The sequence below is a fragment of the Rhinopithecus bieti genome, unplaced genomic scaffold (genome assembly GCF_001698545.2).
Source record: "Rhinopithecus bieti isolate Rb0 unplaced genomic scaffold, ASM169854v2 scaffold_33652, whole genome shotgun sequence".
In the NCBI taxonomy this organism is placed as follows: Eukaryota; Metazoa; Chordata; class Mammalia; order Primates; family Cercopithecidae; genus Rhinopithecus; species Rhinopithecus bieti.
Genome location: NW_016814761.1, coordinates 259,516 through 363,128, shown reverse-complemented (window position 1 = coordinate 363,128; position 103,613 = coordinate 259,516). Strand labels below are relative to the sequence as shown.

At 51.0% G+C, this 103,613-nt stretch overlaps 2 protein-coding genes across 2 annotated transcripts; both read right to left on the bottom strand.

The window, feature by feature from the left end:
• Nucleotides 1-5,680: 5,680 nt before the first annotated feature.
• Nucleotides 5,681-43,232, bottom strand: PADI3 (peptidyl arginine deiminase 3). The gene is made up of 16 exons (XM_017852025.1): nucleotides 43,107-43,232; nucleotides 32,877-33,057; nucleotides 30,320-30,392; nucleotides 26,852-26,913; nucleotides 25,736-25,853; nucleotides 24,611-24,736; nucleotides 22,128-22,306; nucleotides 21,552-21,655; nucleotides 21,356-21,467; nucleotides 18,999-19,106; nucleotides 17,654-17,805; nucleotides 15,848-15,992; nucleotides 15,635-15,737; nucleotides 12,119-12,198; nucleotides 9,118-9,243; nucleotides 5,681-7,063 (listed from the first exon to the last, which is right to left on the bottom strand). The coding sequence occupies exons 1-16, from the start codon at nucleotides 43,196-43,198 to the stop codon at nucleotides 6,830-6,832; spliced, it is 1,995 nt and encodes a 664-aa protein (XP_017707514.1). The 5' UTR covers nucleotides 43,199-43,232; the 3' UTR covers nucleotides 5,681-6,829.
• Nucleotides 43,233-46,030: 2,798 nt separating this feature from the next.
• On the bottom strand, nucleotides 46,031-78,378 carry PADI1 (peptidyl arginine deiminase 1). Its single transcript, XM_017852006.1, has 16 exons — nucleotides 77,874-78,378; nucleotides 69,735-69,915; nucleotides 68,581-68,653; nucleotides 67,841-67,902; nucleotides 66,353-66,470; nucleotides 66,122-66,247; nucleotides 62,934-63,106; nucleotides 62,681-62,784; nucleotides 61,516-61,639; nucleotides 61,021-61,128; nucleotides 58,886-59,037; nucleotides 54,105-54,249; nucleotides 52,864-52,957; nucleotides 51,805-51,884; nucleotides 50,796-50,921; nucleotides 46,031-48,043 (listed from the first exon to the last, which is right to left on the bottom strand). Exons 1-16 carry the CDS (start codon nucleotides 77,963-77,965, stop codon nucleotides 47,810-47,812), a joined length of 1,992 nt encoding a protein of 663 aa, XP_017707495.1. The 5' UTR covers nucleotides 77,966-78,378; the 3' UTR covers nucleotides 46,031-47,809.
• Nucleotides 78,379-103,613: the final 25,235 nt, after the last annotated feature.

The window sequence follows — 103,613 nt, the reverse complement described above, 5'->3', positions numbered from 1 at the left end:
TGAGAGTACACAGGTTTTCTGGTTTTTTTTTTTTGTTTTGTTTTTTGAGACAGAGTCTTACTCTGTCGCCCAGGCTGGAGTGCAGTGGCGCGATCTCGGCTCACTGCAAGCTCCGCCTCCCGGGTTCACGCCATTCTCTTGCCTCAGCCTCCCAAGTAGCTGGGACTACAGGCGCCCGCCACTATGCCCAGCTAATTTTTTGTATTTTTAGTAGAGATGGGGTTTCACCACATTAGCCAGGATGGTCTCGATCTCCTGACCTTGTGATCCACCCATCTCGGCCTCCCAAAGTGCTGGGATTATAGGCGTGAGCCACCACGCCCGGCCAAATTTTTGTATTTTTAGTAAAGATGGGCCATATCGTCCAGGCTGGTCTCCAACTCCTGACATCAGGTGATCTGCCCTCCTCCACCTCCCAAAGTGTTGGGAGTACAGGCCTGAGCCACCTCACCCAGCCCAGAGCATTCTTTGAAACAGGGTAGGCTGAGCGCAGTAGCTCACACCTGTAATCCCAGTGCTTTGGGAGGCTGAGGCGGGTGGATCACTTGAGGTCGGGAGTTCGAGACCAGCCTGACCAACATGGAGAAACCCCATCACTACTAAAAATACAAAATTAGCCAGGCGTGGTGGTGCATGCCTGTAATCCTAGCTACTTGGGAGGCTGAGGCAGGAGAATTGCTTGAAACCAGGAGGTGGAGGTTGCGGTGAGCCAAGATCGTGCCATTGCACTCCAGCCTGGGCAACAAGAGCAAAACTCATCTCAAAACAACAACAACAACAACAACAAACCAAAAAAACAGGGCTGCAGACTGGTACCCGTCTGAGGCCTGTTAAGAACTGCTCACAGCAGGTGAGCAGCAGGCAAGCGGGCGTTACCGCCTCCTGTTAGATCGGGACGCCATTAGATTCTCTAGGACCCCGAGCCACTTGTGAACTGTGCATGCAAGGGATCTAGGTTGCATGCTCCTTATGAGAATCTAATGCCTGATGATCTGAGGTGGAAGTTTCATCCCGAAACCATAACCATCCCCACCTTCCCTATGTCCGTGGAAAATTGTCTTCCATAAAATCGGTCCCCGGTGCCAAAAACGCTGGGGACTGTTGCTTTAAAAAATGCAGAGCACCTCATGTCACACCCTGCTTAGAGGGCTTCCACTGCATCAGATGGCAGCCATGCTCATCGCTGGGGCCTCCCAGACCCCAGAGACAGGGACCTGCCCTCCATTCATGCTATCCAATGTCATGCCCCTTGAGCCCACACACCCCAACCCACAGGCCTTCGGCCAGCATCCGGAACACATGGAGCCAGTCCCCATTCAGGGCATAGCACGAGCTACCCTCTCCTCCCTGGCTCCTTCCCATCCTTCACACCCAGCCTGAGATGCCACCTCCCTTGAAGGCCTCCCTGGCCACTTCTTTTTTCCTTTTTCTTTTTTCTTTTTTTTTTTTTTTTTTTTTTTTTTTTTTTTTTGAGGCAGTTTCACTCTTGTCACCCAGGCTGGAGTGCAATGGCACCATCTCTGCTCACTGCAACCTCCGCCTCCCGGATTCAAGTGATTCTCCTGCCTCAGCCTCCCGCATAGCTGGGACTACAGGCAGTTTCCACCATGCCTGGCTAATTTTTGTATTTTTAGTAAAGACGGGGTTTTGGCATGTTGGCCAGGCTGGTCTCAAACTCCTGACCTCTGGTGATCCGCCCGCCTGGCCTCCCAAAGTGTTGCCGTGTCCTGGCTACACACCTGAGTCACCGAGTTACTTTGTGTAGCATCCCAATGTCCAGACAGAATTTCTGATGGTGGGGGCCTGGCCCTGCTAGCTTTTAATAGCCTTCCAAGTGATTCTAATGTGTAGATGGGTTGAGAACCACTGGTGTGACTGGTTAAGAACCCAGGGTACAGAGGTCACGTGTCTAGGCTCAAATTTGTCTCCCCCACTTAATAACTCTGTGACCAGAGCAAGCTCTTTTATGTGGCTGAGCCTCAGTTTCCCTGTCTATAAAGTGAGAGCAATAATAATAGCTGCCTGCTGGCATGCTGTGAGGGATATATTAGATGGTGCTCCAGGAGCATTCAGTACCTGCTGGCACAATGCTTGCACTCACTGTCATTATGCTGGAGGGGACTTGGGATGACAGTGACTTTGTAGGAAGTGACAGGTCCCACAGATTCTGTCCAGCCATCCAGAATTCCTTTCCAGCCATCCTCACCCAGGGCCCTCTTTCCTGGGCTGCTGGAAGCCGCAGGAGGCCACAGGGTTGGGCAATGCCTGCCGAAGCCCTGCAGCTACTTATTCCAAATTTGAATAAAGCATGAGTCAGGGCCGCCCAGAGCTGCAAATCCCCATAAGAAAGACAGGCTTTCTTGTTGGCTTCTTGTCTGGGCAGGAACCTCCACCTGGGCCATTCCCACACAGCTGAGACAAGCAGCGTATGATCTGAGAATAGCCAGGACAACTGTCCCTTCTGTACCTCCCTCATCTCGCCTCTGGGTCTCAGAGGGTCTTTGACATCTATTAAAGTGCAGGGATTAGGAGTGTTCTACACAGCAGATGCTTGAGGAAGGGCTAGGGGATGTTATGTAACAACAGTCATCATTTACTGCATTTACTGAGCACTTACTATGCACCATGCACTGTGCTGTTAACACTAAGTGTGTCTTGTGAGTTACCCTACTTCATCCCCATGCAAGCTCTATGAGGCAGGCAGTTATTTTGCTCATTTTATGGAAGGGGAGACTGAGGCTCACACAGGTTAAGTGCTGAGCTACAGAGTACAAGTTCAGCAACTAATGGTCCAATTCCGAGGGGTTCCAGGCAGCCAGCTGGGAGTAGGTGAGCCAGTTGGGTGTCTTCCCTTATCCTCAGGCCTGGTCAAGGTTGCCCACGGTGTCAGAGGAACCACAATAGGGTGAAGGGGAAGTTTCCCCACAAGAACCCAAGCCTCAACCCAGTCTCCCTGGGATTTCCAGGCCTGAGAACCAGGCCCCGGAAGGGACCAGGAAGTGTGGCATGGGCAGCTGTCTGGGAAGGCAGTGGCCAGTGGAGGTGACCCCTGATCCCAGGCCTGGTAGGGGCAGCTTCCAGTACTTTTTGGAGCCACCCAGCCTGCATCCATGGGATCCCAGATCTCAGCCCAGCTGAGGGTCCAGAACTGAACACTAGTCCCAGAGTGAGGGCTCATTGACTGCATCTTTCTGCTGCTGCCTCTGTGGATTTCAGAGGGGACCGGGTATGGTCTTACTCTTGGAGGCCAGAAAGGGCAGTCGGGGCCTGGTTGCCTGTCGTCAGCAGAAAAATTCCACTTTTGAATCAGCAGAAAAATTCCAAAGATTTCCACTTTTGAATCTGCAGAACTCCTGAGTATATGACCTTCTTAGTAAAAGGGAATGAAGGTTGCAGATGGAATGAAGTTCACTCATCAGCTGACCTAGAGATGGTGGGTGAACCTTGCTTATCCAGATGAGCCCAATGGCATCGCAAGTGTCCTTACAAGTAGAAGAAAGAAGCAGAAGAATCCGTCAGAGGAAGATACAAAAATGTTACTACGCTGCTGGCTTTGAAGATGGAGGAAAAGCCCAGCAACTGAGGGGTATAGGCAGCCTCTAGGAGCTGGAAAAGGCAAGAAAAAGGATTCTTCCCTAGAGCCCAGAAGGAACCAGCGCTTCCAAGATGTTGACTTTAGCTCAGTGAGAGCCATGTGTATGGCAGACACACTGCCAGCAATAGCTTAACTGGAGCATACCCTGAGAATGACCTTACAGTCTATGACGAATGTGCATTTGGGATTCCCAGCTATGGAAAGTGCCCAAACCAGAGATTCATTTCTTTTGTATGAGGAACATTGGTACCCACCGCTTATCTCATAGAATGCAGGCTGTACGGGAATTGAGGCCCTTTGTTATGGGTGAAATGAAGATTGCCAGGAGGAGGTTGTTAGGGTGAGAGTGCTCAGTGAAAATGCTATACAAACTGCATGCTTTTCTTTCCTATTTTTTTTTTTTGAGATGGAGTCTTGCTCTGTCGCCCAGGCTAGAGTGCAGTGGCACCATATCGGCTCACTGCAACATCCACCTCCTGGGTTCAAGCAATTCTCCTGCCTCAGCCTCCCGGGTAGCTGGAATTACAGGTGCCCTCCACTGCACCTGGCTAATTTTTGTATTTTTAGTAGAGACGGGGTTTCACCATCTTGGCCAGGCTGGTCTCGAACTCCTGACCTCGTGATCCACCCGCCTTGGCCTCCCAAACTGCTGGGATTATAGGCGTGAGTCACTGTGCCTGGCCAACTGCATGCTTTTTACAAGCAGAGGTGGTTCTCCTGTCCAGCCCACCACCACCGGATTGCCCTGTACATAAGTCCCCTCAATAAACTTTGTCTTGGTCACTGGCTCCAGGTCTCTTCTTTGGTATCTCAAACATGGTGCCATCCCTATCTTTTTTTTTTTTTTTTTGAGATAGAGTCTCACTCTGTCACTCAGGTTGGAGTGCAGTGGTGTGATTTTCGCTCACTGTAACCTCAAACTCCTAGTCGCAAGCAATTTTCCTTCCTCAACCTCCCGAATAGCTAGGACTACAGGCATGTACCACCATGCCCAGCTTCTACTGAAGTCAGTAGAGGTCCAGCATGACACCGTGTCAGACTTCTGACCTCCAGAACCATAAGATGATACATTCGTGTTGTTTTAAGCCACTTAGTTTATGGTAATTTGTTATAGCAGCCTTCGAAAAGTAATGCACTGACCCTGTCCTTTGCTGTGCGGACAGGTGGATGCTGTGTTCAACTGTTTTGCTTCTCGTCCGCCTTTGGGTTAGGTTTTTCACTGCTCAGTTGCCCCACCCACACCAACCTAGAGCACAGGCAGCAACTTTGAGAGGCAAGAAGTTTCCAGGGCTTTATGCTGGGTTCATCCAGAGTCCTGTGTCTAGTCTTGGGGGTAAGAAAAGCCTGTTGGAAACTCATCCCTCTTCTCCGAATTTTAGGCATTTGCCTTCTGGAGAGTCACATTTCCCTCCCCAAACCCTTTTGGAAAATAAGATGTTCTCAGCCTCTTCATCTGTCTCAGCTTCCCCTGCTGGGGGAAATGGGGGAGGGAGCTTATTTTGTCAAAATCCGGGCATGTGAGGGGACACCGGGAATCTGTTCAGAGAACCTAAGTAATCTATGGCAAGGAGGCAGCACTGGAGAAACGTACACAGCTCTAGCCACCCAGCCCGGGGTGAGCTTGAGTGTGTTTCTGTGTTTTGCACCTTGAGGGAGAATAAGGGGGTTGGGAGGGTGGAGGGCAGAGGGACAGTGCCCGAGTGCTCTGAAGTAAGGCTTCCTGCAGCCTCTTGCAGGCGGAAGGAGGATGCTGCTAAGGACACGCAAAAGGCTTCCACATGCTCCCCACTGCCCCTCCTTCCACAGTGCAACCTCCGGCCACAGCCCGGCCACGCTCACTCGTCCTGGTAGCCTAGCATTTTACCCCCAGGCTTGCTTTTATGTGTCCATATCATCACAACTGTCCATGGCAGCCCTAACCCATCTTCTGGCCAAGACAAGGCAATCTTGAGTCTTATCAAAATTTGGGATGTCAGCCCCAAATTCTTGGGGGTCAAGAAAGCAAATGCTCCAGCTGCAAGAAAGTCCTCTTTCTTTGCTGTCTCATTCTAAGCTCAAAGAAGGGTCAGCATGAGAGCCAAGCCATTTGTGTTTCTGTTGATTTATTAGCGAGTGATGGAAACGCAGCTGGACCCATACAGAATACACGTGTAGCTGGCACACATCTCGAGAACCGCCCCCCCAACCGCCATCCCCTGAATTCAGTGGTTCATTCCCAGAGTTTTCCCGCTGTGAGCTGTCTTGGTGGACCCAGCCCCTTTAGCCCCCTCTTCTGCAGCTATGTGGAAACGCTGACCAAAGGCCAATAGAGAGCCTGGGACCATTCCAGAGGAGAGGCAGGGGTCTCTCCTCCTGCAGAGAGAGGTCCCAGGGCCAATGAAACATCCTTCTCCAGACACCTAATATTAACCATCACAAGGTGGATCACCATAGTCAACCATGTGTATTATGGGAGATATTTTTCACCCTTGTACCCAGTCTTCCCAGTACCCAACAATCCCCCAGATAATTTCATCTCCAAGAAATTCCAGGAGGATTCTGGACAAAGCTGGATTTCTGCATGTCAGATGACGGGGAGTTTATAAGGCTAAGGGACAATTCTCATTGCTTCCACACGCATCTAGAAGCTCATACTATGTGACAGCTCATGCTGGGTGAGGGTCAACATCTGGGCAGGAACTTGGCAGGGTGAAAGATGGTCCCGCCCTGATCTAAGTGGATCCACAGCTCCCTTTTTATGGGGGAGGCTTTAGGAAGAATCTCTCCTGCCTGTCCTGTGTGGAGTGATCTGGTTTTAGGGTTGTTCCTCTGCAGAGAGGAAGCAATTGGACCAAAGCAGAATCATGGATCCTTCCTCTGTTAGGATAAACAGGACAAGATGGCTGATGAGATACATGGATGTTTCTAGACCCCAATGTGGATTTGTCCCCAAATGGATGATTTCAGAGTGAGGAGGGGACATCTCCATGGGTTGTGTTGAATCACAGGAGAGGCTGTAAGAAATGAGGTACTTCTTTTTGTGGGGCCAAGAAGATTCAAGTCTGAGAACCACATGGGTTACAGGTGAGGCATGGACACTTCCAGGGAAAAGGCTTCTGAGAGGGACGGTCACCCTCAGTGTTCCATCTGGAGCCTTGGGGTCTCTTGGTGCTTATCGTTCAGGGGCCTGTCTCTGTCTCCACCACCTGGGCCAGTGCCCGCCCCAGGGGGACAGGATGGTGAGTGGGAGCTGTCTCAGGGCACCATGTTCCACCACTTGAAGGAGAAGGGCTTTCTGCGCACATTGGTGCCACAGTGCACCTCCCCATGCAGCATGTGGTATGGAGTGAAGTCATCAATGAAGGTGCAGTGGAGGCCTAGCGGCTCCAGCAGGGATCGCACCTGCTCCTCCAGGCAGCAGCGGCCGTTAATGATGGGCCCGAAGGGCTTGGGGATGCCCAGGTGCTTCCCCAGCACCAGCATATTCACCTGCAGTCCGAAGGGGAGACAGAACTTCATCACTGGGCTCCCACCTCACACCTCTACTCTATCTGCAGGACCTGGATTTGTGTTTTAGCCAGTCTTATCAATAGCTGCTCACCCTTTCCTGTGCAATGAGAGGGTAACTGGCTAAAGGGGCTGGGAAGAACACTTTAGCCAGGTACCTTTGGGAGCATCTACAGAGCTCACTCTGGCAACGTCCTCTGCCCTAATGTGAATTTGGAATTGTGGATTGTGGCAGCTGCCATGTTTGTGCTACAGAATCCCAACCTTCTAGGCCATAGCTGATTGGGCCAGGGAAGACAGCTGGTCCAAGATGGACCAATCAGAGTCCCTCTCCCAGGAATTTGAAACTGACAATGGGAGAGTTTAGTCATCTCTGCCCGTGTCAGTGTTTCTGTGCATGGCCATACTCATCTTTGTCCCCAGGAACAGAGAAGCAAAGGAAGCCAAGCTGGAAGAAGAGGGAGGGGAAGTAGGAGGTGGAGAGGGTGAGAGAAAAAGAGAGAATGAATGATGTAGACACAGAAACAGAGAGGATTCCAGGCTCTGCTGCAGCTATCCTGCCCTCAGGTTTCTGGTGTCCTTATATTAAGACTCCCTCTGGCTGAAGCTGGCTTGAGTAGGACTCTCTCTTGTGAACACAAGAACCTGAATCATTGCACAAGCTTCTTGGGGCACATATATAATTACAAGATAACCTCGAACAGGAAGGAAGGGGAGTGGCAAGAGGCTTTGCGAGTGGAGGGCAAAAAGTTGCCTGAAAAGAGGAAGGAAAAAGGGGGGCATGAAGCAACAGTGGTGTGGACAGGTTCCCCACAAGGCTCTGACAATGGGCAAATTGAGTTCTTCTAGGGGATGGAGGTGGGGAGGCGTGCGGAGGGGAGCTGGGTGGCCTATAGCAGTGCTGATCAAACTGTGTTCCTCTAAAACGCAGCATCAGCACCATCTGGGTGCTTGTTAGTGAGGCAGCAGTGCCAGGCCCAGCTCCCTGCCTTAGACCTGCTGAATCAGGACCATGGGGTGGGGCCCCACCTGTCCAGGTGTTTCAAATGCAACCTCAAGATTTAGAAGCAGGCCGGGCACGGTGGCTCCTGCCTGTAATCCCAGCACGTTGGGAGGCTGAGGCGGGTGGGTCATTGGAGGTCAGGAGTTCAAGACCAGCCTGGCCAACATGGCAAAACCCCATCTCTAATAAAAATGCAGAAATTAGCCAGGTGTGGTGGTGCACACCTGTAATCCCAGCTACTCAGGAGGCTGAGGTAGGAGAATTGCTTGAACCCTGGAGGCGGAGGTTGCAGTGAGCAAGATCGCGCCATTGCACTCCAGCCTGAGCGACAGAGCAAGACTCCAGCTCAAAAAAAAAAAAAAAAAAAAAAAAAAAAAAGATTTAGAAGCATCAGAGGCAAAGCATCAGAGGCAAAACCCTCCAGGCTCAGTCAAAGGCCACTTCTTCCATGAAGCCTCTTGGATCTCCAGTTCTACCTCTTAGGCTGGAAGTGCTTTGTCTAACCTCCAAACTGCCACATCGCCTTATCCTACAAAACAGATCACTGGGACATGTCCTCAGAGAGGGGGAGAATTTCCCTCTCAACAGATTAGACTGAAAGTCCCTTGAGAGCAGGGGGCATTCTTAATCATCTCTGCATCTGCCACAGGAAACCCTAAATACATGTGGGATGGATGAACAGCTGCAAGCTGGGAGGAAGAGAGCAGAATGAGCATCGGGGTTCCCAGCTGATGCCATGTGCTTTGCACACGCGACCTCATGCAATCATTCATTCACTCCACAAATGTCAAGTGGTCCCCTTCCCTGATGCCCCTTGGGCCAGGGCTTGGCCAGCAAGCATTCCACAGGGACCATGGTGGTCAGCCAGCTAGAAGCCCTTCTGAGGAGCACCATAGGACCCCTGATTCTCCCTGCCATCCCCACTGGCCACCACAATCCTAAATATGACTGTGACCAAACAATTTTCCCCTCTAGGGCTTAGAGGCTTGCAGCCTGATTTGACATAGTCTGGAGTCATGGGTGGTGGCCTCACCAAGTCAGGGAAGAAGGCCATTGCTTTTTTCCTCTCGGTCTTGAAGAGCTGCGGGATGTCGATGATGTCACACTCTGCCAGGCCCAGCTCCCTCTTCAGCACCTCACGGTTCCAGTCGATGCAGCTCTGGGGGCAGGGGAGGGCTAGAGTTGGGGACACCTTGCCAGTGTGTTTTGGGGGCACTCAAGGCATCATGTCTAGTTGAGGAGAGGCAGGATACCCAAGTGCCCATAGGTCAATTGTCCACACAGACCTTATCTGCATGCCCCTTTGTCAAAATATACCTATCCCGTGTCCACCCCTCACAGTCCTACCCCATAAGGTTAAAAATGAATGTTTCAGAGTGCTCCGTCCTTGACCCTCTTCTTCAAATCCCTCATGCCTTAGAGGATCTCACTCTGTCTCATGTTTTGTTGTTGTTGTTGTTGTTTGTTTGTTTGTTTTGAGATGGAGTCTTGCTCTGTCTCCCAGGCTGGAGTGCAGTGGTGTGATCTTGGCTCACTGCAACCTCCACCTCTTGGGTTCAAGCAATTCTCCTGCCTCAGACTCCCAAGTAGCTGGGATTACAGGTGCCCACCATAACACACCCAGCTAATTTTTGTATTTTTAGTAGAGACAGGCTTTCACCACATTGGCCAGGTTGGTCTCAAACTCCTGGCCTCAGGTGATCTGCCTGTCTCAGCCTCCTAAAGTGCTAGGATTAGAGGCATGTGCCACAGCCCCCAGCCTGTCTCATGGTTTAAAACACCTCTATACAGTGACAACTCCCAAATGTGCATCTCCCCACCTCTTTGTTTTTTGAGACAGGGTCTCGCTCTGTCATCCAGGCCAGAGTGCACTGGCACAATCTTGGCTCACTGCAACCTCTGCCTCCTGGGCTCAAGTGATTCTCCTGCCTCAGCCTCCTGAGTAGCTGGGATTACAGGCACCCAGCACCATGCCCAGCTAATCCCAACCTCTTTAGAAAGCCCATCTCTTTCCTAAGCTCAGACATGTGAGTGTAGCTGCCTACTTAGCATCTTCACGTGGGTGTCTAACAGGCTTATCAAATATGATGCGTCCAAAGAGAAATGCTTAATTTCTACCCCACTACCCTGCTTCTTCCCCCAGGGTTCTTCAGCTTAGTACGTGTCACCGCTGTTCACCCAGCTGTTAGGGCCACAAGTCTTGCTGTTATTCTTGATGTCTCCTGTCCCCTCCTCCAAATCCAATTCATCAGCAAGTCCTGTGGGTGCTACCTTTGCCATCTGTTCCCAATCTGCCCCCTTCCCACCTGGTCTGAAGGCCACCCACTCCAGCCTGGTGGACCGCGATGGCTTCCTATGGGGTCTCTGCCCTTGCCCCACGTGGCAGCCATGATAACTCCTCTTGCACACCTCCAACTTGGGAGTGTAACTGACCAAGGGTGCTTGCTGCTCAGCTCTGAAGCCCTTCCTGGGTTTAAGGTCACACCTCACTGACTGCTCCTAACTAATGGCTGAGAGTGATAGTGCACTCAGACAGACCCGTTTCTGAGAGATGAGGGACTCCTCTGGTGGGCGACTGTGGCTGGTGGGATCCCCCACGGCTTTGCTGAAGGTTCCCCAGGCTGTATGCAGTATAGGGTGCGTGCACCTCACCTTCCTTCTCTCTTTCACTCGGGGTCTCCCAGTCTTCTCTGGCTCCCAGTCTATTTCCTCACACAGGCATTTTCACTAATAAAACCCTGACATGTTTAACCCCATCTTGACATTCTTGGAGGATTTCGACTCATGCAGTCCCTATGTGGGAAATTCTGTTTGCCCTTCAGGAACACTGTACGCCCATCTCTGCTCTGTGCACGGGGAGGCTGATCCCTAGGAATCAAGGACTCCAGTGCCCTCTGGCTCCTGATTGGGCTGAGCCAACGGGGGCAAAGAAGGAGGAGAATACAGCTGAGGTATTTGTCCCTGCAGCTCCCTCCCTCCAGTTCACTGTGGGTTGGCTGTCACATCTGTCTCGCAGCCTCTTATCCTGGTGGCCTCTCCAGGTTCCAGGAACAGTTCCCTTCCCTCATTCCTTCAGGTGTAGGGGTGGTAACACTTCCCGCTCATCCTAGCCTGGGATACTGAACAGTCCTTTGCTAGTTTCCTTGAGCCTGCCTGTACCTTCCTTTGTAAATATGTCCTTTATCAACCTCTTCTGCAGTTACACAGCTCCAGGTGCCATGTATTTCCCGTTGGAATCTACTGTCACCCCTTACCTCCACAGAATATATGTTTTCAACACAGCAACAGAGAGATTTTTTTTTTTTCCGAGATGGAGTCTTGCTCTGTTGCCCAGGCTGGAGTGCAGTGGCGCAATCTTGGCTCACTGCAGCCTCTGCCTCCCAGGTTCAAGTAATTCTCCTGCCTTAACCTCCTGAGTAGCTAGGATTACAAGCGCATGCCACCACACCTGGCTAATTTTCGTAGTTTTAGTAAAGAAGGGGTTTCGCCATGTTGGCCAGGCTGGTCTCAAACTGGCTGGTCTCAAACTCCTGACCTTGTGATCTGCCTGCCTCGGCCTCCCAAAGTGCTGACATTACAGGCATGAGCCACCGCGCCCGGCCAAGGGATCTTTTAAAGCATAAGTCAGACTGGTCTGTCCTCTGCTCATATCCCCTAATGGCCTCAAATCTCACTCAGAGTCACAGCCAAAGTTCCAGCGATGCCCTACGAGGCCTCACGTGATGTGACCTGGCCTCTTCTGGCTCCACATCAGCCTTCTGGCTTGTCCTAAAATACTCCAGGCCTGTTCGTTCCACCTCAGGGCCATCGCCTGTGCTGTTCCCTCTGCCTGGAACGCCTGTCTTCTTCCCATATACATGCCTCGCTCCCCTCATTTCTCCTGGGTCAAAGGAGGGTGTGGGGACCCCTCTATCTGGGCCTGTTCTAACCTGAGCTTTCATGAACGGTGAGCCTTAGATGTCCGTATCCCATCCTTGCCTCCAGGCCGGCCTGCTCCCAAATCACAGCCCACAGGTACACCACAGCCCTTATACCTGAACAAACTTATTGTAGTTGATGAGGTCTTTATTGGAGAGCACCTGGTTGATGGAGATGGTCTTGACCCGCTCATCATCTGTGAAGGAGAGAGATGAAAGGGAAGGCCAGGGACAGCACCAACATGAGGACCCCCTGTTTAGGGAAGCGGACAGGCAGGAGCCAAGTTCACAGCTACTGGTCTTGCCGAGTCAGCAGTCTCTGACTTTCCCGGGCCTTGGGTGGGCACCACCTATCTGAGCTTGTCTTGGCCACTGTGCACATCTGGGTGTGTAAGGAGTGGGAGGGTCTGGTTCCCATAGCGGGATGAACTTTAGACCTTTATTTGAGTTCACCGGAAGTGGTAACGCCTTTCACTGGAAATTTACAACCGCCCGAGGGCACTGCATGAGGACTCCTCTTGCTTTGGCTTAGCTGGGAGCTGGGTCAGTGGCTGCCCACCCACCCACCATCAGAAAGTCAGGTTTTGTAGTTTCACTGAGCAGCGAACCAGCCAGTCCCGGGATTCGGACACCATCAGGCCCCAACCCTGCCCTCCAGGAGTGACTGCATGAAATGGGGACCTCCCAGGGGCCCAGATTTTCTCAACCTGATGGGGTGCCCATGGAGATGAGACTGGACAGGGAAGGGGAGGCTAAAGTCAATGGCACACAATCCTCATGGCTGCCACTCAGTAAGCGCTTACCATGAGCAGGCCCTGAGGGCAGTGCCCACGTTCAGCATCTCATTTAACCCTCATGGTGACCCCCACAAGGTATGCATTATGATCTCCACTTTACAGATGAGAAAACTGAGGCTCAGAGAGGTCAGAAGACTTGCCCAGGGTCACACAGGTAGGATATGTGGGGCCTTGTGATTCAAACCCAAGCCCAAGGTTCGCACAGGGCCTCAAGCCTTGACCAAGGGAAAGGAGAGGGTTGCCTGGACCCATCTGCAGGCCCAACACCCGCTTCACCCCAGTTTAAGGCAGGCAGCTGGGGTCCAGTCCCAGCTCCACTGCAATCTTGCTGAGACCTCTGAGCCAATGACGTCCCCTCTCTGAGCCTCACATTCTTGGGTATAAAGGTGGGTGATGATCATCCCACAGGCTCTCGTGAGATCAAATGAGATAACACGTGTGATGCACGCAGTGTGAGGCCTGGCGCACTGAGGTGCCTAATAAGCGCTCTGGCCTCTGTGTCTGTATAATTAGTCGCCACAGTCACTGCCTGAGTGTCGGCCCTCGAGGGTGGGGTGGCTGCTTGTGGCCTGCCATCTGTGACTTCTCCCACGCTCCCTCCCAGCTGGGCAGGTTGGAATAACTTTGTTCAACCCATTCCTGGGTCTTGCTCACCATAAACATGGTTCTCCCAGGAAAGATGGAAGGTGGCATTTCTCCCTGCCTGGTACATAATTTGGATTTAAGGATTTCTAAGACTTACTCTAGGTTCACCAGAGCCTAGTCAGGGTCCCTTTGGCAGCAACAGGATCAAGAAAGACTATTTCTCTTCCATTTGATTGCTAGGTCTCCAGGGTTGTGTTGGAAGAAGTTAATGCTAGCAAACAGAGAGCGAGGGGACTTTGGAAGTTATTATATCTGGGAGCATCTAAGTTCTAAAGGAGTTTTTTTCTCTCTGAGCTGTGTTTGGTCTAGGATGCTATACGCCTCCCCTGAGGCCATGGGACCAAGAAAACCTACGATTCTGCCTGCCAAAGGGTCTTTGCCCTGTGACCTCTGGGGTCACTGAGAAAGGGAGGATCCTCTGGGATTCCTGCAGTCTCATTGGGGCTGGAAAGGGAGTGAATTTGAGAACCGTTCCAGCAAGTTTGCCAGATGATGACTCCAGTCCAGCCATCTCTCTCTCTCAAAATTCCTCCAGTGCACAAAAAAAAAAAGTGGGCCCTCGCCAGACACAATGGTTCACACCTGTAATCCTGCACTTTGGGAGGCCAAGACAGACAGATCACTTGAGCTCAGGAGTTCAAGACCAGCCTGGGCAACATGGTGAGACTCCATCTCTACAAAAAATACAAAAAGTTAGCCAGGCGTGGTGGTGCATGCCTGTGGTCCCAGCTACTCGTGAGACTGCGGTGGGAGAATCGCTTAAGTCTGGGAGGTTGAGGCTGCAGTGAGCTGAGATCATGTCACTGCACTCCAGCCTGGCTGATAGACCCTGTCTCAAAAAAGAAAAAGAAAATGCCAGCTCCTTGCTTAAAGAGCAGAGAAAAGAGTACCATTAAAGGTACTATCGTATAAAGCTATTTCTTTCTCCCCGAATCTCTCTCCTGACTTCTCAGGTGGTTTTTATTTGCTATTTCACATTGCTGGGGACACGCCTGGGGCTGGGCAGACCCTTGCTGGTGTCAGTGCCTGGCCTGTGGGCCTCATAGTGGAGGCCTAGCTCCCAGTGGGCTGTGCCTGGGCATGCCTCTGCTGTGAGACCCACATACTGTGCCCTGGAATGGGGCCAGCAGGTCCAGCCTGGCATCTCTCCTTCCCACAGGCCCGCCACCCCAAGCCAAGGCAAATGGGCGACCTCCAGAGTATTGTGGGCTCTGGGTATGTGCTGGGTACCTGAGCAAGGCTGGGAGGGACACTTACCCCTCCCAAGTTGCCCACCAAATGCCCTTACAGGGCAGGGACAACTGATACCATGAAGATGCTGAGTGGCACATGTGCCCATGCCCAGGCTCCTGCTGGGGGCACAGTGCTGCAGCATCTCAGGACAGTGACAGAGATGGGGAGGCCTGGCACTGGGGCTCCAGGGAGCACAGGAGTAGGCAGCAGATAATCTGTGCCAGGGAGGCAGGGAGGCTAGGAGACAGGAATGTGCCTGAGCAGAGGCTCCAAGCCCCATAGACGCTCCATTGATCCATCAGACCTCACAAAACAGAATTAAGATTTCAGGACAGCCAGGTGCGGTGGCTCACGCCTGTAATCCCAGCACTTTGGGAGGCCGAGGCAGGCAGATCACCTGAGGTCAGGAGTTCAAGACCAGCCTGACCAACATGAAGAAACCCCGTCTCTACTAAAAACACAAAACTAGCCGGGCGTGGTGGCGCATGCCTGTAATCCCAGCTACTCAGGAGGCTGAGGGAGGAGAATCACTTGAACTCGGGAGGCAGGGGTTACGGTGAGTGGAGATCACACCATTGCATTCCAGCCTGGGCAACAAGAGCGAAAATCCGTCTCAAAAAGAAAAAAACAAAAATAAATAAAAGGGGATTTCAGGACAGTGACTGCAGAACATTAAAGCTCCACAGCGTGACTGCATTGGTCGCCTGCCTGGGAAGCCACTATATCCCTGCTCAGTCCATGCCCACCTTCTATCACCCCGCTCCCCGCCTCAGCTTGGCCCCAGCCGTGGGCAGTGGTATCTGGTGAAGCAAAGTGTGCTGGGGCAGGAGTGAGAAGCCCTGATTTTGGGGACACACCCCTGCTTTAAAACTTGCCCTCCCCATCTCAAGCCATAATGTGTCTTAATTTGGGTGAGGGGCAGGCAAGCTGCAAGGAGGGACATGGCGCTGTTACCCACCAACAACCCCCTGGAACAGGAGGGCCCTCCCGTGGCCACACTTCCGCTTTTCCTGGAAGAGCTTGAAGCAGGCCCCAGGGCTGGCCAGGAGCATCCGGAAGCCCTGTGTGCAGAGAACAGATTCGGCTGAGCCTCCTGCCTTGGTGTGGTGCCCTGGAGCTCAGTTCTTGCCCCAGATGCCAGGGAGAGACACGTCATGCACCACGTTCTTACCTTCCCATCGGGGGCAGGGACGAAGCTCAGAAACTCATCCACGTGGCCCACTGCCAACCAGTCCACAAAGAGCTCCACGGGGGGCTGCACCTTCTGGGCATGGAGGAAGTCCCGCACCACCTGGGTGACCCTGCGGCCACTTGACCTGGGACCCACGAGGTTAAAAAAAAGTCGCTTAACTAAAAAGACTCCATGCAGAAATAAAATGACAAGAATTTAGCCTTCCTGCAATATCTGATTTTTTTAAAAACAAAAAATATGCATTACTTTTATAAATAGGAAAGATAATAAATATGTATATTTTATTTTATATATATATTTATTTATTTTTGAGATGGAAACTCACTCTGTCACCTAGGCTGGAGTGCAGTGGCACCATCTTGCCTCACTGCAACTTCCGCCTCCCAGGTTCAAGGGGTTCTCCTGCCTCAGCCTCCCACGCAACTGGGATTACAGGAGTGCACCACTAGGCCAGGCTAATTTTTCTGTATTTTTACTAGAGATGGGGTTTCACCATGTTAGCTGGCTGGTCTTCAACTCCTGACCTCAAGTGATCTGGTCGCCTCGGCCTCCCAAAGTGCTGGGATTACAGGCATGAGCCACTGTGCCCAGTCAGATATGTATATTTTAAAATTCCACTCAGGGTGAGTTCTGCATGAGGCAGACTCAGGACAGGTTGGTCATACCAGGGCAATGACCCACCAGGTCCCACCATCCAGGAAAATCTTCAGAACCACCCTCACACCAGGTTCTCATTCTCCAAGAGACAGATTTCACCCCCATGTTCAATCTTTAGGAAAATGTATCTAAGGGCATGGTCCAGCTTCCTCTTTTAATGGGATTATGTATTTGAGGGCAGTGAGTCCCCTGCAAAGCTTGACTCTGGATTCATTCATTATTTGATCCCAAGTCTGTTCTAACAGCTTTGTTGCGTTTGGTTAGCTCAATGTCTTGGTCTAGTGCACAGCAAGTAACCAATATGATAGGATTCCTTTTCCATCAGCACCCGTGTCACTACTGAACAACATATCATTTGTTTTGGTAAAAAATGATATTGCCATTTACATGGTAGTATGAACAGGCTTTGACTTAAAGGTATTTTCTCCCAGGACTGTTGGGAATGGAAACTTTTTCTTTTGTTACTTTTTTTCTTTTTGAGACAGAGTCTCCTTCTCTCGCCCATGCTGGAGTGCAGTGGTATGATCTTGGCTCACTGCAAGCTCCACCTCCCAGGTTCACGCCATTCTCCTGCCTCAGTCTCCCAAGTAGCTGGGACTACAGGCGCCCGCCACGTCGCCCGGCTAGTTTTTTGTATTTTTTAGTAGAGACAGGGTTTCATCATGTTAGACAGGATGGTCTCGATCTCCTGACCTCGTGATCTGCCCACCTCGGCCTCCCAAAGTGCTGGTATTACAGGCATGAGCCACTATGCCTGGTCTTCTTCTGTTACTATTAATTGACTATTACTAGTATCATCTATTTATTTTCAGAATCAGAAAACCTGAGTCTAGTTATAACTTTGCTTTCTATGTGACTCACTTACCCTCTCTGGGCCCACTTGTAAAATAAAAGTGTTGGACCGAATGATCTCTTAGGTCTCTGCTCTCTCTGGTTTCAAAGTCCCTGAGGTAAGTGTGGACCGTGTCTGGTGAACACCCACCACCCTCATCACATCCAGGAGTATAATTTCATCACTCCTTGCTTCTGGTTCTCTTCAAGGAGTGGAATGGCCCCTGCTCCAACATCATCACCACCCCCAACCCTCAGCCTCCACCCCAGGAACTCCACTCCCTGTCACTCTCTCACCCAGGCAGGTTGCCCCCAATGAGGATCCTCCCCAGGGGGTACTCTTTCCCATTGGCCACCACTGGGGGGCTGACCTCCAGGTTCCCGAAGGAGTCCAGGCCACTCACAGACCTGTCGCGTGGTTCCCGAGTCACGTAACCAAAATCTGGACCCTGGAGAGGGAAACCAAGTTAGGCGGGGGTGGAGGGTACCAGGAAGAGCCTGAATCAACTTGCTGGGCTCTGAGCTCCTTCAAGACAGGGTGGGAAAGGCCATCCATTCTTCAGATGGAAATACAGAGTCATTGGCAGTGGGTGGGGGATCTGAGCCAGCCAAAATTTCACGCACGCATAGCAGGCAAAGTTGGGAAGTGCTCGGACTCTCTGGCCTTGCTGCCTTATCACGGCAAGACAGCAGGGGGCGCTCTAGCCGCTCCACCACTCCGCATCAGACGTGCAGCCTGAGGCTATGGCCACCCCACCCCCTTACCTACACAGCCTTCCTGCCAAGTTCAGACCAAGGGCAAGTGGCAGCCCAAGTGGCCAGTTGTGGGAACCAAGAGGCTGCTGATGGCCCTCTGGGCCTCTGTCTTTGAACTCTACAGAAGGGGAGACCTCCCCAGGGTCATCTCTCAGAAGGAACTTCGACAACATCAAGGGTCAGGAGAGCGAGCTCCTAGCATCTGTGTAATCAGTGAGGGGGTTGGAGGGGTCTTCTGTTCTTTATGGCACCAAGCAAGTCACTCCTCTTTTCTCAGGAGGTCCTAGTTAGCAACCATCGCCTTCCCTGTTATCCTTTTTAATTACAATAATGATACCAGCTAACATTGGTGTGTGCGCACACACACTCCCTCCATGCAGGTACTGTGATGATGAGACGCTTCACAAACACCTGTGAGGCCAGGGCCTAAATATCATTGTTACTGATGAGGAAAATAAGGCTCAGAGAGTGGTAGTAACTCACGCAACAGCACACAGCATGTAAGTAATGGAGCAGGGTTGTTCTGACTCTAAAGTTTGTGTTCTGAACATGTGCACCATCCTGCTTCCCCTATTTAGTGCTACCAGATTTAGTAAATAAAAATACAGGATGTCCAATTAACTTTGAATTTTAGATAAACAACAACTTTTTTTAGTGTAAGTATATCCCATGCAGTATTTGGGACATACTTACACCAAAAAGTTAACCTGTTGCTGGTCTGAAATTCACATTTGACTGGGCATCTCCTGCATTTTATCTGGCAACCCTACCCTCATCCCTAAAGAGCACAGTTCCCACTGCTGCCCTCTGTACCCCACACCCCGGTGTGGCCCTTGAGGTAAGGCCTCTCAGCTCTCAGGGTGGGCTGCAGCCGGGGACCACTCACCAGGATTCTTTTGTAAGGGAAATCCTGCAGTTCCCCATTCCTTGGGGAGTCAAAGACCACCGGGAAGGTCTTGTGTGGCGCCTGAACGTAGCCCAGCTCCATCTCATCCTGCAAGTGAGGAGAGGCGAGAGACGCACAGCTGTGACAGTCAACAGCTGCCCCTGCTGGCTCGGCTCTGAGCCCTGTGTGCAGACTGCTCACCAAGACCCCTGTCCCAAGCATGTTTTGCGCTTAGACATGGAGAGGACCGAAGTCAGGGTGCCTGCTGACTGGAGGAGGGGCTGGAGGCTCAAAGAGGGGGTGGACTTGTCTAAGGTCACACAGCAAGACAGAGGCCGGAGGTGAACAAGAACATGGACATGACCTTGGGGGTGTCCCCATGAGTGCTGGGCCAGGGCAGGTGAACACAGAGAAGCTCCCATGGTGGCCTGAGTTGGACAGGGCTGAGGGGCCCTGTGGGGATACAAATATGCCTCCTTCTCAGACCCATAAATGTGCCCCGGTCAGTCCTGACCCCTCAGATTCTGGAGGAAAAGATGGCCCAGTGTGAATGAACTACACATCCAGGTCCTGCCCTAAACTCTTTATAAACATTAACTCCATTCATCCTCATGACACGCTTGATGTGGGTGCCATAATTACCCCATGTGACAGATGAGGAAAATGAGGAACTAAGAGGTCTAATTATTTATCCAGTCCGGGTGTGGTGGCTCACATCTATAATCCCAGCACTTTGGGAGGATGAGGTGGAGGATTGCTTGAGGCCCAGAGTTTGAGACAACCCTGGGCAACATGGCAAGACCCCATCCCTACAAAAAATTAGCTGAGCCTGATGGCTGCACCTGTAGTCTCAGCTACTCAGGAGACTGAGGCAGGAGGATCACTTGAACCCGGGACTTCAAGGCTGCCAGTGAGCTGTGATCACGCCATGGCACTCCAGTCAGGGTGACAGAGAGACACTGTCTCCAAAAGAAAATAAATTTAAAATATATTAATTAAAAAAATAAAAATTAAAAAATATTTGTCCCAAAGCTCACAGCTAGTCAGTTGGTGGCACAGCCAGGCTCTAAACCCAGCCCATCTTGCCCCAGAGTCCTGCCCCAAACCCTCTCACTGGACTGACCTCCAGCCAAGAGGAAAGCTCCTTAACTTGGCGTTCAAGGTCTCCCACCTCAACCCTTGCCTTTCTCAGAACCAGTGCCCTGACAGAGGAGAACACACAGCGTTCTCTCTCCTGCCTCCCACCCCGGGCCTTTGCACATGCTTGGTTTCTGCCAGGATCACCACCCTGTACAGCCTGGTACTTGGCAGCCTGAGTCCCAGCACTGCCTGTACCAGCTCTGTGGCCCAGTCATGCTCCCCTAAGAGCTCCTGAATTATGGTGGACTTATAGGAGGTTATCAAGAAATGATGCTATGCCTGGCCTGCAGAAAATACTGTGTAAATGGCAGCAGTCATGTGCACCCATCTGCCAAGTCTGGTCCAGCTCAGACGCTCTCCTTCCCAGAGGTCTTCACTGATTCCCTGGGCAGAGGTGATGCTGCATCCCCCAAACCCTGCTGGTGCCTTGCTGGTACAGCCTCTGCACCCTAGATCTTTTTTTTTTTTTCCTTCCTTCCTTCCTTCCTTCCTTCCCTCCCTCTTCCTTTCCTTTCCTTTCCATTCCGTTCCTTTCCTTTTCCTTTCTTTTCTTTTCTTTTTTGAGACAAGGTCTCGTTCTATTGCCGAGGCTGGAGTACAGTGGCACAACCACAGCTCACTGCAGCCTTGACCTTCCTAAACTCAGGTGCTCCTCTGACCTCAGCCTCCAGAGTAGCTGGGACTACAGACACACGCCACCATGCCGTGCTAATTTTTTAACTTTCTTGTAGAGACAGGGTTTCACCATGTTGCCCGAGCTACACCCTAGATGGTAGGAGTAGGTATTTTTGTAGCCATCATTCTGCACACCAGGGTTTCTCAGCTTCGATGCTACTGATGCATGGGACTGGATGATGTTATTGTGGGGGCTTGTCCTGCGCGCTGTCTGCAGGTACTGCCAAACGTCTCCTGGGGACAAATCGCCTCTTGATGAGAACCACTGGCCTCAGCTGTTGAGGGCAGGGAGTGTGTGTCTCACACCTGCGCCACCCCTATGGGCCTAGCCCAGTGTCTAGCCCAGATCCGGTGGGTGAATGGGTGTGTCTGGGTCTCCAGAAAGTTCTGGAGAGAGGCCTCTAGGTCTCACATTAGAAAGGGCAGCAAGTTCCCTGGGGAGCACCCAGGTCCTCCTGGATGTTTCTCAGTGGCCTCCAGATGAAGGCCTCTTCCCTCCAGGATGGTGTCCTGGCCGGGCCCTGCCCAGCGGGCGTGGTTACCTGGATCCAGCGGTCGTTGCGGTTCTCGGCCTGTGGGCAGATGGTCAGCTTGCAGCCGGCCTTCCTGGCCAGCTCTGCCACCGCATCCACAAAACACGTGTTGTTCCTCACACTACGGAGAAGCCCAGGGAGGAGGGGCTCAGGATGGAGCCGGGGCCTGGGGGCCAGAGGGGCTACCCACTGCCCCAAGACTCACCGGCACACGTACACCTCTAGGGGCGGCAGGGTGCTGGGTGTCATGATCCAGGGTGCCACTCGGAACACCACAGTGTCAGTGAAGATAGGGGATGCCGAGAAATCCTGCAGGGGCAGACCAGGGGAGAAAGAGCACTGGACTTGGAGTCCAGAGGCCTGGGGGGACTCTGAGTCCACCACTGTGGTCTGTAAGAAAGCCCCTTGCTTCTCTGCAAGACGGAAATGAACCAGAGCGGGGACCAAGAAGTCTGGGGTCTTTCACACCAGTGGTGCCTGGTAGACTTACTAGGAATGCAGCCCTCCCCACCACCCTTTATTATTATTATTTTTTGGAGACAGGGTCTTACTTTGTTGCCCAGGCTATAGAGTGCAGTGAGGTGATCATGGCTCACTGCAACCTCAACACCCCTGGGTTCAGGTGATCCTCCTACCTCAGCCTCCCAAGTAGCTGGTACTCTAGGTGCACACCAGCATGCCTTGCTAATTTTTTTTTTTTTTTTTTTGTAGAGATGGGGTTTCACCATGTTGCCCACGCTGGTCCTGAGTGGACCCCCTCTTGAACCCCCTCTGTCCCTACCTCGTTGGAGTCGTCCAGCAGAGTGACATGGAAGGAGATGAGTCCCGTGAAGTCGGCATCAGGGAAGGACAGGCCTTCCACGAAGAAGCGCTCCTCGTCCCCATGGAAGCGGGGTACCTCATAGGACACCTTGTCTTGGCCCAGCACATGCCTATAGGCCTCACACACATCCTCAGGACCTGGAAGTGGAGAGAAGGGGTGGCTGTGACTCCCTGTGGGCCCAGGGAACATGAGTATGAGGGACACAGGAAGAGGTCTGCAGTTTCACCAAAAATTCCAAGTCCTCCAAGAACTCCATCCTTTCACCTCCTCTAGCAAAGGAGAGGACAGGTAATACACAGTGGGGCGCGGCTGGGGAAAGGATCTTCCTTTCTAAGACTGGCGCTCATGTCTTTTTGCAGTGCAATTTGGCAGCATCCAACAAAGTAATGTTTACCCTAGCCCAGCAATTTCACTACTAGGTATCTTTCCTACAAAAATACATCTACAGGCTGGGCACGGTGGCTGATGACTATAATCACAGCACTTTGGGAGGCCGAGGGTGGTGGATCACCTGAAGTTAGGAGTTCAAGACCAGCCTGGCTAACATGGTGAAACCTTGTCTCTACTAAAAATACAAAAATTAGCCGGGCGGTGGTGGTGCACACCTATAATCCCAGCTACTCAGGAGGCTTAGGCAGGAGGATCACTCGAACCCGGGGGCGGAGGTTGCAGTGAGCCGAGATCACACCACTGCACTCCAGCCTGGGCACGGAGCGAGACTCCATCTCAAAAAAAAACAAAAAACAAAACAAACAAACAATAAAAGGTACAAATTCACATAATATTTCTGTACAAGAGTGCTCGATATTCATTCATTCATCAAATATTTACTGTGCAACTACAGTGCACCCATGGGGCATGGTTCTGGTCTTGAACAAAGCCCCTGACCTCAAGCAACCTGCACTGTTATAAAATCAAAACACTGCAAACCACTATGATGTTCAGAGAACTGTCACAGCACCTCTATGCTTAGGAATATTATACAGCAGTGGAAAAGAATGAAGTGGAGCTCAATAAATACCAAGAAAGACATGTGGGATTATTACTCAGTGAAAGAAGCCGGTTGGAAAGCAGCATATGGACACATGCTGGAGAGCATGTATGATAAAGTGGGGAAGTGCACAACCCAACTCGTTAACAGTGAGAGTCAGATTTAGGCCAGGTGTGGCATCTCACGCCTATAATCCTAGCACTTTGGGAGGCCAAAGCGGGTGGACTACTTGAGCCCAGGAGTTCAGGACCAGCCTAGGCAGCAAGGTGAAACCTTGTCTTTACAAAAAAAAAAAAAAAAATACAAAAATTAGCAGGGTGTGGTGGTACATGCCTGTAGTCCCAGCTAGTTGGGAGGCTAAGGTGGAAGGACTGCTTGAGCCTGAAAGGTGAAGGCTGCAGTGAGCTGAGATCACTGCACTCCAGCCTGGGCAACAGAGCAAGACCTTGACTCAAAAATAAATAAATAAATAAATAAATAAAATAAAAAAGTCAGATTTAGAGACGGGGTAGAGAACTCTCAGGTTTCATTTTCTATACTTCCATATTGTCTTTATTTTAAAAATTGTCATTAGTTTAAAAATGTCATTGTCATTATTTAAAAAATAAGCGGCTGGGCGTGGTCGCTCACGCCTGTAATGCCAGCACTTTGGGAGGCTAAGGCAGGCGGATCACGAGGTCAGGAGATAGAGACCATCCTGGCTAAGACAATGAAACCCCGTCTCTACTAAAAATACAAAAATTTAGCTGGGGGTGGTGGCACATGCCTGTAGTCACAGCCACTTGGGAGGCTGAGGCAGGAAAATCACCTGAACCTGGGAGGTGGAGGTTGCAGTGAGCCAAGATCACACCACTGCACTCCAGCCAGAGCGACAGAGCGAGACTCTGTCAAAAAAAAAAACAAAAAAAACCCATCTTATTACTTGTATACAGTTTTACTTTCTCAAAGGCATTTAGATTCTTACTTTATTTCTTGTGATTTGGCACTGTGACTATGTAAAACAGCAGCCATCTATATCTGGGGGGAATACAAACTGAATTAATTAGGGGTGAAATTTACGGTGTTTGGGGTTGGTTTTACAATACTTCAGCGAGACAGACAAAACAGTGATAATTGTTTAATCTGAGTGACAGGCGTGTGGGAATTCATCAGCCTGCTTTTTGTGTATGTTTGACATTTTTGATAAGAATTTCTACATATGCTTAAAATGTATTTGAAAAGTTCATTCATCCAATAAAATGACATCAGGCCAGGTGCTGTGTTGGGGGCACCAGTTCGTCAGTTCCAAAGCCCCCACTTCTGACTAGTCTTACTGCGACCCGCCACCCACCAAGGCATCTCCCAGAGTGTGAGCAGGACCTGCCCATGGCCCAAGGCAGGAAGACGAGGTTCCCTGGCAGGCAACCTGGCAACAGGGCACAGACAGCAAGGGGGAGTGGCACAAACTCACCGCAGACATGGAAGACCTGTGCCCGTTCGGCACCATAGCTGGAGGTGTGGAGGACAAGTTTGTGGTCGTCAAAGAGGGCTGCAGGGCCCTGCGTCCGCAGGACCATGACAGACATGTCTTCCAGGTCTGTGAAGCCAGACAGAGTGGTAGTGACTCAGGGGAGTCCTGGCCACTGGCCCCTTCCTCTGCTGCCTGGCTCCCTCCCCTGGTCAGTGGGTATCAAGACCTGGGTCTCCCAGCCCCAGCTTTGTGAAAACCCTGGAAGCTATCAAGAACAAACCACAAAGACATCTGTGCTCTCCTAGACTCATGTTTCCTCAATTGCCCAGAGAAACATGAAGTGTGGCATAGCTAGCCGGTGTCTGACACACAACAGGGGCTCCAGAGAAGCGAGGAGGGTAAGGCCGTGGGGGCATTTCGCAGGTGAGGGTTCTGGTTTCCGTCCCAGCATCCCTCCCTGTGACACCGTACAAGCCCCTCCCTTCTGGAGCCTGAGCATCCCCATCTCCAATGGTGCCCACTTCAGAAGGCAGCCATGGGCTTCTTCCATGGACAGCACCTAGCACACCCTGGAATATTGCAGCTCATTCTCCATGGGGCTGGAATTTAGGACAGATGGACTTAGCAAGAGGTGGGGTGTCACAGAAATGCAGGCCAGAGGTGCAGAAGGAGGAGGCCCAGATTTGGGTTTGAGAGGGGAGGCCCTGGATCAGACACCGTCTTCAGGGAGTCTCCTGGCTTCTGAGTCTCAGCATCCTCATCTCTAAATTGGAGTGATGATACCGTCCCACTTGGATGATTCAATGAGAATTTGGGGAAAGGGCCTGGCACACAGTGGGTGCTCAAACAATGCTAGCATCCTCTGCTCCTCTGGAGGAAGAGAATAGCTAAGTGGCTCATTTCCAGAGCTTCTGCCCTGGCATGTGAGTGCCTGCTGACACTAGAGACACTAGGGAGGGGCAGCTGCCAGCCCGTGATGGGTTTTGAGGAGCACTGAGGAGTTTCTGGAGGCTGGCGCTCTCCCCTGGACTCTGGCCTCAGAGTCCCACAGGTGGGTTGGAACTCCCAAGGGGTAACTGAGCAGTGACCCTGGACACCCAGGGACTCAGGCTGCCCCGGCCTCACCTTGCAGGCAGTGCACGTGCTTGTCACAGTTGTCCTGGACACCACAGCTTGGATCATCACGGTCACAGTTCACCAGCAAGATGCCACCATACCCACTGGGCCCCCAGACCCACTGCCGCTGTCAATGGCAAAACATAGCCAGTGATGAGGGCTCAGATGAGACCTGTGCCTCCCTGCCCAGGAACCCCAGCCTGGCCTATAACCACCCCACCCTGTGAGGCTAGGTCCATGTTCTCGAAACACCTTCTCAAGACATGGCAATGGCAATGGCTCTCTGTTGCCCACACTATCCAGTCCAAAGCGCAGAGCTGTCTTTCATGGCTGTCTGTGATGGGCCTTCAGCCAACACCCTCTTTCTCAATAGGCAACCTCCTGATTATAGGACCACATGCCTTATCTGTGCTCATTCCTCCATTAAACCCTCCTTAGTTTTGCTCCTGCCGTTCCCTGCACCTGGAATGCCATCCCTCCTGCATCCCTTCAGAGCCCAGCTCAAGGGTACGTCCCTCCAGGAAGCCTCCCTCTCCTGCCCAGCCCACCTCGACTTTCTCCTTTAACTCCCAGGGCACCAAGTTCCAACACAATTGAGTCCCAAGTTCTTCAACAGTTTCATATTTGGTTTTTCTTCTCGCCTAGGTCAGGATCAGCACATTATGAACTGTGGGCCAAATCAGGCCCACTGCCTGTTTGTATAAATAAAGTTTTATTGGCACACAGTCACATCTGTTTGTGTATTAACTGTGACTGCTTTCACACTATCATGGCAGAATTGAGACCATATGGCCCACAAAGCCTAAAATACTTGCTATGTGACTTTTCATGGAAAAAGTTTGCCCACTCCTGACCTAGATTATGAGTCCAGAAGGTCTTGATCCCACAAACCAAGGCCTAGCTCAGGGCTGGGTACCTCCATGCCTGATAATTCCTGGTGATGATTTTTCTTCTGGTGAAAGAAGATCCCCAGCCAGCCATGCCTGGTTTCTGTTTTTGGCTCCCTTGGCCTCAGCATCATTTGGGAGGCAGGGGGATACCTGTAATGGCCTCACCCTTCTTAACCCAACCTAGAGCAAGCTCCAAATGCACTCCTGCTTCCTGGGCCCAGGCACAGATGCTTACCTTGTCTACAAAGGTCCTGTCCTGCCTTCCCTCACAGTTCAGGTCGCAATCCAGGGAGATATCTGTAAGAGGAAGCAGAGGGCAAGTCACTACAAGGTTCCCAGGAGCCCAGGGCAGGTCTTGATCTCAGGGCTTGTCTGGGGCTGGGCAAAGGCAAGTCATTTCCAAGGAGACACCATCCAAGAGGTGAGGGCATCTGCACCCTCTGGGCTGGGGAAAGAGGCCTGAGGCAAGAAGCAGGGTCACAGCAAAAGCCCAGGACAAATGGTGCCCCCTCTAGGAAGCCTTCCCTGACCACTTCCTATCTGCATCCTTGCAGCCCTTGCAGTCCCAGGCACGCCCTGAACTGAGCCCAGGTCTCCAGGATCATTCTTGTCTATATAAAGCCGCCTCATCTCCTTGGAATGGGGTGTCATTCCAACCTGGACTTCGGTGTCAAACAGATGTGAACACGAACCCAGGTTCTGCCACCTACTGACTGTGTGTCCTCTCTGAGCCACTCTCAGTCCCCAAATCCCACCCCCATCCCACCTTAACATTTATCCCTAGACACTGGGGGAGATTTCACAACGCAAATGGAGCATTCAAGAGGTCAGATCAATCTTCCTGCTCTGAAAAAAATGTAGTCTTCTTAGTTCTTAAAGAAGAAGCAGTCAGGAGCACAGAGGGAGAGAAGAAAGAATAAATTGGATAGGATTTTTTTTTTTTTTTGAGACAAGACAGGGTCTCTGTTGCCCAGGCTGGAGTGCAGTGGCATGATCATGGCTCACTGCAACCTCTGCCTCCTGGGTTCAAGTAATCCTCCCACTTCAGCCTCCTGAGTGCTGGGACTACTGGCGCATGCTACCATGCCCAACTAATTTTTGTATCTTTCATACAGACAGGATTTCACCATGTTGCCTAGGCTGGTCTTGAACTCCTGGGCTCAAGTGATCCACCCACTCCAGCCTCCCAAAGTGCTGGGATTACAAGCATGAGCCACCACGCGTGGCCTGAAATGATTTTTAAACTTGTGAAAAGATACTCAACCACCATGCAACAAGTGGATAAATCTCACGAACATAACATGGGGCAAAAGATGCCCAACACAAAAGAATATACATGATATGACTGCATCCATAGAAAATCAGATGGTAAAATGAGACCATGTTATTCGGGTATGCATATTCAGGAGATAAAACCATAAGGAAAAGCAAGAAAATACTTATCACAAGATAGTAGTTGCCTGTAGGGGAAGGAGGGAGTTATGATCAGAGAGGGACATTGAGGGGGACTTTGGGGTGCTGGTAGTGTTTTATTTCTTGGGCTACTCTTGGGTTTATTTCCTGGGCTATTCTTCAGTTTGCTTTGCAATTATTCGTGTGTGTGTGTACATATGTTTTATACACATATGTATGTAAAATAAAGCTTTATGTACTTTTCTGTCTATGTTATTTTCCAATGATCACGTGTGTATGTATTTGGGCTGCAGATGGGGAATGCCCAACTTCACTCCTAACTAAAGAAAGGCAAAGTAAAACAACAGTGAGATGCCAACTGATTGGCAAAAAGGGAAAAAGTTGATAATGCAGTATTGGCAAAGCATATATGCAGTTGGCAGACATGTATACAGTGTTTTTGGAGAGCAATTTGGCAATATCTATCAAGTTAAAAATTATAGATTCTCTATAACCTAGAAGTTTGGCTTCTAAAAAATGCCTCCTACAGATAAAGCATTTTCAACTTCTTTGCTAATTGCTTCTCAAGTGTGTGAGCCAAAGCAAACTCCCACCCACTCCTTTGTAAGGAGTTTCCCAGCGTCACCACCTTGGCAGTGCTCAGTTAGGCATCTTTTAATTTGGATTTTGATCACTGGGGCTTTCTCTTCTGTGAATTGCTTATTCATGTTTTTGCCCATTTCTATTATTTTCGTCCTTTTCTTATTTATTGGAGTTCTTCATATTCTATATGCACTAAGTCAGCATTGAAGATTTCTTCTCCTAGTTCATAGTTTGGCTTTTTACTTGTCGTCTGTTGCATATAAATTTTTAATTTTAATGCAGTCTAATTTAGCAATCTTTCCCCTTATGGTCTTTGCACTTTTGTTTTGCCTTGTTAAAGAAAATCTTTACTATCTTGAGGGTACAAAGATATTCTTTTCTAAAAGCTTTACAATTTTGATTTTCACCTTAAGATTTTTAACTGACTTGAAATTTATTTTTGAGTATGGTGTGAGGTAGGGCTCCAAGTTCATTTATTGCCACACAAGCATGGGTCTGTCTCTGGGTTCTCTATTTGCTCCATTGCTCTATACCAATTTCACAATGCCTCAAGTACTATAGCTTGAAAAAAAAGTCTTGATATTTGGAATTGTGAATCCCTCCACCTTGTTCTTCATCAAAATCATCTTATTATTATCTATTCTTGACCTTTGCTCTTCCATACAAGTTTTAGGATCAGCTCTGTAAAGTTAAAGTAAAAAGCCATGTTGGGGCTGGGCACAGTGGCTCACGCCTGTAATCCCAGCACTTGGGAGGCCTAGGCAGGCAGATCACCTGAGGTCAAGAGTTCAAGACCAGCCTGGCCAACACAGTGAAACCCTGTCTCTACTAAAAATACAAAAGTAGCTGGGCATGAAGGCATGCATCTGTAATCACAGTTACTCAGGAGGCTGAGGTAGGAGAATTGTTTGAACCTGGGAGCCGGAGGTTGCGGTGAGCTGGTATTGTGCCATTGCACTCCAGCCTGCGCAACAAGAGTGAAACTCCATCAAAAAAAAAAAAAAAAAAAAAAAGCCATGTTGGAATTTCTATGGGAATTGCATTGAATTTAGACTGTTTGATACTGTCACAGAGCTCTTAGATCTCTTATGTTTTTTCATTTGTTTGTTTTATTCTTTTTTCTCTTTGGGTTTCAGTTTGGGTAACTTTTATTCACTTATCTTCAAGTTCACTGATTCTTAGCTGTGTCAGGTCTACTGGTGAAACCTTCAAAAGCATTTTTTAAATCTCCATTATTATGGTTTTATTTCTAGCATTTCTATTTGACTCTTTCTTAACAATTTTCTTCTCTGTTGGAATTCCCCATCTGTTCATGCATGTTGTCCACCTTTACTACTAGAACTCTTAACATATTAATCACAATTACTTTGCATGCCCTGTCTGATAACTCCAACATCTGAGTCATCTTGCATGGAGTTTATGTATTCATTTGTGGAGGCTTAGCAGAAAAACGTTAAGCTGGCAAAAGCAAGGTCCAGTTTCATGTCTATAGTATGCTTCAATTTGCTTACAAAATAGTGGGGATATACAGGTATGTATGTGCCTTCATATATAAGCACAGCCGATCTCTAGGAAAATGCTGGGTTTGGGGAACTAGAAGTCTTGAGTTGGAGGGAAGGAGGTTTAATTTTCAATGTATACTCTTTTGTACTGCTTGAATTTTTAAAATGTGCCCTTGGCCACACCATCAACATGGCCCCCAACTTACCAACACAGGTGAGGTAGAGCACTGCGTAGGCCAGGGGCAGAGGCTTGTGGCTGGAGTGGTAGGAAATCTGAACCTGTGGAGAGTTGGGCACAGAGTGATACCAGCAGAAGCCAAGAGCTCCTGCCCCAAAAGATAGTTCTTGGGGATCCGGTAAGGAGGGGAAGGTGGGGATCCGGTAAGGAGGGGAAGGTGGGGATCTGGTAAGGAGGGGAAGGTGGGGATCCGGTAAGGAGGGGAAGGGCCCCAGGAACCCTGCTCTTTCTTTAACCCCCTCTGTGCCATTTATTTTTCTGTGTCTTGGTTGGCACATCTGTAAAATGGGAGCTACTTGTAAGAGCTTCTCTAGAGACCTGGGTCCCAGTCTCTCCAATAACCTACTCCGTGATTTTTGACAAGCTCTTGCTCCCCTTTGGGTCTCAGTTTTGTCATTTGTAAAATAAAGGGTTTGGACTGGGCAGGGTTTAGGGACACTCTCCAAGCCAACATTCTTGTCTGTGGGACTCAGGCCTGGGCTTGAGCCTGGAACCTCTGGGCACTCTATGACCTTGGCCAAGGCCTCTCACCTCTCTGAGCCACCTCAGTTTTCTCATCTGCAAAATGGGAAAAGGTCTCTACCTCTACAGGTCTCTACCTCAGAGGCTTGCAGTGCAGCTTGGAAATGATAAATGTAAAAGACTGAGTCCATAGGAAGTGCTCAAGAAATACCAGCTACTGTTATCAGTGGGCAGATGGCATCTGGTAGGGTGGGGGGTGGTTAAATGCAGGGCTCTGGGGTCAGATGGCCTGGGCCCAGATTCTGGATCCTCCACTTTTGAATATCCCAGGAAAAGTTACTGATCTTCTCTGAGCCTCAATTTCCTCAACTGTAAAGTGGGGATAATAATAGTTCCTACCCCTTAGGACTAATTAGAGGCTGTGAAGATGAAAGGAGTCATGCATGGGGCATGTGCAGCTTGATGCCCGGCCCACAGTGAGCACCCAAGAACTGTTACAGGGTGAGGATGAAGATGGCGAGGATGATATTTGGTTGGAGGCAGACGAATCCAAGGCATCCAAGTTCCCTTTAAAGCATAACCCTCCTGTTGGGGTGTTCCCTCCTGATGTGGGTCTCTCAACTCTCTGCTTCTGATGTTTGAATTTCAGCCAGAGGGGAGGATCTTGCAGGGGCCACTCACCTCCTTAGTCCTGGGAGCCCCTAAATCCTGCAATTACTGACCCCCACGTGTCAATCACCAGCAGTAATGCTTGCCTCAAACATACAGTTACTAGGATCCTGGCCAAAGGCTGGATTGGGAGCAGGGGCATGTGGCGGGCAGGGGGAAGAGTGGAAGAGACTCTGAACTTCCTCCATCCCACCAGCCATCATGGCCAAGGAATTCAAGGCGGTGGGTACCCACACCATCCCCAGTTCAACCGGCACCAAGGTGAGGCCCCTCACAGGCTGGCCGGTCCTCTTGCACTGCCCCTGGGACTCTGTCCTGACTCTCACCAACTCTGCCACTCGCTAGATCATGTGACTTCAGGAAAGCCACGCCCCTTCTCCATCTTAGTTTTCTTGCCTGTTAAATGGGTTCATTGGGTCCTGCACCATGTGCCTCACGGAGCTCAGTGGAGAGGCTCAATTCAGATGCATAGCTGGGAACAGAGGTGGGGGTGGTGGAGGGAGACTGCCCCCAGGGGTCAGGCAGGTCTGCACTGAATTCTAGCTCTCCTGACCATTAGTATGTGGTCCAGGGACAGTTACTCTGAACCTCAGTTGTCAGTTGTCCCATCTGTGAAATGGGCATCAGTTCCCTGCCTCTCTGGGCTGCTGTGAGGGCCGGATGCAGTCATGGCTGCCCAGTGCCTGGCACGTGGTCAGTGCTCCTTAAAGGGCCAGTTTCTGAAACATCGCTTCTGACATGGAGTAGATCCCACTACTCCCACCCTCCAAGTCCTGGTCCCCATCAGCCCTTGAAGTGAACATCACTTGTGCCAAGTTTAAAGGCCACCCATTTCTCCCATGTGTTAAATGTCCCCTACTCTGCAAAAAGGGTCAGGAAGAGAGTGGCTTAAGGACAGCAAGGCACCTTGGGGAAATGTCACGTAGGAAGGGGGTCTCCCCAGGCGCCAGTGTCCCTCTCCTGTCCCTGCCTTCTTCATTTCATTCAAAGTGGCAGAGATCCCCTAATCAACCCTCAGCCTACATATGGGGAAACTGAGACCCAACTCCGCAGAACTGAGACAACTCCTTCTCCACGGGGTCTTGGGAAGCACGAGAAGGAGCAACACTGGCTCCTGTGGCACTCCGCAGCAATGATAGGACGCAGGGGTTCTGATTACTCCATTTTACAGATGGCAGACAGAGGCCCCGAGGGGTGATACGGCTTTCCAAGGACACATGGTATGTGTCTGTAACTTGCAGAGCTGGGATTCAAAACCAGCCCCATGGCTCCAAGGCCAGGCACTTACCCACTGTGCTGCCCTGCGCTCTAGAGAAAGAGAATGTTGGGCCCTCCTAGAGCTAGACAGCTGCCTCCCCCACAACCTCTCCCCTCCCCACCAGGGACCAGCTCACATGGCTGTCGTTGAGGTCATTGCTGGGGGAATTCATGACCACGATGATCTCCAAAGTCGCGTCAAAGCGCCATCGCCTGGTGTCTGCACGCTCCCGGCCCCTCTCCATGTTGGGAGAGATGTAGATGTCCACTCCAGGCGTCCCATAGACCTCGAACATCTCTGTGCCCTCAGGCACTGACCTGGGCAGGACAGACAGCCATGGGCGGTGCTGAAGGAGGTGTGTTTTGCTCAGATGTTTGAACTCTGGCTCAAGCCCTGCTTCCTCTAGGAAGCCTTCCTTGGCCACCCAGGGCCCTCAGATCCTCACAGCAAGTTCCCAGGAGTCAAGCCTGGACCCCACACAAACATATACACAGTCGGCCAGGTGTGGTGACTCACTCCTTTAATCCTAGCACTTTGGGAAGCTGAGGCGGATAGATCACTTGAGGTCAGGCACTTTGGGAAGCCAAGGCGGGCAGATCACTTGAGGTCGAGACCAGCCTGGCCAACATGGTAAAACCCCGTCTCTACTAAAAATACAAAAAATTATCCGGGTGTAGTGGCATGTGCCTGTAATCCCAGCTACTGGGGAGGCTGAGGTAGGAGAATCGCTTGAACCCAGGAAGCAGAGGTTGCAGTGAGCCAAGATTGCACCACTGTACTCCAGCCTGGGGAACAGAGCAAGACCCTGTTTCAAAACAAAACAAAAAACATACACACAGTCTGACGTTCTAAGCCCCTGTGTTAATGTCATTAACATTTCCCTTGTGAGTTTCTTTACCACCCACCAGAATGGTGAGCTCCTCAGAAGTCAGAACCCAGCCGTGAGCTGGATAAATCCCCAGGGCAGGGCTGGGCACGAAGAGCTCGGTGAACACCAGCCAGTGGTGGGTGGAGCCCCTTACAGTTCTGAGAGCTTTAAAAAGAGCAATTCTCACCCCAGATCCCATCACATGTCTCCTTAGTGGGTGGGAAGATATCCTTGGATTCTTCCCTGGGAAGGGAATTCAATCTGGTTGAGTGCCCGCTGCATGGCAGGCACCTGGCACACACAGCTCCCTCCACTCTTACAAGCTGTAAGGTGAGCAACATCATCCCCATTTGACATATTAGCAACTGAGGCTCAAGGAGGCCTAGTGACAAGCCTGAGGTTGCATCAAATGGCAGAGCCGGGTGTGCACCAGGTCTGACTCCGAGCCCCTGCTGTTCCACAGCTCTGCAGTGTCACCCGGGAAACTTGGCCAGATTTGGTCAGACAACGAGGCACTAATTGTAGGTTTAAAATATCTGTGATGTCACCTGGCCCTGAGATTGCATTTCCCTCGTTCCTGCTAGTCTGGGGTTCCTCGTTGGAAACCAGCCTGTGCATCCTTTGACTGTGGAGTGCCCACTGGGCACTCAGGTACTGCCTGGCTGGACACCCACTGCTCTCCGCACTGCCCCAGAGCTGTTGATCCCGCTGGGGAGCTGAGGACCAACATTGTCCAGGGGAGCCAGATAGGGCTCAGGGCCACAGGATCACAGCTTAGTGGGAACCCATGTAGGGAGAGGCCACTGTGAGTTGGAGGGCTTCCTGGAGGAAGCAGCACACACCCCCCTGGGGGATAACAGTGACTGACACTTGTTGAGCTCATGCTCTGTGCCAGCCCATTATGCAATCCTCTCAATAACCCTAGAAGGGAGGCACCATCTATTACTGTCTCTCATTATACAGATGGGAAAGCCGAGGTTAAGTAACTTGCCCAAGGTCTGTGGTGGGGCTGGGATCCAAACCCAGCCATGTGGCTCCTCAGTCCACAGTCTTGCCCACCACCTCCCCAGGAGTAGTAATAACAACAATACAATAAGACAAAAAGCCCCCAGCCTCTGCGCCCTTACCACAGCAGGCCTGGCCAAGCCTTTTTGTACATTAGCTCATCTGATCCTCACTGCAGTCCCAGCATGAGATAATCACTCCTGTTTACACATGGGGAAACGAGGCTTGGGATACGTACAGGACTCCCCGAGTTTTCACAGCTGGCCACTCCCCCCGTTTCCCATTTTCCCTCAGAGTAAGGCAGACCTCCCCAAAAACACCCTCTTCACTCTTCCACCAGCATGATTCTGATACATCTTACAGCAGCTCTTTTATAAAAAGGGAAATAAACCAAGCCCAAGCTTCTCTCCATCAGGCGGGTCCCACTTTGGTGTCCAGGTCCCTGTCAGGTGTCCTCACCAGGTGGGAGGGACAGACACACCTGTTTCTCCTCCTAAGCGGGGCTACCAGACTTAGCAAATAAAAATACAGAATGCTCAGTTGGACTTGGATTTCAAATAAACAGTCAATCATTGTTTGGAACTCCCATGAAATATTTGGGATACACTTATACTAGAAAATTACTAATTATTTATCTGAAATTCAATTTTAACTAGGCATCTTTTATTTTTTCTGGCAACCCTACTCCCAAAGGCTGTAATTTCCAGGGCTGGTGGAGCCCTCTGGCCCGTTCTGCCCTGGGCAGCGCCCCACAGGGGAAATGGCAGAACCAGGTAGAGAGGCATGAAGACACAGAGACAGAGAGATAGGGACAGAGAGACTTGGAGAGACACAGCGAGATGGAGAGTCAGAGACAGGGAGTCAGAAAGACAGACACAGGAAGACAAACCCAGGTAGGAAGAGCAGCCTCTTATACCCTCGGGAACACCCTCAGCCCCACTCCTGAGGCACCTGACTTCCACCTCCCAAGTAAGCCTTTTTTTTTTTTTGAGACAGAGTCTCGCTCTGTCGCCCAGGCTAGAGTGCAGTGGCCAGGCTGGAGTGCAGTGGTGCAATCTCGGCTCACTGCCACCTCCACCTCCCAGGTTCAAGCAATTCTCATGCCTTAGGCTCCCAAGCAGCTGGGACAACAGAGCCCACCTCCGTGCCAGGCTAATTTTTGTATTTTCAGTAGAGACAGGGTTTCACCATATTGCCAGACTGGTCTTGAACTCCTGACCTCAAGTGATCCGTCTGCCTCAGCCTCCCAGCTGGGATTACAGGCGTGAGCCACCACGCCTGGCTGAAGCCTATAAACATTTTATGGAACTCCCTCAATCCCAAAGCTGTTCCCTGGGCCCCGAGCGTCCATGGGCAAGGGCTGAGCACCCTTGATGGTCCTTCTGGTATGAAAATCCCACTCAGTCCCCAGGCTCCAGCCCCTGGGTGTGGGGTACTTCAGCCCAGCGCCCTTGCCCCTCCATGTGCCAGGCTCTGTGTGAGATGCTGGGGGATTCCTAGTGAAGACCCTCCTGTCCAGGAGGGTCCCCAGGGCCACGGTCTGAACAAGGGCTTCGCACAGAAGGTGAACAAGCTACATCTGAGGTTGGGGAAGGGAGGGTCCACAGAAGTCGAGGGCTCAGGTGATGCTGGGACCAGAGTCAAGAATTAGGTTCAAGACCAGGCTCGTTCACACATCAGCCAGCTGAGCTTGACTAAATCACTTAGTCTCTCTGGGCCCATTAACCTCACCTATAAAGTGGGATAATGACACTTGGCCAACCTCATGGGCAATCATGAAACTCAAGTGTGATAATAGATGGGAAAGGCTTGGAACACCATTGGCCCAGGACAGGGAAGAGGTTATTAAAGTAAATGAGGGTGCAGGAAACGGGTCTGGAGGTAGGATGAGACAGTGGGCTGGGCAGCTGGGGCAGGTTCCCCAGGGAAGGCACCAAGAGGAGACACAAGTGAGGGGAAGGTGTTTTCACCATGGAACCTTAAGAGGTCTAGTTTAGACTCAGGCTATAATGAGCTTGTTTTCATTTCATCCCTATGTAATGGGGAGCCAGCGACGGCTCTTGATCAGGAGGGGCAACATGATGGAACCATGGTGAGGTACTTGAGCCTGTGGTCCCTGGGGCCAGGCAACTGGGTTCAAATCCCAGTCCCACCTCTCATTAGGTGTGTGACTTTGAGTGAGTGACTATCTCCCTCAGCCACAGCATCTACATCTATCTGGTGGGGATGAGGAGCAGATGAAAGGAACCAGTGTGGGTAAAGCACTCAGGATGAGCAAAAGTCATGCCTTCATTTCACTGCTGGGGAAACTGAGGCCCAGAAGAGGAGCAACTAGAAGGTAGGGCTGCTGACTCCCAGTCCAGTGCTCATGCCTGTCATGAAAGCTGTGTGTTAAGAAAATGAAAGGGGCAGCTGCTGGGAGGAGATCCTGCATCAGGTACGGGAGGATCTAGCTTCCCATTTCCTAGAGAACAGGGGAAGTACATGGAGCCTCACCTGGACAAAGTCCTTCCTCTCCAGGCCACCTTGAGCTGCCAGCATGGCTGAGTCACCACATGCTGGCTTCTGGGTTTTCTAGGCAGTGCTTCTGGTCTAGCCCTGGGCTCAGGGCCTTGGGCCCTCCCCTGCTGAGGCTTCCATACACAGGCCTGTCCAGGGCTCTCCCAGCCCCACACCCTCCCAGCCAGCCCGAGAACTCAACTGCTCCCATGGCACAGCCAGCCTAAGATGGTGAGTGGGAGGGTAAAACGTGGTAGGGTGGCCGACAGCATCGGTTTGCTGGGACTAAGGCTGTCTCTGGATACAGAATTTGCTGTGCTAAAACCTGCCAGGTTCCAGACAAACAGGAACAGTTGGCCTCCCTAAAAGTAGCCAGCCTCAGATCCACCTTATTGAAAATGTAGATTCTTACAGTGCTGCAGGCAGGGCCCTGGAACCTCATTTTAAGCCATTCTGATGTTCACTGACATCTGAGAATCACGGCTTAGAGTAGATTGTCTTAGAAATGCTGGAGCCTGGTCCCTCCAGTGCATGTAGAGTTGACTCAGTGTGAGCCCATCCCCTCGTGTATCACCCTCTTCAATGGTGAGGAGGAGGATGGGGCATTGGTGATGAAGGTATCCCCCACAGCCATATGACATGTGTGCTATTATCCCCACTTTTCAGATGAGAATACTGAGCCTTGGAGACGGCAGGTGATTTGCCCAAAGTCACACAGCTAGTAAATGACAGAGCCAGGACTCACTGCCAGCTCTGTCCCCACTCCCCTGCAAACCCAAACCCACCCTCTCCCTTCATGGACTCAGGGCCTGGACTCTTCTGGGAGAACAAAACCAGATATTTCGGGAGCTGAGAAACCGATGGGAAAGGTCCCCATGGCTGAACACAGAAAGGCTGACAAGATGACCAACAAGGTCTCCACCGAGCTGGACTGTGGGAGCAGAGGAGACCAAGACCCAGGCAGCTGGGTTTCCGGGTGGCAGTTCCAGCTGCCCCTCCCCAGTCAGCAAGGATCCCAGATCCGCCGACCCTGCCGGCCTCATCAACAAAACCAGGTTCAGGAAATCACAGTCCCACTGTAATCCTGGATGGCCCTGCCCCACCCCACCCCCGGAAAGTGGCAGCCACATGCACCCTTTTTCCAAATCCCCCATATTTAAAAGGGTAGAAATGCACCAGCTCCCCCAGGGCCCAGCTCTCTGCACAGGCAGGTCAGAGCTCTCACATCAAACAAAATCCGATGTTGACAGAATGGAAGCTGCTTTGTCAAATCAGCGAGGGGATTCAGAGGCCTCCATGAGTGGAACTTGAAACCCACTGTTCTATGCCAACCCCTTCAGGGTCCATATGGAGAAACTGAGGCCCAGGGTTGAGTAGGAAGTTGCTCAAGATGACATAGTGAGTGGCGACAGAACTAGGACCAGAACCCAGGGTCCTGGCTCCATTAGGCAGCCTCTGCAGAGACAGGGTGACATGAGCTGTTTGTCCTCCCAACGAGGGCAGCGGTTCTCAGCCCCAGATGCACATTCATCCCCAGTGGATCCTGGAAAATCTAAGGTGCTGGGACCCTTCAGAGATGAGTTGAATCAGGTTTCGCAAGGTGGGGCCTGGGCATCCATTTTTTTATGGGTCCCCAGGTGATTGAAACATGCTGCCAGGGTTGAGAACCTCTGAGCTGGAGAAAAGAGGAGCTTGATGGCTCATCACCAGGTGTGGTCCCTTAGGAGACACCTGCCTGGGGTACCTTAGTGGTGGACTCTCTGCCTTCTGTCTTTTCCATGTGCTGCTACTTGAGGTCATTCTCAGGCACGGGAGCTGTGCACCTGCTTAGGTCGAGGTGGCCCCCTCTTAGGGGTGTCTGGGCTGCCATGAGAACAGACTCAGCTGCCCTCCAGGCTGCTATGTGTGCTGGGCCCCTCTGCAGCCATGTAGATGGGACCTGACCCTTCTGGGACCTTCTGACTGTGGGGCCTACACAGATGTGCATCTGAGAATACCTGGAGCTCTGGGGTCCTTAGAGCCAAGTGTGCCAGCACAGAAGTGCCACAAGCCCCACCAGGACCTCCAATCCAGGTGAGTCTCAGCACCTCTGTGACTCAGTTTCCTCTTCACCAATAGTCAGAGATCCTTCGTTTGAACTGGGAGATCTGGTTTCTAGTTTTAGCTCTGTCCCTAACTCGCTATGTAACTCGCTATGGCCTCAGTTTCCCCAAGTGAAAAATGAAGGGGTGGGTAAGACTCCAGAGATGTCGCACTGAACCAGCCTGGGGACTGCTCTCCAAGGCCACCTGTGATGAATCCCAAAGGTGACCAGCTTCATGGGCCCCTCAGCCTCAGGCGCAGCCACAACCCAACAGACTCCAGGAAGCATCTCCACATGTTGCGGGAGAGCCCAGTGGGAGTGGGTCCAGTCCATCCTTACTACTGGAGACCAATGACAGAGGCCCTGAGGATGGCCCTCTCCACCAGAGGTTGTCCTGGGATTTTGATTTTGCCCATTAAGAAGGAAACCAGGCCAGACACGGTGGCTCTCACCTGTAATCCCAGCACTTTGGGAGGCTCAGGCAGGCGGATCACTTGAGCCCAGGAGTTCAAGACCAGCCTGGGCAACATGGCAAAACCCCATCTCTACAAAAAATACAAAAATTAGTCAGGGATGGTGGTGCACGCTTGTAGTCCCAGCTACTCGGGAGGCTGAGGCAGGAGGATCGCTTGAGCCTGGGGAGGTCCAGGCTGCAGTGAGCCAAGATTGCACCACTATGTTCTAACCTGGGCAACAGAATGAGCCCCTGTCTCCAGAAAAAGAAAGAAAGAAAGAAAGAAAGAAAGCAGCTTTCTTCCTGCACCAAGGCTTTGTGCTAAGGTTTGCGCTGATGCTTGAACCTTGAGAAAGAGCTGTGTGGAACCAAGCAAACCACCTGGGCTGTGGAACTTGATGGGATCTGGGTTCAAGCCCTACAGCCCAGTGAGATAGCACTTGTCAGACCACCATCCCTCTGAGCCTGCCTCCAGTTGCATGGAGGAGTTAATGAGCCACCAGACGCCCAGTGCATGGCTCAGTGCACCAGGGTACCCTTCCTTCCCTTTCCCCATTCTAAGACTCACTGCTCAGGAAAGAAAAGCCCCCATATCATGCCTGGGTCATCTTCAACTCATGGAAAGGCAAGAAGATAAAGTTGAATCCACTGCCACAGATAGAGAGGCCCAACAGACTTGCTTGTCCTCGTCCTTCAAGGCTTTGATTGGTGCCCCTCCTCCAGGAAGCCTGCCCTGACTCAGCTATGCTAATTTATCTTTTTTCAACTCCTTCTCCCAATATGGTCCAGAGGCTGCTCCCCAGACATCTTGCATATGGCAGGTTTGGGGATGCTTGAGGCTGTCCACAGGCCCAGGACAAAGCCTTAAACCAATGATGATGATAATGGTGACAGCTAACATAACTGAATGTTCACCACAAATCAGTATTAGTTACATGCTTTGCACACACAATCTCATTCAATCCCCCCAACTGCCCTTTGAAATAAGGCCAAACTGGGTTACATCCTGGCTCTGCCACTCACTGGCTGTGTGACCTTGGGAAAGTTGTTTAACCTCTCTGTGCCTCTGTTTTCTCATCTATAAGATGATGATGATGACAGTACCCACTTTAGAATTGTGTGAGAATTAGTTAACATATGGAAAGTGCTTAGGACCAGCACTGCTGGGGAGTGGCATTAAGTGTCATTGCTGGTATTATTATCATCCCCAGGCGACAGGTGAGGAAACAGAGACTCAGAGAAGTTAAAGGAGTTTCCCACAGTCGGAGAGCTGGGAAGTTGCAGAGCCAGGACTGAGCCACCACACCTACTGCCCTTTCTCTTGTTGGCCCACAGGCTGAGCACCCAGGATTGTTACATCATAGCACCTCCAAGCCAGGAGGGACCTCAGAGCTAACTCAGTCTAGCTCCCTTTCCCAGAAAGGAGTCCTTTCTCCAGCACCCCTGTAAGAAGGTTGTCCGGCCTCTGCTGGCCTCTCAGAGGGGAGGGGCTGCTTCTGCACCCTTGTGTGTGTCCCCAGAGCCTGTGCTCATCCTTCAAGGCTTTGACTGGTACACACACTAGACTCAAAAGAAATACTTGAAGAATGTGTGAATGAACGAACTAGGAGCTCTCCACTCCCACCCCTGGGGGGTTCGGCCATCAGGGCCCAATAATCCCTCATTTGAAGGTATCAGAGCTTCCATCCCCCACCCTGTGACTGTCCCACCCACGGCCTTCTCTGCAAACCTCCAGTGTGGCTCAGGTGACTCCAGGAAGCTATGGCCTTTGTCTCTTATCACCCCAATCCATCCTCTATCCTCTAAGGAAGCTCTGCTGAGGAGGAGACAGCCCCAGGCTTCCTGGGGCAGGTCAAACCGGAGACACATCTGCCCAACAGGCACGAGGTAGCAGCGGCAGGTGCGTCACCCCATGGCACGCAGCCCAGTCACCCCATGGCAGGAGACAGTGGTGCCAAGTGGCAGCTACCCCTCCTTCCTCATTACCCCTGTGGCATAGCCTCCGTGGCTTCCCCTTCCTTCAAGAACCACTGAATTCCCTTCCTCCTCCTCACTGCCCATCCACCCACCCAATACCAGGATTTATTTCCTGGTCTGGCTCTGCTCCAGACTTGGTTCCCTCCCATGACCAGCTCCACACCCCTCTCATCCAATGCCCTGGAACAACCCCATCGCTGCTCCCAAGTTCACCCCGATTTTTCGAGTCTTAGTCTCGGAGACTCGTTCTTAATGGGTGGGCTATTTTGCTCCCCACCCCAGGGCACATTTGGCAATGTCTGGGGACATTTTTGGTTGTCACAACTCGGGAGTGTGCTGCTGGTATCTAGCAAGGAGGCCCGGAATGCTGCTCTCCATCCTACAGTGCACAGGGTGGCCCCCATGACAAAGAGGTACCATGACAGTAGTGCTGAGGTTGAGAAACCTGGCCCGAGGAGAGGGCTGGGAGACTTGGGAGGCGGGAGCTGTCCCACAGTTCTGCACCCTCCTCTCCCAATATCCCGATTACCTCAAAGCCAGGTACCTGGAGACTCCCCAAAAGCCTAAGAAGCCAGCTCCCTGGTGGTCCCCAGAGCCCAGCTCCTAAAACCCTACCTTAACCCTCTTTTCTTCCTAAGAGAGAGAAGACAGGGCCTTACTTCCCTCCACCACGGACCTTAAATGCATGACCTGGCACACAGTAGGGGCATAATGCATGGCCATTGAGTGTCTGGAGGAAATCAGGTTGGAAATCTCTATTTTCCAAGTATCAGAGCAGCTAAAACCATAAGACTCTTGAGTAAGACCACAAGCTTGTTTAAACCTTGGCTTTGCCACTTAGTAACTGCGTGACTTGAGCAAATGGCTTGCCCTCTCTGCCTCGGTTTTCTCATTTGTCTGATGAGATGATGCTAATAATAAACTTAGTTCACAGGGTTGTTGTAAGGGTTAAATTCAAGATTAAAGTTCGAAAGTTAACTCAAGAGGCTTGTGAAGCTCTTAGAACAGTGCCCGACACATGGTAAGTGCTATGTATTAACCCCTATTTTTAAAAAATGATTCACGCTCTGTTTCTAGGCTCATAGGCTCAGGATGGGGCTGAGGATATCTGCCTGTTCCTATTCTTGCGTGCCCCAGACAGATCCTCACCCTAACCTGCAGGATCCCTTGGACACAGAAAAGTGCCATCTCTTCGTAGTACCAGCCCCCTCCAAGCCCCTGGTCTGGAGCTCAGCCACTGAAGCCTCTTCTACCCCGCTCAGCCTCCCAAACTTCAAATTCCCTGACTGAGGTCTTCAGGAAACTCAGCTGACCAAGAGGAGGACCCAGGCTTCCCTGATTGGCTGCTGTTCCGAGGCCAAGGCTGGGGAGTGGGCCCTGAAGAAGCCCTGCCTGGCCTGCAGGGAGGAAGGTCCAAGGGAGGAAGGTTCAAGGGCGTAAGCACCAAGGGCCTGCAAACCACTAGACTTCTGACTCTTACCCATAAATGTCCACGACGGTCTCCACGCCAGCCACACACACCGCGCTGGTGGGATGCTCCAGGGACACACGCACGATTCTCTGCAGCGACATGCTGGTCTCGGACTTAGTTGTGGCCGCCAACCCCAACACTGCCCCCGAGGCCCCTTAGGATGAGGTTTAAAAGCCCCTGGCCCCACCCCTCCAGCCCAGGGTGCCGATTCATTGGCTCCAGTCATGAAAGCCCAGCCCCTTCCCAAAACTGAGAGCTCAGGATAGGCTGGAAGGGACCCAGTATTTGTATATGAACCTGTTGTCCCGACCCGGGCACCCAGGAAGTTAATTTCTTGGGAAGCAAGTCCTCACAGGTACCTGGCTAGGCACCAGGAACTGTTGGGGGCAGGTGCTGTTGAAGGGGTGCAGAGATATATGATACCGGTCTCGGACGCTTCTTTCCCCCTCACCTCCATTTTCTGCATTTTCAGAGACAAGATAATTTAATGGGGAGCTTTCTTACTCTGCTGGGGAGCTGGTGAAAATGCGGATTCCCAGGTCTGTTGTCCACTCTGATCCAGCAGGTTAGGGGTGCAGCCTGGCCTCTGGATTTTTTTTTTTTTTTTTTTTTTTTTTTTTTTTTTTTTTTTTTTTTTTTTTTTTTTTGAGACGGAGTTTCACTCTTGTTGCCCAGGCTGGAGTGCAATGGTGCGATCTCAGCTCACCGCAACCTTCGCCTCCTGGCTTCAAGTGATTCTCCTGCCTCAGCTTCCTGAGTAGCTGGGATTACAGACGTGTGCCACCACTCTCAGCTAATTTTGTATTTTTAGTAGAGATGGGGTTTTTCCATGTTGGTCAGGCTGGTTTCGAACTCCAGACCTCAGGTGGTCCACCTGCCTCGGCCTCCCAAAGTGCTGGGATTACAGGGCATGAGCCACCGCACCCGGCCCTCTCCTCTGGAGTTTTTAATAAGCTCCCCAACGCATTTTGATGTCCTTTGAGAAACACCAGCTTTTTTTTTTGGCATGGATTTTAGAGGCAGGCCTGGGTTTCAGCCCTGCCTCAGCCACTTCCTGGATGGGTGACCTTGGGCAAGTTTCTTAATTGTTCGCGCCTCACTTCTCTCATCTGAAAAATGGTTGCTGTGAGGCCTCATGGGCAGCGTTGGTAGAGCTCTGGAATGGAGCCTGGCGTTACTGTATTACTGTTGTTGTCATTAGATCTCAAAAACCTCTGAAAGGGGTAAATGATGAGGGCGAGAACTCTCTCCAGCCAGGGGGAGCTTGACATGTCAGAGTAGGAAGGCTCAGTCGTCAGGCGGGAAAACTGAAGTCAGAGGGGGCATTTGGGCTCCTGGAAGAGCAGGAGCAAGGGCTCTGGGGAGAGAAGTCTTGGGTTCAGATGCAGACTCCACTGTGTACCCACAATAGGGCCTTGGGTGCCAGTGTCCCCCCCTCTTGGAGACTCGGTTTCCTCATCTGTAGAAAATGCAGCTAATCACTGGCGCTGGCGGAGATAATAGTGAAGACGCACCCTGCCTGGGGGAGGTTCAGGAGGTACTGAATACAGGTTTCCTCCCTTCTCCCTGGCAGTGCTGACAGCCTGAGGCAGGATGGGCTCCAGGACCCGCTCCCCAGCACCTCCAGCTGGGACATCTGCACCAGTTCGAGGACCTCAGCAGGACCCTAAGATTGTCATTTCCATATCTCAGTTTCTGGAAAGGATGTTCTTTTCAAGGAGAGCTGCTGGGCTGCTAAGAGGCAGCTTCACTGTTTTCAGCTGTGGAACGGCTTGATGGCTGTGTCAGCCCTGGGTGAGAGTTAGCACTCAGGAGGAAGCCTTAGTCTCCCGAGCCTGCTTGTGAGCACAGATGGGGAATAGATGCAGAAAGTAGGGGCTTTCCCTGGGGTGCTGGCCCACTACCTGCCTCCTTCTCAGAGAACTGTATGTGCCTTTGGAAGGAGACTCATGCCTTCACTTCTCCCCCGTTAATACCAACTTTTAGAAACAGGTTTGTGGTTAACTCAGACTAAAGTGTCAATGACTAACAGGCAGCAACTTTTTGCCCTCTTAGTCCACAACAAAAGCTAAAATAAAGCGAGTATCAAAGGGTATAATTTGAGGCAGCAGTACATGTGTAGGATGAGAGGGTGACATTTTTAGGCATCCAAAATCAGACCACTGAAGCCGGGTAACTTAGAAGCTTCGGAGGCAAAAATGGAAGGGAATTGGGCCAGGCACAGTAGCTCACACCTGTAATCCCAGCACTTTGGGAGGCCAAGATGGGAGGATAGCTTGAGCCCAGGAGTTTGAGACCAGCCTGGGTAACACAGCAAAACCCCAGCTCTGTAAAAAATAAATTAGCACTTTGCTGGGCATGGTGGCCTGTGCCTGTATTCCCAGCTACTCAGGAGGCTGAGGTGGGAGGATCACTTGAGCACAAGAATTCAAGGCTGTAATGAGCTGTGATCGCACCACTGCACTCCAGCCTGGGTGACAGAGCAAGACTCAACCTCAAACAAAACAAAACTAAACAAAAACCAGAAAGGGAACTGTAGTGGCCTGTGGCCCTGGGAACTAGCCCTGCTGGGGAGCTCTCACCTCTATTAATAGGACCCAGGCTGCCTCCCCGACCTGTCCTCCCTGAGAGATGGAGGAGATGCTGAAGGAAGAGAGGAGAGAGGAAGAGGCAGGACCCATCCCTCCCCCGATCTGATCTCCATCTCAGCAGGGCCATCAGCCCCAGAGCAAGAGGCATGTGCCAGTCATCCTGCTGAATCAGCCTGCCTGGCACTGGCCATGGCACTGTGAGGCTCTCCCAGCTGAGCAGGGTCTGCCTGTGGCAGCAGAAGTTGAGCCAAGCAGCTGCATAGTGGGTGGAACTGGAAGCAGGCTTCTCCGCTTTCCTCCCCTCCTCCCCAACCCAACAAACAGGCTGGGGAGACAGCCCTGTAAGAAATGCATGTCGACATTTTTATTGATCAGAAAGGAGATGACTGGTTACCCAGAACATTCTCAGAGCCAACACCAGGGCCCCTCGATGGCCCAGCAGCAACTCCAGAGCTTCTCATACCCAGGGTGGCCCTGACCCCCAGCCCTATCTCTGCAATGCCCACTCCCCTCCTACCCACAGCTCTTTCTTGGGGGAATCCCAACCCCAGCTCACACCCCCGGCCCGTTCAGAGCCTCCTTCTCCTTCTTGACTCAGTGCAGCCTGGGGTATGATCCTGAGCAGAGGGTGCTCAGGTTAAAGCAGGAGCTTGCAAATGCGGTTCTGTAGAACTTTCCAGAAGGGGATTTTCAGGTTCCTGCTCATCCACTTAACCATAGCACTGCTTAACCATAGCAGTTCCAGGCTAGCTTTTGTTGCTTAAAAGAGTGACAGTAGTTGGCTCAGTGTGAGGTCTCCCCAGGGGCCACCAGAAACCTAGATGGGCAGAGGCTCTAGGGCTGACTGCCCTGCAATGACCACACTGGCGGTGGGGGAAGAGGGTAGGCTGGCTTTCTGCTGCCCGTGCCCTGCAGCCCAGCTGAACCAGACTGCCTGTGCCTGTCTCAGTGACCGCACTCAGGCCTATGAACCTCCCGTGGCAGCTGTCTTCCCTACTGTGGGAGGGAACACGGGCCTCCCACAGCGGTTTATTCAGGGGTGAAACCCATGCTATGTGCAGGGTCCCTGGGTTGCCGAGAGAGACCGGGCAAGCCTTCCCCTCCCACTGCCTGCAGAATGAAGGGGAATAATTAAAGACTATTAAAGGAAATTAAACTCCACCTTCAGAGAGAACCTAATTTCCTCCCAACACACACACCCTCTTCTAACATCTGGGCCCCCACCCCTGCTACATCTGGAAGCGCCAGCTCCCTTCAAATCCAGAGTTCAAAATCCCAGCCCAGGAGCCATGGACACCTCTAGGCCCCCAAATCCATCATCACACACTCTGCCATCCTGACCTCGTCCCCTCCTGCCCCATCTTCCTTCGTGTGTCCTCAGGCCTCACATTGGCCTCTCAGCATTTCTGAGGAGGGAGAAGTCGGCTCTGGTAATTAAAGTCTTTCCAGAAAGGTAACAATCACTCTTCTGAGGTTGGAGGCAGTTATTAAAATTTTGTTGTCTTTTTTTTTCTATTGAAATCGGCCCTTGGACACTGGGTTTTCTGTCCTTGTTTGTCCACACACAGCTGAAGGGTGCTGGATGGGGGTGGAGGTAAGTGTCACAGCCTTGGACCCCCTTTGGGAGAAGAAATCTGGATGGGGCAGAGGATGTTTCTGATCTCCTTTCCTAGCTTTCCAAGAGCAGAGGCAGCCTGGTGCCTGGCACACCAGACCCCGGGTCCTCCGGGCCCCATTCCTGGTGCAGACACAAAGGTATTGTCCTTGTTCCCCACGGAGGCGTCAGAATGAAGGGGGAGCAATTCAAAGTGGGGCCCATCTCCCTAGGCCACCCACAGCCATTCTCGAACATGCTAACATTGTTGGTCCGGAGCCTCTGGGGGCTGTGGGTGGGGAAGAGGCGAGGCAAGAATGATGTGCATTCTTCTCGGGTTGGGTAGGCCAGTCCAGAGGCGAGGGTGGGTGGTATCCATCCCCGTGTCATGGTGCCCACGGGGGCCAGGATGTTTGCAAAGTGCCAAGGCTCCCCCAAGAGAATGGAGGCCAGGTGGTTGTTCCTTGCCCTCACCCTGGCGGGGTTCCCCAGCAAGAGGGCAGAGAGGATGGCGGGTGGGGGCAGGCTCAGGGCACCATGTTCCACCATTTGAAGGGAAAGGGTTTCCTGCGCACATTGGTGCCACAGTGGATCTCGCCCTGCAGCTCGTGGTAGGACAAGTAGTCATCAATGAAGATGCAGTGCAGGCCCAGAGGTTCCAGCAGGGACTGCACCTTCTCCTCCAGGCAGCAGCGGCCATTGATGATGGGCCCGTAGGGCTTGGGGATGCCCAGGTACTTGTCTAAGACCACCATGTTAACCTGCAAGAGAGAAAAGGCAAGAGGGAGGCTGTCTGGCTGCAAGCACTGTGCTTCTGGCACCCCTTCCTTGCCAGAATAAGACAGGCCCTGGGGAATGGGTTGGCCTTCGCTAGAGCCCACAAAGGGCTCTAGGACTGGGGTTTGCTCAAGAGTTAGGGTCTATGAAAGCAGAGGAGAAACAGATTCAGGGTTGGAAATAAGGTTGAACAACAGCCAGGGCTACCAGCAATTTTGTACATTAAAAAAAAAAAAAGAACCACTTCTCCAACACTTTCTTCCATCTATGAGAAAACTGTCATATTATATAGCAACTTTGTTAGAACAAGAGATTTTCGTGTCATCTGCCAGAAACTTGTACAACAAATATACACATCTAGAAGGTCTGTGGTGTGAATGTCTTCCAAAGTGTGGTGTGCTTTTGCAGTGTACAGCTTGCTTAACTGTCTTTGGCAGCCCTGATCATTGTTAGCATTTATTGAGCATTTTCTATGTGCCAGATATATCATCACTAAATCTCACAGCCTGCCTCTGAAGCTGTGGCTCAGACAGGTTAAGTCACATAATCATACAGCCAGAGAATGATGAGACTGACATTTGGACTTGGATCTGACCGATGCCAAAACCCATGCTCTTTGTATCTGGCCACCTGCGGGACTGAGGAGTTGGGGGAAGAGGCTGAAAGCCTTTGGGGAGACTTGAGTTTAACTCTGGGGGCACCCCTCCTTCCCTTGGTTGTGGACCTGGCTTGGGGCCCTAATCCTAGGGATGGGAATTCTCCCCCATGCAGTGGTATGGGGGTTTCTTAGAGGAAATATCTGCCCAGGTTGATGGCAAGAGGTCAAAAAGGGCAACCCTTGGTGTTCAAAGGGGACTCCGGACCTTCTCTCTAGAGGGCAGCTCTGGGCTGTCTTGGGTTCTTGGTGAGCCTGTCCTGGACTCTGCCCTCAAATTCTCCATGCTCTGCCCCCAACCCTCAAGTCCGCCCCACCCTCATCCATGTCAGGGACCAACATAAAGCTGGAAGGTCCCGTGAGGTCAGTCCCCTGGCCTTGACCCTGAACTACCTCTTTGCCTACTAATGGGCCAGAACATGCTGGGGTGGGAGTGGGGTTGGGGCATGTAGGGGGCAAAAGGCAGAAAGAGGAGAAAAGAGCCAGGACCAGGACCAGGGCCAGGGTCAGAGCCAGCCGGGCATCTGCTTCCTCTTAAATGAGGAGTCATGGGATTGGTGGCTGGTCCCAACTCCGCCACTCGCTCACTGTGTGACCTCAGACACATGACCCACGCTCCTTCTAAGCCTCAGTTTCCCCATCTGACAAACCAAGGGTTTAACTGGGTGTTCCCTATGGGACTCTCCAGTGAAGACAAGCTGGGCTTCTTCAGCAGAGCCTGGAATGAAGCTAGGGAATTCCCACAGGATGGCCCACAGGCAGGGGGCTTCCAGCAGACAGAGGCCAGGCCACAGTCACACACGCTCCAGCCTAGGCCCTCCCCGCACCTTCAGCCAGAACCAGAGCTTAGTAGTCCCTTAGAGCTCTGCTGTCCACCACAGTAGCCACTGCCACATGCAGTTGTTTAAATTAAAATTAAACTTACATAAAGTTACAATTTCCGTTCTTCATCGACACTAGCCACATTTCAGGTGGTAGCTGAGTGGCTACTGGACTGTATTGTGCAGATATGGAACATTGTCATCAGCACAGAATGTTCTAACAGACAATACTGCCTGACTTCAAGCAGTGGTTCTCAATCAGGGATGATTTTGTCCACTAAGGCATTTTCGGTTGTCACAACTAGGAGAGTGCTATTGGCATCTAGTGGGTACCAGGGAGGCCACTAAACATCCTGCGAGGCACAGTACAGCATCTACAACAAAGGCTTATCCAGCCTAAAACAGCAATAGAGCTACAGAGTCGAGAAATCCTGCTTGGGGGTCTCTGCCAGGACCTACAGGCTGGAATCTTCCCAGGGGGAGTCAGGAAAGCACACGGGTCCTCCCCACCTCCCACAACCTGCATCCTGATTCCAACATTCACTTTCAACCCTCGGCTTGTCCCAAGAGAGGGATTCAAGCTAAAGACCGCAGTGTAAAGAAAGAGGGTCTATCCCCATCCTGGGGGACCATCCCTCCCAGCTGCCAACACCCCAACATCCTTTCCCAAGAGGTTAATGGGCACTTGGGCCAGGTCCACCCGGATAGCATCGCTCAGGCGAGATCACATCTCTCCCAGGTGAAATCACATCTGCCCATCTCCTTGTCAGCTGCCCGGTTAATGAGAGTCAGTGAGGTGACCGCCCGCCCCCGCCTGCCTGCCTGCGTGACACAGGACCCCCACTGGGGAGCAGCAAGTGAGGGACTGTGGTGGGAACACAGCAGGCAGTTGAGACCCAGAGAGAGAAGCCTGAGACACTTGGAACCAAACCACGTTTTCTTTTTCCGTCTGGGTGAGAAAAAAAAAAAGTGCTTTGTGGCGGGGCATCCTATGCCCTGTAGGATGTTTAGTGAAATCCCTGGCTTCTACCCACCAGATGCCAGGGGCACGCACCTCCCTGTGGCAACAAAAAATCCCCTGGGGGCAAAATTGCCCTGGTTGAGAGTCACTGATGGGAATGTTCTCTATATTCACAAAAACAGACCCTGGAGAGGTCCGCAGGGCCCTCCAGCCTCTGCACCAGCCTGCCCTGGGCCAGGGAGTGCTTCTTCTGGGAGCCCCGCAGACCCCCCAGCAGGACCTTGCCCAAGGGCTCTCACCATGTCTGGGAAGAAGGCTTCTGCATAGAAGTTTTTCAGGAAGAAGAGCTGAGGAATGTCCACAATGTCACTCTCTGCCAGGCCCAGCTCCCGCTTCAGTACATTACGGTTCCAGTCAATGCATTTCTGGGGAAGGAGGCAGCTGGGTAGCCCGGGACCAGGAAGAACATAATACTAGCCAAGCACCTACTGTGTGCCAGGCCCGTGTGGAGCCCTCTGGGCCCGTTAGCTCTTTGAAGCCTCACAACAGCTTTGTGCCATAGAAACCATTGCTGTCTGGGGGAAACTGAGGCTCAAGCAACCTGCTCAAGTGCACACGGCTAGGAAGTGCCAGAGCTGGGGTCTGAACCCACACAGTTTCTGGATGCAAATATTCTTGTCAGTACAACACACTGTCTCAGCCCCAGCCACAGCGTGGCTGGTGCTGCTGTCTCTTCTCAGCAGCTTAGGAGAAAGTGCTGGGCACCACCGGGGAGGGGTAAGGGGCCTCCTCCCGTTCACTGAGCACCGACTCTGCACTAGCCCCTTCACCTTGCACAGGGCAGGCACTTTTTATCTTGGGTTGAGCCCTGCCCCTTCCTGACACCTTGCTTTACCTGTTCTCACAGAATCCCCCTGACTCTTACCCGCCCCACCTCTGGGCCCCGCAAGGTCCTCTTTCCCCGCCATGTCTCTCGTCTCGCATTTCACCAGACTTCTTGGATGAGAGGCTCAGGTTTGCCTCTGTGGAAATAGGTCATTGCCCCAGAGTGGGGCCAGGTCTCCCTCATTAGGCTGGGAGCTCCCTGAGGGCATGGCTCTGTCTCTTCCATCAGACTGTGGGTTCCTGAAGGCAGAGGCTCTATCCTACCCACAGGCCCCAGCAGCCCCCAGGACCGTCAGAGCTCCAGCGCCGAATCCCTGACAACGTCCCCCCCGCCCCCCGCCCGTCCCTGCCAGCAGTTCCTGGGGCTGCTTCTCCCTGGAAGGGAAAGGATCCCTTAGAGCAGCTGGTGGTCCTGCCCCTCACCTGTGCATGAAGATTGTCTCTCTGGAGGTGTCTGTCTGCCAGCATCTCATTAATGCTTATTTTTGCCTGGTGTTTTAACCCTGCAAGAAGAGAAAGACAATGCATAGCTCAGGGAGCACTGCCTGGAGGCCCTCTTCGGCCTGGGGCTACGTAATCCAGGCCAGGATTTCTCTCCTACCTCAGTGCCAGGGTCAGAAGCCAGGATAGAGAAAGTCCAGACTGAGAACCCTGATGGGACCAGGCCCTGGCTGCAAGGAAAACCTGGTGATGGATGAGGAACCTCTCAGGAAGTGACTCAGGACTCGGAGCCTAATAATTATGGCACAGGTACCATTATTGAATGTCTGCCATGCTCTGGACATCCCACTTAATGTATTATTAATATTTAAAGCAACTATAAGAGGGATTAATTATCACCTACAACTCAGAGAAGAGGAAACTGAGGCACTGAGAGGTTCAGAACACACCCCTGATACCAGAGCCAGCAAATGCCAAGACCAGGATTTAAACCCAGGACTATCCTTGTGGACAGCGGCACCACATCCATTCCAATGCTCTATCCGCCAGATGAGAACACTGAGGCTGTGACAAGGAGGGGAGGTGGGCCAAGCAAGCCCTTGGAGGGTCTGTTAGCTCCTCCAGGAAGCTCTGCAGAGGGGCCCTGACCAAGCCTGGTTTCTCCTCCTTCCTCTCTCGAGCCCCCAGCCCTGCTGCTCCCTGGCTGCACAGCCCTGGCCAAGCCAGTTCTCCTCTCTGAGCCTCAGTTTCCACTTCTGTGAACAGGGATAAGGAAGAGGGAGGAGAGATCACACGGGAGCGAGAACAAGAACGTGCCTGGCATTGACTGGCACCGGGGCACTCATGGTTTCCTGTGCCTTTCCTCTGCTGGGGTGTGGCCCAGGAACTTCCTCACCCATCAGAGGACCTGGGGGCCCAAGACACGGAGAGTGGGTGTTGGGTTCTGAGCCCAGCTGAGAGCCCTGCAGGTGCAGGGACTGTAACCAAGGATGGTGAGGAAAGGGCAGGGCTCCCTGGGGTGGCCGGGTCATTGGCACTCACCATCAAACTGGGCCGCCTCGCCATAGCCCTCTTCTTTCTTCTCTTGGAAGAGTTTGAGGCAAGCGCTAGGGCTAGCCAGGAGCAGCCGGAAGCCCTGGCACAGAGGGAGGGAGAATGGCTCAGTGGACAGGGTCCCCCTAGACACAGGAGACCCCAGACTCAGGAGGGGCCTGACAGTGCTTGGGACTCCCCTCTCCCGCTCAGTCTGCACCCCAGCCACAAAGCAGTGTCTGCAGCTCTCCCGGTCCTCCAAGCAGGTTCCCACCTCCAGAACTTTGTCTGTGCCGTTCTCCCTCCCTGGAAGCCCTTTGCATTTTGCCCACCACGGCATTCTGACTTCTTCCTTCAAGGCCCAATTCAGGGCTGGGCGTGGTGGCTCACGCCTGTCATCCCAGCACTTTGGGAGGCCAAGGTGGGCGGATCACCTGCAGTCAGGAGTTTGAGACCAGCCTGGCCAACAGGGTGAAACCCCATCTCTACTAAAGAGACAAAAACTTAGCTGGACATGGTGGCATAATCCCAGCTACTTGGGAGGCTGAGGCAAGAGAATCACTTGAACCCAGCAGGTGGAGTTGTCGTGAGCCGAGATCGCGCTATTTCTCTCCAGCCTGGGCGACAGAGCAAGACTCTGTCTCAAAAACAAACAAACAAACAAAAACAAAATACCCAATTCAAATGTCTCCTCCCTCACTGTCAGAGCTGTCCCTAGCAGAGCTGTAACCACTGGTCACTGGTAAGCCTCTTCTCCCAGGCTGCTGGCTCCCTGGCCATGCCTTCCCCAGCCACCTCTGCAAGGCTTACTGTAGAGGCCCAGAACCAGGATTTGAATCATATCCTGACACCTGCAGGCTGGGTGAGCTTGGATGGGTTAATGGCCCTTCTGAGCCTCAATTTCCTCACTTGTAAAATGGGGCAATAATAATTGCACCCACCTGATGGGCTTGTTGGAGGATTAAATGAATTAAAACATGTGAGTATTTGGCACATAGTAGGTGCTCAGTAAATATTACCAATTATTATCAATATCATTCCTGACCATTGGCTAAGGGATTTGAGTTCAAGCACAAATACCCAGGAAGTGTGAGGATGAGCATGTCGGGGTGCCCTGACCCAGAGAATGCCCCAGTCCAGAGCTTACTCGGGGCACAGGGTTGAGCTGGTTCTAGATGGCTTTGCCCTAACTTATCCCATCAGGTCAGACAGGGGCAGAGGTGGCTCAAGCAGGGAGGGAGGGGACGCACCTTTTGGTCAGAGGTAGGCACAAAGGTCAGGAACTCGTCCACATGGCCCACAGAGAGCCAGTCCGAGTAGAGCTCCACGGGTGCCTGCACCTGCTGGGCCTTCAGGAAGTTCCGCACCACCCTGGCCATCTGCCGCCCGCCGGACCTGGCCAGGAGGGAGAGGGCGGGCAGTCAGTCACCTTGTGCCTGGGAGGCATCAGGTCTTGCCTCTGAGTCATCATCAGATCTGCCACCAGGGGGCGGGATTGCTCAAAGAACGCTTTAAATGTGGGGCGTAGAGGGTGGAGGGGCCAAGACAACAGAAAATGGACTGTGGATTTGTGTGGGCATGTGAGCACCTACTGTGTGCTGTCCTTAGGGTACTCTCACTAAGTGTCTTGTTTAATCCTCCTGATGACCCTATGATACACATACAAATACCAGCTCAAAGTTACATCTGAAGCATGTTCGGCCAAGCTGTCTGGCCTCACTCCCCACTGCGCACCTCTTTGGTCACTTGGCTCCAGGTCCACTGGCCTCCCTGCTGGTCTGCTGTCTCCAGCCTGCTCCTGCCTCAGGGCCTTTGGATGGCTGTTTCTACACCCTGGAATATTCTCCTAAGTAGCCACATCTTTAACTGCCTCTTCTTTCTTTCTTTCCTTCTTTTCTCTTTCTTCGTTTTTCTTTGCCTTCTCCCTCCTTCCTTCCTTTCATTCTTTCTTTCTCTTTCTTTCTTTCTTTCTTTCTTTCTTTCTTTCTTTCTTTCTTTCTTTCTTTCTTTCTTTCTTTCTTTTTTCTCTTCTTTCTTCTTTCTTTCTCTCCTTTTTTTTTTTTTTTTTTGAGACAGGGTCTCACTCACTCTGTCACCCATGCTGGAGTGCAGTGTTGTGATCATGGCTCACTGCAGCCTCAACTTCCTATGCTCAAGCGATCCTCCCACCTCAGCCTCCCAAGTAGCTTGGACTACAGGTATGTGCCACCACGCAGAGCTAATTTTTGTATTTTTTGTGGAGGTGGAGTTTCACCATGCCACCCAGGCTAGTCTTAAACCCCTGGATTCAAGCGAGCCCCCCACCTCAGCCTCCCACAGCACTGGGACTGCAAGTGAGGGCCACTGTGTCTGGCCTAACTGCCTCTTTTCCTTCAAGGCTTTATTTAAACATCAGACTCTCAGCGCAAACCTGAGACAAACATTTACTGACATGTGCCACACACATGCTTTACCCAGGCTACCTCATTTAATCCTTATGACAGCCCTGTGGGGTGGGGATCATTACTGTCCCCATTTTACAGATGAGGAAGCTGAGGCCCAGAAAATTAAAGTTATGTGCATTTCTTCATGCATTCATACTATATTCATACATATGATCGGAGGTACTTATTTGTTTTGTTCACTTATTGTCTGTTTCTCGCTGCCGGAATGTTTGGTTGTCTGTTTTGTCCACTGCTAAGGTCAGAAACCAAGGCAGGGTCACTGGACAGCAGCCTGAGGTGCTAAATTTGAGTCTGGGGCCCAGGTAGAAGGAGACCTGGGTTCTGATCGTACTGCTAACTTGCGGTGTGGTCCTAAGTACGTAGCCAACCCTTTTCAAACCTCAGGTCCCATCTGTCCACCAAAGGCCTGATTCCTGGTTTTCAATGCAACAGCCAATGGAATGGGGACACATCCACACTGGAGACCCCTCACTTTTCCATGTGGGGTCCTTGCTCTGTGCCTGGGAATTCCCAGAACAGACCCCTGCACCCTTGAGAGAAGGCTCCTGGCTTGGTTCGCTGGCTCGTGAGGCTTGTGGGAGCAGACAGGTAAGGATGCCCATTTGTTGCAGCATGATACAGAGACTGGGGCAGGAGCCTGGGACAGAGAAGGAAGCAAAGTCCTTGGAGAACACCAAGGAGCCCCTCCCCTTCCTGAGCCTGCATCCTCTGAGCTCGGCCCCTGAGCCCAGGTCCCAGGGATCCCGGAGGAGAGAACCGCCCTGTGAGGCATCTGAACAGAACGATTTCTCCCCGAACTCTGTCCCCAGCTGGACCTGCAGAGCCCCCTCCTGCCTGAGGTCCTACCAGTCCATCCCCGCTCATCTGCATGCCACCCATACCGAGTTCTTTCCACTTTTCCTTGGAGCTGTACCTTCTCTGGCTTCCAGGCTTCTGCCTGTACTCTTCCCTCTGCCTGCAACACTGGTCCACTCCACGCTACTTGCCTGCCTTCCTTCCTTCCTTCCTTCCTTCCTTCCTTCCTTCCTTCCTTCCTTCCTTCCTTCCTTCCCTTCCTGAGATGGAGTCTTACTCTGTTGCCCAGGCTGGAGTGCAGTGGCACGATCTCGGCTCAACGCAACCTCCATCTCCTGGGTTCAAGCAATTCTCCTGCTTCAGCCTCTCAAGTAGCTGGGACCATGGGTGTGCACCACCACACCCAGCTAATTTTAGTATTTTTAGTAGAGACGAGGTTTCATCATGTTGGCCACGCTGGTCTCGAACTCTTGGCCTCAGATGAACCACCCACCTCGGCCTCCCAAAGTGCATGAGCCACTGTGCCCAGCCTACTTTGCTTCTTTCCTTACCTGCCTGAAGTCTGCTTACCCTTTATGATTACGCGTCAATATCGTTGGCTGCCCCTAGGAAGCCTTCTGGGACACCGCACGTGGGATGATATGTGATGCCCTCTCTGATCCATTGTTTCACTGTCTCCCTCATTAGACTCTAAATCTCAAGGGCAAGCTCCTCAGCCATTTCTGTATCCCTGGCATTCAACCTTGGGCTTGGCCTATAGGAAGTCTCCATAAATATTTACTGAATTGGTAAATGAACGTATGAAAGAATGCACGTAACTTAACTTTTCCAAGCCTCAGCTTCCCTATCTGTAAAATGGGGATGATGATGGTCTCAGCCTCACAGGGTTGTTGTAGAAATTCAATGAGGTAGGCCGGGCGCGGTGGCTCAAGCCTGTAATCCCAGCACTTTGGGAGGCCGAGACGGGTGGATCACGAGGTCAGGAGATCGAGACCATCCTGGCCTACACGGTGAAACCCCGTCTCTATTAAAAAAAATACAAAAAACTAGCCGGGCGAGATGGCGGGCGCCTGTAGTCCCAGCTACTCGGGAGGCTGAGGCAGGAGAATGGCGTAAACCCGGGAGGCGGAGCTTGCAGTGAGCCGAGATCGCGCCACTGCACTTCAGCCTGGGCGACAGAGCGAGACTCCGTCTCAAAAAAAAAAAAAAAAAAGAAAAGAAAAAAAAAAGAAATTCAATGAGGTAGCCTCGGAGAAGCACTATGGGTGTGACACGTAGTGGGTAGTAGGTGGTCAATACATTTTGTCCAATTAGTTCCACCTGCTGTGAAGCAGCTCCACTACTGGGGCCAACTGAAAAATACCTAAGCATTCAAGAGGTGGATGACACGAATTCTTTATCCCCAGTAATGCTGATTCTATAGCTGGGACTGGGATTTTCATCAGGCCCATTTTAAAGATAAGGAAACTGAGGCATGGAGTATAAAATAATTTGCTCATTTAAAATGCATCTCTTTTGTTCACTGATGTATCCCCAGTACCTTTAACTGTGCCTGGCACACAATAAATATTTTTAAATGAATTAATTGAGTACCTATTGTGTGCCAGGCACTATGGTAAACACTGGTTTGGGGGACACATCCCAAATCATGTGGCCGGCAAGTGGCAGGGCCAGGACTCAAACCCAAGTCCATCTGATTCCAAAGCCTGTGCTCCTTCCTCACAGCTTCCTCCCTGAGTTAGAGAAAGACCGTCCTGAGGCCTCAAGGCCTGTCTGCCCCCAAGGGTGTGGGCAGAACAGCACACACAGTAGTGTCTGGGCATGAGTCACATGCCTCTCGCCTGGCCAGTCTCAGCCCTAGGCACCCTGCCTGGGCACCCAGTTACGTGCCTGGGTGGGTGCCAGGAAGCCTTACCTCATCCGATCCAGAGCTCTGAGACTGCCAGATTCACCAGGTGAGGCTGTGACCTTCTCAGCACTGCCTGACTCCTCTGGGATGGAGACCAGCTGGTCAGCCAGGGCTTGGGGGGCAAGTGGGGGCACCCCTGCCATGCAAAAACCCCACAAATAGGAAGGTGAACTCCAGGGCTTGCAGTGGGTGTCATCTCCAGGGAGGAAACAGAGGAACCCACCAGGACCCTGCATTGCACACCCCATTCTTTGATTACCTGCAGGGAGGGTGTGTACCCATTCAGCAGGACCTAACAGACATCGACACCTGTTTGAGCGTTAAAACCTAACTACCTTGTTTCCTGCTGCATCACATCTGTCCAGGGTGAGATCCACTGACTCACCTCTGTCATCAGGGTATCCTGGCCAGTCACTTGCTTACCTGCAGCCACCTGCTCTGGGAACTTCATGACCTCAGGGCCCTTTTAAGCCATGGTTAGGACAGAAGCTAGTCTGACTTCCTAATGGGAGAAGTCAATGAGTCTATTCCTCCGTCTCTGTGCCAGACTATATCTCACCTCCCCAGCTTCTCCAGTTTTTCATGAGAAGCCAGAAACCTGGCTTTTATGGGAGGCCCCTGATATCTCTTTAATGTTGATGACTCATTAAGCCCATAAAATGAGGTAGATCAAAAGATCACAGGCCACAAGCATGTGAGTTTTCTCCTAAGATTCTGTGATCTTTTGAGATCCTAGGCTGCCGAGTCTTTGATTCCAGGATTCCACACAGGAAGTTAAGACCACTTATCAGACTGGGGAATTGTGTTTGTGATGGAGGCACAGGGAGGGTGGATGCTGCGGTCAACCCCTTGTGCCACCCCACCTCCCACCCCAGCCCCTCACTTGGGGAAGCTGCTCCCGATGAGGATCCGGCCAAGAGGGTACTCCATGCTGCCCACCGTGACAGGCGGACTGACGTCCAGGTTGCCAAAGGAGTCAAGGCTGGAGGGACCAGAGAGTGGGATCTCCCGGGTCACATATCCAAAGTCAGGACCCTATGGAAGGACCAGCGAGACCCCCGCCCCAAGAAGGAGAGGTCAGTGAGGACAGGACGAGGCACTTCTTGGAGCAAAGGGAAGATGCTGGGCGCCTCCCACTCCATGGCTCCTGGTGCTTGAAAAACGATCTCTGTCCACTTTTTACAAATCCCCCCGGGCTCTGAGAACCATGCAGTTAAAGTCAAATCAATAACCAAAAGATAACTAGAAATTCCCCCAAATGTTTGGAAATTAAGCAATACACATCTAAGGTATCCATAGATCAAAGAAGAAATCAAAGAGGGAATTAGACAAGATTTTGAAGTGAAAGTTCATAAAAATCTGCTGTCTTTTGATAGCACATTAAAACTCATGGGATGTTGGTGAGGCAGCACTGCTAGGGAGTTGCCAGAGCTCTAGACATGTATATTTAAACCGAGCATGGTGAGGCATGCCTGAGTTCCTGGCTCCTCAGGAGGCTGAAGTGGGAGGATGGCTTGAGCCTAGGAGGTGGAGGCTGCAGTGAGCTAGGACTGCACCACTGCACTCCAGCCTGGGTGACACAGCAAGACCCTGTCTCATAAAACAAAGTAGGCCAGGCAAGGTGGCTCATGCCGGTAATCCTAGCACTTTGGGAGACCAAGGTGGGTGGATCACGAGGTCAGGAGTTCGAGATCAGCCTGGACAACATGGTGAAACCCCATCTCTACTAAAAATACAAAAAATTAACCTGGCATGGTGGTGGGGGAAGGGGGCGCCTGTAATCCCAGCTACTTGGGAAGCTGAGGCAGGAGAGTCGCTCGAACCCGGGAGGCAGAGGTTGCGGTGAGCTGAGATCGCGCCATTGCACTCCAGCCCAGGCAACAGTGCGAGACGCCGTTTCAAAATAAATAAATAAATAATAAAACACGTGTGTTTTTTAGGAAAAGGCTGAATCATCTTAGATTCCATTTGAAGCTAGAAAAAGAACAGCAAACTAAACACGAAGAAAGTGGAAAATGAAAGTGATAAAGAGGAGAGCAGAAATCAGTGAAAAAATCCCCTGGCCCCTATAGGCCAAGCCCGGGGCAGGTCAGGTGGGTCTCTCTCCAGCACACTGGCCCCGGCAGGTGCACTCACCTGCTGGCTTCATTGTCACCCGATCCCTCAGGCTGGGATGAATGTCCCTGCTCTGTGTGCCCACAGACTGCATCCCATCACAGCTCCTACCTGGACTGGGACTGTCCCAGCAGTGGGGGAGTGGGAGCCGGGAAACAGGCAGAGACCATGGGCTCACCTGGAGGGGTAGTGCACTTGAGGCTGAGTGCAGGGCTGTGGGGACAGCCCCTCTAGCTTTGCATCTTGGTGCCACTATTAACTTGCTACATGGCCTTGGGCAAGTTACTTAACCTCCCTGAGCCTTGGTTTCCTCATCCATAAAGAGGAAATAATGATAGCACTTATGTATAGGCGTGCCCCATGGAATTCATGAGGTAAGCCATGGAAAGCTAGGAGACAGTGCCTGGAACTCAATACGTAATGGTGGGTGCTGCTGTTGCCATCTTGTGCACAGGAGGTAGCACAGTGCCTGGCACATGGTAGGTGTTCAGAAAACATTTGACACCTAAAGAGAGGACCTAGCTGTGAAGAACAAGAGCCATGCAGGCTCACTAAGGGTACATTCCCTCCAAAAGGCAGCTTGGTCTCCCCAAAGCTGACCATGTTGCCAATTCCCTCTTGGTGACCAGTCAGTCCCATCTCCAGAAGAGCTCTGCTGACCTGCCCCTCTCAACACAGGAATAATCAGGCTGCTGCCTATTTGCATGTGATTTGCATATCATTTCCATCTCTTGCCCAAACTCCCCACTGGCTCCCCAGTTTGCTGCTGTCCCACCTCCTGTATACTTCTGCCCCCTTTTCCTGTTCTCCGAGCCTTATAGGACCAAGCCCAGAAGAGACTCCACCAGTGCCCCTCCAGGAGGACCCAGCCAGGGTTTCCGCACTCTGCCTGTCGCCACATACCAGGATCCTCTTATAGGGGAAATCCTTCAGGCCTCTGTTCCGGGGGGAGTCAAAGACCACGGGGAAGGATTTGTGAGGGGCCTCGATGTAGCCAAACTCCATCTCGTCCTGGGAGGGGAGAGATGAAAAAGCCATGGTGACCTTTTTCGGGTGGGTTACAGAACAGGATGGTCCCCACCGGGCCTGGGGCAGGGCAGGGCAGCAGATCTTCCCTAAGATCTGGTGAGGGGCAGAGGTAGAAGTGAGACCTCTCAGGACCTCAGCCAGGAGAGGACTCTCGTCTGGGACCAGAGCGTTTGGAGGGCAGCAGTGGAGGCTGGGGCTGATGCAGGCAGCGGAAAAGCCCTCGCCCCAGAAGCCTGGCCCAGGCTGCCGTGGCTTCTCTAGCGACACGGAGGTCCATCAGGCACCTGTGCGGCTTCCCTTTCCCCAAGCCAGGCTGCAGGCTTCCCAGGCTGCCCCCAGCTCTCTTCTGGAGCCGGCTTCGGCTCCCACCTGGATCCAGCGGTCATTTCGATTTTCAACTCGAGGGCAGATGATCAGCTTGCAGTTGGCTTTCAACGTCAGGTAAGACATGTCCTCCAAGAATTTCTCATTGGAGCCGTGAGTGTCCGTCACACTGTAAAAGGCAGGGAGAGGGGAGCATGCTAATGACCTCTGACTGTGGCTGAAGTGTGAGTGGCCTTGATTCAGTTTGTGTTGGGCCCTGTGCAGCCTCTGGGATACAGGGGTTCCAGTTCATGACTTTGAGAGGCTCATAGGCCCATGGGGAAGATGGATAAAGTCTCCAGATCATATCAGGTGACAGGAGCAAGGTGAGGCATAAGCGCAGGCTGTGGAGCCCAGAGGCAGGGCACCTAACCTAGCACAGGGAGTCAGGGAAGTCGCCACAGAGGTGACCTGGGGCTGAATCTCTTGGGTTAAAATAGCAGTGAGGGGCAGGTGGCCCCGTCTACTCCTGTTCCACACAACTGGCCTAAGCAAAGGGGTCAGGGTGGGGTTAGCAAGCAGGAGAAGAGTCTCTTTTTAATACCTACACACACCTAGACCCAGGGAAGCAGAGCAAACCTGTTTGGCCACACCTTTCCCAGCCTTTTAACTTATGTCCAGCTCAACTGTGGCTTTTTCCAGTGGTCTGACCTCTGGCACAGAGGCCTGGCAGGGCTTTGCCAGTCGAGGCTGGTCCTTCCCTCAAGGGCATGGTGAGGATTCTGAGAGGCGGCAGAAGGACCAGCGAGCTGGGTGAGATAGGGCTTGCAGTGAGACCAGAGGACTGGGTTCCCACATCCTTAGCAGGCACGGGATTGTACCCATGTCACAGTGAGGGTAGGTCTCCGATGGTCACCAGCAGCCTGTGCAGAGCCTGGTCCCACTGCCCAGACTAAATCTGAGATGTTCTGGAGCTGCAGCCACAGGACAGGATGGGCAGGAAAACCAGAGCTTGAGCCAGTGACCTGGGAGGGGCCTTAGCTGCACAAGGCAGGGTGGGTCAGGGTTGGGCAGGGTGGGGCCCCAGCCCACCTGCTGCTGTCCTACCACCAGCTGAATTGGTGCCCACAATGAATCCGTTAGTCTGAGTGAGGCGCGCAGCCCGAAGGCAGCTTCTGTCTCTACCTCTGCACTCCAGACCTGGGGGAGGGCTGGAGGGAAGGAGCCTCACCTGCACACATACAGCTCCTCAGGAGGCTGAGTGTTGGGCGTCATGATCCAGGGGGCCATGCGGAAGCCCACAGTGTCTGTGAAGAGGGTCACCTCAGGCAGGCTCTGAGGGGAAAATAAGGACTTGGTGGGCCCTGCAGGGACCCCTAGCCTGCCTCAAGCCCCCCAGCCCCCAGCCTGCCCAGCCCTGGAGCCTCCAAACTAGGTCCCCAAACCCCTCAGCCTCCATGCCCACCCCCCAGTGCTGTACACACCCCCGTGTCCACCAGGCTGACACTGAGGGAAACCAGCCCCAGGAAATCGGCATCGGGGAAGGTCAGCCCCTCCACATAGAACCTGATCTCCTGCTCCCCCGACTGCCGCTCAACTTCGTAGGACAGACGCTGGGGCCCCAGCACCTGCTTGTAGTCTGAGAGAGAATTCCCACCTAGGAAGAACAAGAGTCAGGGACTAGCATGGGGACAGGGGTGAGGGGCTGCAAGCCCAGGAATCCAGGACAGAGCCCCCTTTTTGGTTAGAGCTGCTTGGGTTTCTCTCTGGCTCTGCCACGTGCAAGCTGTGTGGCCTTGGCTCAATGACTTAACCTCTCTGAGCCTCAGTTTCTTATCTGTAAAATGGTTAACATTTTCTCATGAGGCCAATATAAACTTTAAGCTAAATAAAGAGATAGAAGCACCTGGCACAAAAGGTGAAAACTACCCATGGATAAATACATATGCAAAATATGATGTAGTCATAAGATGGAGTGCTATTAATTCATAAAAAGTAATGACCAGACAGGTGTGGTGGCTCATGTCTGTAATCCCAGCACTTTGGGAGGCAAAGGCGGGAAGATTGCTTGAGACCAGCCTGGGCGACAGAGTGAGACCACATCTCTACAAAAAAAAAAATTTTTTTTTTTTTTTCTTTTGAGACAGTCTCGCTCTGTTGCCCAGGCTGGAGAGCAATGGTGTGATCTCGGCTCATTGCAAGCTCCACCTCCCGGGTTCATGCCAGTCTCCTGCCTCAGCCTCCCGAGTAGCTGGGACTACAGGTGCCCACCACCACACCCGGCTAATTTATTTTATTTTATTTTAGTAGAGATGGGGTTTGACCGTGTTAGCCAGGATGGTCTCGATCTTCTGACCTCGTGATCCACCCGTCTCAGTCTCCCAAAGTGTTGGGATTACAGGCGTGAGCCACCGCGCCAGGCCCCCAAAATTTTTTAAAATAGCCAGGCATGGTGGCACATGTCTGTAGTCCCAGCTACTCGGGAGGCTGAGGTGGGAGTATCACTTGAGCCCGGGAGTTCAAGGTCACAGTGAGCCGTGGTAGTATCACTGCACGCCAGGCTGGACAACAGAGTGAGACCCTGTCTCTAAAACATAAGAAAAGTAATGAAGCACTGATTCAGGCTACACCATGGATGAAACTTGAAGACATTATGCTAACTGAAATAAGCCTACTGTATGGTTCCATTGATATGAAATATCCAGATAGGGAATTCCAGAGATACAGAAAGCACATCAGTGGCCGCACACCGCAGGAGAGGCTGTCCATTCACTTGTCGAGACTTTGCTTATGCCCTGGTGTCACATTAAGTGCTTTCAAGCTGAGTCCTCTGCCTAAACGTCCACCACTGGTGCATGGGAGGGAACATTCTGGCCCCTGCCAGGCTCATTTAGCTGGAACAATAAGTTCTGAGTCAGTATGAACAGAGGAGGGTGAAGGGGAATCAGGAAGGGCTAGAAGCCTGTTGTTGTTTGTAAAAACAAGTAAGAGCACTCCAGGGTTAAGGAGTGGTACATTTTTTATTTAATTTAATTAATTTATTTATTTGAGACAGGGTCTCACTCTGTCTCCCAGGCTGGAGTACAGTGGCATGAACACGGCTCCCTGCAGCCTTGACTTGCTGGGCTTAAGTGATCTCCCACTTCAGCCTCTAGAGTAGCTGGGACTACAGGCTAATTTTTTTGTATGTTTTGTAGAGACGAGGTTTTGCCATGTTGCCCAGGCTGGTCTCAAACTCCTGGGCTCAAGTGATCCTCCCACCTTGGCCTCCCAAAGTGCTGGAATTACAGGCATGAGCCACTGCACCCAGCCAATATTTTTTTTTTTTTTTTTTCTTTGAGACGAAGTCTCGCTCTGTCACCTAGGCTGCAGTGCAGTGGCATGATCTTGGTTCACTGAAACCTCTGCCTCCTGGGTTCGAGTGATTCTCCTGCCTCAGCCTCCCGAGTAGCTGGGACTACAGGCATGAGTCACCACACCCAGCTAATTTTTTTTTTTTTTTTTTTTTGAGATGCAGTCTTGCATTGTCGCCCAGGCTAGAGTGCAGCGGCACGATCTCAGCTCACTGCAACCTCCACCTCCCGGGTTCATGCCATTCTCCTGCCTTAGCCTCCCGAGTAGCTGGGACTACAGACACCCGCCAACACGCCCGGCTAATTTTTTTGTATTTTTTAGTAGAAACAGGTTTTCACCATGTTATCCAGGATGGTCTTGATCTCCTGACCTTGTGATCCATCCGCCTCGGCCTCCCAAAGTGCTGGGAGTACAGGTGTGAGCCACCACACCTGGCCTAATTTTTTTTTTTTTTTTTGAGACGGAGTCTCGCTCTGCCGCCCAGGCTGGAGTGCAGTGGCCGGATCTCAGCTCACTGCAAGCTCCGCCTCCCGGGGTTTACGCCATTCTCCTGCCTCAGCCTCCAGAGTAGCTGGGACTACAGGCGCCCGCCACGTCGCCCGGCTAGTTTTTTGTATTTTTTAGTAGAGACGGGGTTTCACCGTGTTAGCCAGGATGGTCTCGATCTCCTGACCTCGCGATCCGCCCGCCTCCGCCTCCCAAAGTGCTGGGATTAATTTTGTATTTTAAAAAGAGACAGGGTTTCACTGTGTTGGCCAGGCTGCTCTCGAACTTCTGACCTCAGGTAATCCGCCTCCCAAAGTACTGGGATTACAGACGTGAGGCATTGCGCCCAGCCTTGGCCATGTTTTTTAAAGCCACAGGCTGATTAATAAAACTCTGGTGAAAAGTTGGGTTCTGGGGCCTGGGGCAGGGCCTGGGCCTCAGCCTCGCTGGTTCTCATGCCCTCCCTGCCTGGACAGTGCTTGGCATGCAGTTCAGTCCACACTGATTGACCAGAGGAGGGAACGGGAGTGGGGCAATGGTAAAAGGAGGAACTTTGGTGCACCCAAGACACCTGGGTTGGAATGCCTGCTCCACCCCAGATGGTTGTGCCACAGTGAATTCCTGCATCTGAGCCTCAGTTTTCCTCTCCATAAAATGGAACGCGTTGCTGAACCTCCTCTTTGAGGACTATATTTGGTATTGATGGAGTGGTTGTTTGTAAGCTGTAATGAGAGTTACAAAAAGGTGATGGAAAAAAAAAAGAGAGAGAAATGGGGAGGAGAGGATAGACATGGATGGAGCTGGGAGGACAAGGCCCCGTCAGGCCACTCACCCCGAGCACAGAAGACCCTCATTCTTTTGGAATCAGAGACAGGCATGTTCAAGACAAGCTTGTGGCTGTCGAAGAGCTTGTCGGGGCCATTGCAGCTCAGCACCATCGGGGACATGTCCTGCAAGTCTGGAGAGAGTGGCCCCCTTGAGATCACCCTTTCTCCATCCCCACCAACAGGATCCCCTCCCATCCCTGCACCCCACTCCCCAGACAACACCTTGTGTCACTCACCAGCCAGCGACATCAACCAGCTGTGGGTGAGGTCAGGCTCTGTGGACCTGTGATTGTCCCGGTCACAGTTCACCAGCAAGATAGCCCCATAGCCCTCAGGGCCCCAGCGCCAGGTTTTCTGTGGCAAAATAAGATGCCTTGGGATCAGTGGGACCCAGGAGGCTCCAGGAAGGGGTTCTAGACATGGCCAGGGCGGGCTGCTTTGTTAGATTGTATACTTTCATATTCTTGGTTTGCTTAAGGATTTTAAAAAGGATTATTTGGGGAATGGAGTTACAGATAAGGCTCTGGACCCACCTCATCCTTGTGCAGTGAACAATCTGCACAACCATACACAATGGCTCCACCCAGCCATCACACTGGAGAAGCAAAAGTGTTACCATACCCAGAAATGGCCCTCAAAAGCTGGCTAAGCTTTAGCTCTGCCTGGGGGGGCAGAGGCTGCCCACCATGACCTTGATGAGGGTTGGGATCTAGAGACTCTTTGGGAGACCCTCCTCATCCCAGCACTCTCCTGGGACCCGTCCCATAGATATCTCTGGCATCTGCCTGCAGTCCTGCAGGATCTGCAAACTGAGGTCTGAGCCAAGGCGGGAAAGATGGCTGGAGCGCTCCCTGCCTCTGTGGTTGCCGCTGTCCCCAACACGCCTCCCCACCAGACCCACAAGGCAGGGCTCACTTTCCCCATTTCACAGAAGGGGGCGGGGAGGTTCTGGGAGGTGAGTCCCAAGCTGCATAGCTGGCCTTCAAACCCAGGTCCTTGGGATTGCCCAGAGCTACTGTTAGCCTTTACGGCACTCTTGCCCACACCTCTGGGTAGACACCACCCTGCAGTAGGGTCCCAGACATGATTTGTATTATAGTTGCCACCATGCCCAAGCACTCTTGTGCAGTGAACTACCCACGCTGCCATCCATGGCAGCCCTGCCCACCTTGTCCTCAAAGCCTTGTGATCCAGGCTGCCTCTCTGGAGTCTTTCTCTTCAAATTGTACCTTCTAGCCCTCCCAGGAAAGCTTCTAGATACTTCCTGTAGGGGGAGGCCCTGAGCCCACTCTGTCCTCCTCCTTACTCTTCAGGCTTTACCTGGGGCTGGCCACTATAGCCTCCTCTACCGGAAGGCTTGTCTTCTCCTTGCCTTCGGTCACTCAACAACCTTTTAGGAAGCACTCCCACATGTGTAGGGGTCCAAATATCACCCTCAAAATAAAAAAGGCAGCAAGCAAAAGAACCAATCCCAATTTCAAAGCGGCACAAGAGAGACCCAGAGAGGGTAAGCTATTTTCCAGCAGTCACAGCCTGTTGGCTATAGGGTGTAGGTTAATATCCATTCATGCCAACTTGGCTGTCCCAGATGGGTTTCCTACATGGTTGGATACTACAGACCCTGGGAATCCATCATTCTTCCATAGGGAGGGCACAATCCACCCGGGACCACCCCAAGTTTGCCCTTCAACCCTGCAGTCTTGGAGTGCCCACGAGGGTCTCACCTTGTCCCCCTGGCTTCTCTTCACCTTGCCTGTGCGGCCTGTGTCGACCTCAAGGGAAATATCTGCAAAGAGATGGAGAGGGGCTGCCAGGGCTCATCCAGCCCCATCTTCACACCCCTAAAGTCCAGGCTGGGCAAACTCTGACCCCGCCCCAAACCCGTGAGGACCAGGATGCCCTGCCTGGGGGTCAGACCCCACACTTGGGAGGCCCTTGTGGCTTGCCCTGTGGTTCTGGGAGTTGGAGGGACCCAAGCCTTTGGTTCTTGAATGACTTGCTTGCCTGTGCATGTCCACCTGCTAGCTCTTGCTGGCTTTGGGGTTCTAAATCACATGCTGGTGACCCCAAAACTCTGGCAACTGGGGACATGGCCTGAGGTTGCAGGGGCTGGGTTCTGCCATTCCATCGCCCTGGGCCCTGGCTGAAGGGGGCACGTTCCGTGCTGGGTCTTGGAGGTCTAATGAGGGTATACATGGGACTCTGGATGAAGGAGGCTTATTGTGGGTCTAGCTGTTGTTCACTGGGCAGTGAAGTTTCTAGATCCTTGTAGTCCTAAGGACTGCTGGGTCTCAATCTCTGTGGTTCCAGAGTGGACAGAAGGTCCCTGAGGAATCCAAGCCCCTCAGTGATGGAGGAAGCTGGCCATAGGTCTTCCACTCCAAAGAATTCACTAAGTCCCTCAAACAGGCAACCTGGAGTGGCGAAGAGGGGATAGATGGGCAGCCAGGGAGCTGCTACTTACCAACGCCAGTGAGGTACAGCATGCTGTGGCCCAGGGCTTGGTCTTCCTGCTCCCCATAGTAGGAGACCCTCACCTGCGGAACACAGCCCTAAGCCTGCACGGCCACCACCTTCAGAGATGGCAGGGGCAGAGGAGATGGGGGACACACCCTGACAGCCCTACTTAGAGGCACAGGAGGCATGGAGACCCTCCCAGTCTCTGAAATCCCAAGACTCAAGGGCTCCCGGCTGGGATTCAGAGCTACCTCTCCAGCAAGCAGTTGTGGAGCCCACCCTGGCTCCCAGGGCAGGTGCGAGGAGCAAGGAGGGTGGGGGCAGGGTGGAGGGATGGGAAAGGCAGGGCAGCGCCCAGCAGGTGCAGCTGGCAGATGAGGAAGAAACAGCCAGCTCCATCGACCTAGACAAGTCTCTCAGCTCCTCTAAGCCTCAGGTACTTCCTCTATAAAATGGGAATGAGAACCTCCACTCCATCATCACAGTAAGCCCCTGGGATGGCCCCAATCAACAGGAGACTGTCCCAGTCCTGCCTGCAGTCCCAGCAGTCCCTCAGCTAGCAAGCAGAGGAGGTGGGGTCTGAGCCCACGGTGGGCTCCTGAACCCCTCTCTCAACAGCTCCTTCATCCCTGCCCTTTCGGGGAGAAAAGGTTATGTCTAGGATTTGGTGGGTCACTGTGTGCCATGGGTGCCCAGGGCTGGGGCGAGTGAGGAGGGAATCGTCTGAGCTTCGGGCAGGTGATCAGAGAGAAGGTTGGCTTAGGCGTGGGAGATCTGTGCACACAAAGGTGTGGACGTGTGTGTGTGCACCTGCACGGGTTGTTGCTGTATGGTCGTGTGGGGCTTCTTGCTGGGTCTGTGTGTGGGCTGAATACAGGGATTAATGTGAAGTTGTCCATGAATCTGAGGGGGTGACTAGGAGAGCGTGTGTTTTGTGGGAGTACTCATGTGTTCATGTGTGAGACTGGAGTGGTGGTGGAGGTTTGCATGTTTGGGGCATCTGTGGCGTTGTGTCAGGATACGTTCTGTGTGTGTACTGTGATCAGCTTTGTGAGGTTTGGTTAAGTGGGGAGTTTGGAATGGGAATTGCCATGGTGGGGCTCTTACCTTGGATGGGGGTGGGGAGATCCAACCCTTTTCTGTGAGAAAGTGGCCTCTTACCTTGAAGTCCCTTAATTCCTTACTGGCTGTGCCCACAGATACAACCATGTCTGCATCAGTGTCCAGTGGCCAACGGGCCTTGCCTATGGGCTTTGTCACGTGTGTGCGGTTGTAGACCATGAAGATCTCCACCCCGGAGCTTCCAGAGACCCTGAAGCTGTTGGCACCCTTGGGCACATCACTGGCAGAGAAGGGAGATGGGAAGAGACCCAGTGCTCAGAGAAAGGGCCACAGTGGGGTGGGGGCCTGGGGCTTCCTGGCCGTTCAAATGGCACCCCTCAACAGCCAGGCCAGGGAGGCACAGGGCAGTGCCACTGGCCAGGAGACCAACCTGGGCTGGGCTTCGGGACGCCAGAGCATAGATGGCAGACCCTTGGACACCCCCAGCCCACACCCAAGTCTCTTCCAGATCTGACACTTCCAAACTCTCCAGCTCAACAGGAAATCCACTAACCCACCACCTCTCACCACCTCCACTGACATCCCTGCTCCTACCGGCCTGGCTCCTTTTCCCTAGTGAAGACTCCGCATTACTGTCCCCACTTCACAGATGAAGAAATCTCAGAGAGGTTAAGTAACTTTCTCAGGTCACACAGATGGCAAAGTGAGGAGCTGTCCTGGCTGGTATTAAAATGAGTGCATGTGTCCCCTGAGCATGCCCCTGTTGGGGACTGGAAGGAGGAGACTATTGGGAATGTCGGAAGGAAACAGGAATGTGTTGAGAGTGTGCAATGTGAGCTCCTCTGCATGGCTCTTTGGCAGCAGGCCAGGGAGGCCTAGGGAGGGTGGCACCGAAGCAGGAAAGCCACAGCCCCCTGGCCCCACCATGCATCTACATACAAGGGCAAGGGCAGGTGGGTGGTGCCTGTGATCTTCTTGTCCTTGTCTGCCCTAAAATGACAGAAGACACCAAGGAGCATCTTGCATAGGGTAGGCCTTAGGTCAGAGGCGGGCCTCGGAGGTCATCCTGGCCAGCCTCCTGCCCGCTCCCCAAGACAGACAGCTCACTATCTCCACCCCTCTCTGCTTTGACAGCTCAGGTAATTAGAAAGCTTTTCCTTTTGCGTGGCTGCAACTTGCTTCCCAGAAGCCTCGGCCCACTGGGGCTCCACAGGCCAAACTTTATGTCAACAGCTCAGAAATGTACCACCTGGTCTCTAGGGAGAAGAGAAATACAGCAGTCGCAGAGAAGTGCTTCTCTGCCAACTGTCCTACCCTGCAGTTTGGACATGGCCAGATCCTGGGGACAGAAACCAAGTGGGTGGGGTGGGGCCAGTGTGCTCTTGGGGGTCATCTGGGGCACTGCGCTGGGTGAGTGGTGGGGGCAGGAGAGGGAGAATCAGGCAGAATCGGATGAAAAGACTGAAGAGCAGCCACTGCTGGCTGAGCCTGTGGCTCCCCTGTATACCTGGCCAGGATCCTGCCTGCCAGAAGCCCTACAGGTACCAGCCGCTAGGTGTCCTGGAATGAAGCCACAAGAAATGCCATAGGGTCAGCCAGCAGGGTCCAGCAAATCCCCTGGGGTGACCAGCTCCGTGGGCGATTCTGCTTGGAGCCAGGGATCTGCCTGGAGACTGACAGTCCCGGGGTACTGGCCGCCACCCCGTGAGCTCCAGCGCTAAAGGCCAGCAGCTCCCCTGGGGCACACAGGGCTCCCATTAGTGCTGCCAGTGACTCTGCCTCAACGTACCTTCCTGGGTATCTACTATACATCAGGTTCCACACTGGGCACCAGGAAAGCAGAGACAAATCATCCTCGGCTTTGCCCTTGTGGGGTCCACAAGGGGCAGGTCCATCAGAGTCTACGGAGGGTTTTTACTCCATTCTCTGATTCCATCCCCATGGCCCCCGCCTGCTAATAGGGGAGTGATTATTCTTCTCCCCATTTTACAGAAAATGAGCTGAAATGCAGAGAGGTCACACAGAGGGTGATGGGGCACAGCTGTGCTTGGCCCCTGCCTGGATCTGACAACAAAGCTCATCTGCTGCCCTGCCCTCACTTCACCCCTCACTTACCCAGCAACATAGAAGAGTCCCAGAGCCTGGGCAGTCGCAGGGTTGGGCTCACAGAATTTAGAACCAGGTGGACCTGGGTCCAAATCCCAGCTCTGACATTTGTGGGCTGTGTGGCTTCAGAAAAGTCTCTCAACCTCTCTGTGTCTCCATGTGTCTGCAAATGGGGATTATGGTAGTCCCCATCTCACAGGCTTGTTGTGAGGTTTAATTGAGATAGTGCAGTGAGCACTTAAAACAGGGCTGCCGGCCGGGCGCGGTGGCTTACACCTGTAATCCCAGCACTTTGGGAGGCTGAGGCGGGCAGATCATGAGGTCAGGAGTTCAAGACCAGCCTGGCCAACATGGTGAAACCCTGTCTCTACTAAAAATACAAAAAATTATTTGGGCATGGTGAAGGCAGAGGAATCGCTTCAATCCGGGAGGCGGAGGTTGCAGTGAGCTGAGATCGTGCCACTGCACTCCAGCCTGGATGACAGAGCAAGACTCCATCTCAAAACAAAAACAAACAAACAAACAAAAACCAGGGCTGCCCTCATGATCATTACTGCCACAGAGGGCATCTGAAAGGCATGGAGGAGTGGGCAGACCTGGGCAAAAGAGGACACATGGCCCTGTGGTCAAGAGGACCCTGGCACCTCCCTTCACTCTCCTACCTGACCAAGAAAATGGGTCAGGTGTGCAATCGTTGAAACCCACATCCTGAAATTTGTTTAACTCCCCAACTAAGATGGATGCTCCTCACATGTGGCCATGGGCCGTATCATTACCGAGTGCCAGAGCCCAACACAGCGCAGGTGCCCAGGAGCAGACTGCCCTGGGGAAAAGACCACAGGAGGTTCTTTCAGATGTGAGGTGTGGGCGCCAGACAGTGGGAGGGGCAGCTCCAACCCCTAGTCCCCTGGCTTGCAACCCTGGCTTTAGCTTTCCCCTGGGTCCTCTCCCGGGGGCTGGCTGGGGCTGATGGAGGTTGAGGGAGGGCAATGGCTGATATCCCAGACCCTTCAACATGCTCAGGCATTTTCTCAGGAGTCAGGAATTACACATGATGTGGCTGTGCCCTGTCCTCTCCCTCATTCACAGAAATCACACTAGTGGGTGCCTTATGCTCTGTCTTTGCTTGGGGAGGGGCACGCCCAGAGAGTCCAGGCTGAGGGCACAGGCTGAACCAGCCTTCTCCCAAGTGGAGCTCTACCCAGCCAGGAATGGAGGCTGGAGAAGAGGGACAACTTTCACTCACTAGTCTTCCCAGAAGAGGTAAACAGGGGCTGGGGACCAGAATGTCCCTGAGAGATAGGGCCCTGAATTTAGAGTCCAAGAAGTGAGTCACCTCTCCTCTCCCCAAAGCATGTCCGTGTTCTTTGGATTGTGGAATTCCTCAATGCAAAATGGAAAAAATAGGTGGGGTGCAGTGGCTCAGGTCTGTAATCCCAGCTACTTGGGAGGCTAAGGCAGAGGATCACTTGAGCCCACAAGTTTGAGGTTGCAGTGAGCCATGGTCACACCACTGCACTCTAGCCTGGGTGACAGAGCGAGACCATGTCTAAAAAAAAAAAAAGATAAAAACTGATGCCGGGTGAGACGGCTCACACCTGTAATCCCAACACTTTGGGAGGCCGAGGAGGGCAGATCACCTGAGGTCAGGAGTTCGAGACCAGCCTGGACAACATGGCAAAACCTTGTCTCCAATAAAAACATGGGGTGGTGCATAATTGTAGTCCCAGCTACTTGGGGAGCTGAGGAGTGCAGGAGAATCACTTGAACCTGGGAGGCGGAAGTTGCAGTGAGCCAAGATCATGTCACTGCACTCCGGCCTGGGCAACACAGCGAGACTCCATCTGAAAAATAAAAATAAAATGAAATGGAAAAAATAAGGGTGGCAGCTTCGCAGGTACAAACAATAAGGGATGTCACTCCTATTGGGAGTGACGTGGAAGAAAACAGGCTCAGAGATGCTAAGTGACTGGCCCAAGATCACACAGCCTGCAAAGACCAGCTGGGGGTAAAAGGAATGGGAGTTAAGAAGGGAAGAGGAGAAGGCTTGGAGTGAGGAGATATTCCAAGACTAGGATCCAGGAAATGCCAGGAAGGGGTAAGGAGGCGGAAAGCAGAGGGCCTGGGGGCCAGAGGGAGGGGGAGAGATTCCCAGCCAGTCCCAAAATGGCAAGTGGCAGCTAGGACACAGGGGAGCAGGGAGTTCCACAGAATTAAGAGGTGGCTGACCTCTGAGGCCCTTCCTGATGTCAATATTTTATGTTTCAAGAATGCCACCCTCCACCATTCTGAGTCCAGTTTCTGCAACCCCCGGACCCATCAGGGTCCCTTGGAACTTGCGGAGGACCCCAGCTTCATATTCTCCAAGGACCCTGAAACTTGAACTTTTAATGTTTCTTCTGGTGAAGAGTGTCCTTCCTACCATAGTGACACAGTGACAGGATGGAGCAGAGAATGTGTCCAGCCAGCTGCCGGCAGCCTGTCGCTCGCTGGAAATTAGTGTCAGAGTCAATCCTATAATTTTCCCCTGAGGAGTACAATTATGCCTCATTGTTCTTTTGTACAAGTTAAAAGCATTAATTTACTCGATGTACACATTACATGTACCACAAGCTTTCAAACTCTGTTTTGGCATTTTCATTTTCTGAAATATAGAGATTTCCAGAAAATGCATCTGAGAGGCCTGCAGAGTCCCTTCTCCCTGTGCCCCTCCAATTCTACCACTGTCTGATCCCGAGTCAGTTTTGCATTGCTGCTTTTGCAGGGGTAGGGAAGGCTTGGGGGAAAGTGCAGGAGAATGTCCCTGTCGCCTACAAGGCCAGCCTTCGGCATCCCAAAGAATAAAAGTTCTTTATGGCCTCCAGCCTGGGGCTCTGGTTCTGGCCTCTGGGCAGTCAAGGAGGGCCATGCAGGACTGCAGATGGATTCCTCACACTACCCACCCCTGTCTTTATTGGCATGAGCCACCTGAACTCCTTAGGCAAGGACAAGGACAGCCAGGGCAGTCTGGCCAGATCCAGGGAGTCAGAGTGGTGAGCTAGCCCACTGGGGTGTGGGGGTCAGGGTGGTGAGCTAGCCCACTGGAGTGTGGGGCATCAGGAGGGTGAGCTAGCCCTCTGGGGTAGGGGGTGGACAGGATGGTGAGCTAACCCGACTGGGGTCGGGGGGTGGACAGTGGTGGTGGGCTAGGCTGACTGGGGTTGATGTGGGGGGGTGGAGCGTGAGCTGTCGTAGGTCTGTCTATGACCCACTGGGGGGGGGGGTCGCATGTTCGGGGAGGGGAAACGTGTGACCTAAGCCTGTGGTGGGTGGAGTCTGTGGACAGGGTGGTGAGCTAGCTGACTGGGGTTAGGGGTGGACAGGGTGGTGGGCTAGCCCACTGGGGTGTGGGGTTGGACCTGTAGCACATGCTGAGTGGAGGATTCCTAAGGGTTTCCTAGGCTGGGACACCCTGGGGCACACAATTACCCTAAACACAAATGTTTCTCCAAATAACCAGTTCACACAGCCCCTGGGGGAATGAATCACTTCCTATGATGTCATCCCCACACACCCATCTCCTGGAGGGCTCAGACTCCCAGCGGCTCAGGTGACTGGCAACACCTCCTCTTCTGGGGGCTTCCCCCCTCCCACCAGTAAGACCAACTAGAAACTCCATAGTCACCACCAACACCCAGGTGAAGGTTCCTGAAGGGCTCTTGGGTGGAGGTGCCCCGTGTGCTCACTCAGGATCCCAGAGCAACCTCTGCCTCCCAGAGTCAACCAGAGCACAACAGCTATGAATAGCCCAGGCTGTTGCCCCTTCGCTGGGCCAGGGCCTGCATTTGAGGATGCTAAGGAGCTTTATAGACACCCTATGCTCCTAGCACATGCAGTCTGAGATGTCCTTGTCTCCTCCCACCCTCTCAGGTGTGAGGGAAAGAACAGATGCTGGAGCAAAGGGAACTTACAGAGCTACCAGAGCTGTGAGCGCTGCCAGGGCACCCACGGTGCAAGGGGCCTTATACATGCACGGCCTCATTTATCTTTCCCTGAACCCATTATAACTGGCGTTATTGTTTCTTCATTTTCGGATGTGGAAACTGAGGCTCAGAAGTACAGCAGCTTGCCCAGGGTCACACAGCCACGCCTGGAGCCAGCCTGAGAATGGAGCGTGTTCGACTCCGGGGTCTGGGTACTTCACCTCCACAGTGAATTGCAGAGCGGACTTGGCTATCTCACGGGGGCTCAGATGAGGAAATGAAACCCAGAGAGGACTAATAACTTGGCCCGCATCAGGCAGGAAGTCAGTGGCAGAGCTAAGACCAGGTCTCCTGGCTCCCCATGAAATGCTTTTGGCCTTAGCAGCACTGTGTAGAGCCAGAGGTTCTGAAATCACCTTCTAGAAACAGTCATGCCCTCAGATGAGAGCAGAAGCCTGAAATAAGAAGAAGGGGGCCTGCAAGGGACCCTTTTTACTCTTGGTGTGAAAGTAGATTCCCAGATACAATGTGGGATGCCTAGTTAGATTTCAGCTCCAGCGGCCAGGCACGGTGGCTCATGCCGGTAATCCCAGCACTTTGGGAGGCCGAGGTGGGTTGATCACTTGAGGTCAGGAGTTTGAGACCAGCCTGGCCAACATGGTGAAATCCCATCTCTACTAAAAATATAAACATTAGCAGGGTGATGGTGGGGGCCTGTAATCCCAGCTATTTGGGAGGCTGAGGCAGGGAATTGCTTGAACCCAGGAGGCCGAGGTTGTGCCATTGCACTCCAGCCTAGGTGACAGAGTGAGACTCCATCTCAAAAAAAAAAAAAGATTTCAGCTTCAGCCAAACAGCAGATTTTTTTAGTAGAAATATCTCCCATGCAATATACTAAAAAAGCTTTTTGTTATTTATCTGAAATTCAGACTCAACTAGGCATCCTATATTTTTATTTGCTAAATCTGGCAAGCCTATGTTAACAGGGCAGGAGACAATGGGGTCTCTGCTGGCCACCTAGACCCGAGAGACCCAGCCCCCCACACCAGGGCTCCCAGCAGCAACTTAAAGTCAAAGTTTGGTTTCCATGGCTCCTGGTTCTCCTCCCTAGCCCTGCCACTGGGGTCACAGACCACTGGCCAACAGAGAAGCAGGAAGGGCTTCTCGAGCAGAGGATCACTGGAGGCCAGGTGGGCAGCTGGGTCTTGCATACCTTAGCCAGACCAGCAGGTACAGGGGCTGAGTCCCAAGAGGGAGATAGGAGCTCAGATCCCACCCAGTAACAGACCCCAGCCCCCAGCCCCTCTTTGAGGGAGACTCCCACCATGAGCCCCCTATCTGCAAGGGGTTCAACCCCACCTGGTCCAGCAGGGATGGAATCCATAGACAGCCTGTCAGAGTTGGAAGTGCCACCAGAGATCACCAAATCCAATTCCCTTAGTGGTCAGGTAGGGAAACTAGTCTCTGAGCCCCCATCTGGGCACAGCCAGCACAGGAAAGATTTGGGTCAACAGGAGAAGCAAATGCTACTGCTGCCTCCTCAGATGTCATCATTGCCACCATCACTGCCATCATCGCCATCACCACTGTTCATTACCATAATCACTGTGATCACCATCACGTCACAGGAAACACGATCCCCAGCCTTCTTGCTCCAGGTTCTCTCCTCATATTAATTCACCGAATATTTCCTAACCACTCCTAACTATCTAGTTACCCCTGGCTGACCTCCAAGGATCAAGCTACCACACATGTCCCTTCGCCTCAGAGAGATGGGGGCTTGGCAAGAAGTTGAGGGATGGGGGGACCGGTTCTCTTCCCCGTCTTGAGCCATCTGATGTTCCACACAAATTCTACCTAGGTGTCAGAATTCAGGGCCCAGATCCCAAATCCTGACCCCAGGGCTCAGAGTTAGAATTCTAAGGCCGGACTCTTATCCAGGGGCTTGAGGCCAATGTCCTGAGCCCAGTGCCCAGAAGCTGGGGCCCCAAGGAGGACCTGACCAGACCCTAGTTCCTTCCTTCCAGGCTCCATAGCCAACTCCACCTTCTCTGCTATCTCCTGCCAGCATCCTCTCCAACGTGCCTGACTTGTCTATCAGGCACCCACCGCATTGACTTCCATTCTAAATCAGCTCTCTGCAGCCAGGTTAGTGCCTCCCAGCTCTTACCTGCGAACGTCCACGTGTGCCGCGACTCCCACCACACACACAGCGTGGGTAGGCATCTTCAGGGACAGCTGCACAGCTCTCTTTGAGGCCATCCTGTCACCTGGCTCCCAGCCTCCTAAAACAGCTCCGGCTCCCCAGCTCCTCTCCTGGGCGCTTCTTTGCCAGGAAGAAGTGTGAGTTCTGACGGGTTGGTGCCTCCTCCTCCCTTTTAATTTCACCCTGTGACCTGATTAGCTTGCCTGAGCCTAGTCCCCACCTCCTGGCTCCACACCCTCCTCATTCAGGGCTGTCAATCCAGGAGGTCAGGGTGCCCATGGCCTCTCTGGGAGATGGGGAAGGGGAGCTTCAGCTGGCGACCCCGGGTGGAGCAGGGCTCAGCTGCCAACAGGAGACCCTCCAGAGCTCCCCAGCACCCCCATCCTCCCCTCCAAAGACTCCTTGTGCCTGAACTCCTATTGCAATGATGTCAGTGTTTCTGAGGACTGACTATGTGCGGGCTCTGCCTCTAACCACCTGTGATCCTTATCAAATCTTTTAACCTCTCGGTGACTCAGCTGCCTCATGTGTAAGTTGGCAGCTCTAACAGTAGTACCTGTCCCACTGTGTTGATGTGGGAAAGACATGAGTTATACGTAAGATTAGCATAGCTCCTGGCTCTTGGTGTTCACTAAAATGCTAACAACTATGACTTGTATCCTCATTTTGCAGGTAAGAGAATCATGGCCACAGGCCTCACTGCTAGTAAGTGGTAGAGTTAGAACTTCCACGCAGGTTCACCCGTCTCACCACACAATACCACCCCCACCAGGTGAGGGAAGGCCCTTGTGCCCAGACTGCACAGACAGCAGAAGCCACCCCAGGCAAGTTTGGGGAGCCAGAGAGGAGGGAACTTGAAAAAGAGCTCAGAGCAATGACCTGGGAGCATGGACTCATTTCTGAAAATCCCTCTTCTTTCAGCTCAGCACAGCAAGCTCCAGCCTGTTCTGAGGCTCTTTGCAGAACTTCATTTGTTAATTTGACAAGTGTTTGTTAGTCGTCTTTTATGTGTTAGGCACTCATTTAGGTGGTGAGGATACAACTACGAACAAAAGAGACCATGATTCCTGCTCTGATGACATTTATATTCTGGGGGAGACAGACCATAGGTGAAGTTAAATGAGTAAAGTGTGTATGACATTAGATGGTGCACACTGAGGTTCTTCCCATTATTCAAGTGAGGGATGGCGTGACTTGGTCCCAGGGTAACAGGGAAGGTGGTGGGAAGTGGTTGGATCCCGAATGTATCTTGAAGGTAGAGCCGATGAGGTTTGCTGATGAGTTGGATGTGGGTGTGTGAGAGAGAGAGTGGTCAAGGATCACTGGAGTATGTGGGACCTGAGCAACTAGAAGGATGGAGTTGTCATCAGAGAGATGGGGAAGGCTGCAGGAAGGAAAGCTGGGCAGGGAGCTTGGCCATTCTCTGTTGGACTCATTCAACACGAGAGTCTGTTAGAGCCTGGGGTAGCGGTGGTGAATTGCAGGTGACATGTTCCCTTCATATCGGGCATCAGGGGTGATGAGAAAAGCCGTTCCCTCTGGAATCACAGGACACCCCTCCTCAGTAATGTGGTCCTCTCCTTCTAGGGGGCTGTTATACAGAGTGGAAAAGGCGGCACACAAACCAGAACTCTGGTGTCCACAGGGCTGGGGTGGGAGGGCAGCGAAGAGCAAGAAAGAGAGAGACAGAGGAGAAACAGCCTTGCCTGAAGAGTTATCCGTCTGATGGAAGATGTGGGGGACACACAGTCCCTGCCTGCAGGAACCCCAGCCTGATTAGGGAGACAGGAAATGTTAAAATGGCATAAACATTTTTTTGGTTACTTCTGATTTTGAAGATCTTTTTGAAATAATCTTTCTTATTGCAAATATTATTGATCTGCAAATTCATTACACCTAAAGGCACCAAGACAAAGTCTAATTTTACCCCATGGATACAGAACTCAGGGAAACAGGTGTTCAGGGATGGTTTTCCATCACCCAAACCCCAAACCCCAATTCACCAGGACCTCAGTCATTTTGTTTAATAGCATTTATTGACATAGTCGTGTTCATTTCATATGGAATGGAATGCGGAGTGGAAAAAGCAGGTTCCTGCAGAACACATGGGTGTGTTCCTATTAGAGAAGATTAAACGGATGGATGGATGGATGGATGGATGGATGGATGGATGGATGGATGGATGTGTGGGTGGATGGATGGACAGACAGATGGATAGGTGAACGATAGGAAAAAGGGAGGGAGGAAGAAAGGCAGGCTGGTGCATAAAGAGCTGTCTAAAAAGATGATGATGATGGTGATGATGACAACAATAACGATGATGCAAACACATCTATGGCCCTCACCATGTGCCACTGTTTTAAGACCTTTCTATGTATTCATTTACCTAATCCTCACAATAATACTGGGTGGCAGGTATCAATCAAGCCTGGAATCCCAAGTTCAAACAGACCACATGGATGTGCAGGATGTGCCCTTGGCCAGTTGTGGGCAGGGCAAGGGCCCAGGTAGGTCATGGTGTCTTAAAAGAATGTTCTTTGGGCCGGGCGCAGTGGTTCATGCCTGTAATCCCAGCACTTTGGGAGGCCGAGGTGGGTAGATCATGAGTCAAGAGTTTGAGACCAGCCTGGCCAACATGGTGAAACCCCGTCTTTACTAAGAATACAAAAATTAGCCGGATGTGGTAGCGGGCACCTGTAATCCCAGCTACTTGGGAGGCTGAGGCAGGAGAATTGCTTGAACCTGGGAGGTGGAGGTTACAGTGAGCCAAGATTGCACCATTGCACTCCAGCCTGGGCAACAGAGCAAGACTCTGTCTCAGAAAAAAAAAAAAAAAAAGAATGTTCTTTGAGATAGAAGAAAGAGAAAGGGGGCAAGGAGGGAAGAGCAGAGGGTAGGCAGGGAGGAGGACAGGAGGACTGGCACATCTCTATTTTACAGCAAAAGAAACTGAGGCACAGAGAAGTTGAGGACCCTCGCAAGTCAACGGTTGGAAGTTGGTCCCATCGGGATTTGAGCCCAGGCCATCTGACCCTGGTGGGCTGATTGTTGACTAGATCCCTGGGAGGCAGAATATCAGGTCATTTCTTCCCCATGCTTTTGTGTATTGTTTGAATCACTTTTATGAGCAAACAACATTTTTACTGTTGGAAAAAAAAAATGAAGTCACCCTCATTATTCTCTCTTCAAGGAAAAATAAGATGCGTTTCCTCCTTTTGGCTTCTCTCCCCACCCTCTGCTATTCCTTCCCCGCCTCCCTTTTTCATTCTTCCAGCTCAAAGAACATTCTTTTAAGACACCATGGCCCGCCTGGGTCCCTGCCCTGCCTACAGCCCACAAACGCCACAACCTGCACACCCATGCTGTGGTCGCTTTGAACTTGGGATTTCAGCCTTGATCGGTCAGACTGGGGAGGAGCGAGGGTGGCAGACCTCTGTGACATCACTGCCCCCTTCTCCTCTGGAGGAGGACATGAAGCTGGGAGGCCGGCCCCACTTGGCCTGAAACGGGGCCCCATGCAGGGTAGAGGCCTGCCAGCTGCCCAATGACTAGGGAACTCTAAGATGACCCCAGGAAGCCCCTGGAACAACCCAAGAAACCGCTATAGGGAAGGTGTCTGGTGCTGGGGCTACAATGGCCAGGGCCTCATTTTCCCTCTTCTTCAACAATTTTATTTTTTGAGCACCCCAAATGTGCCAGACATTAGTCTGGCCCTGGGGATACCACAGTGAATAAAATAGACCAAGCCCCTGTCCTCATGGGGCATCCTGGAGGGCAGGCCGGTACAAAGCTGGTGGGATAGAAACTGTGATATCAGGAAGTGATTCAGACAAATAAAATAGAAGAGAGGAGGGGATGGGGTGCTGTTTTAAGTCAAGTGATCAGAGAAGGCCAATCTGAAGAAATGATATTGGAGCAGAGATCTGGAAATGAGACCTTAGTGATAATGACATAAACATTTATTTGGTTACTATTGATTTTGAAGGCCTTTTTTGAAATAATCTTTCCTATTGCAAACGTTATTGATCTGCAAAGTACATTACACCTAAAGGCACCAAGGCAAGTTCTAAGTTTGTTCCACGGATACAGAGCCCAGGAAAACAGGTGTCTACAGACTAAGATTCCATGAACCTAGTGTGGCAAGCCGGGTTTCCATTAGCAGCCAGAGCAGCCACTCTCTCTCTCACACACAGAGAGAGAGCTCTTTCCTCTCATTCTGATGAATGTATAAGTTAAACATTAGAGAACTGAAGAAAATGGTGTCCAAGTATGAGGGCTGGAATGTGAAAACAAACCCGTTAAGACCGCGCCTGGGTTTTCTCAGACCCAAAAGTCTGATGAAACAATGAAAGTATTCTTACACATACACCTCATACCAGGGCCCATTTAGGATTAAGAAACTTTCTGCTGGGTGCAGTGGCTCATGCCTGTAATCCCAGCACTTTGGGAGGCTGAGGTGCATGGATCACTTGAAGCTAGGAGTTCCAGACCAGCCTGGGCAACATGGCGAAACCCCATCTCTACTAAAAAAATAAACTAAGCCAGATGTGGTGGTGTGCACCTGTAGTCCCAGCTACTCAGGAAGCTGAGACATGAGAATTGGTGGAACCTAGGGACAGAGGTAGCAGTCAGCTGAGATCATGTCACTGTACTCCAGCCTGGGCAACAGAGTGAGGCTCTGTCTCAAAAAAAGATTAAGAGACTTTCCAAGGCTCTAGAAAAAGCTTCCCAGACCCTAGACACTAAAGATTAGATAAAGATGGAATGAAACAGACCTACTCGCTGGTAAGGTGTACTCCCACACGTAGGCATACAGCTTAGAATGTATACAACACTGGAGAAAAACGTACTTTCAAGTTGGTCTGGTGACTTACTCTGACCTTCTCCCTGTAACCGGTTGCAGAAATAAACTCCCTTCTTTCTCAATCTGTCTGCATCTCCTTATTGGCCCACAAGAGCAAGCAGCCCGACCTCATTCATCCAGAAACACTAGGATCACCCCCCACAACTCCCCAGTCTCCCTATCTACAAAATGGGTTGTTAAGCTAGATCAGAGTTTCCAAATTCAGACACCTTCCGGGGGCAGGCAGATAATATAAATGTGTGACGTTGACAGCTGGGAAACAATAGGGAGGGGTGGTCACTGCTGCAGAGGTTCCAGAGCCTGCTGGGTTAATGAGAAACATTAAGTCAGTGTTTCTCAGGAACAGAATACTGAGGTCAAACAAAACCCATCGGTAGGCCAGACCCAGCCCTTGGGCCATGAGTTTGGGCCCCTAGCATTGGTTATTGTGTGTTGGTGGGTAAGGAGAGGGGTGGAGGGAATAACTCTGGCTGGGGAAGTCATTTGATACCCTTGAGGGTAAGCAATGTGGGCCCCAGGGAGCCTTGGCACCATCAGGGCATGGAAATTGCCTGCCTCAGACCTTGGGACCAATCAGGGTAGGTTCTGGGGCTACTCTTGTGTTGCTAACACTAGCTGTGGGCTCTTCTGGTCTGGGAGACCTCTCCCTAAGACACACACACACACACACACACACACACACACACGCTGCCTGCTGTGCCTGAGTTTACCTAGGACCCCATGGAGGAAGGTAGGGAGGATCAGCAGAGCCCAGTTCTTGTAACCCCCTGTCTGAGGCCATTCTCCCCTCCCAGCACCCCCAGGGTACCACAGGGACAGTTCCACTTGTTCTCCAGGATCCTCCAGCTTCAAGCTGGAAGGGTCCCTGAAACTATCAATCCAGTCCCTTCACTTCCAGCTGGGTAAACCATAGCACGGAGAGAAGCAGTGACTCACCCAGGGTGATACAGTAAAGTCACAAGAAGCCAGATTTGGATCCAGTCTTCATTCATTCAACAAACATCTATGAGGCACTTTTTATATGCAGATGCCGTTCCGGAAGTCAGAGTCCTGGACATCTGCTGAGTCTGCTCAGCTCCCTATGTTGACCCAGCCCCTTCCTGTGCTCCTGGCACCCAGGGCAGGATCCCGGACCTTCTGGTGAATGGGGGAGAAACCTTGGGGGTTCTGACTTGGCCATTGTGAGAAAATAGGGTACCCACTGATTCCTACAAGGCCAGAGGGTGGACCGGAGGCTCTAATGGCAGGAAGTGGTGAGGACCATAAGTCACCCAACTCAATTCACACTGCCCCTCAGCACCCAAAATCCAGACCAGGCTCTGCTGGGCACCGCGGACCTGTAGGAATTACCAACTCCCTCCTCGGGTCCGGGGACATCCCTGGCTCCGTGCGCCAGCATCAGCAAGCAGTGTTAATGACACCATTCATGGGGCAGGGCGGGACATGGCACAGCTCCAGCTGAGCAGGCTTGTGTCCTCTGCCCTCGGGGGGCTGTGACCAGGCGAGTCATCCCCACAGGTGGCCAACTCAGCAGCCTCCAAGCACATCAGCCCCTTCCCTGCCCCCAGCTGACTTTTCCCATCTCAGCAAATGGCGCCACCTCCACCCTAGTCGCCCAAGCCAGCCCAGGCAACCTCTCCCTCCCCTCCCTCACACCTCCTAACAGTCAGCTCTACCTCCCAAACATCTCTTGACCCTTCCCTTCCTCTTTGCCCCCATCCTCACCTCCACCATCACCATCCTGGTTCCAGCCACCATCTCTCAGCTGAGACCTCAGCAGCTCCTGGTCTTCCTGGCCCCAGGCTTACTGCATTCCTTGCCACAAGCCGTCATGTTCCCTCTGACACGTGTATCCGATTGCATCATTTCCCTGCTGAAAAGCCTTCCCTGGATCCCCCCAAGATAGAGAAGGACTAAGGGGCCCTACCATCTAGGGTTCCAATCTGGGCACAGCTGCTTCTCCAATTTCAGGGCTCTGGGCAAGTGATTTAACTTCTCCGAGGCTCAGTCTCCTAAATGGTAAAATTTGAATTTATTTATCTATCTATCTATTTATTTATTTATTTATTATTTTGAGATGGAGTCTCACTTTGTAGTCCAGGCTGGAGTGCAGTGGCACAATCTCGGCTCACTACAACCTCTGCCACTCAGATTCAAGCAATCCTCCTGCCTCAGCCTTCCATGTAGCTAGGATTACAAGCACGTACCACCACGCCCAGGCAATTTTTGTATTTTTAGTAGAAACAGGGTTTCGCTGTGTTAGCCAGGCTGGTCTGGAACTCCTGACCTCAGGTGATCCGCCTGCCTGGGCCTCCCAAAGTGCTGAGATTACAGGTGTGAGCCACTGCGCCCGGCTTAAAATCTGGAATAATTTAGAAGTAAGAAATAACAGATGTAAAAGGTGCCTGGCGTATGCTTGATGCTCAAGACATAGACACTTTGTGTGGCATTCAAGTCCCCTGAGACCAGCCTCTGAGGGACCTCTTTTCACTCAGTGCCCAACCTCTGTCCCGATCAAAATTCCTCTGGGCGTTCCTGCTGCCCCCACTGGGGGACTGCTACCTGATCTGGGAGTCTCCGTGAATCTCTGCCCATCACCAACCTTCCTGCCCTCCCCTTCCCTCCCCTAACTCCACCTTTTCCCCTCCAGCACCTACTCCACAGGAAGACTCAGCATTTTCACTTCTTTTATAGATTTACATCCCACATCCTAATAAAAAAAAAAATTAAGACTGCCCATAAAGTATACCCTGAATAAGGTGAGTTTTTTTGTTTTTTGTTTTTTGTTTTTCAAGTGAGGAAATTAAGTCAAATAATGAGGAAAGAAAGAAAAAGACAGGTCTGGACATCCTCTCCGGTTGGTAGATTTCACCGTGAGTTCCCTGGTGGCCCAGGAGAAAAAGAAAATATAACTGGTTTTAGGAATCATGGTGTTCACAAAGTAAAACTCAACCAGTTGAGGGAAAAAAGCCCTGCTCTTCTAGGCCCTGAGAACTGAGGGAAATCCATCCCTTCCCACCCTGGGTGGAGTTTAATGGATGGGGAAAGTGTGGAATATTGAGCTATCTGGTTCACAGCATCCTTATACTTGGGTCTGGTTTGATCCATGGGTTTATTTTGGGATGGGATGTCTATAGAAATAGGGGTTTTGGGCCGGGCGCAGTGGCTCATGCCTGTAATCCCAGCACTTTGGGAGGCCGAGGCGGGCCAATCATGAGGTCGAGACTATCCTGGCTAACACGGTGAAACCCCGTCTCTACTAAAAATACAAAAAATTAGCCAGGTGTGGTGGCGGGCACCTGTAGTCCCAGCTACTCAGGAAGCTGAGGCAGGAGAATGGCATGAACTGGGGAGGTGGAGCTTGCAGTGAGCTGAGATGGTGCCACTGCACTCCAGCCTGGGCGACAGAGCAAGACCCCGTCTCAAAACAAAAAAAAAAAGAAGTATGTGTTTTGGGTCCTTCAGACTCTTCTCCATGAGAATTCTTTGTTTTAACCAAACCTTTGTTTGAATAGTCCCAGGGAATGTGGGGTTTCCCTCCGGGACATTGGCTCATCCTTTCAGCTGCCAGAGCAGGGCCCAAAGTCATCTAAAGTCAGCCAACCTGGGGCTAGAGTTCAAGTCCCACTGTGAGAATCAGCTCAGGTCCAGCACCTTCTACTGATTCACTAAGAGCTGGGGGACACTCATATCTGGAAAGGGGGTGGGGGACAGCACCTCTGTAGGGTATCCCCAGTGCAGGGCTCACATATCGGCAGCCTCTTTGGTGAAGTCCCCTTGGACCGGCTGCCTCCTTGAACACGTGGAGACAGAGGCAGAGAGTGACTTGCCATAAACCACACAGCCAGGGAGAGGCAAACTGCGGTAAAAGACAGAAAACCGGCCCCAGAGTTAGAAACTTAGATTCTTGGGCCCCTTGCCACGCTTTCTTGAAAAACTCTTCTTTTTCTTTCACAGGGGCAGCTCTGCCCAATGGAGACTCTCCATCTAGATCCGGCCCATCCGCTGTGGTTCTCACAATCCAGGTTGCTGGCGAGACACTGTCTCACAAGACCTTCACAGGACAGAAGGGCCCAGCACCTTTCCCAAAATCACTTGTTTATTCAGCAGACATTTCTTGGGCTCCTAGCATGGGCCAGGTAATGAACAGATGAAGAGGAGCTGGTCGCAGCCTGCTTTATAGCTGAGAGTGGTTGATGGGGAGTGTGGGAGTGTGAACACGTTGTTACCAGGGAGTTGGTTATTCCACCATGATAAAGGGAGGGAAGGGATACTAACGATGGGAGCCAGCATTTATTGAGCACTTATGGTATGCCGGCTCTGACTAAGCACTTTGCAGACACCATCCTTAATCCTTGCAACAGACCCGGGAAGGGAGCACTGCTATTGTCCGTGCTTTGCAGAGGGGGAAAATCTAGTGTCAGAGTTTAAGCAATGTGGCCAAGGTCTCTTGCTAATTAGGATGGAAGCAGAGAGGCAACCCGAATCCATGGAACTTCGGAGCTTGTATTTTAGTTGCCGCATCCAACTGGCTCCTAGGAGGATGAGGCCAGAGGGTGCCTCTGGGTTGCTGGTGCTTATAGGCTGCAGGGACTGCCAGCCTCAGCCCCTCCCATTGTGTCACACACCCCAACTGCAGCCCTGCCAAAGATGTCATTGTCTGGTGTCTGGTCCCTTGGCCCCCAGCAGCCCTCCTGGACAGAGGCCTGGTGGCAACAGGGTTTAGGAAACACCCAGTTTCCAGCTGTCCCCACACCATTAAGGTCCTCTGAGCACTGGCCACCCAACTCCATCATTCCAGCACCCCTTAGAGCCTGGAGCCTCCCAGAGCATGAGCGCAGAACTTCCAGTTCCTGCTGGCCTTGGAAAGGGCCAGGGTTGGGGTCTAGCCCAGAGCTAGGAAAGAGGCCCATCTCAGAAAGGGCCCTGATGGCTGGGGTGAGGGAATGGGGGTACACACACTCCCAGAAAGTCAGGAAAGGAGAAAGCTTAGAGATAACTCACAAGTCCCACGGGCTTTGCATTTAACGCAGATGAAATAGTAGACACTCAGGACAAAGCAAGCTGGTGTCAAAGCCTATCTGCTCATCTATTCCCCTCCAGAAGACCTTGTAACCCTGGTGCAGCAGCCTGAGGTTGTATAGATCCTCTAAGAAAATCACCAGTCTGTTTGTCACCAGTAAGAAGGCCCAGAGAGGGTAAGCAATTGGCCCAAGGCCACACAGCGCATGTTCTTTCCCCTACAACCAGGGAGAGAGGAAGTGGCACCGGGGGTGGAGGGGAAGAAACAATGGTTACAAGTGGAGCAAGCCACACCAGTAGTGGACAGAGCATGGGGACAGTGGCAGGCCCCACCCAAGGCTACCACTCACTATCTGGGTGACCATGGTAGATGCTTCACCACTCTGGGCCTTTACAATACATGCCCCTTGACACCTCCCAGGGAGGTGGCTGTGCTTATCTCCCAATCTGCTGATATTTATAAAGCACCACCAGGCACTCAGTACATATTAGTCCCCATCCTGATCCCTCGTGATCTACCTCCTCCAGGAAGCCCTCCCAGATGGCTCTGGCTCCCAGGGAATGTGCTGTTCTCTAAGCAGCCCCCACAGGCTCCTGGGCTGGGAAATTACCTGTTTCAACTCTATTCCCCTTGTCACTCTGGTAAGTAGGACTGCACATTCCAAAAGGACACAGAAAGGGACCTGCTAGGCCTTTGGCTCAGGGGGACCAGGAAGCTGATGTCAGTGAAAAACATCTAGATTTGCAGTGGTATGAGAGCTCTCAGCCGCCCGTCCCACAGCTGGCCAGTAGCCCCCACATTCCCTGGGAAAAGGATTCAGCTGCCCCTCAGCAGAGCTCTTAGTGTGGCCCCCATGGCCCTGACTGGGGCACTCAGCGTCATCTGACAGAAGAGCTCCTGCTTCTTCACACCCCAGCCTGGGCCTGTGGCTCAGTGAAGCCAGAGGGGCCCCTGGAGAGGACAGCATGGGAGGAGAACGGGAGTGCAGGGGACAAAGACATACAGAGAAATGAACAGAAACAGAAAGAAGCAGACTGAAAACAGAGAGACAGAGACAGAGAAAGCCCAAAACAGGGACGAAAGAGAGAGAGAGAGAGAACCCGGCAAAGGAAGAGAGATGCAGAGAAAGGCAGAGACAGTGAGCACAATGGCTCATGCCTGTAATCCCAGCACTTTGGGAGGCCAAGGCGGGTGGATTGCTTGGAGTTTGAGACCAGCCTGAGCAACATGGCGAAACCCCATCTCTACAAAAAACAAAAAAAAATTACCCAGGCATGGTGGTGCATACTTATAATCCCAGCTACTTGGGAGGCTGAGGTGTAAGGATAACGTGAGCCTGGAAGGTCATGGATGCAGTGAGCCGTGTTCACGTCACTGAACAGCAGCTTGGGCAACAGAGTGAGACCCTGTCTCCAAAAAAAAAGGAAGAAGAAGAGGAAGACAAAGGAGGAAGAGGAGGAGAGGAAGAAGAAGAAGAAAAAGAAGAAGAAGAGGAAGAAGAAGAAACAAGAAGAAGAAAGAAGAAGAGGAAGAGGAAGAGGAAGAAGAAGAAGAAGAAGAAGAAGAAGAAGAAGAAGAAGAAGAGGAGGAGGAGGAGGAAGAAGTAGAAGTAGTAGTTTGTAAGGCAGTTCCTCTATCTGATCAGAGCTATAGTGGTCTGGGTTGTAAATCCAAGTCAGGAAGGATGAGATGATTTGCCTGACAGCTCTTATTATTGGGAGTTTAGCAAGGGTGTGGTTATTTTTGAGATGGAGTCTCACTCACTCTGTTACCCAGGCTGGAGTACAGTGGCGCAATCTTGGCTCACTGCAAACTCCACCTCCCAGGTTCAAGCAATTCTCCTGCCTCAGCCTCCCGAGCAGCTGGGATGACAGGCGTGCACCACCACCACCCAGCTAATTTTTGTATTTTCAGTAAAGACGGGCTGGTCTCGAACTCCTGACCGCGAGTGATCTGCCCGCCTTAGTCTCCCAAAGTGCTAGGATTACAGGCATGAGCCATCACGCCCAGCCCGGTGTGGTTATTCTTGCAGTGGTAGGAATTTAGGGAGTTGCCATGCCAACCAGGCCTTGAACCTTCTGCCTGTAGGTAACTTTTATTTCCTTAACCTTGGGGTCCATCTTACTTGATAAAGGGGCATCTATTTTGGTGTCTCAGATGATGAACATAGAGAAGCGCCCCCCCCCCCCGGACTATGGGCTCTGGGTCCAGCCGTGGTCAGGACCCTTCCTGGGAGGTGACAGTGGAGCAGCAGAGTGAAGAAGGGACTGGGTGTCAGGCCTCTGTGTCCAGCACACCCCTTGTTTCCCTGTGGTCACTCTGGGCCAGTCCCACCCCCTACCTGCTCCCAGGTGTTCACAGTACCTCCTTCCTAGATAAGCTACAGACAATGTAAGAGCTGTTGGGCCCTTAATGACACATGGGCCACTAGAGCAGAGAACTGAGAAGGAAGCTGGGTGGTACCGGGTGAGCTAGGAACAGGGCCCAGGTTAGAATGCAGGGCTTGTGCCCTGCCCGGTGCCCTGTGCACTGCCGTTTTGTGCCTGTTCTCAGACTCCAGGACACGATGCCCCCAAGCCTGCCAAGGTGCCCCCCATCATTCATGCACTGATTGGCCGTGGGCTTCTTTCATGTCCTGGGCCTGGCTTTCATGATGCCCACCCCCTGTGGCCTCAGTGTGGCCCCTTCACTCCAATGTGTTGGCCTCTGTCCCCATGCCACTCACAGCCCCCCTGAGTCCCCATCAGGGCTGGCAGCCTGAGGAGTGGGAGGGGAAGTCTGGCTGTGCCTGACATGGCAAGTTTTCTCAGGAGAGGTGACAATTTCTAAACTGGCCCCAGCTTTCCAGAGCATTCACCAGCCTGGCCCCACCCCCACTCCCCACCAAAGCCTCTGCCCTCCTGGCTGGATCTGACTTACCTGCACTGAGCACCAGGAACTGGATTCCAGGGCCAAGAATTTGACCACATCCTGGTGAGTCCAGCCTGACATTCCCCAAAACAGGGTGGAAACCAAGGGAGGGATCAGCAGATGAGCACGCGTTCAGCTGATGGAGTCAAGGAATCTTCTAAAAGCAGCATTCACTACAAGGGATTTAAAAACCCAGCCCAGAAAATAAGCATAACGAAACTCTTGCTTTTTCACTTTACCTGGGTTCTGAAGAAATCTTAAGAAAATTTTTGTAAGTAAATCAAAAGTTACTTTGGTGAGGGGAGCTGACCCCTTCATAGCCACCTTTATTTCTTGCTCATTCTAAATGCCTGTCTCCTCCAGCACGGTCAAGCTGTCTTCAAGAATGAGGGCCACATCATACTCTTTCTGATAACCCGGCACCCAGCACAGGGCCTGGCTCATTCATTATTGGTGCTCTTGGAATGAGCTGATGAATAAGCAAGTTAAATTTGCTAATAGAGGAGGTAACTCACAATCCTATATCTGACAAAGAGCTCACATCCAGAATTTATAAGAACAGCTACAAATAAATACGAAAAAGGCAAACCTCCTGAATTTTTTAATGAGCAAAAAAAATTTGCCAGGCGTGGTGGCTCACGTCTGTAATCTCAGCACTTTGGGAGGCCAAGGTGGGTGGATCACCTGAAGTCAGGAGCTTGAGACTAGCCTGGCCAACATGGCAAAACCCCATCTCTACTAAAAATACAAAAATTAGCCAGATGTGGTGGTGCATGCCTATAGTCCCAGCTACTCAGGAGGCTGAGGCAGGAGAATGGCTTGTACCCAGGAGGCAGAGGTTGCAGTAAGTCAAGATTGCCTCACTGCACTCCAGCCTGGGTGACAAAGTGAGACTCTATTCCCCCAAAAATGAAAAAAAAATTGAACAGGTACTTCACTTAAAAACAGTAAAAGAAACCAAGAGGCCAATAAACATAGGAAAAGATGCTTGACTTCTTTAGTCACCAGGGAAATGCAAATGAAAACTAAAAGGAGACTGTACCACACTACCACCAGGATGGCCAAAGTTAAAAAGTCTCACAATACCAAGTGTTGGCAATGTGGATGTGGAAAAAATAGAACTCTCAGACACTCCCTGTGAGAAAGGAAATTGGTAGGATCACATTGGAAAACTGTTGGCAGTATCTGTTAGAGTTGGAGCACAACACATACTTTCCCTGTGATATGCGTCCCTGCCCAAATCTCATATCAAATCATGATCCCCACGTGTCAAGGGAAGAATCTGGTGGGAGGTGACTGGAGCATGGGGGAGCATGGTTTCCCCCATAGTCTTCTCATGATAGTGAGGGAGTTCTCACAAGATCTGATGGTTTAGAAGTGGCAGTTTCCCCTGTACTCTCTCTGTCTCTTTCCTGCTGACTTGTGAAGAAGGTGCTTACTTCCTCTTCCACCATGATTACAAGTTTCTTGAGGCCTCCACAGCCATGCAGAGCTGTGAGTCAACTAAACCTCTTTCCTTTATAAATTACCCAGTCTCAGGTAGTTCTTTATAGCAGTGTGAAAACGGACTAACACACCTATTATCCAGCAATTCCACTCCTAGACACTGTAGAAGAATGAGACCATTTCCCACCAAAAGATATGTATAAGGACATTCATAGCAACTTTACTTTAAATAACCACAAATTGGAAATAACCCAAATGTCCATCAATAGAAAGAGGGATACACACTTTACAGTACCTTCATTGAATGAAATACTATACAACAAAGAAAAAGAACATACCACAGTTCCATGCAACAACCAGAATAAATCTCACAGACATATTGATGTGCAAGAGAATCCAGACACAAAAGACTAAATACTGCATGTTTCCATTTATTCAAGAACAGGCAAAACTAACCTATGGTGATGGAGGTCAGAAAAGTAATTACATTTAGAGGAGGCAGCATTGACTAGCAGCAGGCATGAAGAAGCCTTCTGGGGTGCTGGAAATGTTCTGTATCTTGATCGGAGTGGTGATTACACTGCTGTAATTATATGTAAACATACATTGAGCTATACACTTAAAATGTATGTACTTTATGTATGGGAACTTCAATAAGCAATTAAACTTTTTTTTCCATATAGTGAAAACACGCCCAAACCAGGATAGAAACCAGAAAAGGTTTTGTCAAGTAACCACATGTACAGCTGGTAGGCTTAGAGTCAAAAGCATTCCAGAAACAACATTCACTACAAGATTTTTATCTTATTTTATTTTATTTTTTATTTTATTTTATTTATGAGACAAGGTCTGGCTCTATTGCCCATGCTGGAGCTCAGTGGCATGATCTCAGCTCACTGCAACCTCCACCTCCCAGGCTCAAGCTATCCTCCCAACCTCAGCTTCCCAAGTAGCTAGGACTACAGGCATGCACCACCACACCTGGCTAATTTTTGTATTTTTAGTAGAGACGGGATTTCTCTATGTTGCCCAGGCTGGTCTTGAACTCATGAGCTCAAGTTAATTACCTACTTCAGGCTGGGTGCAGTGGCTCAAGCCTGCAATCCCAGCACTTTGGGAGGCTGAGATGGGCGGATCACGAGGTCAGGAGATCGAGACCATCCTGGCTAACACAGTGAAACCCCATCTCTACTAAAAAATACAAAAAACTAGCCGGGCGAGGTGGTGGGCGCCTGTAGTCCCAGCTACTTGGGAGGCTGAGGCAGGAGAATGGCGTAAACCCGGGAGGCGGAGCTTGCAGTGAGCTGAGATCCGGCCACTGCACTCCAGCCCAGGCGACAGAGTGAGACTCCGTCTCAAAAAAAAAAAGAAAAGAAAAGAAAAATTACCTACTTCAGCCTCCCAAAGTGCTGTGATTACAGGCGTGAGCCACCATGCCTGGCCTGCTACAAGATATTTAAAAGCCCAAATTTTAATTTACAGATAAAGCCAACCCATCGTCTTCATGTACCACGCAGGAGGTTGTGATCTGGGGTCAATTTGAGCTTCTCAGGCCGTGATCTAGATCCACAAAGCCCCCTGAGAAACATGGCCCAGCTCCCTGCAGCAGCATCAATTTACCCAACAATTTGCGAGAAAAAAAGTATTTGAAAATGTTAAGACAAATCTGGCCGTGTCATGGCGGGGCCTCTGCTGGCCCTTAAGGCATCTTTGTGCAAAGTAAAAAAAAGCATGCCCCTTCTTTGGGATAGATGAGCCCCACACCAGGCACAAAGCTTGGCAAGAGGCACTTGGGTGGGAAGTCAGCCCCGACTCCTCCTCTGTATGCAGAGAACAACCTGTCCAACCACCCACAGCAGCCGTGTATTGTGGAGTGGAACTCAGTTCACATGCGCACAGATATTAAGCAGGAAACTTCAAGGAGATTCTCTGCTCACAGCCAACCTGTGTAGCTGCAACCTCTGGTTGCATGAATCTACTTGTGTCTTTACCGGGGGGTCAGTTTTGAAAAGTCTTATGTAAAGCGACCCTTTATAAGAGACTTTCAGAGGAATGGGCTTGCAAAGCCAGAGGAGAGTAATAAAAGGGAAGGAGGAGGAATGATGCCGGAAGAAAGGATGGGGGTGGTTAGGAAGGCTCCCAGAAAGACCCCTGCCCGCCGCCTGGGTTAGCTGGACTCAGTGCTAACAAGTAGGTGGAAGTGGAGGTTCTCTCTTCCCCACTCATATGGGAGGGGCCTCTCTAACAACACAAGCTGTGTCACCAGCTTGGAAGGAGTACTGGGCCAGGAGTCAGGATCCCTAGGTCCCTGTCCTAAGACCCTGGAGACCAGCTGTGCAACCTTCTGCCTCCTCTCCAAGGAGGGACTTGGGTAGCTGATGCTCAGGGGCCTGTCCAGTTCTGACTCAGTGAGACCAGGTGAGGCTTACATCTCCTGAGTCCCCTCCCCTGCCTTCTCCCCTACAGCATCTCAGTGCCCCCAGCCTCCATGTCCCCACAAGGATCCCCCCAGGTAACCCATAGTGAGTCCAGCCAGGGTTGGGCTGAGTCTGAGAAGCAACCAGCTCCAACCTAGGTGTGAATCACCTAGGTTGATTGCCCTGGCCCTCTGCCCTGGGAGCACGAGGTGCCAGCACAGCCTGGCAGGGTGGACACCTGGTTCTGAGCCACCTTTCTGCCTTAATACACGCTTCCTGCCCCACTTCCCCTCAGTTCACGTGCATCCTCCTTTCTCCCAGACACCCAGCACAGGCCTCCCAGTTGCTGGCTCTGAAGGGAGACAGTGCGGCCCACAGTCTGAAGAGGAGGCTTAGGTCATGCTCAGTGAGACCCCAGACAGCATGGAGACAAAATGCCTGTCCTTCAGGAGCCTCCTTGCTAATCAGGGAGGAACAGCCCCTGCGCTTGGAAGCTTCCAATCTGATGGGGAGGCACAGCCCTTGAACACACAGATCATCTAGTCTGATAGGGGAAACACAGCTCCGGTCATATAAGAGTTAAGGGGTAGGCAATGCCCCTCTCTCTTTTGAGAACCTTCAAATCTAATGGGGAAGACCCAGCCCTGCACTGGAGTCTTTTGATGGAGGAGGCCTCAGGACGCTCTTCCCGCAGGTGGAAAGGACCCACTGCTGCCTTCAAGACCCACCTCTGTCTGAGGGTGGAGACGAAGCTGCTGCTGTCCTCATGGGTCCTGGTCTGATGGATGAGATGCAGCTCTGGTCCTCAGGAAGCCTCTGCTCTGATTCCTTGTCTGATGGGGGAGGCGGCACAACCAGCAGAGGCAGCCAGCAACCAAGTCACAAGGCCTCTTCTGTCCATGTGCACAGAGCTCCCTCTGGGCATGTGGTTCTGGGCCAGGGTGGGAGGCCAGAGCTAAGACGAGAGGTCTGGGCTGGGGGGTATGGGGAGGGTCACCCAGGGGCCAAGAGCCACTCTTCACCAGCACACTGCTCACTCCTGGCAACGCACTGTCACACGCTGCTTCCCTACCAGCACGCTGCTCACTCCTGGCAAGGCCTGTCACACACTGCCTCTCTTAGGACTCTTCACAGTCCAGGAGTGCGGCCAGCCAGGGATGGGCCTCCCTGTTTGACAGATAGGGAAACTGAGGCCCAGAAGGAGATGTGACAGGACCAAGGCCACACAGGAGGCAGGACTGGTGCCCTGGTTTATCTCCAGAGGGCAAGGGGGAGGGAGGGAGGCACCAAGAAGAGGCAGATGACAGAGGGAAGTGGCCCGGGAAGGCTCAGCCAGCCGGGCACTCTCTGCCCCAGTGCCCCCGAGCTGGCCTTTCTCAATCCTGTTTGGAAAATGACTTTTATGTGAAGGAGATCAGCTGCCCTGCCAGGCGTTTATGAGCCTGGCTTATTGGTCTGGACTAGGGAGCCTGGGGCACAGCTTCTGCGTGAGCCAAGGGAAACACTTGCCAAGGGGCAGCCCTGGCCAGCCCATAGCTTCTCTGAAAGTCAAGCCTGGGAGGGGGCTGGGAATTCCCAAAGGTCAGAGCCAGAAGGGACCTGGGGGATGACTTGGTCCAACCCCTGCCTTTTACAGGCGGGAATGGTGAGGAGTAGAGAAGGGGGGCAACCTGCCCAAGGTCACCAACACTGGCTCCCAATCCCGGGCCAGGGCTCTCTGCAACACTGGAGCCATGTGGAGCGGCACTTCCCCTCCAGCTGTTCTTGTGGGGACAGGTTAGGATGTCGGAAAGGTCTTCCGTATTCGGGTTTCTTGGGGGGCTGCCCTTTGTTTTTGTTTTGTTTTGTTTTTTGAGATGGAGTCTCTGGCTCCAGTCAGCAACCAAGTCCCAAGGCCTCCCATGCTGGAGTGCAGTGACATGATCTCAGCTCACTGCAAACTCCACGTCCCAGGTTCAAGTGATTCTTGTGCCTTAGCCTCCCAAGTAGCTGGAATTACAGGCATCCACCACCACGCCCGGCTAATTTTTTGTATTTTTAGTAGAGATGGGGTTTTACCATGTTGGCCAGGTTGGTCTCAAACTCCTGACCTCAGGTGATCTGCCCGCCTCGGCCTCCCAAAGTGCTGGGATTACAGATGTGAGCCGCGGCGCCTGGCCTAGGTGGCTGCCCTTTGTGGGGCTGTTCTCCTGGCTCTGTATCCATCCCTATAGCATCCTCTGAGAAGGCTAACCCAGTACCTGGCCATGGCATCTGGCCCAGAGCTCTACACTTAAAACATATGCACTCTGTAGAGGTTTGTACCACCCCTCCTCCCTGTCCCCACCCCCACCAGCCACCAGGATCCCGAAGCAGGGGAAAGGGCTCTGCTGAGACAGCTGAGCTGCTCCCACTGGGAAAGGAGTGAAACTTACTGTTTATGGGCCACCAACCGTGTGCCAGCCCAGAGCAGAGCACTTGAACATAACATTACCTCATTCAAGTCTCAAAGGTTGTAAGACCAGGCATCTTTACGAAGAAAAAAAGGAGATTCCAGATGTTGAGACACTTTGCCTGAGGTCACGCAACACCTACGTGGGAAGCTGGGATGCCAGCCTGGCTCGGTCTGCTTCCAAAGTGCATGCTTCATTTCCCCACTGTATTAGCAGCCTCCAGAAAGGCCTCAGGAGATGCCCGCCTCCTCCAGGGAGCGCCCAGAGCATCCTGTCCCCTCAACTCCTGACCTGCAGGGGCTAGGCTCTGCCCATGGTTCAGAGCTGGCCGTGCCCCCAGTTGTAGCCCTGGCTGTGGGCTCCCTGAACTCTCTGGGGATAAGCGATGGGACAGGCATAGGCAAACCCGGCCTTGGAACACATTCAAGCCCATTGAGATCCCCAGTTCTATTTTTTTCACCAATTCCCACTTTTACATTGATCTTTCCTTTTGGGGGGTTAATGTCATTATTTTTCTAAATTCTCCAGTTTGGCGCTTAGTTCATTCACTTTCTGCCGTTCTTCGTCCCTATTGTAAACATTCAAGACGATACATTTCTTTCTAAGAACCATTTTTGTTGAGTTCGTGAGTTTTCATATGTGACCTTTCTACTGTTCAGTTCAGAATTGCCATCGCAATGTCTCCTTTAATCAATGAGTTGTTTAAATGACTGGTTTTTAAAATTTCCAAATGAATAGGGTTTTGTTTTGTTTTTTTGTTTTGTTTTTTGTTTTTTTTTTTTTGAGACGGAGTGCCGCCCAGGCTGGAGTGCAGTGGCCGGATCTCAGCTCACTGCAAGCTCCGCCTCCTGGGTTTACACCATTCTCCTGCCTCAGCCTCCCGAGTAGCTGGGGCTACAGGCGCCCGCCACCTCGCCCGGCTAGTTTTTTGTATTTTTTAGTAGAGACGGGGTTTCACCATGTTAGCCAGGATGGTCTCGATCTCCTGACCTCGTGATCCGCCCGTCTCGGCCTCCCAAAGTGCTGGGATTACAGGCTTGAGCCACCGCGCCCGGCCATGGGTTTTCTTATTATCCTTGCTGAGTTCTAAGTTAATTGCATTAGAGTCAGAGGATGTGGTCTGGATGATACACTTTATTTCGATTTTGTTGAGACTTGCTTTTGCCAATACCCACATAAGTCAGATTTCATGTGTGTTTTATGTGCTTGAGAAAAATGTGTAATGGCCCATGCAGGGTCACCTATACATTGATTGGATGGAGCTTTATTTGTGTTCATGAGATCTCCTATTGACTACTAATTTTTTGTCTGCTTTATTTATCAATTATTGAGACATGTTAAAATCTCCTACTATATTAGTAAATTTGTCCAGTTCTTGGAGTTCCGTCAATTTAAGCTTCATGTCTTTTGATGTCAGGGTAATACTAGTTTGGTAAAATAAATTAAGAAATGACCTCTCCTCTTCTGTTTTCTGGAAAGATTGTGTAGAATTGGTGTAAATTCTTTAAATATTTGGTAGGACTCTAGTGAAACAATCTGGGCCAGGAGATTTCTTTTCAGTAGTTTTTAAATTACTAATTCTTCTGGGTAGATACCCAGTATCGGAATTGCTGGATCAAAAGGTAATTCTACTTTCAATTCTTTAAAGAATCTCCACACTGTTTTCCGTAGTGGTTGTACTAGTTTACATTCCCACCAGCAGTGTAAAAGTGTTCCCTTTTCACCACATCTCTACCAACATCTGCTTTTATTTTTTTATTTTTTATTATGGCCATTCTTGCAGGAGTAAGGTGACATCACATTGTGGTTTTGATTTCCGTTTCCCTGATCATTAGTGATGTTGAGAATTTTTTCACTTGTTTGTTGGCCATTTGTATATTTTCTTTTGAGAATTATCTATTCATGTCCTTAACCCATTTTCTGATGGGATTGTTTGTTTTTTTCTTGCCCATTTTTTGATGGGATTGTTTGTTTTTTTCATTGTAAATTCTGGATATTAGTCCTTTGTTGGATGTATAGATTGTGAAGATTTTCTCCCACTCTGTGGATTGTCTGTTTACTCTGCTGTTTTTTTCTATGCAGAAAATTTTTAGTTTAATTAATTCTCACCTGTATATCATTGTTTTTGTTGCATTTGCTTTTGGGTTCTTGGTCATGAAGTCTTTGCCTAAGCCAATGTCTAGAAAGGTTTTTCTGATGTTATCTTCTGGAATTTTTATGGTTTTAGGTCTTAGATTTAATTCCCTGAGGAAAAGATATTTGTACACTCATGTTTATAGCAGCACAATTCACAATTGCAAAAATATGGACCCAGCCTGAATGCCCGTCAATCAATGAGTAGATAAAGAAATTGTGGTATATATATATATATACACACACCATGGAATACTATTCAGCCATAAAGAGGAATGAAATAATGGCATTCACAGCAACCTGGATGGAACTGGAGATGGTTATTCTAAGTGAAGTAACTCAGGAATGGAAAACCAAACTTACATGTTCTCACTCACAAGTGGGAGCTGAGCTATGAGGATGCAAAGGCATAAGAATGATACAATGGACTTTGGGGATTTAAGGGAAAGGGTGAGAGTGTGGTGAGGGATAAAAGACTACAAATTGGGTACAGTGTATACTGCTAAGGTGATGGGTGCACCGAAATCTCACTAACCACCACTAAAGAACTTCTTTATGTAACCGAACACCACCTGTTCCCCCAAAAATCTATGGAAATAAAAAAATAAAAATAAAATAGAGGAAAACATGAAAAAAATAAAATTACTAGTTCAATTTCTTTAATAGCTATATGGCTATTGAAATTACCTATTTCACATTGGGTGAATTTTGTCTGTACTTTTTGAGAAAGTAGTCCATTTTATCTAAGTTGTCAAATTTATGCTTGTAAAGTTGTTTTTAGTGTTCCATTATTATTGTTTTGATGTCTGCATGGTCTGCCTTGATGTTCCCATTTTATTCCTGAGATTGGTAATTTGTGTCTTCTCTTTTTTTTTCTTTGTTGATCTTGTAGGCATTTGTCAATTGTATTTATCTTTTCAAAGAACCAGATTTTGTTTCACTGATTTTCCCTATTGCTTTTCTATTTTTATTTTCTTGGGTTTCTGCTCTTGTCTTTATTATTTTCTTCCTTCTGGCTGCTTTTGGTTTCTTCAACTCTTCTTTTTCTAATTACTTAAGGTGGGAGCCTAGAGTATCAATTTGAAGCTTTTTCTTTTTTCTAATGTAAGTATTTAGTGATTTAGATTTCCTTCTCAGCACTTGCTGTGTTCCATAAATTTGGGTATGTTGTATTTTTATTTTCCGTGAGACTTCTTCTTTGATCTATGTATTATTTAGAAGTGTGCTGTTTAGTTTTTAAGCATTTGGAAATTTTCCCATTACTGATTTTTATTTTAATTCCATTGTGGTCAGAGATCACACTCTACAATGCCAATTCTTTTACATTTTTTGAGATTTGTTATATGACCAAGGATGTGGTCTATTTTGGTTTATGTCCCACAGGTTCTTGAAAAACAACGTGTGTTCTACCTTGGTTGGGTGAGCTGATACAAAATGTTGAGTAGATACTGTTGGTTGATAGTGTTTGTTGAGTTCTATAACTTTGCTGGTTTCTGTCTAATTGTTCTATCAATTGTTGAAAGAGTATTAAAGGCTTCAACTATGATTGCGAATGTGTTTATTTCTCTTTTCAGTTTTATCAGGTTTTACTTCATATATTTTGTAGACCCCTTGTTTGGTGCATACACATTTAAGATTTCTATATTTTCTTGGTGAATTGACTCTTATCATATGTAACGACTCTCTCTATCCCTGGTAATTTCTTTGCTCTAAAGTCTATGTTATCTGATATTAATATAGCCACTCCTGCTGTTTTTCAATTAATGTTGACATGGTATATCTTTTGCCATCCTTTTGTGTTAAACTTACTTATATCATTATAGTTGAAGTGAGTTTCTTGTAGACAGCATATAGTTAGTGTAGTATTATTTATCCACTCTACCAATTTCCATCTTCTAATTAGTCTATATAGACCATTTACATTTAATGTAATCATTTATATGTTAGGGTTTAGACCTGCCATTTTACTTTGTTCCTCTGTTTTCTTTTTCCTACCTTCTTGTGGGTTTCTTGAACTATTTTTTATAATTTTTTAATCTTCTATAGTGTTTTTTAGTGTATCTGTCTGTATAAATTTTTTTAGTGGTTGCTCTAGGTACTACATTCTATACACACAACTAATCACAATCTACTGGTATTATCATCTTAACAGTTTGAGTGAAGTATGGAAAACTTGTCTCTCTTCACATTGTTTTTTTCCCCCTTTACAATTGCCTTAAATATTTCATCGACATACATTCAAAATCACATCAGACAGTGTTACGATTTTTGCTTCAACTATCAAACATAATTTAGACAGCTTAGGAGAAGAAAGTTTATTGTGTTTATCATAATTTTGCTCTTTCTATTGTCTTTCTTCCATTCCTAATGTTTCAAATTTTCTTCTTTTATCATTTCCTTTCTCCTTAAACGAAATGATAGGGTAGGTTTATGGTGACAAAATCTCCTAATTTTCTCTCATCTGAGTGTATCTGTATTCCTGAAATATATTTTTGCTGACGGTAGAATTCTAGGTTAATGTTTCTTTTCTTTGATTATTTGAAAAGTGTTGTGCCACATTCTTCTGTCTTCCACGGTTTCTGATGACAAATCTTTGGTCTATCAAATTGTTTTCTCCATAAGCAAGATGTTATTTCTCCCTACTTTCAAGATTTTATTTGGCTTTACTTTTCAGAAATTTGACTATAATTTGTCTTGGAATAGATTTGTTTGGGCTTATCTTGTTTGGAGTGACTCAGTCCTTAAATCTGTATGTTCATGTCTTTTGCCAAATTTGGGAAATTTTTCCATTATTTCTTTGAGTGCTTTTTCAGCCCCACCCTCTTTCTCCTCTACTTCTGCAACTCCAGTGGCTGAATGTTGGGTCATTTTATTATTACTTTTTTCCTTGACATGAGTTTATATATATAACAAACCTGAGGTCATTTTATTATTAACCACAGGTCACTGAAGTTCTGTTCACTTTTTTTCCAGTCTATTTTTTGTCTGTTGTTCATATTGGGTAATTACATTGTTTTATTTTCAAGTTGCTGATTAATTCTTGTGTTGTCTTCATTCTGTTGTTGAGCCCATCCATTAAGTTTTAATTTTAGTTATTGTATTTTAAATTCTAAAATTTCCATTTGGTTCTTCTTTGAGTCTTCTATTCTTTGCCAAGCTTTTCTACCTTTTCATTTATTTCAAGAGTGCTTACAATTGCTCTTTGAAGCATTTTTATGATAGCTGTTTGAAAACCCTTGTCAGATAATTCTAATATCCTAACATCTGTGTCATCTCAATGTTGATGTCTATTGATTATCTTTTTTCATTCAGCTTGAGATTTTCCTAGTTCTTGGTATGACATGATTTTCTATTGAAGCTTGGACATTTGGGTGTTATGTTATAAAACTCTGGATCTTATTGAAACCCTATGTTATAGCAGGCCTTCTCTGACACTGCTGTAGTAGGAAAAGAGAGGCACCATCTCATTCTTGCCAGGAGGAAGTAGCAGTTCAGGTTCCCCATTCAGCTTCTGTTGACATCTAGTGGAGAGGGCTTTCTGATTACTGTTGAGTGAAAGTGAGAGCTCAGGCTCCCCACCAGGCTTAGAGGGACAGGGGTGTTTTGTTGCTGCTCCCCATATGGCTGCTACTGTTGGCATGGAAGTGGAGATTGTCCTCATTACCACTGGATGGTAGTGAAAGCCTTGATGCAATTCTAGGGCTCCTCTGCTACCACCACAGTCAGCTCCTCATTGCTGCAGTGTAGAGGTGGACGATCAGGCCCCACTGTATGGTCTACTGATATTACAGAGTTATGAAGGTACTCATTATCACCTAGTGAGACTCAAAGTCCAACTCCTTGGCCTTGTCTGACATCACCACAGCTGAAAAGTTGAGGCATCTGTTTGTAGTCTGGAAAAGGTGGAAGTCAAAGTTCCCCGCTCAGCTTTCCCTGGAAGGGTAAGGCTGAGGTCACAGTTCTTTCTGCAGTGTTTGGCTGGAGTAGAGCAGTTATCATCTGAAAGTTTGTCTTTCTCAGTTGCTTCTTCCTGGTCCTTTGGCTAGAAAGAGACAGCTTTTCTTGGGGTTTACTTGTCTGCATCCCTTGATGTTTTTGGGTTGCTGCTTCTCTGGTTTGGGATATGTGAGGCAAAAAGAAAACCCAGGAAACCCAGCTTTATATATTCTGAACTTATGTTATTAGATCATACAAATTCATAATTGTTGCAGTATTCCAATGCATTAAACCATTTAACATTATATGGTAACTCCCTTGTTTCCTCACAACGTTTTTGCTTTAAAGCCTGACTTTTCTACGTTTATTAAAGCTGAACCTACTTCCTTTGGGCTGGCTTTTTTTTTTTTTTTTTTTTGGTGTGTCTCTCCCTATTCTTTTGCTTCTCTACTTCCTATGATTGTATATTTGCATATGTATATATGTATATGTGTGTGTGTGTATGTGTGTGTGTGTATATATATATATATATTTTTTTTTTTT

Coding starts and splice junctions, on each gene's coding strand:
- PADI3 (XM_017852025.1), bottom strand. CDS start 43,198: ATGTCGCTGCAGAGAATCGTGCGTGTGTCCCTGGAGCATCCCACCAGC. Junction 33,058..43,106: donor ACCGTCGTGGACATTTATGG/GTAAGAGTCAGA, acceptor TGTCCTGCCCAG/GTCAGTGCCTGAGGGCACAG. Junction 7,064..9,117: donor TGGCCTTCTTCCCTGACTTG/GTGAGGCCACCA, acceptor TTCGGACTGCAG/GTGAATATGCTGGTGCTGGG.
- PADI1 (XM_017852006.1), bottom strand. CDS start 77,965: ATGGCCTCAAAGAGAGCTGTGCAGCTGTCCCTGAAGATGCCTACCCAC. Junction 68,654..69,734: donor AGGAATTAAGGGACTTCAAG/GTAAGAGGCCAC, acceptor TGTGTTCCGCAG/GTGAGGGTCTCCTACTATGG. Junction 50,922..51,804: donor GAGACAATCTTCATGCACAG/GTGAGGGGCAGG, acceptor CTCCTTCCCCAG/AAATGCATTGACTGGAACCG.